Source organism: Rhamphochromis sp. 'chilingali' (assembly GCF_963969265.1).
Source record: "Rhamphochromis sp. 'chilingali' genome assembly, chromosome: 9".
NCBI lineage: Eukaryota > Metazoa > Chordata > Actinopteri > Cichliformes > Cichlidae > Rhamphochromis > Rhamphochromis sp. 'chilingali'.
Genome location: NC_137936.1, coordinates 31285865 through 31409896, shown reverse-complemented (window position 1 = coordinate 31409896; position 124032 = coordinate 31285865). Strand labels below are relative to the sequence as shown.

The 124032-nt window shown below is 40.1% G+C and overlaps 1 protein-coding gene across 1 annotated transcript; it reads right to left on the bottom strand.

Annotated features, from left to right (window-relative positions):
- Positions 1-5545: 5545 nt before the first annotated feature.
- On the bottom strand, positions 5546-92019 carry LOC308403313 (plexin-A2-like). Its single transcript, XM_080892617.1, has 32 exons — positions 91700-92019; positions 78714-80065; positions 73382-73564; positions 51702-51836; positions 44130-44230; positions 39891-40014; positions 38861-39014; positions 38266-38362; positions 35196-35310; positions 33830-34030; positions 33054-33150; positions 32140-32339; positions 30416-30567; positions 29275-29392; positions 28601-28737; positions 27904-28071; positions 25911-26004; positions 24319-24558; positions 23084-23227; positions 22413-22647; positions 20894-21036; positions 19263-19531; positions 17571-17637; positions 17043-17189; positions 16049-16208; positions 15129-15232; positions 12705-12801; positions 11771-11970; positions 11322-11491; positions 10226-10438; positions 8874-9024; positions 5546-7945 (listed from the first exon to the last, which is right to left on the bottom strand). Exons 2-32 carry the CDS (start codon positions 79935-79937, stop codon positions 7850-7852), a joined length of 5736 nt encoding a protein of 1911 aa, XP_080748743.1. The 5' UTR covers positions 79938-80065; positions 91700-92019; the 3' UTR covers positions 5546-7849.
- Between the last annotated feature and the right edge of the window lie 32013 nt (positions 92020-124032).

Sequence of the window (124032 nt, the reverse complement as noted above, 5' to 3'; positions counted from 1 at the left end):
GTGGAGGCACTCCATCATCCTTCGTGGTCACATAGCCCTTACACAGCCTGAAGGTGTTACATGATGTTACAATCTTTGAATTGGCCCCTTGATAGTCCAGCAACTAGTGATTACCCATGTAATTGAAGGTGTATATGCAGTCCAAATTTTTCACACAGCAATGGATTCAGAAGGAGTCCAGCTCTGGTACCCCAGTTGGCCTGTGGAGCGTGTTTTATTTTAATTTATATATTATGCCTCTATGTGTTAGCACTGTGACAGACTAGGGACCTGTCCAAAGTGTAAACTGCCCCTCGCCCTATTACAGCTTGGATAGGCTTTACTATTCGGGGCCCTCAAAGCGCTTTACAATTCCACTATTCATTCACACACTGGTGGAGGCAGCTACAGTTGTAGCCACAGCTGCCCTGGGGCAGACTGACAGAAGCGAGGCTGCTATACTATACCGCGCCATCAGCCCCTCTGGCCATCACCAGTAGGCGGTAGGTGAAGTGTCTTGCCCAAGGACACAACAACCGAGACTGTCCGAGTCGGGGCTCGAACCGGCAACCTTCCGGTTACAAGACGAACTGCCAACTCTTTGAGCCAAGATCTGAATGTTTTCAGCACTTCGTTAAATCTGTGCCATTAAGGCAGTTATAAAAACTAAAGGGTATGTGTATATATGTATATGTGAACAAATACAATCTCAGGTGAAAGTACAGTTTTTTGTCACTAATACATGTTTACCCTTTTCTTGTTTCCCATGTCATGTTTTGGAGCCTCTCACATCTACTATTTTCCATGAAAGAATTAATAATCCTTATTTTGTCCCTACCTGTGATGATCATTTTCACCAGAAGATGGCATTAGTAGACTAGTGTGAGGTCCAGATCAACCAAATGGGCTTTAGATCCCTTAATACATCATTCCTTTGCTTTGTGCTTATAAATATATGTATATGTAATCAGAATCAGAATCAGAATACTTTATTGATCCCTGGGGGAAATTCTTTTTTGTTACAGTGCTCCATTTTAAACCAACATTAAGACAAGACAGACAATACGCTAACTAAGAATAGTACAATATATACATATATATACATACATACATACATAAGTCACTTATAAATAAATATTTGGAAAAGAAACATGTGTAGTTGTAGCAGCAAACAGTGTGTTAAGTGGATGCGTTGTACAGGGAGCCACAGGCAGGAATGATTTCCTGTGTCGTTCAGTGGTGCTTTTCGGTAATCTCAGTCTCTCACTGAACGTGCTCCTGTGACTGACCAACATGTCATGGAGTGGGTGGGAGGTGTTATCCAACATTGTCTTTATCTTGGACAGCATCCGCCTCTCCGACACCACCTTGAGGGAGTCCAGCTCCATCCCCACAACATTGCTGGCCTTACGGATCAGTTTATTAAGTCTGTTGGCATCTGCGACCCTCAGCCTGCTCCCCCAGCATGCAACAGCATAGAGGATCGCACTGGCCACCACAGACTCATAGAAAATCCTCAGCATTTTCTGGCAGATGTTGAAGGACCTCAGTCGCCTCAAAAAATAGAGACGACTCTGGCCCTTCCTGTAAAGTGCTGTGGTGTTTTTAGCCCAGTCCAGTTTATTGTCAATGTGTACTCCAAGGTATTTATAGTCCTCCACAATGTCAACACTGACCCCCTGGATTGAAACAGGGGTCAAGTGTTTCCTGGTCTTCCTGAAGTCCACGATCAGTTCCTTGGTCTTTGCCACGTTGAGCTGCAGATGATTCTGCTCACACCACGTGACAAAGGAGTCGACCACAGCCCGGTACTCTGTCACATCATCCCTGCTGATGCATCCAACCGCCGCAGAGTCATCAGAAAACTTCTGAAGATGGCAGGTCTCTGTGCAGTGGCTGAAGTCTGTGGTGTAGAGGGTGAAGAGGAAGGGGGAGAGGACAGTCCCCTGTGGTGCCCCTGTGTTGCTAATCACCTTGTCAGACACACACTGTGGGAGACGTACATATTGTGGTCTTCCTGTCAGGTAATCAACAATCCAGGACACCAGAGAAGCATCCACCTGCATCGCTGCTAACTTATCACCCAGGAGGGTCGGCCTGATGGTGTTGAAAGCACTGGAAAAGTCAAAAAACATGACCCTCACAGTGCTCGCCGGCTGGTCCAGATGGGTGTAGACACGATTGAGCAGGTAGATGATGGCGTCCTCTGTTCCGAGACGAGGCTGATAAGCGAACTGAAGGGGATCCAGATGTGGTCTTACTATGGGTCGCAGCTGGTCCAGGATGAGCCTTTCCAGGGTCTTCATGATGTGGGAGGTCAGTGCCACGGGCCTGTAATCCTGGGGGCCACTGGGACGAGGCGTCTTTGGTACAGGGACGAGGCATGATGTCTTCCACATCACCGGGACCCTCTGCAGACTCAGACTCAGCATAAACAGTTTATGAAAGACTCCACACAGCTGGGGGGCACAGGCCTTGAGGACAAGGGGACTCACTCCGTCTGGTCCAGCAGACTTGCCTGAGTGAAGTCTCCTCATTTGCATCTCAACCTGGTATTGAGTGAAGGTGATGGGTGGGGGAGGGGTGTCAGGAATCTCACAGGAGGCAACATGTGAAGAGAGAGGCTGGCACAGTGGTGTGGCTCTGGATTCCAGGCTGACTGCAGGTGAGGTTGTGGGGGTGGGAGCAGACACTGTGGTGTCGAATGTATTGAAAAACAGATTCAACTCGTTGGCTCTATTCTCACCTCCCTCAGCTCCCCTGCTGTTGGTTGGCCTGAATCCAGTGATGGTCTTCATGCCCCTCCACACCTCTCTCATGCTGTTCTGCTGGAGTTTCCACTCCAGCTTCCTCCTGTAATTGTCCTTAGCCTCTCTGATCTTGTCCTTTAGTAACACCTGGACCTTCCTCACCTCCTCTTTGTTGCCCCCTCTGAAAGCCCTCTTCTTGTTGTTGAGGAGGGCTTTGATGTCCTTAGTCACCCACGGCTTGTTATTTGGGTAACAATGAACAGTCTGAGCTGGAACAATGGAGTCGGTGCAGAAAGTTATGTAGTCTGTGATACACTCAGTAAGCCCATTGATGTCCTCGGCGTGAGGCTCACAGAGTGTTTCCCAGTCGGTCACCTCGAAACAGCCCTGTAGTTCCGCTATTGCCTCCTCTGACCACCTCCTAACAGTCCTGGTGGTCACAGGTTCCCTCCTCACAATTGGCACATAGCGGGGGGTGAGGTGAATCAGGTTATGATCTGACCTAATATGTGTGTATATTACCTTGAACTATTTTCCACTTTGTCCTATAAAAAGAATTAAGCTGTTAGTTTTAGGTGGCGAATAAGAGAGTATGACTGTGGAGTTGCTAGTGGACAAATGAAAAATTACTTCTGCAAATTGAAGAAATAAAATGTCGTCATGGATGAGCTCATCTAATAAATCGTGAATGAAGCTGTTACTGATAGCAGTTATGGTCCTTTAAGATTTATTCTACACAGTTAAGAGGTTTTTCTTTTCCAAGTATAGACAACTTTTCTTTGTCATGAGAATGAACAAGCATCATTTACATGATTGTGTGCACACTAATAATTATTTAATCAAAGCAGCTGGAGGCTAATGTTTAAAGCACTCAAAAGCTTGAAGGTTGCATTCAAGAGATGCTCAAGGAAAAGTGACCCGTGAATCAGTTCTATTAAAGAAAAGTATCTTTATTTAATGAATGGGGTGATCTTATCACCTAGCTGGTGCCTTATCCCACTTTATGCTTATGGACAGTCCATTAACTATTTACACCTGCTGTGCTGAATTGTTCGCATTTGCTCAAGTGCACAGAAAGTCCAAGGAGGCCTCCATTCAGCATTCCTTCTGCAGAAAGAGCTGTCTTAAAAATCAGCAGTCTGTGCATAAGGCCAGTGTCCTCATTATTTTCTGACTACCTAGAGAAGCTGATGGTCTGTCATATTACTTTACCTCAGACTAATTACGTCAATCAGGCGTCCAAGCAGAATGAGATATTATGACAACTTAAGGTTGTTGTTTTTTTTAAATGAAAAGTGATTGTTGTCTGATGACAATAGTTGCTCTATAAACTTGTCTTGTACCATCCTATAGCACACAGTCTATCAAGTTGATATCCTGCAGCTTTCTCAGCTGTCAGTAGAAGAGGTCTGAGTCCTAATGATCCTCCTCGAATGTGTGCGAGGGGGAATTGTTGGCAACTGAGTGTCGGTACTCTGACAAGTAAAGAGTGAAAAAGGGCAAGATGAGGAGTTAGAGCCTGGCAGGTGTACAGAGGACCCTTTTGATACACTGATCATAACCAATATGAGTCCGACAGGTTTGAGTTGTGGAGTCTGGGTATTACTGCAAGCCCCCCACACCTGGTTTCTGCTTGTCCGGAGTTTTGCGGGTTAAACATGAACAATGCTTATAGCAAAGACTCACAAACTTCATATATGCTTGTCACATGCCGTACTACATCACCACAATCACGGTAGTACAAACTGTACTTTAGTAAAGTTACATTAGAGTCTTGAGCTCATAGAGTGATGATTGGCTGTTTTTGGCTCATGGCAGTAGTTCAGACTCCCTGAAACGGCATTGCTTCTTGATTAATTCAAAAAGGGGAAGGAACAGCATTATCATTACTTGATCATTCTCCTCACATTTGTTTTCTAGTTCCAGGGAAAATATTCCAGCTGGAGGCCATTACTCTACAGGTCTTTGCTGATTTGTGAAGTAGGCTTTACCTTTGTTGGGTCTGGAAATACAACACCCTCTTCCTGTGGAACACTGTAAAGCAACACAACCATGAGCATTTAAATTCAACAAAAAATTAACTATCTTTTTAAAATGGTATTCTGATTGCATGACTAAAAATTTCAATCATGGTTATAGGCTTATAAATAATACGATATTTAAAATAATAACATTGTGCTAGTGTTGAAATAGGTACTCTTTTACTAAATAATGGCTTTCATTAAGAAGCAAATCTAGTAAAACACGTATTAAAAAACCCTATTTAAAAATATTTTGAGACTTTGCTGGAGGGCTAATATTATCTGCTTGTGGGTCAAACACTAAAAAGGATGAATGATGTATGTTCTCGTGGGATTTGAGTTTATCCCTGTGACATCACCGTCTTGCAAAGCCTTCCCATGAAAAGTCAATAAGTTTAATTATTAAAGTGGAATGCTAATGGTCCACTAATACCATAAAAATAGATTATCCAGTTATGTGTGGCAGAGTTTTGATTGGGTTAAAAATGACTTCACCTCTACCATCAGCAGTATTCTGTCAGAGAAAAAAAAGCACTGTGCAAATTAAGTAAGTCACATTATGATGATTCTGATGTTTCATGTGGTTAAAAATGCAGAACTGTAAACTATGTATAATGAAGTACGATGAAAGGCAAAGAAGTTTAGTTAAATGTTCTTAAATAAAGACAATATTTGACCTATTACAGCCAGGACTTGGGATGTAGTACCCTTTTAATACAGAGAAAATGAATAATCATGTTCAGCCTGATTATTTTAAAAAGAAATGTCACCACAAATTAGACAAAAATGCAAAAATCATTTTCATTAGCTGCGCATTTAATGTATAACAACAGTACAAAGTGAATCTTTTGCTTGCAAAATAGGAGTGTTTTTTATGTACAGTATTTATACAGTAATATATAGTTTAAAAAAACATTACAGCTTAAACATCTGACAGTTTATTGCACAACACATTTATAAATTATCATCATCAAACCACACATGAAACTGATGAATTCTGTCATATTTCAACATTTAACAGGAAATGTACTTATTATTTATCGTAGTTCATCTTGTTCTTGTAGATAACATGATTCAAGGTCTTGTGGGGGATAAATGAACTCCATTGGTACGGAAATGTTAAGAAGATAGCAGTAATACTTCCAGAGACTTTATAAGAAGCCTCAAGCATAAAAAGGCATTTGTTTCCTCATTGTAAATTGGTGAAACAACCAATCAGAACTAAAACTGTGAAGTAGTTGTGATGTCGCAGATTTTTTTTTCTTTTTTTTTTCTTTTTTTTTTACAGTTATGCTGAAGTTTAGATAATTATTTTAAAGTTTAGATATGGCACTATAACTACAGGAGCAGGGGGGGACAACGAGCAATCAGGTAAAGTGTACACTGGAATGCAAAATAAAACTGGAATAAAACGTGAATTCTACGTTAAAGCACGAAAACAGTAAGGATATAAAGCGTCACTAGTGCTGTGAAGCAACAAACAGACTTTACAAGAACCCACTGCTGGACCAGTCACATATACCGTTAATCATATATCCACTCTGTTTAAGAAATATAAGAGCACCTGCTTTACACTGAGCTGAATCCCGATCCAGATCGCCTGTTTTGAAGGTGAAAAAATCAGACTTCAGCTTTTAACCTGCATTTAGTTTCCACATTATGCTCAAAGTGGATTCATTTGGTAAATCAAAAAAGCATCAAGGCCTTTATCTAATCTAGTTTGACCAGATTACTTGACAGGAGCTGCAGGTGTTCTTGGTATCTTGTACACCGAGTGCATTTCAAGTATCACGCTAAATGTAAACAATGACTGATGAGACTGGAAGGGTGGGTGCTGTTGGCCAGGTTAGGCTAATCTGATCCACTTTCAGGCTTATAGCATCATTAATCATGCTTTCTACTGCAGTTCAATTTGGTCCCCACTTATCTCTGAATGGCTGAATTACTGGTCTATTGATCATCACTGTAAAAAAAAATGTCCTATCTCAAATGGGATCTTTTCCGTACAATGGCATGTATTATTAATAGCTTCTACAGGAGCGTTTAATATGAATGAAACATGAGATATATTATATTTGGCACGAAGAGCCAGGGATTGGGTCTGAAAATATCTACACATATTTCAAATTGGAAAGTAATGATGTCTTGGTGTTGGATTATTAAACAGCCAGACCCTAAACCTATAAGCGACAAATCTGTTGTATACTTCTTTCAAAACCCAGTAGTTCAGACAATCATCATTAAATGAAAAAAAATATATGATGTTTTATGATGTCACATATGATGGAAATCCTCAAGCAGCAAAATAAAAAGTAATTTTGCTGAAATCCTAAGTGTTCTCTCTCTTAAGCCTTTAAAAACCCAGAAAAAAGACTTGGTGCAAGATGCACATCTCTGCTCCGAATGGCAACAAATGGCGATGTCACTCCAAGTTTGTGATATGTAGTGCGAATAAGTGTCCTTCATGTTTGACATATAAAAAGAACTTTGAGTCTTGTCCCATTAAATTGGCTCCTGTCTTTGAGCTCCTCCAGTGACTTTTCAAGTTGAGTCATTCTTTATTAAGTGGTGTTCTCTTCAGAGCCATGCCACACACACACTTAGTATAACCACCGACTACAAAGGCAAACCATTACCCAGCGGACAAGAATTGGCGGAAAATTCAGCAGCCGTGATGGCCTAAATCCTCCTTCTCTCTCCCTCTATAGTAGTGTTTTAGAAGTTGGATGTTTGCCTTTTGGAATTTCTTCTGAAAAATGACATTGGATTCAAAAGTCTTGCTTTGGGACGTTCTGCTGTTTGATGTGTGCTGTGGTTTGCGTATGTACATTTGTACCCGTGTATTTATCCACGTGTAACTGTCAGTTTGTATACAGTAGGTCCATTAAAACTGCAGTCTCTCTGTGCACAACAGTTTGTGTGTATGTGTGATTTAATATATCCGCACATGCATACCAGAAGTCGGTTGATTTCCACATCTGAGAGGCATATGTGTTTATAATTCCCCTGTTATGGTATATTTTGGTGTCTGTGTATCATGTGTGCATACAGAATGTGTTTATGTGTGTATATGGAAGTATTTAGGATCGTGTGTGTTTCTCAGCTCTCTGTGGACAAAGCTGAGATGATCTGCTCCACTTTATACGCCAGCTTCTGCTTTTGGGCCTGTTCATCCTGCTCCAGTGCCTCAATGATCTAAAATACACAGAGATATAGGCCATAAGGACACAAAGCATGTCACCGGTCAGCTGTAGTAAATTAGCACGCACGCGTTATGTCATGGGGTCAGATTTTGTTTTAGATTTTATTTAATTTTTGTTTATGATTGTGTTGTTTCCGTCTTTGTTCTGAATGCATTACTTATGTTTGACCGCGGACTCAACGCTAATAAGTTTCACTCAATCCTTGTTACCTTACTATGTATATATAGTTTGTCGCATAAATTAGTTTTGCACTTTTAGCTGACAACAGAAGCAATTTGAAGACACACTTCGTGTTCCTGGAAATTGTTAGCGGCATTCTCAGTAATTCTTTTATTGGTTAATTGAAAATCACCCAGCATATTATCACAAAATGAATTCATTAAATTCGACACAGTCTGTTTTGTTTTTTGCCCGTTTGATTTCTGCAATCAGCCATGACCTTTACGAGGGCTCAAAATTAAAACCGTGTTTTGGTAAGTTGTTAGCAAACAGTTGCCTGTCCGCACACCCAGCATTCACAGAACAAGACTGGCGTGTATTAAGAGATGTATTTGTGTCCAGCTGACCAATTTAACTCCAGTAATTACTCTACTTTTGTCTCCATTTTTGAGGGAATTATCTGCCCCTTTAGCTGCTAAAATAAATGACAATAAAAGAAAGTATTGGCTAAAAGAAGTCAGATTCCTAAAATCAAACAATGGCAGGAGAGACGTTAAAGTGTCCCAAACTGCAGAAAATTGAAGAGTTGGCTTATAACTCTCTGGAAGTTCAATGCAATGGAATCAAGACACTGCTATTTATAAATAAATAAATGATTAATTATGGCTGCTTTGACTTCCAAAATTGATAACTTCAATTGGTAATACTGCAAAAACATGTGGTGCACATTACTGGTTTAAAGTGTATTGACTGGGCCTCACCTCTTGGCTGTATTTGCTGACATATGCGTAGATCTCATGGAGGGCACTGAGCACATTGAACTCACTGGAGTGAAGGCGAGCCTGTTCAGCCAGATAGGCATTCATATCCTGATCACTGATGGCAGGCAGGCGGTTGATGTCAGCATAGTACCTGAGAGGAGACGCACGCACACACACACACACACACACACACACACACACACACACACACGCACTGTCAGTGTGGAGGGCACAGTGATGCATACCATAGCTTTTCTTCTCACATGGAATCGGTCTGTTTTGAAAAGAATATGCTTCGACACGGGAACCTGTAAATCAGAGGTGTTGCAGCATAGAAAACAAGGAAAGCGTTACTCATGCGTTTAGTCATGTAGTAATGCAGACAATGTATTCAAAAATAAACGAACACGCTTTTTATTTCCATATGCAGATACACAAACTGAGCCTCAGCAAGAGCCTTAGGAAGATTATGTTCATCATTAAAGGTTTCAACAAAAACCCATCTGGACTCATAACTCTGAGCAATCGCATGTGTATATAAAGAATGCCCTGCCTTGCTGCATGCATCGAAGAAGTTTAATTTTACATGCAGTGCACAACTCATTTCATTGTTTCTACATATTTTTATTGCAACTACTGAATTAAAAAATGTCGGCGAATGATGAAGACCTGACCTTGATCTTTTACTAATATGATAATTAACAAATGAGTGAGATTATTATTATTACTTAAAGAACAATTATTTCATTTAAAGACGGATTTTTTTGTCATGCTCGTAAAGGCACCATTGAAGATCTAGCTAGACTTTCTAATGGGTCCCTAGAGTTGCATTAACAAAGGTTGCAACACTATTGCTTTATATGGCAAAGGTGTAAAAGATATGGAACTGTGGTGTGATAAAACTTACAGAGTCATGAAAGGCGCTCTGTGTATGTGAGAGTAAATTAATAAATGTGGTGGTTCTGACAAAACATAGTATTGCTGATGAAACCAATGGCAACCAACGTTCTGGTGAGGAGCTGGATGTCTGTCAATGCTCCCAAGTTAGCGCCTGATCAATACAGGATAGTGATAAAGATATTGATGATTTAAAAATCCAATATTCCAATACATCACAGTTTTAGAGTGGCCGACAAGTGGACAAAGAATGCAATGTCAACATTCTTAACATGGTTGAAGGGTGTTTCTTCCATATCTTATTTACTTTTTAAAATTCACACTGATAAATTCCAGTTTATAATATGCAGCATCTTACCTGAAAACATGGCCTAAAAGCTGCCTATAAATATACTTATCTACCGTATACAAAACATAATTTTAACATAATTATAAAAAAGCCTGCACATACACACCTTTCTACCCAGCTTTTGTAATGTGGTATGTCCTTGGCGTAGAGTAGTTTGGTAGAGGGAGAGTCTTTTCCCAGACGATGTTCGGATGTTGAGCAAGAGTCCATGAAGGTTTGGGCCACCACAGACAAACAGGCGTCTGTGATGCTACTTTTATGGATGTCAAACACAAACTGGGGATTCTTGATCACATTTACCCAGAAGCGGAGGGGAAGGCTGGGGGGGGGGGAGAATCAAATGAGCACTTTTCAGAGAAAACTGATAACACTGCTGGCTTCATTAATCTGTTAAAGTGACTGCATTTTGTCATCCAGAAGTATGTCACTTTTACGTTCCTAATGGCTTCATTCAGACATACCAATGGTAGCCACACAGAATGGAGAAAAAGCAAGTGCTTCTTAAAGCTCCGTGTGCTTATCCATTAATGTGACTGCATGCATTCAGACTGGTCTTCTGTTAAAAGTGATTAAGAGTAAATATTACTAGCTCACACCTAGAAAGCCTGTCATCACAGCTTTTACTGAAAAGTGACCTGGGTACTAATTTAGCGTTGCAGCCGCCCCATTCAGATGCTGTCAAATTAATGGAGGAAAGTGAATGAGAGCGGCTATTGAGAATAGCGGCTATACAGAAACGTAAAAAAATATATATTTTAGGCTGTGCAAGGCTATTTTGCAAAAGGAAATCATGAAATGTCCTTTTAATCATCCTTTTAGTGACTTTTTCTTTTCAAAACATGGAGATTAGAAGACTACTGAAAGATAATTTGGAATTACAGATTGTTCCCAGAAATAGGAGTTGCTTCCTTGAGAGCCATTGACCCATACAAGATAAAACCAGATGACCTACAAAATTTAACAACTCTATACTCTACTATACAATCAAAACAATACTATACAATTCTAAAAAACAAAACAGAAAAAAAATATTTGATAAGATAATCTTAACAGTTGTGTAAGACTGTGGCTAGAACATGAAAATATATTACGATTGTTACAGAAAGCTATTTCTGTAACAAGCTAAAAGTGCTGCTGAAAAGTTTCTTTTCTTAGGCTGTAAGTAGACAACAGCACTATGAGAAATCAAAAATCTTTCTCACCAGTTGCTCTTCCATGTGTGGCGGACGTCCATGTCATGGATGCCATGTCTGTCAGCCTGCTCATCCAGGAAGTCAAACATGTATTTAATTGCGAGAGGCAGAGCAGTGCCTCGACACACAGTGCTGAACAGGGTCTCAAATAAATCGTCCACAAACTTCTGCAGCGTTCCCTGAAAAGTAACAGAATGGAGATTTGCTCTGTTTTTTGTGAATATTTTGTTTGTTGTTTTTACAAATGATGACGTTTCCTACCACAGACATCTACATTAAGTTAATTAGTTAATTTCTCTAGGAATGGATGTGTCACTTTTCCTGTGGTGCAAAGGACTTTGAGTGGTCATGAAAACTTCAAAATCACCAAATAAAGGCCTCCGAGTACAAATGTTTTCTCCATGTTTGTTTTTTTCTATTCACCGTTACCACAGTTTGCAGCATGTGTTATGTGGTACCTTTGTTGCTAGTAGCCGTGTCAGGTAAATCTCAGACACCATCTTGCTGCCTCGCTCGCCCTCTTTCTGGTCCCCGTGGTCATGGTTCTTGACTAAGTGCCAAACTTTGACACCACTCTCCAGGTCGGGGGTCAGCATAGGCACACGGGAGTGGGGGCTGTCAGGGCTGGTGGGGGTGGAACGGAACGATACATCCACACCTAGATGGTTAAAGAATAGATGATAAAGAAAAATGCACAATTCCTAAAATATTTCAGTTTGTAAATGTACATTATATATCTGATAATCACTCTATTAGACTGGAGCACAAACAAAGAGAACGTCACATTGATTTCTCAGGTCTAAATAAGTGGTTGACAGTCTTCGTTGTAATCTGGAAGTGAGCAGGTGGGCTGTGTGTGTTTTGACTGTATAATCAGGTGCTGTCATTATTTCATCGGTCATCATAGTAATGATGCAGACATACACTCATTCATTAAAGAGATGGTTTCTATGGTTCTCGCTTTCTGCCACTAAGTGTTTTGTGTTTTCAGCTTTTCGACTTACAGCGTGGCATCGCTTGAAGTTCTTGTGTTTTTAAAAGGAATATATTAAACCCAACGACAAACATTTATGTAAAGTGCATGATTTTATTGACGTTAAGATCAGGTCAGCTTGTGTTATACCTACTGTATAGAAACGTGAAGTGAAAAGACAGTTCCATGTCAGCTTATATATAAAACCTAATAAACAACATACTTGATTTGCTTTTGTAAATGCAGAATATTTCTTGAATATTTTTTCTAGACTATCATGCTTCCTTTATTTAACATGCCTTCTAACAGTGTCAACTAATGTGCTTTACAGCAGATTGATAAGTGACAGAAACAGATGGTGCATCACTACTGTGAGGTGGATGAATATTAAGTATTTGAATTTCCTAAGCAGTACTAACCATATCTGCTGATACTGCGTGGGAAGCTGGCTGAAGAAGGAATGTTGAAAGAGGACATCTGTTTGGGCACCAAGGCCACCACACAGCGATCAGATACCTGAAAAACAAAGGTAGAGCCTTGTGAATTTTTTGCTAGCAGCTGTTGGTCAAAAGTAATCATGGCAGGAATTCCAAATATTTTTTGAGCTTCAAACCAAGAGCCAAGGATTTTCAGAATTATGACGGAAAGGTTTTGAATGTCCTCTGTGGGCTTTGTAAATTTATAAAAGACAGGCTTTTAGTTCAACTGCAGTCTCCTGTAAAAATCCACTATCATCAGATAGATGAAAATAAAAGGCAGCACAGCATCTACTGGAACAGCTTTATATTACTGTACCAAATATAAATTGCAGGAGAACTCAACACACTGCAGATGCTACAAACACCCAAATAAAGAAATACTCTGCAAGTAGCCCAAACAATGACCAAACTAAAAAATTGATGGATTCAGCAAAGACATGCATTGTGTTGTAAACCAAAGTAATTCCAACCATGATGTTTCTGCAGCCCCAGGAAACACTTTTACCGTTGCTACACTGTGCCTTTCTATATCATATATTTGGAGGTGTAGTATTTGCAGCCCTTTCTGTATTTGTAGTTGAGTTCAGGTCCTTTCTTATTTAAGTAGGTGATGATCATAACTAAATGCATGAAAGGTTTTTTCTAAACTCTCACATCAATACTTAACTCAACATTGCCCTCCAGTGATGCTCATGGTAACTTAGCTTAATCTTTTGCAGCATGTAAGTAAAGTGAAATATTTATGTAATAGACTGCTAAATGTTTTCACATAACAATACAGGCACTTTTTTCTAGTGTCGGTCCTAGATCCTGTCTGTGGAACAGCACTGGGGAAATGCTGAATATTGTAGCTCTGCTCTATGAGCTATGATGAAGACCGGTTATCCGCAGTATGAGAGAAATTCCACATTCAGACTTAGCTTTGCACTATTCTGCAAAAGCTGCATTATAGCGAATACCAAATTCAGCTTAGCGACAAAACATGCATTTCCTAGCTAGTCGAAAGATTAAAAATGAAAGAGCTAAATTGTTTATCTCCTCTAGAGATAAGACAGAATGCATTCTCTCCTCTCAAAACATACTTTTAGTGCAGAAAATGTGGCTTTTCTTTGTCTTTACTGGTCTCTGTGTTTTTAGAAAAGTATGTTTTCTCTGTGCATGGTACAGTTGGCCCAAAGCTGACAGTGTAGATGAACATTTGACTGACAAAGGAACAGGATGACTCATCTGAGGTTAGTGACTTGTGTAGTCGCATTTATGAGCTGGGAAGGAAAAAAAAGTGTTGTAAAGAGACGGGCACACAAGTGCATGTTTGGTTGACTAAGTGTGTTTGTGACCACGAGGTTGGAAAAAAATGTAGGCAGTGATGAGGTGAGTGAGATGAATGTAAATGAGTAATACTTTGCCCTTCATCAACAATATCTAGTGAGCAACTGAGTAATCCGTCTGAAAAATTCAGACTTTCCAGGTATAAAATTGCAATCGTTTTTTACAAGCTTTGAGGTAATTAGAGCTGAAGTAAAGCGTCAGTCGACAGACGTTAATTTTAAAAATGTTTGAGTCACTAAAATGTCAAACATTTCCGCCGTCTTTTTTCACATGTGAGGGTTTTTTTTTGCTTTTGCTTTTATTGCACTTAGTATTGGTTCAGGCTGGATATAAAGTCAATCTCCAAACCCAATATCCCAGCAAATAAGCTGATAACAGTTGATCTCAGTGACAGCCGACACCAGCTGATTGCTCGAATGATACCCGGCTACTCATCCATTATTTTATAAGGTAGGATTTTTTTTGTTGCTATCCTTCTGTAAGCTGCTTTACAACCCACCCCCACCCCACATCCTTCTATTCATGCAGCATTTGCCAAAATCATTGTAATATATGTTGACATGATATGCATTGATGCTTTTTTATGTTTTCTTACTGCTTCTCTCCCTGTCCCAGGCTTGTATGCTTTGGGGAACACTAGGACATACACATGCCTCACTCTGTATTATAAACCAAGCTGCCTCCCACTTTGGTGGTCTGCTTAAGCTGCAAAAATTCCCATCTATCTCTGTGCTAAATTGCTGACCCTCTTCCCCTTTACCAATCCATATATTTACACATCACTTAACTTTGGAGAGTGGAGTCTGAACGCCAAAGTCTAACTATATTCTGCTGTTGTAATAAGTCATTCATTTCAGATGTGGGTTATCTGATTGGAATCCGTTTTATATACTCTACCGTTGGTCGGAGAAACAAGCAAGTTTTAGCATATCACCTTGATTATAAGACACTGTAATGGGCGCAAATAACTGAATTATTCATAAACTCAAAAATCAGTTTTTACTTGTAGTCGTGGTATGATTGTTATTAACAGACCTGGTAGTGCATGAGGGTGTTGAGTCTCTTCCAGTCGCTCTCTATCTTTGTTGTGATGTCCTCATCCTGCAGAACCACACGAGCCGTTCTGCCCTGCCGCCACTCTGTAGGAAAATACAATCAATAATAAATGTGTGACATATGGCACTTTGAGGAATGTTGGTATCCCAAGTTTTTGACAGTTACATATTGTCAAATGTCGATCATTTGTCTGCCCCTTGGCGCTGCAGTTGAGGTCATGTTATCCTTTCGCACTATATTTTATTCTTTGAAACTCTGCAAGTTGTCAAGTGTAGCAACCAAAGTGTCACCAAGACAGCTTCCTGTGCATTTCTACTTGACAATTAAAGTGATTGTGATTCTGTGAACAAAATAAAAATGACAGTGTCTTCACAGAGCTTTAAGCTGCCCAAAGCAACAAAGAGAAACTGATCCTCTCCAAATCCCTAGCCTGGAAAAGCCCCTTAGGGTATAACACTACAAGCCCAAAGCACGATCAGCCACTACCTACAAGTTATCTTATTTACTGCCTTTGAAGGTGCATGTCAGTTGGATTTGTGCCGAGTCATTCGGTATTGGATGACATGTTGTGGGCGTAAGCCTAGGTGTAGGTGCACTGTCAGAACGGTTTAACGTCAGTGTTAGAGTGTTGTTCTGATTAGGGCTGTAAACAGGTAAGGGGGGGTGGGGGGGGAGTCTTGACGAAACTGATGTGGAGCCCTTTCTAGATGTCATATTTGGTATTTGGTATATTGTCATTTGGCACGCTCGATTTCTGCTCTGTTTTCCCCAGCTGTCATTATTCCACATGTGATGTGCCACAGAAATAGTGCAATCTTAGTTTTGCCCCAAAATATATAACACAATTACTGTACTGAAATTATTCCTTCACAATGGGATTGCACTCTGTGCAGCCTCACCTAGATCCATGTCTGTAGCCCGTGGCCGCTGTGAGTACGGCATGTTCTTGTACACTGCATCCAGGATCTTCTCCTTTACCTGGGTAATGGTGTCACAGTTGAGCACCTTGACAGGGATTTCTGGGCTGTTCTCATTGTCGGGGTTCACACAGCTCAGCGTCTGGAGATCCAGGATAGAGAGAAGGGGGAAGAAAAGGAAGGAGGCAGAGAGAAATGTGTTGATTGATACGGAAGTCCTTTCATTACCTGCTCTTCACCAAACTGTCCTGGTGGAGAGCATCTTGGCCAGAAATGTAATTTCACACCTCCAGGATGTGCTTGTGCAGCTCTGGCAGGGGCATTAAACAAGTAATGAGACACAGACTCTCAGAATCTCCGACATGGCGATCAGAGAGGTGTCATCCTGTCGCTGGCTGGCTCTGCCATGCAGCTAAAGCCTGAGGGGGAACCTATTCTGATGGGGCGCTGGAGGAACCCAGCTGGCTTCATTTCAAAAGAAATGTAAAAGAAAGAGACATGTTGCATTATCCAGGTAGTCTTACCTCGTGAATGCACTGGTTTAGCACATGACGGTTAAGCTTATATAGACTCAGTCTAATATTTGTAATTGTAAAGGTAGCTAATATAATACTTTTTTTTCACTAATTTGGGTGAACGATGTCCAGTGGAAACAGTATTTGATTAAAAAGGATATTTGTTGTATGGGGTTTTGAGGCAAGTGTGTGAACTGCTTTAAAAATGGAATTTCGAAAATGTTTTGTCGAATTTTAAGCTTAACGAAATGGGCATCTGGCTATGCAAGAATGTTTATTTCATTTTATCAAAGGTATGCAAACATTCAAAGCAATCATCAAATTATAACCACAGCCTTGGCATATTCAACATTTCTGGGGATCTGTCAAGGCACTTTGCCAAGAGATGTGCAAAAATTAAAGCAGACAAAAGGTAGAGAGTTTTTTGTTTCTCTCTCTCTATCCATGTCTTTGTGACTCACCAGCGTCTTGTATTCAATCTGCTGGCGGATGAGTTTGTCTTCACTCAGGGAATAGCGTGCCTCTCCTGTGATGGAGTCTATGGGTCCTTTCTCCATTTGCTGTTTGATGGCACAGAACAGCATGAAGAGAGGCTCGCCAGCACACTCCTTTGTTTTGGAAAAGAACCCAGGGATTAGGTTGAAAGGTGGGAGAAAGGAAAAGAAGACATAATAAAAGTACCGTAGTGAAGGGAAGGATGGAAATCAGTATTCATCAGCAGAGGTGATGAGACTGAGTAACTGGAGCATGACACATCAAACATAATAAAATTGAGCTTTTATACAAAGCTGGAGACATGTTTGACCTCGCAGGTAACCATTATCCTTCCAGGGTGTTGTTAGAACACATCGATATTAGGCATTTAAAATCACAGCCGCAACACAAACATGCACAGCAGTCTATTTCAGAATCAATGCAAATAACTTTAAGCGAAACCATAGTAGCTCTCACCATCTTAGCAGTGAGATGTGAGAAGGATTTCGTTTTACCTTGAGAAATTTGTGGAGCAAGAAAGCAAACCAGTTTGTCAGCATCTTCTCTGCCACTGACTCTGTTCTGTAAGACAAAGAGAGAGTGTACTCATTTATTAGCAAAGGCACCCCTCTGAGAGCTGGAGTGGTCTGATTATTCTTTATAATTTAAGACGTAGACGAGCCTGGCATTGTTGAAACCAAAGAAAAATTTAACAAGGAGAGTTCTGATGATATAGCCGCTTGATCTCGAAGGACTCCAGCAGACTTTGGGTTAAGTGCTGCTAGTGCCCAGCATTTTTGGGTCATGACATAATTGCTTAGAGACAGGTTTGAAGGCCACTTTGAGTCACTCTGTTTCTTCCTTGCAGTGTCTGCACTTAGCTACTTTATATGAGTCCACTTGGGTAAAAAATTTATGATTTACTGTCATATATTCTAACTAAATATGTAAAAAAAAAATATTTCTGTGGCAATTTTTAAATCCGATCCAAGGCCTACAGCATTTTAGCTACAAATTCCGTGTCCTAAACCTGTCGCACTTTTCTTTTGTTCTTACCCAGATTTCAATCTTAACCTGCACTGAATCAACTGTTGACGGCGTCCCATTAAACTTTAGAGTGCTTCCGCAAGAGCTGCATGTTTGGGCTAACAAGTTCTTGTTGTACTAGCTCCCATGTGAACTCATCCTTATATTTAATGAGTGTGCGTCAGATTGTGAGAGCAACCCCCCCACCCCCCACCCCTTTTTTTAAGACCTCATGAAACATTCAGTAGGCCGGTCTCAGCACTGGGAAAACAATCGGCAGATAACCAGAGGTGGAGGAAAAAGGGAGAGAGGCGAGAGAAGGGAGGAAGAGGAGAGGTGATGGGGAAAGAAATGTGAGCTACAGCTGAATGTTTCATGAGTGGCACACAGAAGATAAGTCAGACTGACAACAACTCTGCTGCCGCTGCACTCACTCTTCCCCATTAGGTTCTCCTCCTCTGCCAGTCCCTCCCGCTCTCTATCACTTTTAACACTCCTGTCTTTCACCTGTCTGCTCAGGCATCCTGTTTCTCAGACTCATAGCGGATGTTTCACACTGCTGCACAAAACAAAGCTGTACAAAGGTGGGCTTCCCGTTACTGGCCTAGTTATTCAACCATCAGAAGTGCAGCAACTGGGCCGGAAAGAACAATGCACAAAGGAATTATCTATGCCAAAAGATAAGCAGCATTGATCAGAATTGGTCGGGTTTGTGACCGAAAAAATCTCTAGTTTTAATCCTCTCACCACAGAGAAAAAAGGGAGTCCAGTGTTGCGAAACTGAATGATGTACCCGACATGACCTCCCAACCGAAATTTAATGGGCTTTTCAAATTTCTGACTTTCTTGCATGTCTAGCTTTTAGGGACTTTCTTTAAACATTTTGGAGAACAACTGATTTCTTCTTTTCTGCAAGCACAGCTGAGATCTGATTAGAGATCTAAATTCTGCTTTGTCCACAAAAGCCACAGGACTGTGGCTCAGTAGGACCACTCTCTCTGATATCAATTTAAATAAATGAATTCATGTTCTGTTCTGTCCTGCAGTTTTACCTTAAATTTATGCGTCTTACATTTTACCAAAGAACTGGAAATGAAAGTTTTCAGCTGACAAAAAATAACTCGGTATGTTACACAGCTTTTTGTTAATTGGGTTTTAGCACTGTGAATGATTCTGCTTACCTGCGGAGGAGTAGTTTGGGGTGGTTCTTGCTCTCCAGATTGCGTTCTATAAGATCTGAGAGCAGATGTTTCAGGATGTCTGTGGCGTACTCCAGCCGTCCCTGCAGAGCGGTCATGATGAGCGAGGCAACGTAGCCGCGGTCACGCATGGAGAAGGAGCGCTGCAGCTCCAGTGTGCGTATGAATGTCAGCAGGAAAACCTTATTATTCACCAGCTGAGCAAATTGCTTCAAGGCTTTCTCCACATTCGCCTGTCCGCTCCCTGGCACCTGCACGCATCATGCATTTTTGCACACACAGAAAGGTGAGTGCGCTCATTAGATGGTACACACTCATGGATGAGTTATAACAGAAATACAGACCAGAGTAGAAATTCTCCCCTTCAAAGGGTCGGTACAAACCAGAATTACTGGTGTTGCTAAAGCCTTTGCCTAGAAGTGAGTGAAGGTTATGCAAATGCGTAGAGAACTGCCCCACCCTTAAAAGTGTAGATTTAAAGGAATATATAAAAAATAATAAAAACCTTTTTTGCACTAAATAAAGAACCTTTGTTATGTGTCAAGTGCAATCAGAGGATTTCTAAAGAGTTAATTGGTTCTTAAGAAGTGCTATAATTTGTACCCTAATAATATCTTGATTAAACTATCTTTAATTGGTAACATCAGCCTTGACCTTTACATTCCAAGCTTCTTCTTCTTCTTTTTTTTTTTTACACAAAAAAATTAAAAGCCAAATACTTTTTTTTCTCCAGATTTTCTTAAAAACTGAATAGAGAATGCCTCAAAAATTAAATAATTTGCCTATCCTTTGAGACAATAATGAAAACACTTCTTTCAAATACATTTTAAGAAACAGAAATGACTTCAAACCCAGTAGAAGGCTCAGAGATTAATGGAAGCAAAAAATTCCCAGTATGAGCTGCAGTCAAAAACTCAAATTAAAAACATTAATAAAATTTGGCTATAAGGACACTTCTTGTGAAGGTCTGCACCATTGACAGCTTTGCAGCTGTTTTACAGTAGATTTCCTCCTTGAAGTCCCTTTCTGTCCACTTATGTGCAGGGACCTCGAACTCGAAAGCAAAAATCTACTTCTCTGCAAAACTGACTCAACCTTTATGTCAAGGATAATTACTGGTGGTGAGTTTGGTCTCCACAGTGCCCAAGCTAGAAGAAGGCGCCCCAGGTTAGGAGTGGCACCAGTCAATTGTAAAGCCACAGTCTCCACTCAAACTGCTTCCCATTCTCTTCCCGAAAATGGAAATCAAGTTGCATGGTTGGTGTTTTGACACAGTGGAGCAGATTCAGCAGGCATTACAAATGTGCAAGTTCAAGTGGTCTGAACAGCCCTACCGGTCAGGGATGTGAAAATAGCAGGAGCACTGGAAGTGACCTTGAAATAGAGTGCAGTCAAATTTTAATCAGGTATATTCTTTTGCTTTTTATGGGCAGCGGCCCAAAACTTTTTGACCTCAAACTGATGTGAATATTCTCACAGACAGTTTGACAGCTTTGGCCAAAAAGCCAGTAGCAATTATTTTTGGAGTATACTGAAGCTTTAAGGTCAAGACGTCAGAAAAATGGTTGACACTGCATTCAAGTGTTGCAGCCTCTTCTTCAAAGGTTCCTCACCTCCAGTTCTCTGAGGACAGGATGATCATCTATACCGGGGAAGAGAACTCTCATGGCATAAGTGCGATAATCCAAGTAGGGAATGCCGGCTCTGTCCAGATCACTGGTTAATTCATTGATGTCAGTCTGTAGTTCTGCAAAGGCTGCACATGACACATGTATAAAATGTTTTGCCCAACATTTTAGTAGTGTAAGACAGTAATTCCAAATAAAAAACTTTTACATTTGCATCTTTGAAATTTGATATCTATAGCTTGAATATTAACTATAATTTTGCTCATCTTTTAATTAAGCCACCTTATATAGTGCTGTGAAAAAGCATATGCCTAGTTTTTTGGGGTTTTCAGGTTTCAGTTTTCAGTTTTATTTGTCATATGCAAGTTAGCACAGGGTCAACATTGCAATGAAATGTGTTTGACTAGCAGCAGTCACTCAGCAGCATGGTACAGTAGAAGAAAATATAATAAAATATAATAAAATAAAAAAATAAATAGAAAAATAGTAAAGAGCAAAATATTAGAGAGACGTGGTAAAAGAGAAAAGATGACTAAATATATATGTATCTATAAATATAAATATATGTACACTAGTGATTAAATAAGAAAATCTTGAAAAGAAATATGACGGGGGGCAGATGGGATATTGTTTTATATGCATATTTGTCGTATTTACATGTTTCAGATCAGACAAGCTTTATTGTTAGCCTAAGATGATCCGAGTTAATACAAAATGCAGTTTTCAAATGAGTCATTTTTAAGGGCAAAAAGTTATCCACAGAATATTTTCCTAAAAGTTTTGGAGATCATCCGGATGTTTTCTGGCAGATATGTCTTTGTTCTTTTTGGTTGTCAGTGGTTTTCAACTTGGAGGTCTCCTATGAATGCCATTTTTGCTCAGTCTCTTTCTTATTTTTGAATCATTAATCAATGACCTCAACTGAGGCAAGAGAGGCCTGCAGGTCTTTACATGCTGTCTGGGTTCTTTTGTGACCTCTTGGACAAGTCATCAATGCGCTCTTCCATGTTCTCACTCTGGTTCAGTTGAGCCCCAAAGCCTTAGAAATGCTTTTGTAACCCTTTTTAGACTGATGTCAGTGACTCTGTTTCTCATTTTTCTTTCGATTGTGGCATGATGTGTTTCTTTTTGTGATCTTTTAGCACATTCAATTTGTCAGAAAGAGTCCTGTCAAGGCTGAGTGTAGCTAGTAAAATTGAAGTCAGCTTTTCACAAAATGTGGTTAATCACAGCTAATTCACGATTTAACAAAGAGGGAGGATTACGTTTTTCACATCTCAGGTTATCTGAGCTCTCATGTGATCTGAAACATGTGTGACAAATATGCAATAAAATAAGAAATCAGGAAGCGGGCAAATGCTTTTTCACAGCACTGTAAATCATTTTGTACACATAATTCTGACATAAGCTTTTAAAAGAATATAATGCAATTATACATTTCATGTTAATTTGGGAATATGATTGAGCGGATTTAAGATATTTTTATCTTTTAGTTCGTACTGACCCTCTTTGCACTCCAGAGCCACTCTGGATTCCAGATTGTCCATCTGCATCTGCAGGCGCTTCAAAGTGAGGTCATTCTCATGTGACTTCCGCCTGTAGGCCAGCAGAACTATTACAACGATGATGAGGAGCAGCCCTCCTCCAGCTGTGATACTGAGGATAGCAGGAAGGGTGAGCAGGCTGTCGGATCGGATGTGAACCTCTCCTGGAGAGATGTGGAGTCCGCCGACTTGAACCTGAATAATTGCACGATAAAATTGAAAGATTTAAAGATTTTCAATAAAATCTTTAAAACATGTTCAAAAAAAGGCAAAGCCAAAAAATAAATAAATAAAATGATCACATCAAATGTTAAAGATTTGCCTGTATAGTTGCCTTTGAATAAACTAATATCCAGGCACACACACTTACTTTTCTTTTAATAGCTCTACTGTCAATACTTGCAAGAGTGCATGTCAATAATTGTAGAAGGCAATGTTCGCTACTTTGGAACCTACTAGACCATGAGTGACAAACAATGACAGAAAGCCAACAACTAAGTGAAAGCCTGTCAATGACCCACAAATACAGACAAGCACTGACCTGCAGAGAGTGACCCACATTCATGCAGACAGGGAAACAGATGGACAGACAGACAGAGAATTGCCGGATAGGCACAGAGTTGAAACTGACCAGGACTTTGTGTTGCCCGGTGAGGTTTGGTGGCTCACAGAGTAACTGAGTGTCCGACACAGTAAGAGAACAAGGTGTATCCCCGATCAGCACCGTGTAGTTGAGCCTAGCTCCACCAGATGCAGATGGCACCAGGTTACGTCCCTGCAACATATAATATAAAATTTAAATATATCAAGCACATTTCACATTTTAAGACCAAACAGCTCAAACATTAAACCTGAACTCTGTACTGAGAATCTTAAAAAAACAATATTTGTTTGATCTAAGAGATCCAATTAAAAACATGATTCTGTGCATGAACTATTTGACCAGACAAGCAACTGTTCACCAGAAAAATAGTATGCTTTAGCATCATTCAATGTTTATGCATCAGTGGAGTTAGTGTAAACAGCTATAAGGGCATTCACAGAGCACATCACCTGCCAGGGCCTAGGCGCTACTTTGCAAGTTTGCAAAGAACCAAAAGTTAATTGGTTTTTCTGGTCCCCATTCTGCACCTTTCCACCAAGTTTTATGAAATTCAGCTTGGGTAGTTTTTGCATATTCTTGCTGAGAGACAAAACAAACAGCACTGATCACATCCCTTTGCCTTGGCTTTTCTCTTGCGAAGAAGGCTTTCTGTCAGTTTCTGTACTGCACTGCGGACTGCCACAGAGTCTATTTTTTATTTTTTTTTGCAAGAAAGCTGCTAAATTATTTTAGCTAACAAAGGCAGATTACTTCAAGACACAAACCAATATGCCATGCTGTTCTCTCTTGGCAAACGTAGCTAAAGATTTAACTTCCTTGCAGTGGCACATGAAAGTAAAGGGAAGAAAAGTAAGGCAGAAAAAAATTATTTTAAAAAGTACAAAAGAAGTGTTGTCCGTTCTTTGACAGGAAGCATTTGAGTTCACAGGGAGAAGAACATCAGACAGAAAAAGTCAGCAGTTATGTCCACCGTGGTCTGAAATATTTATTAAAAAGGCATAAAAATTAATGGGGAAACAGAGGGGTTGATGTGTGTGGAAGAAATAAAATCTGATCAAATGGGATAAGATTTTTTTGATCACTGAATCAAGCAACAGACTATTTATAGCACTGAGCATAAGGATAGAATTACATTAGGTTATGTGTACTGAAGATAAAACAAATGCTGTTATGAAAGCCACTTAGTGTTTTTAAGGTTTTGCCTTACTCTGAAATGGGAACTGAAACTAGACTCATTTCTGGGAAGCTCTCCATCAACTTACTTTGAGTATGATGGGAGCTCCAGGTTTCTGCTCCAAAACACCCGAAAGGCTGAGGGGCTCCAGGTAAGGGTTGGGGTAGTAGACAAAGCTTGTGTTGTTATAGGTGAGCAGAGCTTGGACATTGTTGAAGACAAATCCAAACTCATCCACATGTTTCACTGTCTCATGGTCTGTGGTGTACTCCACCTTCAGAGATGGAGCGAAGCAGCTGATGGTGGTTGTGTTCAGAACTTTGCACACCTGGAGAAGAATCAGATCAGGTTTTTTAAGTTACACCACATTATCCACAACCTGACAATGTAGTGAGTGAAATATTACAGCAGCCAGACTGTACGTATTATGATATACAAGTTTTATATCTTCCAGTAATTATTCATTTAACCTCAAAGGAAAATTAAGTACAGCAATTAATGAAGCACCACTTGTAGTTTTTATATATGTAGGAACCATTTTTGCTAAATAGATCTGAACAGATGTCTCACTTCGTGCCCAAATGTTATACTACTAATAACTATCCTGTTATTTCGAACATCCAGATGTTAGACCCTTTAAAATCCTATTCAACTTGCATATTAACAGAATAATATCTACTAGAATCTGTTTCATATTAAGCCAATCACTCGATTACGAGAGTGAAATTCTGTGGGCTTTTTCGCCCCTATACTTCTTCAAAGTCTCCTTTAAAAATGAGCTGTCCCTTTAAATTTCACCAGCTTGACACCAGTTTCTAGTTAGCTTTAGTCAGATCTAGTTTTGCACAGAAAGCTATTTGAAGTAAATTAAATGCTTTTGTGATTCTTAACATTTTCAAGTAATTCCAGTTATGTTTTCGAGATATGTGTGATAAAGATGCTGCCCTCATTAAATTCACCAGTGACCCTTTTCTAGCAGCCGTTTCGGGTTAAAGTTCAACTTTAATCCCTTCAGATCTCAGCTTTGCCAGTAACACTGTCGAACATGCAGCTTTAATTGACTGGCTGAAAATTTGGGCTGGCATCGTTAACACATCATTTAATTGGCTCTGGGCAAACTTCTCACATACAACATGTTCCACATAAAAACACCCTAATTTATCAAACACAAAAACTGAAGGTCCTTGTTTTCTCTTACATTCGTGCAAGCAAATAATGCCATCATTCTCTCTCTGGCATCTCTGCAATAGTTATCTTTTCTGCCAGGGTGCAGTCCTAAAGCAAATCCATGACTAGTAAGAAGTGGAAAACTTGCTCCCAAAGGACCCTGGTCTTTTGCCAACAGGGTCCCAACACTTTATAACAATCAATCACTTTGAGCGACCTGCCTGAGCAGTTCAGGCGAGCAGAATTAGCTCCATAAATCACCTCCAAAAGTGAGTTGTTCATCCATATCATTTTTTAAATCTTCTTTTGGAATGATCCTTTATGTAAACCTGTTCTCACTTCTTTTTTCCTCCCCAAACCTCTTCCTCTTCAATCACATTATAAAAATGATTATACCACAGCACTGAATCTGTCTAAATACAATCATAACAAATCACAGATTTAGAGTAAATTTATTGACGTATGCTTTTTAAAAACTAAATATAACTATAAATCAGCAGTTTTTACACTCACATTGACAGATTCATGCCCAGCATATTTGACTCTGACGCGTGGTTCCTGAACTACATCCAGATTGGTGCCAGTCACGGTCAGAGTGGTGTGTCCACTGTTTAGAGGAAAGAAATACATATTTATTGTTCAAACAAGCACATACGTGCACAATGCTCTCAAAGCAACCTGCTGAAATGCTGCTGCTTTTTCATCATGATTTAAATTAGAATGATAACCACAGAGACATCTGTGTTTTTAAACATTTCCCAGAAAACCTGCATTAATGCAGGCTTGAGGAGGAATAGCTGGGATGGTAGCTCAGGCTTTGTTATTGGACAGATCAAACGGAGAACCAGCTGGCTGCTATTTTATATTCATCCATAACTGCGAGACTGGCATAGCACGAATACAGGTGCTGCTTGTTTACATATCTGCGCTAGATGTGATTAAAATAAACAACACGCTCTAATCTCTGAATAACCTGAACTGCAGTGCGAGCTTAGAAAAATGTGGAAGTAGAAAGTCGGAAAAGTGAGACAAAGAGGTCAAAATACAGGAGAGGTGGAAAAATGCTTAAAAAAACTGGTCGGTCAAGTCAGCCTGACAGAGTGCCAATCCTTCTCTTCTCACACTTCAAAGGCTACCTAAGCTTGTAGTGCCTCATAGTGGGAATGCAGATTCATGATGAGGGCTCTTGATTGCAGCTCCACAAAGCTCCTCCTGTCACTAGGCTGAGGGCCAGGGTGTCTCTCTGAAGTCTAATCTGCAGGGACGTAGTGCCGAGTAATCCCACCCTAACTCTAATTAAGTGCCATCTTTTATTTAGCAGAGTCCAGGTAGTGCACCCTTCAACTGCGATACAAATGTTCACGTAGCAGGTTCATTATTGTAATATTAACTGCATAGAACTCATTCATGTAGAATCGTGAATATTTGAGTCAAAGATGGTTTGTTTGGGGGGGTTTTTTTGACTATGATTGTTTATATAGATAACAATGTTGTGGCTAGTGACTTGATAATATCTCTGCAACCCTGACAGTATTGCCAAACTCTCAGATTTCCTAAGAGACTTTCTATGAAGAGCTGTATTATTAATCCCATTGTACCGAAACTGGCTTCAATTCACGGAGGAGTTGTTTGTGAGATAATTCTCAATATATAGGAGTAAATGGAGCTTAACACCTAAATTACCTGCTTCTTGACAAAGAAAGCCAATGCCACATTACTTTGGTCAGAAATGATTAGTTTTAACAAATAATGTAGGGTGCCCTGTTTCTTTGGGTATTAAAAGGGTAGCTGTTCTCTAGCTGTCTAAATTGTCCTCTACGCCCTGGTTAGAGGACTAAAGGACCACTACTCCTCCATTGCCAAAAGAAATGGGAGGACTAGGGCCAAGTGATGGGCCAAGAGGGATTGGGCTTTAGTCAATGAACACTGAAGCTTATCTGTGCAGTGCAGTCCTGGAACAACATCTGTATTTCATAATATTGTGTTGTTGTCTTGGACTTCTTTATGTTGAGAAGTGTTTTTATTTTTTATCCTTTCAGGTTACGTGCATGAGGGGGCCAGAACATTTGAAATGGCTAACCAGCACAAAACTATTACTGTTACCACGGTCCATATAATTAAATTAACACCTCTGTGACAGCATCAATAAAAACTGAACATTATAGCCTTCGTAAAAAGGAAACTTTATGGGAATTGTACCCATTTTTTGAGAAAAGTGAATCACACATAGTACAAGTTTTTCTGTGCCACTGACTTTACACATAGATTCACAACTTGTGTGTGGGTGTTGATTTAATCTAAATGAAGTATTGGATATTTATGACAGAAAACAGTTAAACATGAAGTGCATGAAGTCCTCTTTCACACATGCATCATCTGCAACACATTTTGCAACATGAAAACTGTCACTTGCAAGATGAGATCATTTGCACTTTTTTAATTGTCACACGTTCCTATGATTAGGCTAGTAACAGCGTTTATTCAGTACTTAATTTTTTTATGTTACCTGGTAATGCTCCACAGGGGCTCAATGCGCTGTACTGTGGGGTCTTCTATGTACTCAAAGGTCAGACTTCCAGGAACCTTGGCGCGGTCAACACTCAAACTGACTTGCACTGGCCCCGCTCCAGTCACCGATGGAGCAGAGAAGCACACAATCTCTGACTTGGTCCTCCTGGTGAGATTACCAAAAGAGAGATTTATTCATGCCTTTGATTGTGACTGCCCACTCAGTGCTGCAGTGGCAGACTTCACGTCACTATGAGCCATGCGCATTACGGTGAGAGGAGAGGATTCATTATAGTCTGTCCCATCTCTTCCTCGTTACAGACACATTAGGGATGGAACACTGTAATTAGAGGGTGCTCAAATTAATGGCTTCCTTGCCTCACCCACCTGACTGCTACAATGTGAGGCATTTTGAACTTTAAATAGATATCTATAAATACACAGAGAACAAAACTTACTACAGTGAGTTTCATCATCTCCTCACTAATTATCAAAGACTTTTAATTTAACGCACAGACACATAATTGTATCAAAGGTGTGCTTTTTTAAAAGAGTGACCTCATACAGTTTTTAATTGATATTAGTGAAGGCTAAATCTTTAATATTGTGCAGAGGCAATCTAAATTTAGTGCTTGTGAGTCAGGAATCATTTTTAATGTGAGATTAAGATGATGTCAAGGGGTTATATTACTCACCTGTATAGCTCACATGTCTGATTACCAAAGTACACATTAACGGTACTGCCAGCTCCTAGATTCTCCCCGACTACAGTGACCTTGGTGCCCCCAGATTCAGGTCCTCGGCCTGGAGTCAGTGCCAACATTGCAGGGGTCTTTGGAAGAAAAAGAAAATCATTCATGTTTCATTTAGCATACGTGCCAACGCAGAATACAATATGTCTTATTAACTGTGTGATTCTGATAAACCCTGTTCTTCCAGCCTTGGCTCAGTAAGTCTCTGTAGAACTAAAAAGTTAAGAGCAAAATTGTTATAAAAGGTAGACCAAGGTCTAATAATTTATTGAGTATCAAGGCTATAATTATTTTAAAAATGAGTAATACTACACCACATGCTCAGAAACAGAGCCCTCTTTGGGATAAGGTGCAATAAACCAGAACATTGTTTTCATCAGCCACTAACAAAAATACCACAGTTGAAAAGTCATTCCTAATTATTTTTTAAACTGTCTTGTGCACAGTCTGTGCTGCACTTAAAATGCATTGAGAGTCTTATTCTCTTCCTTGCCAGTTGATGATTGCAGTTGCCTGAACCGATCGAACTGGTTAGCTTTTACCTACAATCATACAAACACTTCGCGTTTATTTTGGAAAAAGTGGACAAGTTACACGTGTTTCAGTGTCAGAGTTACCACAAAGGAGTAGAGCTGGGAAGACTGTGCTCGTAGCTCTGGTCTACATTCGCCAACACACAGCATAACTGGACCTGGAGTACTTCCTTCAGGAGCTGCAGCCATCTCACACACAATCCTTTCAAGACAAAAAAGTAAAAAAACAAAATATGTATGTGGGTGCACAAAAACACAGGCATCGTGCATAATAGTAATAGCAGCATCCAGGCATACACACAGAAGAATCACTGCACTGCATCACATTTGTTATGAAGTGCACTGCCGGAAGATGGCCGGCGTGATTGAGGTAGACTTTCATGGAAGTTGTGGGTCAATACAGAAGCCCATCTTTCTTCTGAATGGGAAACCTATAACAGCAGTATAACTCAAATGATAAACTACACCCCTCCCCATCTCCAGCACGATTGCCACCCACCATTACCTCCGGTTACCATGACAACATAGTGGATTCTTCAATAAATCAGTATTGCCTGTCAGGTCAATAAGATAAAGTACGCCATGAATAAGTCATTATAGCAACTGACCCCACGCTGAAATTAATGGTAGTAACAGCTGTAATGCCATGTTTTAAAGCACTGTTTGTGCCAAATGAATGGCCCTGCCAAATGCACAGCTCTGCACAAGAAACTTGTCCTGCGATACAATAAGAGCACCCAATGAATCGTCCCTGCCCAGCCCTTCTATTCATACATCACGTGAGTTTTCCAATTTTGTGCTGGCATGTTTTTTTTCCCTTTTTTTTTTACCCCCCCTTCTTTAGAAGGATATAAATAAAGTCCCTGCAGCCTGAGCCCAATTGCATTACATGGCTGTGAGAGAAACACATGGCTAACAGATTGTCCCTCCAGTCAGCGACATGCAACGCATTTCAATTACAGCTGTGCCGACAGCCTTATAACGACAATGACACAAAGACTGTCTCTTCCTTTGGCTCTGACTGCACCAGAGCAATACAAAGAACCATGCACAATCCTACAACCTGATGAGGCATCACAGAGTATCCAGCTTATTCAGAATGTGCTAGTGTCTTTATGGGGAAAAAAATATGTAGAAAGAAGGAGATAGGGAGAGTGCACGCATTTATTTAATAGTACTATATCAGTACTATTTATTAGTACTGGAGGGGAGGAGTTTCTCTTACTGTTCTGCAGTGATGTATCCCTCCTCCTGTGGTGTGCACTGCACTCCTGCCACTTCCACGTTACCAACCAGCTCAGAGAAGGATAGACCAAGGTTCAAGCCCTGGATTGTCACCAGGGTGCCCCCTTCCAAAGGTCCAGCAACTGGGTTGACCTACATAGAAGAGAGGAATTAAATAAATTAAATAAATATTATAAAGCTTTATTCTTGTACATATTTTTTGAATAATTCTTGTATATTTTTTTCCACATAAATAATGTGCACTTCCATACTGGAAAAAAAGATGCTATAAAGAGAGTTAAACTTGGCCAAACCCAAAAGAATTTCAATTATCATAAAATGCAAACACTTTAAGTTCTTACTAAAAATTTGGCTTTGAGCACTGCCTTAAAATATAGGCTTTTGACTATTTTGATCAAGAAATATTGTCCTATAATATGTGGAATAGTAGAATCACACTTTAAAAACTTAAAACTGGATCTGTGTAGCCTTTCTTTATTCTTGGGAAGCAAATATTAAGTAAATATACCATAAGTCTGTGTGTGAAATGCTCAGCTTTCATAGCAACTGGGTCTCTTCAGAAAACCTTGAAATCCACCATAATTCCAAGCAAACTTTAATGAATAATGCAGTGAATAACAAAGCCTTGAGAAAACCTATTCACAGCCCTTTCCAGTGTCAAGTTAACCATCCCAGCAGGAAACCGTTGGACCTACAGAACAGAACAGGAGCAATGCCGGAGCGACACTCCCTCCACTCCCAAGCAGCGCTCAGTAGTTGATTCATTCGGCTGCAGCTCCTTCAAAAACCCCAATAATGTAACAGGAACATCAAAGGCTCCCGGCTCTTTGAAGTGGAAGAGCCTTGCATCTCTGTGCCTGACCCACTGCGCCTCATTCAAGAGAATGAACAGGAGTTTGTGACATAAAAGATCCATCATCACTTTCTAAACAGCCTGAATACGTTTAGCTGTCAAGCACTTAGGGTATTCAGCTGGTGTGGAACAAAATGTAAGATAGGCTCAGGTAAACAAGCACTTGGAAGAAAAACTGGAAGTTGGCCACAGAGAAAATTAGAGTTATTTATTGATATGTACAGTATGAACTACTTGTATTTGTTAAAAAGATGTCTGGCATGTGGTTTTCGGATAGTATTATGTACAGATAAAAGATGTGATTTCGGAAAGTAACTTCTCAAAATCTTCGAACAGAGTTAGACTTTTTTTGTCGCTCTAAGGTCTATCAACCTGTTTCTCTATGTCTCGCTTGCTGTAATGGCAAATAGAAGCAAAATCAGGTATTTTATCCACTATAATAACCTGGTTCAACTCAGTTTCTCTGACAGACATGTTTTCAAACATGATAGTGATGGAGTTATTTTAATGCAATGAGTTGTTTTCTCTCTTTCCTTTGAATTTTAAAAAGAAATTAAATAGAACATTTACTTATAAATTGCTGGATCTTAGCACACAACTACTACAAATTTGTACCCAGGTCCCAGAAACCACTTCTAAACTAACGTCCTTCTTAGCTAACCATTTAATTAACTACTTAGCTGTGTTTGCATTATTTGAATTCACCATATGCTTAAACTTGATGGTTTAAAATGGAGCACTGTAACAAAAAATAATTTCCCCCAGGGATCAATAAAGTATTCTGATTCTGATTCTGATTCAATAGGATGACTCAGCAACAGACAACCCAAGTGCACTAATGAGCCACAGACCTCCGTAATGCGTGGGTTGGTGCATTTGACATTCCTGGCAGAAAGATCCAGCCAGCGGCTAGCGTAAGGGGAAATGGGAGGACAGTGCTGCTTCATGGTGCACCGGCCCTCACCGCTACACCAGCCACACTGGAACTTCCTCTCTGCCCGCAGACACATGCCACAGCTGTCCCGTAGGGCACTGCATTTGTAGAGATGCACTGTAGGATAACAGAGACAACAGTGTAACAATACTGTAATATATGAAAACCTATAAAATATACTGTACATGCACCAAAATTTAGACCAGCAGGGAGTGCAATTTGGTAAACTAAAAAATTTTATGAAATAACAAAAGAGAACACAAACTCAAACAGTTGGTTTTCACTGTCATCGCCACAAATAACTGCAAAGTCATCATGTGTATTCAATAAAAATAATTTAATAAGGCATGTTTATGCACATGGCCTATTTCAAGGATTAAGAAAAAGATCATGAGTAATCCAATAAACCCGTCTTTGAAGTTTGCCTTTTACATCCTTTCCAGTAAGTAACCTTTATTTATACCCATGTAAATGAACTTCCTTAAATAACAGCAAGGCCTGTTAAAATTCATGGCATGCATATATTTTGGTCAATGGGGATGTATTTAATGTACCACCCACCATGACAGCTGACAAGCACCTTTCCGTGCAGGATGATGGACAAGAAACCAAAAGCGGCAGTAAGAGCCAAGCTGAGCAAATATGAAAAATCATCCTTCACCCCTTCAGGTGTACAAGTGATTGGGTGCTCTTTGATAACACTCCCTGCTATTGTGAACTTTCTCTCAAGGCCCTTCAGGAGCCTTCAAGTGCTTTCTATGACCCATCTATACCCTGTAGATTGAGTGTTTTACACTTCTCTGGTATGGCAGTGATAGATGACAGAGGCACCTTTAATCTTCTCTGGATTGTCAATGATGAAATTGCCGTTCCATACAATGGAGAGGTCCACTGCCAGGTCACTGATCTTCACACCCTCGTACATATACTGAAAAGCAGAAACCAAAAGTAAGAGAGTGTTCAGAATAGGGGGGAGAGGGGAATTCAAAGGGAGACAGGGCACAGAGTATAAAAAAGATGGAGAGAGACAGAGTAGGGAAAATGAGGGGATGAAAGGGCAGCAGCGAGACAATGCTTTTAACCATCTGTCATTTCTGCCATGGTTGTCTGCTCCTCTACTCTTTGACATGTAGGGACGCAAACCCAGGCTGGGGTGGCCGATCATCCACATCTGAAGAAAAATGGCCTTTTCATACATTGTCACAGAGTGCCAAGGTGTGCTTTTCCATTGAAATTTAGCCTGTGATTTGTATTGTGTAAAAAATTGGGCAAGAAATATCCTGTGCTCCTCCATAACTTATGCCATTCAAACTGAGATACGGTTTTGAGATACAGTCGTATAGTTGTGGTGTATTTCGTTTTTAACCATGCAACAATTTTCCCTTCTCTCCTTCGTTACTTCCCTGTTACTCCCCTTCTTTCTCTTACATGCTTTTCACAATTCCTTATCACTTTCCCTTTCCTCTACTTTTGCCTCGGTGTGCTTGACACTTCAGGCGGTATTCACTGATGCTGATATACCCTATGTACCTTGCCTACACAGCATCCAAGCCGTCTGCCTCATTTGACAGCTGTGAGACTCCCGCTGGGAGTGTTTGAGGTCATACCGAGCTGTTCTGGCACTGCACACTGGTGCTGTTGAAGCGGAGCGCCGTGACACGGTGGCTGACACCCTGCACATTCACCACACACTCATAGCCCCGCTGGCCCGACTGTGGCTGAGGAAGGTTCCGGGCCCTCAGGGTAATGGGTCGAACCTCACCAGCCGGAATGAGAATTTCTCCAGAGTTAAGAAGCTGAGGACATGCCTGTGAAAGGAACATACGAAGAACTGCAATTTTACTTTTTACAGTAAATACGTATCAACTGCCTCAATATTAAACAGGTAGCATTTATGATATTTTCAAAGTTAGCTTCCTTATGACAGATTGAGCTGTGTATCTAAAACACACACATTATAGTTTCTGTACACTAGTCTATGTTGGTTTGCATGCACATCTGTTTGTTTTGTTGAATGTAGCCTAATATGACATAATCCATATGAATCTGTAATATGACTCAGGGATTAGTGGGGCAAAGAAATCACTAATCCAAATAGACTTTGCATTCACATGGTGCATCATTTTTCTACAGTAAAGTTGATTGATATGTAGGAACTCACTACCTCTTCAGCTATATCAGCTAGACTCTATTCCAGAGTTCAAATCTCACCTGTTTACGTTCACATATCAAGTACAACCCTGTTTTCTACTCTATTAAGCATTTAATTATCTATATTATTACTAGGAATTGTATGGACAGGTGGCTCTTTGCTGAAATATTTTCACAACATATTGACGAACTGCCATTAAACTGCTGCATGATTAGTAAGGATAATACAGTCTTTGGTAAACCTCTGAGTTTTCTTCTAATATCACTAGTAGTACACAGTTTCCTCTAATCAGCTAAAATATATAACATCCTCCAGGATGGATTGGCAAAAATATTTGTATACATATTTATACTAAAGTTCCTGAAAGACCAATTATCATGACATTTGACAAAAAAATGATTCAAAGTATTCATTATGAAAAAAAGTATTCACAATTTTTTAAATTCTGTCATATACAGCTTTTATATGCTTTTAATGTGAATAGCACTTTGGTTTATGACTAAACACTTGGAAAACTAATGAAATTCTCTTTAGTTGCTAATGTGCTTAGTGCTGACCGTTAATATGCAAAAAAACTAAGTGGAAGATGATATTTGCTAAAATGAGCATGTTAGGGTGCTGATCGAACCATCCTTCTCCCCGTATGGCTTTGCAAGGCCACTGGTGTGGCTGTAAGGTTTTTATCCTAATGATTCTTTGCAGAGAATGTGTTTTTGTTTACTTGGATTTCTACCTTTAAGGCAAAAGTGTCATATATCATCAGAAAAATTGTGTTCCTGAAAGCAAGACTTCAATCTGCTCTAGTATTTCTATGAAAGTACCTCCGAGGCGTTGACTCTGCCCTCCTGGAAAGAACAGCTGCTTGGGTCGTGCGTGCACAGGTTGCGGTATTTACACCAGTGACAGCGAAAAGTGCTGTTTACACAGGACAGACACCTGCAGGACAAAATGAACACATTATGACAGACTGTTCACTAAGTGTGCCATGCAACACTACCGCATTTACACAGATTGTAAACCCTGCCCATCATCTGCATGTTCCCTTTCTCAGACTTCGTAAAGGACTGCAGACGGGAGACTAATGAAGGATTGTGCTGAATTTATCTTGACACTCTCTTTTATGAAGATGTCCTCAGGCAGCATGAATGTGTTTTGTTTTTTTTTGTTTGTGCGTAACAAAGCATTACCTTCAGCTTGAAATATTGGTAGGAGAGAAACCGTTCACATGTCACTGTTAGTTAAAGCATAAACAGTCATTCTAGGAATATAAAAAATGATGTACACTAGTATCAAGGACACAGTGTCCTTAATACATCTAAATTTGACTACTACAGCTTTTCATTTTATTATGTTGTTTGCAGTTAACACTATGCCAATCTTCTCAGGATTGTGTACAAAATCAGAATGGAAATAACCGAATGTTTCATGGGTAGAATTGTGCAACAGCTCTGGCTTGGATTCAGTCACCTACAACAAGCGGTCAGTTGTGGATTAAGGTTGTGGAATCTATCCAACGAGATTTAATCACATTTTGGTCAACAAACATGGAAGCAGTGCTAATACAGCAGAGATGAACGATACACAGCTGTTCATAAACCAATAAAGCAATTGTATAGATTCTGATTAGGGTCTATCCTCTTTTCCTGTTGGGGAGGTTGTTGACTTTCCTGCCTCTAATTAAGTTCTACCAGAGTGTAGGAAGAGGATCCATGCATTATCACAGTCTGTTAATCCTAAATTGTCCTGCTGAATGAGATGCAGCCATGAGAAAACTATAAAAACACTAGTAGAGCTCCAACACTGCAGCTCATAGTGAGTTACAAATGCCAATAAATGTAGAGCAGCTTCATTAAAATTTGATATTAATTAGCTGCCCAGGGCCAGTATGGACATAAAAATGTGTGCTTGTGGGTGCATGTGTTAGAATGAAATTCGGGGGGTTGCGCATTAATAGAGCTGGACTGGCAGGGTGCTGCAAACACTGGATAATTAATTATGGAGGGTGATGTGGTGGTGAGGTGATGGTGGTAGCGGAGGTAGAGGGGGAGAAAGAGGTGCTGGGTTAGGAGTGTGTTTGGTCTGAAATATTAATCACAGGAGTATACAGGGTCACCCTGCAGCTAATGGAGGCCGTACTGGGGTGGGGCGGATGTGATGAGCTTCCAACTGTTTTCTTCTAATGGCTTAATATGGTTATATTGCAGCGTTTATGTCACAGTCAAAGAGCATTGTGAATAAGTGGCATGTGGGCTAATTTTCTGGGTTTACTATAAATACTCCATCAGTCAAATGTTTCCTCCCAAAGTGGATACAGAGGCTAGCTTTTGTCACTCATGGCTGGGTGTAATTCAACGTTCAGTTAAGTGAAGCCTATGTTTAAGCACATCAATTAAAACCTCAAAAAAAAAGCATGTGTTGGCTCATGATGTGTGACTCACTTGAAGTAGATTTTAAAAAAAGCACACGTTGTAGGTTTAAGTTCTTTAAAGTAAATAATTAAATTTTCCTTATTTGGAGTTTTGTTAATGTTGCTGTGAAAACTTATAAAGTGTTTGCTAACTTCTTTTAAAGCTGACAAATGCTGCTAATTGGCTTTCATCCTAATAAGATCCACATTTGTAGCAGTGCTTGCAATTGTTATTCACAAAGAAAGACTCTTGTCATATTTTACTGTTATGATAAATACAGCAGACATTTGCATAATGGCTCAAAGTCAAAACTGCGTCCCTGCCCAGTTAGTAGGCTTATATTGGATGACATTTAAATAATGTACTTTTAAATTATTTTACTTACCCTCAAGCATCAGAGCAAGGCTAAAAATATAAAATATCTTATGTCTAATATTGGAGGCAAACACAATTCTCTGGCAAGGCCCCTTGGGATGAAGTCAAAAGGGGGTGTGTGAATCTAGTACTTATCTTTTTAAGCAGCCGTCAGGGACTGTTGGTCTAGAGTGAAGCCATTTCTAGGTGTTAATATGTATAAGGGCTGCAACAAACAATTGTAGTTTATTACCGTTTAATCTAACAATTATTCTCTCTATTAATTGTTTAGTTTGTTGTACCTTTGTCTCCTATTTTGTACCGCAGACAGTTCAAAACTCAGAAGTACTTTGATATGAAACAGAGGAAAGCAGGAAATTCACACTGAGAAAGCTGAACCCTCAGAATGATTGAAGTTTTTTTGCTTAAAAAAGGAATAGAAAATAAACAATGATTAACTGTAAAAATATTTTCTGATCAGCTGGTGTTAAAACAGTAATTCAAAGACCAAGAAAACAACCATATAAAAGGCTGATCCAAACACTGCTGATTCTGTCAAAGAGCAGAACGACGATCTGTCCTCCTGTCATGTTTTGCAGTCTTTAATCCTTATAAACTCTGGGTCTTTTGTCCAAAGACAGGGGGTCATAAATGACAAATTTACTATGATCTTACTGGTAAATCTTTTGCAGTTAGTACATGATGTATATCATGAATGCTTCAGCTTTAATAGTTTTTTGCTGTATTGGATACCAGTTCGTAGACCTAAAACATTTTCTAGGATGAGTATTGAATTCAGTATTGAATTCAGTATTGAATTCACAGGAGTGTGCGGCAGACAATGATAGTTAACTGATACTTAAAGCTTCAACCAGTAAGCCCACAAACTGCTAGTTAAACCAGAGTCGAAACAAACAGGCCATGGCAAATGCATCATGTTGATTTAAATTAAACCTGACAGATAAATTGATCTCAAAGGTTATCTAACAGGCTGATCTTAAGTAGGGTTGGGAGCATCAGTACATCATTGCTCTAAATTAAATCGTGCTCTTCCATCTATTGAACAAATCAAAGATGTGGGGTGGATGGTGGATGGTGGGTTGGGGGGTGCAGGGGCAGCTGAACTCACATTTTATGTGTGCTGCAGTTGTAGAATTTCACCTCCGTGCTGGCGACCATTTGACCCGTTTCCTTTGAATTCAGACGAAGCTCTACCCCAGCCCAGTCTTAAAGAGAAGGACGCAGACGCAGCGTGGTGAGCGAAGGGAAAGCGAGAGGGAGTGGAAAAACATGTAAGAGAGTTGATGAGAGAGAGACAAAAAGGATGGGTGAAAGAATGAAAACAATGAGTGAAAAGAGAAGGTCAAAGTGAGGCAAAAAAAAAAAAAGTTAATGCTTTTATCACATTCCTGTAAAGAGCCACCTGGTGTCTGCATTCCTGGAAGGGCATATTGCTGTTGTCATGAGAAAACCTTCTGTCACAAACTTCAATTGAAGGATTACTTTAAATGCTCAGAGGAAATTCTACAGCTCCTTGGTACTCACCACATCTTTGGCTAAACAAAAACTGCAAGGGAGCCAATCTTTAAAGCAGACTCTTTTTGTTAGAGTCTAGAATATTGATACATTAATCCTTACATCTTATGTTAGCATCATTAAATATTGGTTATAGGTTTATATTTTTATTGATTTTTTTTACAATATACACTGATATCTGAGCTCACCTTGTCCCTCTGGTATTTGGGGAACATCTTTTCCAGCTGGGGAAAGACACATAACCCTGTTCCCCTTCACATGACCCTCCAATTCAGCCTGCTGGCCAAATGAACAAGTAATACCAGCAGAAAGGTCTGGAACATTGTTCACCTCAAGTAGAAGCTAAAAGAAAGCAGACAGGAAAGATTTAAGACACTGCTACACTTACAGTGGTGGGGAACAGTCTGACAGTGCGATGTCAGCACTATATAACAGATTCAGCTGTATATTTTATCACATCTAGTTTGAGAATAAGCCAATTTTGGAAATACGCACAAACACACACATTGTTCTTTCTTTCTTGCCTACAGTTAGATGAAAAGACAGATTCTTCTGTTGTACCAGTGTAGTAAATGCCCAGATAGATGGTTAGTTTATAACTTAACACTAAGACTGCATATAGGAGGAAAGAAGCTGGACTTATTCAAGATTTGTTTCAGTGAGATTTATGTATAGCATTTTTATTGACTGGGCGTTTTCCAGTTTTAATGCTAAGGTAACCAGCTTCTGGCTCCAGCTGCACATTTACCCACGAGTGATGTTGATCATCTCCTATATTACTCAAGAATAAAACAAACAAGCACATTGCCTCAAATGTCCCACGAGTCCTTTTAAGATGATGTTTTTTTTTACCTCCTAATGTCTTCTGTGCTCTTGGCTACTGGAGAAAGAGCAGCTAAATAGAGCTTTCAGAAAATGTAATCAACCTTTTGGCTGATGCATCAGAGGAGCAGACAGAGTACGCTACAATAACAACTCTCCCCCATTCACATTTGTCTCCAATCTCATAATACATGTTTTTAAACCAAAGTAAATATAGTGGATGCCCTACAGGGACCTTCTGTCTCAATTCACATCTCACAAAACGAATCTTCTCTCCCGGGCTTATTCTTACTGTACATGTGGATGAACAAGGATACTCCTGCTGATTGCTCATAAACACTGGCATTGTGAGTGGAGTGGCATTGCAGTGATTGGCGGAATGATAAGCAGACTCACAGGGACACTATGTGCTGATACAGCGATGCTGTCTGGGTGAGCAATAACCTTCACACAGCGGTCAATGTCTGTCGCAAAGTGGAAGGCTTCGTCTGCCCGTTGACACCGATCTCTTCTCGAACACCTGTGGAGAAACAGAAAGTTCCAGGTAAAAATGTATTAAATAATGTCGAGCTTAGTGTTGAATCTCACTGAGTTTTATATGTTATTGTTGGTCAATCAGCACTTCACTCCTAAAAGACCAGGCTGCTGCGGCTCAGAAGGTAGAGTTAATTATATACCAATCAGAGGGTCAGTGATTTGTATCACAGCTCCTCCGATCTGCAAGATACTGATCCCCAATTGGTGCCTGAAGCATCCATCAGACCATGAGTGTGTTTGACAGATAAAAAGTGCTTAAAGTGAATAGATTTGGGTTGTAGTGCCAAAGTACTTTAACTGCTCAGTGAAGGCAGAAAAGAGATATATACAGTTTTTGGGAAAAAAAATTTTTTTTAAAATTTTGCCTCTAAACACAATCTCTATCACTTAAAAATCCTCACAACTCACCACTGTTTCACATTCCTCATCCATGTCCTGACCCACCCTCGAATGGTTTTCTGCTACTTCTGACTTCCTCAAGCACTACCACAGTTCCTCTCTTGGCACCCTATTATATTCTTTCTCTAGAGCCACAAAAGCACAGTGCAACCCGTTCTGGCCCTCTCATAGTTGTCCATCAACACTCTCAATCCAAACATTCTATCTTTAATGCTCTTTCTCTGACATTCTGCCATACTGCTGCTACTGGTTATTAACTCTCTTCTTGGCCTAGCTTCAAAAACTCTTTCCCATATCATCATGGTAAGGCTCATCATCTTTATTCCTCTGTTGTCAGTATAGCTCTGCACATCATCTTTTTTTCTTGAAAAACAGTACCTGTACACTTCTTCTTCATTCCTCAGCCATCCTCTCACTCTCTATGATAGTGTTAAACAAGCTGGTCGAAACGTCCACTGCCCTCCCTCCTAGAAATCTCTGTATATTCACAGGTATGTCATCTGGACTGCTTGGACTGCAACTGCCTTTGCTCTCATCGTCCTCTTCAAAGCTGCTCTCACTTCGTCCTTACCTCTGCACTTCCTTCCTAACTTTCTTCCAACTGTCTCCCTCTTGCTGTCATTTTCTACATTCATTCATCTTCTACATCTTCATATTCATCTTCATCTTCGACATTGTCTACATTCAAAGTACTGGTTCCAACATCTCTAAACACTCTCTCTACTTGTTACATTTCCCTTTTTGTCCTTGATCACCCTAACCTGCTGCACATCCTTTCCAGCTCAGTCTCTCTACCAAGTCAATCAATACAAGTCTTTTTTCCTTCCTTAATATCTATCCTCACATACGACTTTTCCTTTGCCACCTCTCTCTTTGCCATATGCCTAGCCTCTCAGTACTCCTATCTACTTTCTTCAACTTTTCTGACTGTCCCACATTTTCTTTGCTAACCACTCTCTTTCTTTTCTGCACTTTCTCATTCTACCACCGAGTCTGTTGAACCCACCAAACACCTTCTTGACCTCAGCACTACACTTTCCTGGTCATCTGACAAATCTTCCTTACCCACCAGAGCCTGTCTCAACTCCTTCCTGGACTCAACTTTCTTCCTTCTTCAGCTTCCAGCATTTAATCCAGTTTACCCATGTGAAGCTTCCTCCACTCTTTAATGTCACCTTATGTTCCTCCCTCTTATTGTTGTACGTGTTCACCACAACTATTTCCATCATCTTTCCTACTGCATTTCTCTCCTCTCTTAACACCATAGCTACCCAACACCTCTTCATCACCTTTGTTCCCTTCAACTACATGTTCATTGAGGTCTGCACCAATCACCAATCTCTCCTCCTGGGGACACTCTCTACCACTTCATTTAACTTACTCCAGAATTTCTCTTCAAACTGACATCCAACCTGTGGGGCATAGGCACTGAGAACATTCAACATTCGATTTCCAGCTTCAAATTCATGATCCTGTCTGACACTTTCTTCACTTCCACAACACTATTTATTCAAGATTACCTCATTAGCCCCATTTCTCCTATGATAAAAAAAAAGCTTGAATCCACTCCCAATGCTCCTGGCCTTGCTTCCCTTCCACCTGGTCTTCTGCACACAATATATCTACCTTTCTCCTCTTTGTCGTATCACCCAGCTCTCTCCAATTCCCATTCATAGAACCAGTGCTGCTACTTTGGCTAAATCAGAGTTTAGATAAAACCTTTAGCCATCCATATCTGCTTTTTCAGACATATTATATAATATATAGCAGATATAGACTGAGTTGATATGAATTAAGTGTTATATAGCATTTAAAAGTATTTCCAATTGTGTCCAATTACTTTTTATTTCCTATAAATGACTTTAAGATGCTGGTTGTCTCTATAACATTTCACTTTGCTTTTTTTTGCGCAGAGGAAATTACTGAGCAATAGAAGAATAGCTTTAACTCCCAGACTCCAACAGGCAATTAAAAGTAAAAGTGAAAGGGCTGGCAGCATACTGTGACCTTAGAATAATCCCGTAAGAGAGAAGTGCAAAGTAAAAAGATATTTTAAGTAATGGCAAGAAGTGGAAAGGACCTTTAAATCTTTTTTTTTTTTTTTTTTGGCCAGCTTTAGAAATGTAGGATTTGATGTAGAGATTATATTGACACTACCATCTTGACACTACCATAGAAGCATTATAGCAGTTTTCTCTCAGAGAGAATCTATCTGACTGTACGGTTTCTATGCTGTACTTAAACACAAACACTGTTTAAAAAGAATTAATAAAGCGTATCTGTGCTGTAAAGTTGAACTAAGAAAGCAAATCCAGAGAGCATTTTGACTGTACACCATCATCTCTTTCTTTTTAACATGTAACACATGCAGCAAGGGGAGAAGGTACTTAATCCACTCTCAGAGGCTGTTGAGGGGGTGGCACCTCCTGAAAGAGCTCAAAGAGCACCGAGGCCTCTGCTGTAATTACAACACGATATAAAGGTGCATTGGAAACGTGGTGACAGCTGTTGCTGGCTCGGCTCCTTGAGGCGGACCGCAGCCACAGCAGTGTAGACGGTCACCTTCTAACCGCTCATCAGATGAAGTGCTCCTGAAAAAAAACGTCTTTCATCTCTGACCGTCTTTCATTGCCTTTTATTTTTCCCTCTTTTATCCACCGTGTTTTGTCTGATGGAACCATTTGTTCGTGTTTCCTTCAGGCTCTTTGCATGCTCAGAAACACCCCCCCACACACACTCTGTTAGATAGGTTCTTTGGTTCACCCTGCCAGGGGTAGGAAACTGAGATCCTGAAAGCAGTGTATGTGCCACACTGAGAGAGTCATTCAGGCAGCTGAAAAAGACCCCAATCTGGATTTAATAGACAGAAAAACAAAGTAGTCTCATTCTGCAGTGTGAGAGATCATGATTCACTTTGGGTTACTTGAGGGAACAGCAGCCTATCTACTCACTGATAAGTGTAAGGCATTAATTTAAATAAACAGTTTAATGGGACTTTCAAAGTCAGTACTCAGGGAGAAAAAAAACAACTGTTTAATGAAGTAATTTAGATTTTAAAAAGCACTTTTTTTCCTTCTTCCCACCCAGTTTGATAAAGCAGAGAGCTGCAATTTAAATAATGCTGATCACCATCAAGATATTGCTGGCTGAAATGACGACGTCATATGATGACAGCAGTAAATCCCTGGCTGAGGTCAGATTCAACACGACGGCTGGTTCAGAAACACAGGGTTTTAATCTTCTGAATCCCCTTTGCTCCATATCGAGGTATTATGCAAGCTAACCTGGGGTCAGATAATTAAGATGGAGGAGATAAGCCTGCTCCATCAGGTCCAAAATGTTCCCCGGGTATGTAGAAGTGCAGCTGGTACACCTGCTGTGGCTGTAAGGCTAATCCCTCCCTCCTCCATTAAACACCCCTTTTCCTCTTGTGCGACAGACAATAAAATCTGGTGGGCATGCAGTTTCTGCTGTCCCAAATAGCGCTATTTAGGAGGGATCACACTGTCCAGTAACCACTTCCTGGCTTTATATTCATCCTGCCAGCTGTTGATAATGGCAAACTCCATGGAGTACAATAACTGTGTTATATTAAACTCAACAAATCATGTGACTACATACAGTAATTTTGTGCTTTTAAATCCCTGGGCTATGATGAGAGTATGGGATTGTGAGAGAAGATAAAGTGAGTGGACTTACATGTTATACAGGACGCACCAGCCACAGTGGGGGTCACCAGAGCTCAGACACTCAGCACATGTACTGTACTGCTCACAGGCCTCCACAGGAACTTGAGCCACCTAAACAAGAGGAACAGTTTAACAGCTCAAGAAAATTAAAAAACAATGCTATAAATTCTAGTGCTGTCTTGTTGCAATATTTTTAACATCTTTTTTAATCTATAGCAAATCTGTAAAGAGTCTTGAATCCAGTAGGAGCCCTATATTGTTCATGAACATATTGTCCAATTTAGATTACAATCAATTTTACATTATTAAGATAAATGTGGTACATTTGTGCCCACACTGTGTAATCTTCAGTGGACATCCAGACAGGAAACATGGAAAAATGGTGAAGCAAAAATAACATGCATGCATTATTAGCTTTCTGATCTGAACCCGGAAATATCTGTAAGTGTCCCAAACCACCAGGCCACCTGGACACCCAAAATAGTCATACAGAAATATGCAAACATTGGTCTTATACAAACTATCCTCTGAAACTTCTTATAGATGTGGCTACCGAAATTTGCTTAGAGGTGCCACATATATTATTTTATCATCATATTTCACACAAAGTGGGACATCTAAATAAAATACTAATAAAGTAATTCAAAAGCACTGACCAATAAGCCAGAATACTGACATATGACACGCCTAAACTGGGTAGACAGTGTATTAAATAGAATTTTATCCAAAAGCCATCAACCTGTGCATCAATTATACTGATGTCATGGAGTGGAAATAAGGCCAACAAAGGCATGCAAATAAAACACTGATGAAATAATAAGCAGCTGATGATGAGTGAGCAAAGCCCATTTCATCATTTTGCCTATTTTGCACTATAAGGAAGCCTCGTCAGAGCTCGCACTGAAATATCCCAAAGGAAAACAACCCGTTTTTTCTCTTTCTAGCTGCAGACACAAATTTGCAGTATGCAGTACTGTGGGTTTACCCACATGAAGAATTGCTAGATTTTTTTGTCAGAAATGACTTGAAATGACACCAAAATCTGAGAAGCAGTTTTGCAGCAATCTTCATATTTAACTTTTTTTATAACCTTTGATAAAGGATTTTCTTACACACCAATAAAGTATATTACACTGTAGCCACATTATATAGGTCTGTACTATTTTCCACATCTGCGCAGACAGAAACGCATTCTAACAGACAGCCACATTCTCTACTTCTAGCACCACTTCCATGCATGAATGTCTGGCAAAGCATAAGCTCTCCATTAGCTGCTGTTGCGTTTGCACCACCCCTGCATACAAAACCAGTTAGCCCAGCTATTTTATACTTTGTTATTATTCTGGGTCTGGACATATGATGCAAGCAATTTCCTGATGTAAGCAATCACAAATGAAGAGTGGATTATGGATTAGAGTGTCTCCGGTGCTCTTGATAGCATAAGTGTGTGCTCTCTCAGGTCTGTGTTGGCAAAATGGATTATCTGCTGCTCCCTTCGAAATAACTTTCTCCCTTTTTTCCAGCAGTTCAGAATCCCTTCGGTGCATTCCATTAACAAAATTATTTTGCAGCACGGGTGGAGCTGAGGGCTCTAAGTACATATCTGACGCAGTAGAAATAATCCATGAATTGTTGTAGACTGAGGCTCATCTAAGTTAACAAAGTTGGTCTGCGGTGTGACCTTTACAGGGGGAGAGCTATGGATCTTCTGTTTTCTACTGTCTGTTCTGAGAATCAGATGTGAAGCCTGCACCGCAGAATCAGGGTTGATTCCTTTAGTGGAACTGATCTGAGCACGGTCTTACTGAGTTGAATCCAAATAAGCTCAAACAATATGTCCTGAGTGTGTGTGTGTGTGTGTGTGTGTGTGTGTGTGTGTGTGTGTGTGTGTGTGTGTGTGTGTGTGTGTGTGTGTGTATAAACACAAACACACATAATAAACTGTGTGTGCATGTATAAACAGGAATATTTGAGATGCAGGCACAAAGGTAAGTTACAACACAACAACGGTCACTGGATCAATTACACTATTACAGTTACATGATATGCATCCATTCAGAAGGTCTCCAGTACACCACCCTTCATGTTGTGTTGCGCCTAATAAAATGATAAGTATAGCAAGCCTCAGAAATATCAGTTGCATAAAGTCCACTTTGATGGTCATAACAAGACAACAAAATATTATGTCATTCAAGATCACTTTGTGGTGACCCTCCTGTCACTTTGTCTTTTTAGGTCATGTGTCCCATGGGTGGAGTTGTGAAAGGCCCAGCCAGCTGGCTGACACCAGGGTTAGGGTTTGACAATTTGATGGCAAGCATAAAAGGAAAAACGCTACACAATTGACTTACTAATTTACATGTTAAATACATACATACAAGTGAAATCACACGTTTTGTTGCACACTTAAGCCACTCATAACAACTTGACATAAAATAGAAAATCAAAGATACTAATTGGAACACCTTACTCAACATTTCATAGTTTTCAAATGTATCTAGATAAATCTGGTACAATATGTTGAAACTGCATTAGTAAAAATCTGTTTGGGTGAAAAGTTGCCATGAACAGGAAAGGCAACAACCATATTTCACTATAAATAGGCAGTTGTGTAAAACAAACAACAGAATTCAAAGAAGCACAGATGACTTGCAAAAACAATGGCTGCAGTTACATCTTTAATTCGTTTCCACGCTTGGTTGTCAATTTACTTATAATGATTTGTATGTCTGGCAATTTTATCTTCAGTGCCAACAAACAACAGCAGCAATGCCACTAAGCTTTGTAATGTGTAGACGGCACTAAAACATGTAGATTTGCATCTGCAAAACTCTGCATAGAGCTAATCACACGCTGTACCATAACAGCGAGCGGTATGTGCATCTGACTGAGCAAAACAGAATGCTGCAGACTCTTATAGAAGCAGCTTATTAATCACAAAGTACCCACAACCTAAAGCATACTCTGCTTACACTCTATTTGACTCTAAATGGGACTAACGTTTCTTAAGAGTACACAATGAGTCACCAGGAGTCATTATCCCAAAGACTTTTATGGAATCTGAGATCTTTATGTAGTAGTCATCCTTTGCTGGTCATTAAAAAGAATCCAGGTTTGGAGACACTTCTCAGATTGGCGGGTATACCCATGTTTAATTTATCATCTAAAGCACCAACACAGAAACAACACAGCTCCATGATGAAGCTATTTCTCTGTAACCATTGGTTAGAACAAACCCATCTTCACACTCTTCTTTCATTTTGAGCTCAGCTGCACACCCCTAATATTTTGAATGGTTGTGGCTCTATTGCATTGACAAAATCGATCTAAAGTTATCCCAGACTGACACATGTAGTAACATCTACAGAAGTACTGGAAAATGATCTTTGTGTAGTTCTTGCTACAGTAGTTTCAAGGAGTATATTTTACCATAAAAACGCACAGACACAAGACCAGCCATGGTATTGCTGCGAGTGAAAGCACAAGCTAATGCTGTTGTTTATTTAAATATTCATATTTTTTGTAGTGACCTGAACACCCACAGATAAACAGAATGAGGCAGTCCAAGGGGAAATCAAGACATAGTCACTGGTTCCGAATTGGCTAAACGGGGAGCTGAAACATGAGGGTGAAATTCAGATATTTTTAGTTATAAAAAATAAGCTGGAAAATTACGAGAAGAGAGCACTGGTGGAGATCACCGACCGCAACAACATAAGAATATGTATTTCCACACCAGTAAATTTGTATGGGATTTGAATTTTCTTTGTTACAGAATACTGAATACATCTCAAGTAGATACCTGTTCATCTTGGAATATGGCTAAGAAAGGAAAATTTGTGCAATGTTCATATGACAACATACTGTATATGTGTGTCCTTTATAATGTATGTCTACAATTGTGTTTGCTTAAATTAAGCACAATTTCTCAGTGGATGTTCAGTGTGCTGTAGATCCTCATGAATCATTCATAACTAGACGGAGTTTTAGTATTTCTCATCAAGCTTTTGTTTGCCTTGTGTTTTTTCGTGGTATTTCCTCATTTCAAGCAATCACAGAAAACCAATAAATATGCCCCTTTTCCCCAGAGGCAAAATCTCATTCTGACTGCTTTTGAGCGTTGTACCGTGGTAGAATCGGCTGATGATCACATCCACTTTTCTAGCTTTGGGAAAATCTTTATCGTCTCGCAACATCTGGGATGGCCTTACACTAATGCTCGACCTTATTATCTGACCAATTCACTATCTCTGTAACACTTTCATCCGGATTTATTGGAACTTTACGAATGCTGTCAGATGACCATTCAGGCTTTTAGACCTCTGTGATGCTGTCATCCTATATCCTCAGTCTGATTTGGAAAAATCCACAGCCATCACATGACTACATGATTGCATTGCATTTCAACGAATATCCAACACCTTTCCAGTGTTTTACAGTATGACTATAGCTGTTTCAAAAATTGTGCTACATTAAATCATAAATATAAAAATATTAATATATGTGGTGCAAAAATTTCAAAAGACGGGGTGGCTGTGGCTCAGGTCGTAGAGCAGATCAGCTACTGATCGGAAGGTTGGTGGTTCGATTCCTGGCTCCCCCAGTCCGCATGCCAAATATCCTTGGGCAAGATACTAACCTCAAATAACCCTCCGATGCGTTCATCGGAGTGTGAATGTGTGTGAATGTTTATTAGTTGCACTTGAGTTTAGAAGTGAATAATAAGAATCAGTCCATTTACCATTTCAGGATATGAAAAAAATAAAGTCTGTATTAACATTGTAATGCAGATTCCTGTTAAATTTAATTTCTTCACTTTATCGGCTGTAAACACTTAAAACATGTTACGTTAGTTTAAGCGAACACCTTTAGAGAGAGGTTTCTGTTTGAAACTCTCTTGGCCTTTTCAGCACCCTGGCTGCAGTGATTTCACAACAGAATAATTTTGTAACTCAAAAGGTACTCTGTAGTTGTCGGGCTGTATATTTAGATGACAGAGTACCTCTGCTTAATTAAGAATAATACGATTTCATAATAATGCAATAAACAAATGAGGTTACAGATTAGTGAGAGGCTGATTTTGTCAGAAGAAGTACTAAATCACCAGCACAGCACATTCACTTCGCAAGACACGGCTCCTACCAGCCCGTGTTAACAGTACAGCAACACCTGAGTTCATTAGTGGATAAGTGCTGATAAACGACTGCAAACTCCGGAAGTGTTACAGTAGTATGAATGCAAACTAAACCAAAAGCAAAGAAAATAAGGATAACATAAATATAAACAATCTTAGATCCATATTTCATTTTTAAATTGCAATTACAACATCTGTCTACAAACAGAAAAAGATGCACCATGTGGCTGCTGATGAATATTCATGCAGTTTAGAAACAATTCAAATGAACACGTTTGGATCATGATAGGTGTGTTGGTAAAGGCGGGCTTCAGCCCATCTGAGTTTAGGGGGAAGGTCCCACAAAATAGGCTGGGAAACGCTGGTACACTGTACTCTCACATACAGGTAAGGGTTAATAAATAGGCACAGGTAAACAAAGAAATGGTTGGGTTGGATTTCAAGCAATGATTTTACATTTCACAGAGTGGCACTTTGAAAGATTGCTCTGGAAAAACCCTGCAGCACTTCTCTCTCCCCTCTCCCCTCCTAGCCATGACTTCACAGACTGAAGAGTGACATTCAGTGAGGTTTTAGTGTGTTTGGATTCTGAGCATTTCTATTCTTAGAATTGATCAAACTAAAGGCATACAGTGAGAAAAAAGATTAACTGCTGTTTTTTTTCCATATCAATAATGGCTTCCAAGGGGTGTTTTGGTGAAGACACAAAAACACACACATCCACACACATACACACGATCCTCACTCTTCATCATCATGCTAACCCTGCATGTTTCACCCGGCAGGAGACAGAGGGGCTCATTGTTATTCCACAAGGGTCGGCTGATCTCAGCCAAATCTGTCTGTGCTTCGCTCCTCATTCCACATCATTTCTGTATTGTTTGGCTCCCAGGAATCTGAAAATCTCTCATCTCTGGGATCTACTGGAAATGTGGGAAATCTGCGAGTGAAGCCCTCTCCCAGGGGGATTCCTTACCCATGATACGGGGAAGTCTAAAGGGAAAGCTGAGCAAAGATGGAGGAGGAGACAGAAAGCGGAAGGCTTTACTCTGTTTCAAGCTCCTGGAGGCTACAAAGCCAAAGCTGTTCTAATATTGAGAGAAAATGCCAGGCGAAGCAGGGTTTGGTTATTGCTCTGTTACTGTGCGTCACTGAAGGCGGAGTGAGGAGAATAGCTGGCTATCTCCTTGAAGGAAGCATGTGTCTCTCCTTGAACGACCAGAGCTCATCAATAAGTTATGCCCTGTCTCTTCCAGTCTATCACACAGAAGGAAGAGCTGCCTTGATTTGTTTTAGAAGACGGCACCCAACACAAGACTGTCTCTATTCTTCCTCAAATGACATTATGTGTTGTCTTAAACTTGACGCTTTTATAGATTTCCAGACTGTTTTTCAGGCTCTCAGGAAAGAGTCAGAGCCACTCTGATGTAACTGACACAACTGCAATTGTCCCACTGCCCTTTGGCTTTCTGTCCTGTGACTCTGGCTCAATAAATTCCAGCAGTCAGAAGACAACCGAGAGCAGTGGTAGAGACTTTTTTTTTTCTTTTTTTGGCTGCACTGAAACCTAATCCCATTTCACAGTGGCATGCCAGCGCGCCAAAATAATCACTTGATGGGAGTTGAAAGTGATTACCACTGTTCACTCTTATCTCCAATGAGTGCAGAGAATATCGTCCAACAACAACGACAACAACTGCTCGCCTCTGTGATGCTGGGCCAAGTGAGGAGCAGATGAGGTGGAATACAGCCACACAGAAAAAAAAAAAGCCGACACTGGTTTTGTAAGGGATGTGTGTGCGTGTGTGTGTGTTACGTACAAAAGATGCATGCGCTGTAAGTCGATTCGCATGGATAAGTAATTGGAGCAGTGGTCCATCCTCTTACACACAGTCTGCATATTTAACAATCTCTTCTGTAGACGTACAGTTCATGAATGTAAGGGAATTATTGTTTTAAGGATAAGTCATAATCCTCTGCTTCAATTCCAAATAAACAGTATTAATTTATAATTTAGCATAGCTTAATGTTTTTGATTTGAAACCGTTTTACTTCTGATTCCAAAGCTCCATGCAGAAATACTAATCTTAACAGAATGTGCAGAACATTTCTTTTTGCAACAGCCTAAAAAAACAAGGATTATTTATTTGTTTTGGCCCTCAATCCAAATCTAATCATCATTATTAATATGTTTGTTCAAAACCGCTTCCACTAACCGATTTCCAAAAATACTTCCATACTGTATGTTTCTTGTCAACTAAAACTCTAAATTTCATGCTACACATCTTGTGTTTAACTGAAGGACATGTCAACATGCCGAACACTCGCTATCATAGGGGCTTGAACCAGTGGGCTTCCAGCTGAAGGACAGCCTCATCTGTTGCCGCATCATCCTGCTTTTCCAATGGTTCTCTTGACAGCAGCACCAACATGAGGGTTTTTCCTCACCTGCTTGCCAGACATGACATAGAGAGAGTTCCTGTCCAGGGAGAAGGCCATGTCCCTGAGGATGGGACTGCTATCCTTCATCACAGTCACTGTCTCATACAGCACTCCTCCTTCCAGAGGGCTGTCCACCCTGACCTGCAGAGGCATAGACAAACACAGAGATGAAGAGACAGTGACTGAATGGTTACTGTACATTTGTAGAATTAGGACTCTTCTCTGTAAGATTTTGTATGCTTTCTATGTTTTGTTAAAAGAAAACTAAATAGCAGCTTTATATGAAATATGCACGGATGGCTTTTGCTTTCAGTTTTATGATCACCCACTGTTATGTGTAAAGTTTGGTATGTTTTTCCACTTTAACTTGTAACACTAAAGGAAACCATTCTTGGCTCCATTTGGTGCACAGCAGTGTAACGACTTCAATAAAATGTGAAGCAATAACCATCAATGCATTTCTCCAGAGTATACAACTGTAATGAAGGTCCATACAAACTATACAAGCCAGTAACGCTTTATTCTTCGTTAATGGCTAATCGGTTGTAAATAAATGCTCCTCCCTTCCAGCGGTCCATTAGAACATCAGCTCATTATCTAAAAAGGCACTTATGTGAGACAAAACAGCTTGTTAACTTGTAAATGAAAAAGAGCAACTTGAAATTAAATGCAAAGGAAATGTTTAACTAGTAGGTACTGTAAATGAGGAGATCAAAAACAATTTAATCTCTGTTAATTCAGTACAGCGATGTCTTCAAAGAGGAGCAATTCATCAATTCATCAGTTGTTACATTAAAGAGCTGTGTCTACTTAGAAAGCAAGCTGAAGGATTTTTTTCCGGGTTTAATGGTGTTCAAACACCATTAAATACCAAACAAACTTAACCTGAGAGATCTGAGAGATTAGTCAACCTGCTAAGCTGTAGATCAGGAATTAACTTCAGTACATAATAGAGATGACACGATATCACTTTTTTATGTCCGATACCAATATCATAAATTTGGATATCGGTCGATACCGATATGAATCGGATATAGTGTGTTTTTTAATCAATAAAACTGTTTTTTTTAATATTTTGCTGCTTTTTGTATAAGTTCATACTCAAGTTAAAAAAAACAACAAAAACCCCCCCCACTAAAGCTAGTCTGTTATACCTGTATGCAAAAGATACACCCAAAACATTTCATAGTTCAGCAATACTGATCAATCTAATAAACTTAAACCTACTCCATCCACCTTATTCTGGTATTTTAAAGAGTAAGCAACCTAACTAATAGGGCTCTAAAACTCCCAGCAAAAAAAATAAAAAATAAGGAACCACCCTCCACCTCATGATGCTTAAATGACGTAATCAACTTCAATTTGATGCAGTGTGTGAAAAAAATGCCCAGAAATAAATTATTTTTCAAGAATAATTAAATAGATTCAACATCTTTCTTCAACAGAATTGCAGACTGCACAGATACCTTCCCAAAGGAAAAAGTAGTATAGCTTACTAGGGTATATTAGACTTAATAGTTACTATATACACTAATGGACTTCTATACATTTTACATCAGATTAAAACTTTGGGTGTAAGATTCGGATAATTATTTATTAAAAGCTAGACAATTTAAATGAGAATAAGTAAGAAATGTATGTTTTTGTGCCCCCTTTTCCCTGTTCATGCCCTATCGGCCCCCCTGGCTAAACTTTGCTAGATCCGCCCCTGCACAGTTACCAGCCGTCAGCTGCATAGAAAAAGATCCTGCTGTAGAAAGTAATATTAAATAAATTCTAACAACAGCTTATCAAGGTTAAACGTGCTGCTGTTGTTCAGCCGCTGGTTTCCTCTTTCTGGTGCAAAGTGGGCGATGAACAAACAAGAGAGACGGACAGAAAAGCCGATCAGCAGATCATTGATCAGTTTCATGATTGAAGTAGCAGCAGGAGACGGAGGGGGAGAGAAGAGGCAGTCGCTCCATATATCGGTTGTTAAGCTTAACCTTCCTGCCTTCTTGGGACCTTTTTGTGCCACTGCTATGTGTTAAATGGCTGCCATTTCCACTGTGTTCAGTGGAATATAACCAAACTTGCCACAGGATAGTTTTTACCTGTCAATGTTAATATTCCAGTGTGAATTCCTTAAATCAGCCTAAAATGGCTGAGCAGCAGAAATCCCCACACCCATCACCCTGGGGACCATTTTCTGCCCATTGACTTCCATTATAAACGCTATTTTTCAACCCCAAATTATCATCATATGATTTTATTTTTTCTTCTTTTCTTGGATGTCAATGAAGACTCAGGGCCTTGAAGTTTTAATTTTTAAATTGCAAAAAAAATGCAAAAAAAATAATGGCAGGTCAAAATGTATGTTGGTGCCAATCTTTGGTCCATCTAAAGGCCTACTTATAATGACAATCACATATTACTTCAACTGGTTTTTTGTGGAAATATTTAGTTTCGTTTTTTGGTTTTTGGGGCTTATAACACAGGGCGCTCATGTAATAACACTGGGATTTGAAGGGTTAAAACAATGAAAATATAATTAAAACTTTACATGAATATTTCAGGGAGAAGTAGTTTTACAAGGTTGGCTAATTTAAAGTGGAATAAAATATGGATATATGGTCTTTTTATGGCGTGGCTGAGAATGGTCCCTAGGGTGATGGGTGTGAGTTTTTTAAAGGATGGCAGGAGGGTTAAGGCTGGAATGCTTTACAAACATTCAGAGATGAACTTACACATTTGCTTTACTTCTCTCTGGGATAACTTCCTCGGAGATAAAATGCCAGATGCTACAAATACACACAGCCGCTCTATCACGTGACGCATACTGCTGCAACGTGCTACGTTATGAGCCGAGTTAGGCCTGTTGCAAGTTTTGTGAGGTGTTTTTTTGATATTTAATGGATCGGATTACAGTTTTTATTTCTCTCCGATATCCGATCCAGTAATTTACGTCAGTATCAGACCGATACTGATACGTAATATCGGATCGGTCCATCTCTAGTAACGGTTGATTTTATAGTTCTATATGCTATATTCTATCCCATGTTCCAAAAACATGTTTAAGTAGGCTTTAGTTGAAAGCACCTTTCAAGTTGCTTGGCTACTAATGCCAGTTCTTGCAGGCTTTATAATAAGCTAACATTTGGCACCAAACATCACAGCTGTGGATTTCACCGAGATGAAATTGATGTCGATCTTCTTATCTAGCTCTCAGACAGCAAGTAAGCAAATTCAAAAATGTCTGTCTCACAGCTTAGTCACAGTTTGTTTTTCCCTCAACAGTTACCTCTGATTTCCCAATGTGTGTTTGAAAGCTTACACAATAAATTAGGTGTGGGTATTTGAAATGGAGAGTCTGTGGTTGCTTTACATTTTATTTCATTCTCCTTCATTTACATTCCTGACTTGTGGCGCTTTGCAATAGTTTTGCTAGCGTGTTCACCCAGTGCCACCAAGACAAGGTACATTTATAGCCTGTGGTGAGACTGAGGGGAAGAAAAGGGAAAGACAGATTAGCTGCTTCTCATTCAGTAGTCCAACTGGTTATTGCGCCTCTGACCCACATTCACCCCTGAGGTTAAAGCAGTGACGCATCTGAGTTTTGAAACGTGTTTAGCAAGTTCAGCCTTAATTTGACTTTGGAGTGACTTTCAGAGAGAAATCTTTTGGGGCTCATTAAATGCAGGCATAGAAAACGAATGCCCACCGGTGAAGCGGTTTCGATTCTCCTCTCCCACCTCTACCAACAAACAAGGTGTGCTGCTTCGGTAAAGCAAATAAATAAGCAGGTCTGTCTTTGTGAAAAGTGGCTCACTGATATGGAAGTTGTCAATCTTAAGAAGAGCTTTTAGCTTAAAAAGCCATTGTTATTCTCAGTATAACTAGATGTTAGTGATATATTGAAAGTGTTCATTTTTCATCATTTTGTCGCAAAGACAGAAATTGTTTGTCTTTCTCCTTAGTGCTGTCCTTCAATTTTATATTTCACAAAAATACCTTTATTTGCACTCACAATGCCCTTTTTTGTAATGCTGGTGAAGGAATGATGTGCATTGCATCACTAAAGTGATGCTAACTTGACAAGTGAAATAGAAGTCAGAAATGTGAAACAAGAGTCTGGGAAAAAAACATAGTGGCAAGGGGGAAAAAATCTCATTAGCTATGCAAACCCAGGTGGAAGCCCCATTTAAATTCCAAGGAGACTGGATCATTAAACATGTGATGCAATTACAGTAAAGCTGAATTAATTTCTCAATCATAATAATTAAAATAAATACAAGATAATGAAGAATTGGAGCAGAGAATTGTGGGAGCGGTTTGGAACGTCTGCAGTGTGATTATGACAGACTTCCCAGCATGAATCCCAACACGTGGACTTAGGCGACCTCGCCACCCAAATCAAATCTGACTGCAGAAGATTTTGAATGTGTGCCAAGCTTAGCTTGCACACATGGCAGCAGAGCCTCAGCAGTCTCTCAATGGGGACAGTCAATCAATACAAACTGATTACATGATTGGATCCCCTGGGCACCAAAACTTCATCAATCAATCATGCCTCCACCTTCCAGGCAGCTGTGCCTCTCCAACCGTCAGTTCTGCCATCCAAGAATGAAAAGAGGGTGGAGGGGTGGGGGCATAAATATGTGCTAACGGGTGTGTCTGTTTGTTGGTGTATGCGGCTGGTGGAAGGGGAGAAGCAAAGATTTGTGATTGTCTTCTATGTTAACACCAAAGTTGCAATTACAATAGCAACACAGGATGGCCTCTTAAATCCAGATCATAAGAGGACAGACACTGTCTCTCACCTGTCAGATTGTTAATAACTCAACACCATGCACAAATTATCCTTTAAATAGTTATTTCAAAGACAGATTTAGTTCAGAAATAAGCTTCTTTCTCTCGCTCTCGCTCTCGCTCGCTCACTCTCTGTTTTTGCTCTCTTTCCTTGTCTGCTCGAGCTACTATTCCTCCTCCTCCTCCTCCTCCTTATCCTATTCCTCTTCTCCCGTATCAAAATCCCACACAGTAATGGAGCCAGTTTACATTATTTTTCCCACACTCTTCTTTTCATAAATAGCAGCACAAACAGAAACCAGAGAATGTGAACATTTCTGCGGTGAAACAATGTTTAAGAAAGCCCAGCACAACCGTCTAGAGGTCAGATACCGAGCGGTGTATAATGAGGTTGACCAGGGGCCAGGGATACAGGGATGAACTCGGAAAAAAATACTGACCCATCACGACCGATTTGTGGTGTTTGATTTCAGCGGATTTAAAAGTGGTTTTATCATCTAAAGCAGGCCTGACCAGGCAGAAGCCCTCTGGGAGTACAACAGGTCCTCAATCTCTTCTTAAGCCCTACAGCTTCATAATGAGAGTAAGGTGGGTTTAATTGGTTTTATAATGAGCCTGTTTTTTGGATGTTACACACACATTTGCACACACAAGCATGCAAACAAAATAAATTACACACTTGTACTCGTCTGTTGCCTGCTTTCAATAAATCGGTAGTTTTAAATTGTGTGTATGATTACTTGTTTGATCAATACACAATCTGTTAGACTGCAGAACACACATACATAGTATAAGAATACTTATAGGGCAGCACTTGTATTGAACCATTAACTATTTTTTAATACAGCCCACATAAAATTTAGGTAATTTCTAAAACTCATGTAACCATTCTCCTTGGGGACAGTAAGAATTAACAGTTTTAATATTTTAATGACAAAATTGCCTTCACAATCTGCTGCCCAGTCAAGCATCATTCACTAATTTGACCGATTTTAACAGTTACAGGCTACAAAGCTCAAGGCAGTCTGTATATGTATAGGTATTTTTAGTCTTTAATGGGATAGAGGGAACAACAGCTAATTTCAGACTGACTTCATTTTTACTTCTGTTGCTTTCGTCTCTGGGGACAGACCCTGTGAACAGGTATCGGCTGTGCAGTTACACTTCAGCATTGTGCTAGATTTCAGAGCACCTCAAATGCTTTTTGGTTGTGCTTTGCTCTTTTTTTTCATATTTAATAGTAGATTTGATCCACCGTGGCTGGATCACATGTCTAAATAGGGTTGTGGTAAAGTAGTTAGGGCATTGCTTTAAAGTCAATACCAAGGACTGCATATTTTCCAAAAACCTTAGGAAACCTCTTTTTGTTGAACTTCCTGTGTGGTCTTTGTCATGTAACAGAAGAACTGTACTGTTTTGCCATTGATACCACATGTTCATACAGTATGACCTCAGTATGCCTCGCATTTCATTCTCTCATCCCAGCCTCTCACAGCTGACAAGGATATATATTTAACCCATGAATAATATTTAAGCCAATAACAGCAATATCCTTCCTGCTGCTGAAATTCCCTTGCAGAACCTGTGATGGTTATAAACAACCCAGCTTAGTTTGGCCTCTACAAACAGATATGCAACCTGAGCCCATGGGCTCTTAACGAAAACAGCCTAGCTTTCTAGTGGACGGCTTTGCATCTTAAATGCTAAGCTCCACTCTTATCCTGTGAGAGCCAAAGAAAACAAAAAAAAGACTTCTAAGATGTCGCTTGGTTTGAGCCGTTTTGGCTCCGCTGTAAAGCTGCCAGACCTCGTATGAGTAATACACTCAGTCAAAAGTCTCTCCTGTGTGTATTTACAGATGGGATTGATTTCAGGCAACGATATTAAAGCAGAGGAAGTACACTCATAAATGTCTAAAACGACCTGTTTTCTCCTGAAAATGGAGAAACATTGTAAAGCAGATGATTCTTATGTTTATGCACTGACCAGCCAAACTTGAGAAAGAAATTCTGTCCATATATAGCCAACCAAGCTGTGCCCAGTTAACCTAAACATATGGATGATGACCCAGGAGGCAAAGAGCAGTCTGTTCAGTAAATCATTCCCAATCTGCCACTCTGACAAGGTTTGTCCCTGAAGACCAGTTGTCTGACGCACTCTGACCTAGACATGGCAAGTCTGGTATAGCTGTTCTTAAACAAACAGTTTTCTAGTCTTTATGCCACATTATGCCAGAAATCAATATTTCATCCTCCTCCATGCATGTTTTTCATGTAAAACCATTAAGAGTAATAATCAGGACTAACGTTTGCAAGGAAACCACACATAAATCTTCCATTACTCTGAAAACAGGAGCAGAATGATTATACACGCAAGACTAGATCCGAAGTATATGTATTCAGAGTGTAAACAAGACAGATTTTGGCACAGAACTCACAGTGGATGCTCCCTGGCTGACTCCGTATTGTGACACAGGGCATGCAGTAACATAAGGGCCAGACAACTGTCCACCTTTAAGGTTGAGTGGCTGGCATATGGTCCAATTGTAGATGACAGCCAAGGAGAGCGTGCATTGATTAGCCCGCATATCCATCATGGCTCTGTGAATGCTAAAGAGACGAGCTGCAGCAGCTAATGAACACAAAGAGTGTCACTGAGGTGGAGATGTGTATTACAGGACACGACTAATCATTCAGCCATTATGCTAACCACAGTCACAAAGAGGAGCATATTGATCACAGCCACTAGATATGCTGTATGTTGGCAAGTGCATACCTAAAACGCGATTGCCAACTGGGTTGGAAAAGAGGTCATGACATTCAAGTGTGTGTGTGTGTGTGAATGCATGTGTGTTTTTGAGATTTATTGTTAAAAGCCTTCCAGTTCCAGCAGCCAAATTTTCAGTTCGCTTTAACCTTCAGCTGCATGGCAAGCTTCCAGGTTTTCATTCCACAATTTCTACAACTTGACCACAGTCTCCGCTCAGTCTGTGCATGTTCACTTCTTTTCTGTCTCCTTGAGGACATGGTTTCCTGTTCTCTGTTTCCTGTCCTCCTCCGTGCAGCCCCCATCCCTCCAATCATTCCCATTGTTTGTCAGGTTCCCATGGCCCATCAACAAAAGCGGTGGGAGGGGGACAGTGGAACAATTCATTGCACCCGTATGGTCTTCATTTTCCTGACCGCAATGCAGTCACAGTCCTGTTTCCATTTGTGTGACCGCACAAGAGAAAGAACAGATATAAAGGAAGAGAGGACAAAGAGTTGGAGGGAAACATAGCTGCTAAATAAAAGCCAGTAAGGAAAAGAAGAAAGATGTACACTTTTCTCTGTTATCACCAAATTGCCTCTCTTAATACTATTTTAGCTGTACTGAGACATTGAATTGCGATCCGCTCTAAAGATTTTTACCCTTAAGGTCTGCGCTCTTAATGCAAGATGAAGATTCTTCTCGGAGTAGCCTCAAACAAATCTATTTTTCCTGCTCTCCTCCCCATTCTTATGATTTCAATCACCACGTCTTCCTTTCTCAGTCCCCTTACAACCGTGACTTTGAAAAGTTCAAGTCATTTATCCATTCACTCTGGGATTTCTTCAGCCAGTCAACTGTCTCAATAAGCTGTAATGAATCCACTATTTGCACATGAGAGTATTTGACTAAGGCTTTATTTGCCGTGAGCTTAACATTTTCAACCATTTCTAGGGAAATACTGCTGCTGAGTAGCTACAGCCGCTGAGGTAATGTGCCGGTCTGTTTTTATTTCGTTCTACACTGCACTCGTAAATGCATCCTTCAAATTATATTTGCCACCACTGAGGCAGTTTTCTTGCAGTGATTGAATAGTAAAGGCATCACTGGCTTGCTCAAGAATAGGGCTGAGGCAGCTGCAGGGATCTAATTTGTGATGCTTGTCAGCCTTGTCTACCTAAGGTAAAGTCCTGTGGCACACACGAATGAGTTAATCATAAAATGTTACTGCACTTTCTCAGTGGCAGTGATGACTTCGCTGATTTCTCCCGGAACATAGAAAAGCACTACATAGGATAAATTTTACAAGAAACTTGGAAGCATCTCATACTGAGTTGCACAATATTTTTAATTTGCTCACTTTGTCAGAAGAGCACATAGTTTCACTCTGTATGGCCTAGTCCCATGGCACAGTCCTTCTGAGCATTAATGTGCTCAGCAGCAACATTTCCTCAGAAAATCAATTCCACTCATCACTTGTTATGTGTTTGAGGCTGCCACAGGGTAAGAAAAGTCATTCTGCAGTGTGTTTTCTGCTTAGGTACTTGCTAGACTATGGTAGCTACGTAAGAGGCAAAAGTTTACAGTCCTTCTGTCTTTCGTACAAAAAGGTCGAGAGAAGTGTTATCCTAAATGTTTTGACCAAGTGAAAAATATGTAATTAAAAAAGGAAAGTTTTCACAGGATTCTGTGTAGTCCACCTTTAGGAGGAATAAGCAGAAGCAATGGTGTTCTGTATAATTCTATCACTCTTATATTGTTGCAGAGGAATTTTGTCCCATTCTGCAGCTTCAGTTCATTGAGGTTGACTGGCATTTGTATATGCACAGCTCTCTTTAGGCCCTGCAAAGCCATTTCAGTTAAGCTGAAGAGTGGACATTGACATCTTGATTCATCTTGACCTCACATTTGACCTTTAGAACACTTTGGTATGCAGAGGCATTTATAGTTGACTCAGTGACTCCAAGGTGCCCAGGGCCTGTCCTTAACATCACTGCAACACTGGTATTTGGTTTTTACCCCACACAGTGTTATTCATTATGGGCCAATATCTTGCAATTTGGCCCTCTCAGTCATTTTTAAGATAAACTTTGGAAGCTTAAACCTGCTGTCATGTTCTTGAATTTGCTGGGACGTCCACTTCTGGGAATATTTTGTGTTAAGACACACCCAAACACTTTAGAAAAGCAGCAAACTAGTAAAACCTTTCAGTTTTACAGAGGTGGTCACATTTGCTGATGATCAGCTAATGAGCTGAAGACAGAAAACTAAACAGCAGTGACGTTTGTAGGGTTACTGAAGTTTGGCTAGCTGGTATATAATGATGTACTACGTGACCGCTAGCGACACAGCTATGTTAGCATAATATAAACAAACTAACTTTTTTTCCACTCGATAAAAGTTAACGTGAGGGTTCTCAGTGGTCAGGAACAAATGTAATCGCATGGCAGGATGCTGTAAAAGGACCAAACTTCAGCCAGGAGAACAACTGAGATAATCCATCCACAATACGAGGTTAGTCATTCATATACTGCTGCATGGGCTGGGCTGTAGTTACATCGTAAGGTTTTAAAAACTGAGCTTAAATAAATGATTAGCGGTAATAAAAGCTGAGGGAGGTCAACAGTGGTCACTGACTTTTTTTAGGAGCTTTTTGAGATTAAATAGAAGAAAATACATAACATTAAACATGTTAACAACACAAAAGCCATATTAAACGCAGACTACTTTAGGCCCGGAAGTAGGATTCGTCACGTCATCACTTAATAATCGGATTGAAACAGTGTGGGTGTACTCAGTTGCCACTGCATACAATCTTATCAAAACTTTCTCTTTTACATGAACGTACAGCATACATAATATACTTTTTGCTTAATTATCATAGTCTGCACTACACAAGCTGTAAAGATTGGATCACAGGACCTATGACTGTGGTGTGTACTACTAGAGCTTGATGCTAGTAGGAATTCCAAATGATAAAAATAATATGAAACAATCTGAAGCATAATCTGCTGCTTTTTAGTCTGGACTTTGTAATAATGAAGTTTTAAAGATCTCGTGTGTGTATATCACAAAGTAGAGGACAGAATGTCCATGGTTACTGATGCAGCCTCATCCCACATATTACGGCCATCTGGCGTTATGGTGGTGCTATCAGCAGGTAAAATCTGATGCAGAATTATAAAAAGCTATAAACAGAATGTATGTTGTTAACCCCTTGCATTGAGTGTAGAGGCTACGCTTGAAGCCACTGAGGTGTTCAATGGTGGAGCTGACACAGTGCCACTGTTATGAAAGAAAACTTGTGGTATTGAGAAAGTCCAATAATTCCAGCGTTGTTGTTATCTTGTCAGCTTAAACATTTATTGTTCACCATTGATTGCATTTGCCATTCCACAGTTCATCTTAATGTCCAACATTATCAAACATAAATCACAACAGCACAGCGATCACAAACTGTTTGGTCCTTATGATCAGTGACCCTAATTAAATGTTCCTGCCTTAAATGCAATCACTCACAAACACAAAAAGGGACAACTAGAGGCATGCAAACACGAAAATGGCTCCTACAGTGAGCTTTGTGTCCTCTTTCCACCAACAATTATTTAATCGTCTTAAAGCTGGTTTGGAGACGAGTAATGATTCCATCAACCTAACTGATAACTGTAGACATGCCTGTAAGCAACAATATCACTGTTCAGGATTCTACCAGGGTAAAACACCACTTTTGACTATATACGATTTAACATTAAGCTTTAAACAAGGAAGTCATGTTAGTTTTGTTGATTATCCTGTCAGAGACCTTCTTTATGCACATGGCACATTTAAGATAAGTGCATTCATGAGAGAGAGACATTACTGTTAACACTCCCCACACCCCCAATTGGCCTGCTGGAAGTTTCTTCCTTCTTAAAGGGAGTTTTTCCTTCCCACTGTCGCCAAATGCTTGATCATAGGGGGTCGTTTGATTATTGTGGTTTCTCTGTATTACTGTGGGGTCTTTACTTTACAATATAAAGGGCTTTGAGACAGCTGTGCTTGTGATTTGGTGCTATATAAATGAAATCGAATTAAAATTTGACCTAAACATATGCGAGTGCGTTTAAAAAAATATCCCACCATCAATCAAAGTGTGGCGAAAACCTGATATGACCTCGATTTGTTCAACAAATATATACTGGGAGGTCTGAAAGATCTCTAGGTATGGGAACCTGGTCGTAAAAATTCAGCCTCACTATATCGAGGGTGTGAAACACTGTTAAGGATTGATCACCTTCACCTCACGACTTGACAAAGAAGTGTCTTGTTAACTTTCAAGATTTCAGAACATACTGCCAAGAAAAGCACAATAAAACTAGTTATTCGATCGGTGATAATCATTCATTTCATTCCTTCCATCCTAAGGCTTGCGCTTTAAATCGTTTCTCCACTCTCTCTATTTCCCACGTATGAGTTTTCAGTGTTTTTTTCAGTGTTTGTTTAAATAGACATGAAATCACTGTGTGTAGACTAAAGAGATTCTTTCTTTCTGAAAGCTCAGGGACAGTTTTTATGAAGCTGTTCAGATTTGTTCCAGAGCATCACATGAGCAAAACAGAACCACTGAATTCAGATAAATGTGCGTCATTGTTGCACATAAATTGTTAGAACCTCGGTGTGAGACAGTATTTGTGCCACTGAAAGTTGCATCTACTATTTCTGTACCTCATACCTTGAGACCAGAATGCATTTTAATAAGGATCAGGATGAGATAATCACTTCTATCCGGATTCACCTCATTAGCATACATCCTGCTAAGTGTAAAAGCCCCATTTTGTGTTCAGCCTCGAGTCACCCACAGGGTCATATTACTTCACTAAAATCAACCACCTATGGCTACAAAGCTGCAGCAGATGATGATTGAAACGTCCTATTATAGCTGGAACAGGAGCAGTCTAATTGAGACACATTGATGAGCGCATCCATATGCTGCACGGAGCCTGGATACTAAGATGGTTATCCTGGTGACCTTTCACCCTGGTTACACCCTTTCTGTGGCAGGCTTGACCTTTGCTATGGCCCTGCTGTTGCAGTGATCCACTCATGATATTTATTGTCATGCCCCATTTCCACTGAGACTGTCCATTTGGGGGTGATAGAATAGGATTGGAGAGGTGACCCTGTGCTCCTTAGAGGCTCCTGGGAGTCTGAATCATGCCTGCATGTTCTGTCAGCGTAATGGCAAACTCTGGCCTTTAAAGGCTGCACTTAACAGCGGTAACGATGGATTACTACTGCTCACCCAAAACTTAATGCTTACCTCCTGAACAAACACGAAGTCTCCCTTTCTCTCAGTGTTTTATTTTTATTTTTTGCCAGTCTTACTTCCCCTTCATTCTTAATATGTCCTTGTTTTTTTTCCACTTAATATCCCTGCCTTTCTTCCTCCATATCTGTTGCTTCTCCTTTTTCCCCAGTGGTCATCCTTCTTTCTTTGTCTCACATTGCCTGACTGTTTTCTCTTTCTCTCTCTCCTCCACTGTCAGCCCATCTTGTCTTTTTCCCTGATGGCTCATCAAATGAAAGAGCTGCAGTGATGCTATCTGTGCCCCCAGTCTGGACCAGTATGTGTGTGTGCGTTGTGTCAGACAGATTGCTCCTCATAAGACTGAGGCCCCCGGGCTAATGTCACAACAGTCCTCTCACACATTTCCTCAGTCAGCTGCACGCTCTACAGCTGTGCAGGAACCAGAGCCTGCAGTCCCAACAAGTCAATTCAGTTAGATCAGAAGAATGAGCTTTATAGGAACTTGATTATAATAACTTGCTACAGTACAAAACATGACAGACAATGAGCTGAATCAACTTTATGAATCCCACAGAAAGGGGTCATCCCGTGGTCTGTGGGACTGGACAAACACATCAATCTTGAAGAATTGAGTAGTTCATACTTGTGTGATTTTTGTCAGTCAATTCAGCAACATATTTAGCGAGCATTTGTGTTTGATTGCTTTTCTTTGCTTGCCTCCCCGCCTGCCTCATCAAGGCAGGTTCAGCTGAATTTCTTTTAGGCTTACCTTGATGAGTAGTTACACATGCAATAGACTGTGAAGGGCTTAGTATACTTGGCCTGCACCAGAGAGTTTTAAAAAATATTTTATAAAAACAAATATTTAACAAGCTTCTCCATTACTCTACCGTAAAATTAAAATTATAAATGAATGATTAATAGAAAGACTTTTTTTGGTATCCGGGCGATTATTTTGAGTCAGTTTCAGATATGAAGATTTGAGTTGTCTTTCAAATCGGGAAGAGCCTCAGAAAGGAGAGACATCCATGGCATCTGAGGAAGAGCCTCAGAAAGGAGAGACATCCATGGCATCTGAGGAAGAGCCTCAGAAAGGAGAGACATCTAAGGCAAGAAGAGGGGTCCCTATTTGCCTCCAACTCTCTCAACAACACCAACGACCAGGACAAGGGACCACGACCTTCCCCAGTCCCCCAAACCCCTGACAGGCCATCACCCTCCTCCCCCTCCCTTTCTCCCTCCTCCCCACACCTGAAATTCACTGAGGAGATGATGGAGCGGGTCAATGCTGGGCTCAGATCTACCCCCCGTCCCAATCCCTTTTTGTCCCCCATAAACCCCCCACCAGAGCGGCCAAAGGTTCGCCATCGAGCCCCACCCTCAACAGAGCAATCGAAGTCACATTGCCCAGCCTCGCCCCCCTTAGTTCCTCTTCATGCCCTGTCTCCGCAGTCTGATATGTGATGTGTGGAGGGTCCGGGCTGTGAGGATTATGGCAGTGATGACTTTTCCCAGGAGAAGCTGGGACCCTGTTTACTAGAAGGTTTTAAAATTTCTGTACTTTTAGGTGACAGGAGACATGTGGCCTGGTCAAAACACAGAGAGCTGCACTCTAAAAGATCTTTAAACATAGTAAACATACCTTGTGTGCCACAGACTGCTCCCAAACATGAGGGGACAAGTAATACCTCTAAAACACTTAAGTTGGTTTTATTAAACATTAGATCTCTAGCTGGGAAAACATTTTTAATTAATGATTTAATCACTGAGCACAGCCTTGATTTTATGTTTTTAACTGAAACTTGGTTGGACCAAAGTAACAGTGGAGATGTTCTCATCGAGATGACCCCTCCTAACTACAGTTTTATCAGTGAGGCCAGGGCGAGCAGGAGAGGAGGAGGGGTTGCTGTCTTATTTAATGAATCATTTCAATGTAAGCAGCTATCTCCTGGAAGTTTTCAGTCTTTTGAATATGTGGCTTTACAGCTGAAGGCCCCATCCAAAGTTGTGTTTCTTAATGTTTACAGGCCTCCCAAATACTGCACAGACTTTTTTAATGACCTCAGTGAACTGCTGTCTGTGATCTGTGTTGATTTCGACTGTAATTATTGCTGGGGATTTTAACATTCATGTGGACAACCCTCAGGACAAAGGGACTAAAGACCTGAGTAACACTCTGGGCAACTTTGGGCTGACTCAGCATGTAACAGAGGCCACACATAATAGAGGACACACTCTTGACCTACTGATCTCCAAAGGCCTGAGCATTTCAAAGGTTACTGTGTCTGATGTGGGCGTGTCTGATCATTACTGTGTTTTCTTTAAGATAAGAGATAAGATAAGATAGAACTTTATTAATCCCTCGGGTGGGTTCCTCTGGGAAATTCGACTTCCAAAAAAAGCACAGCAACGACCAAAGTTACAGTTACAGAACTGTTATATATATATATATATACACACACACACACACACACACATATATAAATACAGAGACAAATATAAATAAAATATACAAAGGGGATAAATAGAATAAATAGGAATAAAAAATAAAAATACAAGTGAATTGCACATTTCAAGTATTGAGTCTATTGCACTGTTGACTATTTACAAAAAGTATTGCACAAGGTATTGTACAGTGAGGTGCAGAGGCACTACAGCTTAGTTGTTCCCCCCTCCTTTGTCCTCCTGTTTCCCCTCCCTCTCCCCTCCAGAGAGGAGTTAAACAGTCTGATGGCGTGTGGGACAAGTAAAATCTCAGCCCACACAAATATATCAACAACAGTGATAACAAAACGGTGTATAACTGAACACAGTAGTGCAATTTTTAACCAGGTCTTCCCATTAACACCTGACCTGTCCAGAGGGTCAGTCAATGAGCTCGTCAATAGCTTCAATGCTAACATGTTAAATGTAATGGACACTATTGCTCCCATTAAGGTGAAGGTTATCTCTGGAAGGAAAAAGTCTCCATGGAGAAACTCCACACTGGTGAAAAATGAAAAAAGAGAGTGTAGGAAAGCTGAGCGCAGATGGAGAAAAACAAACCTCCAGGTTCATTATGACATTTATAAAGAGAAACTTCACAATTATAATTTACAACTGAGGAATGCAAGGAGGTCCTACTTCTCTGACATCATCACTAAAAACAGCCATAATGCTCGGGTCTTATTTTCTACAGTTGACAGGCTAACAAACCCTCCTGTGTCAGTGGCAGCTGAACTTCATTCGACCATGGCCTGCAATGACTTTGCCAAATTCTTCACTGAAAAAATCCAAAAAATTAGACAAGCAATTGGTACATCAACAGCAGATCCAGGATATGTACTGTGTCCACCAAAAAACTGTTTAAACACCATGAAACAGTTTCAACCTATTAACAGCAAAGACCTGGAGGACATCTTAGGTCAACTGAACTCCTCCTCCTGCTGTTTAGATGTCCTGCCAACAAGTTTTTTCAAAAAGGTCTCAAAGACTTTAGAGTCAGACCTGTTACAGATCGTCAACTTTTCTTTACTATCAGGTGTGTTTCCAGTGTTACAGGCCGATCTCAAATCTCCCGTTTTTAAGTAAGATCATTGAAAAAGCAGTTTCTCAACAGCTCAGTTACTTCTTAAAACAGAATAATTGCTACGATGCCTTCCAGTCAGGTTTTAGACAGAACCACAGCACTGAAACCGCTCTGACCAAAGTGTTTAATGACATATGTCTGAATACAGACAGTGGAAAAATGTCAGTCCTAGTTTTACTGGATCTCAGTGCAGCATTTGATACAGTTGACCACAACATATTACTCAAACGACTGGAGAACTGGACAGGTCTTTCAGGAACTGTACTAAACTGGTTCAAAACATACGTAGAAAACAGGAAATACTTTGTATCAATAGGTAACTTCACATCTGAGCAGACAAGTATCACATGTGGAGTTCCCCAAGGTTCCATCTTGGGACCCCTTCTGTTTAACATCTACATGCTCCCACTGGCATAGATTATAAACAACAACAAAATAAACTATCACAGCTATGCAGATGACACACAAATATATATCACAATGTCACCAGGAGACCGAGGCCCTGTACAGGCTCTTGGTAAATGCATTGAGGAAATCAATGACTGATTGTGCCACAATTTTCTCCAGCTAAACAAAAACAAAACTGAGGTAATAGTCTTTGGCGCCAAAGAAAAACGATTACAGGTCACCAGAGAACTTCAATCTATACATCTAAAAACCACAAACCAGGCGAGAAATTTGGGTGTAGTGATGGATGCAGACCTAAACTTAGAAAAACACATTAAGACAATAACAAAGTCAGCTTACTATCACCTCAAGAATATATCAAGGATAAAAGATCTGATGTCTCAACAGGACCTGGAAAAACTAGTCCATGCATTCATCTTTAGTAGGCTTGATTACTGTAACGGCATCTTTACAGGTCTACCTAAAAAATCAGTCAGACAACTACAGCTCATTCAGAACTCTGCTGCTCGAGTCCTCACTAAGACCAAAAAAGTGGACCACATCAGTCCAGCTCTGAGGTCTTTACACTGGCTGCCTGTCCGTCAGAGGATAGACTTTAAAGTTCTGATGCTGGCCTATAAAGCTCTGAATGGTTTAGGACCAAAATACATCAATGACCTCCTGACCCAGTATGAACCTTCCAGATCCCTCAGGTCATCTGGATCCGGTCTTTTATCAGTTCCCAGAGTCAGAACCAGACACGGAGAAGCTGCATTCAGCTTTTATGCTCCTTATATCTGGAACAAACTCCCAGAAAGCCTCTGATCAGCTGAAACACTCAGTTTATTTAAATCCAGGTTGAAGACTCACCTGTTCTCAGCTGCATTTGAATAAAGCACCAAATCCACACTTTAAGCTTAAATTTCAAAACTTACATTTAACTACTGATTTTATCTACTGTTCTGATTTTATCTGTTTTGATTTTATATACTGTTGTTTGTTTGTTTGTTTGTTTGTTAATTAGTTCGTTAGTTTATTTGTTTGTTTTAATCAATTTTAAATCATGCTTTTTATTTGTTCTTGTTTCTAATGTCTCTGTAAAGCACTTTGAATCGCCTTGTTGTTGAATTGTGCTATACAAATAAACTTGCCTTGCCTTGCCTTAAATAAACAGATTGTATTTTTGTGTTTTTGGACTGCCAATTAATGGTTTAATTGGTTTATTTTTTATATAGCACATTTAATTACAACAGGAGCGTTGACCAAAGTGCTGTACAAGAATGCAACATACATTAGATAAAACAACAAGCTTTGCTACCATTTAGACAACTGACAGAGTCAATAAACGGTTAATAATGTGCTGAAATGTGTAACAACATGAAGACTGTCTGTTAGTGTGCACTATCATCCCCTTTTAAACAGTCACCCGAAGTACACTTGTGGCCTTTTCAGAGAGTTTCTTTGTTGGTATCTGTTTGATAGAAGAGCTAGGAGCTCTACAACCAGAGGCTCTCTGTTCTTCAGCCATGAATATCTTTTTAAGCTCTAATTATGTAGCACAGTTATTGGCTGGCCCATGTGTTGTGTTTACTGTCACTGTAGAGATATAAGTCGTGTTCATGTACAACGTCGTTTTCCTGCCAGCGCTTGTTAGGCTTTCCAGTGCTAACGCACACGGCAGATATGTGTGAGAGGCGTGAACTGGGGTGCCAGTTAGCTCGTGTTCTGCATTTTATTTTTGGCACGGCAGCTGGTACCAAGGTTGCTCAGGGATTCTGTGATTATGTGGACGGCACAAGAAAAAAAAAATTTGTGATGATTACAAAGAAAATACCAAAATCCACAGTGACTTAGTCAGACTGTTAAAGCATTTGACCCTGGACTGTGTTTGTCTAAGGCTTTTGACCTTGTTTCTAAAAAATTAAATCTTTAAAAGGCTGTTCTTAAAATAGCTAGGAGCCATAGTTAAGCCAGTGCTACTTAAACAAGTGTAAAAAGAGAATTTGTCGCAGGCTATGTTCAGATGCAGATTTGCTGTGTTATATAAGGGAACAGAATGGTATTTGCTGAATGACTCAAAATAAACTACAGAGCTTGTGTTCACTGTTATAAAGAAACATGTCACCCAGTGTAAATGTGAAACAGTTATGTGTGTTTTAGCAGTTTTTTGACAGCAGCTGAGCTCAGAATGATTTAAAATAATATACATCTGGTTTGCACAGGAAATACTAGTCAATTTAATATTGGATTTGATCTTTTTTGCCTTTTACAGAAAAAAAAAATGTTTCATATCACCAACTTATCTGTAAAAGAAAATTAACATTAGATTTTAAGACATTCGTACAAGGCGCTATAACCATGAGGCTGAATCCTGGAATTGAAAAGAACTGGAAATCATATTTTAGGGTTTGAAGCAGAGAACACACACATGTTTTTGAAGTTTTAGGGAGCAGCATGAACTAAAACTTGCACAGAACACTTAGGTACATTTAATTATGTTTAGAAACATTTAAAAATTCTTATTAAGCGGAGCAAAATCATTTTCTAAATCAGTGAAGTGGTCCTCGAGGTAATTTGTAATGCTAAAAGCTATTCAACCCAAAATCCACCAGGGCACTGTTAAACAAGAGCCACTACAGCTGCATAATGTCCTTTTACTTTAACACAAAGGAACTGAAGGAACAGACGTGCGCTTCAGTTTTGGCTCAAGTAGTCATGGATGGAGATTTACATCAATTTGTTCTCAACTAAGAGCGACTGTCTGAGGGCTGAAGCACAAAATGTGGTGCTGCTGTACCTTTGTTCAGCTGCGTAATGTCCTCCTACCATAATAACCATGATATACTTAACAAAACCAGTTATGCTAATTAGATCATTAATTGAACAGATTATTGCATGAATTTCTGTTAATGGATTAGGGATCATTATTACATCCGCGTGGGTGAGACACAAAAGCTGCCAGACGTGATGTATTTCAGCAGTGTATATCGCAGAGATTTTGATAAATTTGGTAATTTTACATGTGAAAAATTTGTCGTGTCAGCAGATGTATCTGATATAACAGTATCTGCTTTGCTTCTACAATATAATGTTAACGTTGCTCCAGGACCATCACTTGAACTGACCAGTCACATGTTTGTGATGTCACAGCTTTGCAAGTCAGGCAAAATACCGAAGTTTAGCACTTCCTGCAGAGAAAAATGTGATGGTGGGGGTTTGTGTCCAATGTGGAGATATTATTTTTAGACTTCGTGCACTATTAAGTTACTGTCAATCGATGTTTGGGTAAGTTTAGATGCTAAAACTGATCGGTTATGTTTAAGTATCATTTTGTATCATCAGTTTGCATGAATGCATATCCTTGCACAGTGTTAACTATATCTTAAGACGCTTTTCTGGCAGAAACCCTTAAAGGCAAATGTCTTTTATTGTAATTAGTATGCAAGTGCTTTATTTGAAGAGCACTTTTAACTGACATAAAGTCACAGCACAACAAAATGATTGCAATCATTTTAAAAAATTGTTAAAAAACAAAACAAAACTATTGCTATCAGTATGACACCATGTTACAGGATTTAAAAAGTAATAAATGAAAGAAAAAAAGAATCTCAGCAGAAGGCCTGGTTAGACAGAAGCCTTTTCAAATGCCTTTTGAAGGAGTCCACAGAGTCAGCTAAATGTAGCTGGAGTGGTAGACTCTAGGTGTCACAGACTTAAAGGCTCTGCCCCTGCTAGTCTTCAATCTGGTAGGCAGAACTAATAAATTTTGATCCTGCGACTGAAGACTGCGAGCGGTAGTGTGTTTAATAAGATGTTGAGATAAATGATCTGGACCTAGTCGATTTAGTGCTCTGTATATAAGTACAGAAAAAGCATTCTCAAAATCGACTGGGAGCCAGTGTGAGGAGTATAAAATAGGGATAATGTGAGCTCACTTGCGAGAACTTATAAGGAGTCTGACTGCAACATGCAGCATTTTTTTTCCCCTGAGTTACAAAGATATGATATCTCAAACACATAACTGCTCAGCTCCTGTGATGATCCTGGAGCAGCAGCAATTATGATGTTCGATATCAGATCATGCCATGCAGTTCTGCTAAGCTTGTTTTAAAAAGCTGCCAAATATGGGATTGAGATAGTTAAGCTCAGAATATCTGATTGCACGGTGGAGAAATGAACCTGCTGTCACAGTGATGTAGTCCTGGCTTGAGCTTGAAGCTTTCAGTTTTTCATGTTAGAACTTGAAAAAGTAAAGTTTAAAGATAAGCTGAATAGACACACAGCATTTGTGACTAAAAAGTATGTAAATCGCCAATATTTATAAAAGGGAAGTCCTGAAATACTGTACAACACATTTAATTTTGAAGTGCCATCATTCAGTCCCTTTGAATGATGGCGGCAGAATGAGTTACCCATTTCCTTTCGTTTATTCATTCACCCAAAAGTTTTATTGAAGCGCAATATGATGCCATGGGATTGTAGTGTAAGAGCATGCCACGGGCATGTTTTGTGTCATTTTTGCACATTTTAAGTATGTTCAGTGTTACAGGGAATAATTAATCATGTAAAAATACATTTAAAAATGCATAAGCAAAAACAAAATGTAGTGTTAACACACAAAATTTCATGGCATGCCATTCATATGGTGTTTCATGTTACCACATGACCCCAAACTAATTATCACAGGAGGCAGAGCAGCCTTAAGAAATCATTGATGTGTTTTGTGTAGAAACGCAACATGGTAAATCATCAAAAGATGCATAATCTCTTCTCATCTTTCCCATGTCTTGAGATCTACCAATTCACCACAAACAATACAATTCATGCATGTCAGATTTCATTCTTTTTAAAACAAGATAAAAATCCTCTCATGTTTGCCAGTGACTGTTAGTGTATAGCTGCACTCACCTTCTTAAGTCGCCCACTCCTGGTCCCCAGGAAGACCACACTGTGTCCACCGTAGATGTAGGAAGTGACAGAGGTCAGCCTGTCCCTGCTCTCAGTGAACACTGTCCGACCTGACACCAGCTGGGAACCCCCCAGGGGTTGGTTTATATCCAGACCGCAGAAGTGATCATCAATGGGAACAGGCTGCGTGGAGAGAAGGAGGGTGTGCGAGTGAAAATATAGAAAAGATTAAGATAATGATGGCAGAGAGTTGTGTTTTTGAGACGAAGTGAGGAAGAGAACCGGAGAGAAGGTGAAAGGAGGAGGGATGGAAAAGCAGTGAGAATGAAATGAAGGAGGAGTGGGTATGACAGATATAAGGAGAGGAAATAGATGTAATGAGAGAGGGTGAAGAGAGCTAGTGGGGGCCAGAAACTGACTGAAATTGCTGTAGACACATGCGAATATAAGAGGAGAACTCAGAGTGACTTATGGTAAGCCTAACATGCATTAAGCGCACGATTTTCAGGGTTAAAAATTATTACTTCAAAAGGGTTTGTGCTGCTGGGTTTGTGAACACGCCTCAGAGCGGGCAAATTTGCGGAGCAGAATAATTGCTGATGGCAAACACGAGAGACGGCGTGTATTTTGCGCCTGTTTCTGTGATTTTTAGATTGCTTGATCTGACATCACAGAGCACAAGAGATGTTAGGTTTTGATTGGGCATCAAAGAGAGCTGCACGCTTAGCAGTCCTATTGCATCTTCTAACATGCACCTCAAACTTTTGCTAATTGCCTGTCACTTAATATATAAATCTACCCTTTTAGGGCTTTTTTATTGTTGTTTTAAATCCTCCATTTCTGAAGCATATATTATTCGTTAGCCCTGAAATGAGCTTTTCCTTTGATCAGGCTTTGTGCCTGAGTTTAACTAAATGTGATCAATTAAGTGAGCATACCATAAATGTATCTAATATCGCACCACTGCCCAGTTCTTTTTGCTCATGCACTTTACCTCCAGTCTTATAAACAAGAAATAGAAGATCCATCTCTCATTTTCAAGATTCCCTCTGGACCCACAAAAGTGTTGCACATATTGCCAAATAGTCAATGTGAAATTCTGCTGCTGAAATTTTAATGACATGCCTATCTGTACACTAAATAAATATATGTGGACACTTACACATATATGCTGTAAATTAATACTGGATTTAGTAGTTGTACTAAAAGCAGAATTGCTTTGGTTGCTTTTTTGACCATTTTGGTTTGAATTTAATCATCAACTGTTGGACTTCCATCAGATTTTGTGGTCTTCTGGGGATTAATCTTCATAATCTTCAAATAACTTCTTGCTGTTGTGACACTTGCGATTGATGATTGAATGGAGTGTCATTTAAAACTTGATGCACACATTTGAGAAAATGCACTCAAATCTAGTACCGCCAGGTTAAAGTTTACGTGAAGATAATTAATCTGAATTTTAGAAGCAGGACCACTGCTCCTACACTCCCCTTCTGGTCCTTTGTCTGTATATGCATTAGGGCTGCCACAAACAATTATTTTGATAGTTGACTAGTCACCGATTATTTTTGCGATTAGTGGACTAATCAGATCATGCATCCATTGGACGTAAAACGTACAGCTTATTGCACCAGCATGCATCTGCTCTTATATAACTATCATTAGCTTACAGCTTTAAGTGTTTAAGGTATGTGCTAACTAAAAATAAAGACAAGATGATAGTTTATTAAATTTTAATGACATTTGCAGATTGTTTCGGTGAAATTTAATAAACTCCTTGATATCTAAAATATAACGGGACACCGGAGTATATTCTCGAGCATCTGATAATCAGTTGTCTGCTTGACGTTTATTCAGCTGTGTAAAAACTATAACTTTAATCTCAGCCAAACCGATTTACTCAGGAACAAATAAAATACTAAAAAAAAGGCAAACAATAAAATTTTTAAGTTATCTAAGGGATTTGTATATCATGTTTAACCTGAGTAGCGGAAGACAGCGGTGGGTTTGAAAACGATTTGCCGGGAGTCCGGTGTTCTCACGGGCTCTAGTGAGCCTTGCCCCCGGCTAGCTATCGAGCTGGTGGGTAACAGACGTCTCCGAAAACGTCGGAGCGCTTTTGAAAATATGAGATGTCTTGATAAACTGAGCAGATATTTGAGGTTTACACATCTACATTCTCTCCTGAAAATATGTTAAACGTTTATTTTGTGACCCAGAAAGAATAATAAGAGTAATATTAAAACTAATTAGCTGCCGCCATTGTTGGAAACTGAACTAGGCTGCGCTATGAATTCTGGGACACAGCTTCTTATTCTTCTTCGGGGTTTAACGGCAGCTGGCATCCTTGTACATGCAGTGCTGCCATCTTCTGTTTCAGTCCGTTATTACACTCTTAAATCCTACTACTTATTCCTGCGTCTTTTGGGATCTTACAAAGCTTCAAACGACGCGTCGACTATTAAATCAGTCGTCGACGATTTTGATAGTCGACGTAATCGTGACTAGTCGACTAATCGTTGCAGCCCTAAAACACTAAAACGTGTTGTTCTCATTTTCCCAACCCCTCTTTTTCATTCACTTCTGGATCTGCCTGGTTCAGGAGCCGCTGCCAGTCCGCTCTCAGGCCTTCCCCAAACCGCACCATCAGTTCACAATTCTTCATCCACCATTGTCAAATAATAATGAGGATGTGGTCTCAGCCAGTGACTGATCCAGTAAAGATTCTTAACTTGCACTAGATGGATTAGCACAAGAAATATACAGGCTTATTATTAGGTTTATACTTTGGTTTAGTTTATAGTTTCCAGATGGTGTGTCTTCAGGACTTCGGTTATTGTTTAACTGTTCTTGTATTGACACTATACAGACTTTTGTGATTTACATGAATTATCTCATCTTTTGGAGCACTGCCATGGCATCGAACATAAGTTTTAGGAAACCCTGACGTTTATGCTGATTCCAATATCTGGTCAGTATTTCACTTGGGAAAAAAACTTGCATTTGACCTCAAGAGTGTGTGCACCAGAGACCCTGTGTAGTTTGTCTTTTTCTCAGATTTTTAGATTGCTTGATCTTCTAACGTGCACCTCAAACCTCTGCTAATTGCCTGTCACCTAATATATAAATCTACCCTTTTAGAGCAGCTATTTTTTATCCTCTGTTTCTGAAACACATTAGGCTAATGATCAAATTTTATTAAAGTAGCATAGTTGCCTTTTTTTTCTTTTGGTTAAATTTTGTTATGCTAACAGTAGTGTGATGGATTGCTATTGAATTAAATACTGTAGGTCTCTCTGTTTGGTGTTGAGAACGCCTTAATGCCCAATGAAGCCATTTTCAAGCGCCTTCTTTGTGGCAATTCATTGTGTTGTTCCCTTATCAGGAAGGAAAAGTAGACCTAGAGGAAACTTTGAAAGGATCAACTTGAGAATTGAATGACCAAGGGCCAGATTTACTATATTCGGCAAAATAGCATGTGAGCCCAATCCCCAAATAGTTCTCATAGGTGTGATTAGTTTTATGTGTGATTTACAAAATACAGATACAGGTACAGTGAGTTAATTTCCAGATCAAATGCAAAAAAATAAGACAGGCTTATTTTAGCAGTTAATTGCATGTCCCATTTGTTATTAAATACTTAATTTGCATAATTGATATTTTGTGCCTTAAAAAAGGAACTCCCCAAACGGTCAGCTACAAAAATCTCTGAGTTCCCACCTCTTACACTTTAAGTGATATTATCATTTCACTTAAAGCACCCAGCTGCCAATTTAAAGCCTCAGTCATTAGCTGTGAATTTTATGTCTTATTTGCCCAGCAACTAGCAGAATACTTCTACATCTACATCTACATCTAGATGTAGAAATGTTGCTATTACAAGTGTATTCTAAAAATCTTAAACTAAGAGCCCATCAAATTAAGTTTATGGATTATTGTACATTACAGGCAAAACGTATGATTGCATTAAATTGGAAAACATCAGATCCTCCTGCTATTGGTGCTTGGATAAATTCTTTGGCACAGTGTATGGCAATGGAAAGGATAACGTACTTTCTCAAAAACAAGTTAACATATTTTGATGAAATTTGGAAGCCATTTAAAAACTTTATAAAAGAAGTAAACATCGGACAACTCCTGCAGGAGTGTGGATGAGGAGAAAATTGTTTAGTATGTGCTAGCTATTTCTATTGTCTACTTTTTTTTCCTCTCCTTTCTTTTTTGTTTCCTTGAATATGTATAAATGCCACATATTGTACAAATGTATACATATTTTATGTGGGTTTGTTTTTTGTTTTTGTTTTTTTTGTAGGTTTGGAAGAGAGCAGGGTGGGAGGTGAGGGCGGGGAAAAAGGGTTCCTATTACAGCAGCATATAATTGGGAAAACAAACCTTTGTATGTTGTTGCAAAAAGCAATAAAATTTATATTTAAACTAGCAGAATAAGAAACTGCCATTATTGGCACTGAATCAACAGAGTGGAAAGGTTTTGGGCTTTTCAAGTGGTGATCTGCCGTGGCTATACAATGTTGTTACATGCATGAACACTTATATAAACTGTACTGACCACAGAAATCATACCTAATGCATCACCATGCCCAACTGGTGCTTGATTTGACTGAGTATTTATGTAACCAGAGAACTAAAGTATCCAATGAGACACATTACAGACACATACAGCATATGAATACAGAGAGAGAGATTTCTTTTGCGATTGCGTTGGTGTTATGGATAACATTACATCTCATTTATTTGATGACATGGTTTAATCAAAGTACATGTTGGGAACCACAAGAGTGATTTACCGCATGCGATGAATATCATTGTTTTCACGCTTCACTTTCAACTTGCTTCCATGAAAGCCTCTCATTATGCAGAATTATAGCTTTTATAAAGGCACAGACTTGGACATTCACAAGAAAGGCAGTTTTTTCTCAAGATCAAGAACAGGTCTCAGAGGGCTCAAAAAATGCTGACAGCGACAAGAGCAGAAGGAGGGAGATGGGGAAAGAGAGGGAGAGAAAGGGGAGGAGAAGGAGGCGGGAGTCGGTGCCTAAACCCCTGAATGAAATCAGAGCTCAATACAGAATTCCTCTGATTAGCATTGTGGAAATAATCTCCTCCAGCTCTTCTGCGCTCATGGGATCTTGAAACCTGAATAGTGTCTTCAGCATAGCACAGACTGCCTATCTATCAGCTGTTTAGGCTGCAATCATACTTGCAAGTCTAACTTTCAGTACAGCTCTACTATATCACTGCTACACACTACTGTGTGATACTTTCGCTAAATATATGAAGTTCAAAGCAGCATTTCTCCCTAAAATCTACCTACCGCCTTGGTGCACTGCACGTCCTTTCCCAGCAGCCAGTGCAACTCCAGATTTCCTTCTCCTTGGTAGCAGGACTGCAGCCGCTCCTTAATGCGGGTGTTGATGTCCTGGATGGTGAAGATGCAGAGAGCAGAGTGATCTGGAGGGTCGTGGTACTGCTTCTGTCCTTTCGAGAACACAGCAAAGAGCACATCCTCTTGAGCACTAATGTTGAGTGACTTAGCCAGAACCCTGCCGGCCTTGGACAGGTAAGCTGCCTGCAGCAGACGGTACTCCTCGCCTCTGTGAATGCACCCCACAGGAAGTGACACATACGAGTGGAACTTCTTGTCACCTTTGCACAGGCGGATGATGCGGGATGTGTAAAAGAGGTCGCCAGGGGAGCCACCTGCAGGCATCCCGTTCTCTGGAGTCTCCGGCTGGACAGTCATGAAGTAGACAAAGCTGCTGCTGGCAAAGCCATAGATGTAGTAGATGTCAAAGTGTGGCACAAGAGCCAGTGTGTCTGAGGGGATTTTAATCAGAGAAGAAACAAAATCAGTGTGAAGCTCATAGTCCAGCATGGCGGAGGATTCTGGGTCACGAGGCAGCTTTCGGCTGGAGATAGTTGGAAAGTAGTCCTGTTTTCCGCCTACGGCAGTGCCGATGTATAAAGTCGCATCCTGACCCTGAGAGGGTACAATAACTCCATACATCGTCCCAGTCTGGTTGTCACTGGACAGGTAGTGCTCTTTCTTATGCGTGGGCTCCACAAGGATGAACAAATCATCCAGCCTCATCAGCTTACAGACGCCCTGGTAGAGGCTGCCACAGGCCAGCAGCCGGTTGTGAGAGTAGTCGATAAGCAACAATTTGTTAACATTGTCAGTGGAGGCCAAAGGCTCAGAACAGGGCTGGACAATTAGTGGAGGATAACATGCTTTGTTGTCATACTCTGGTCCTGTATCATGAGACACCAGGAGTGTTAGATTAGAAGACAACTTGTAAATTCGATTGACAGCTCCAATGTACAAAGCCCCAGTAGACTGATGCACAGTCAAGTGGTTCAGCGACCACTCCCTCCTCTCTGATTGGAAGGTGTTCATAGTTTGTCCTAGAGTCATCTTTTGATTCAGAGAGATTAGAGTCAATAGCCACAGTGCCAGGGGCCATGACATGACCTTTAGAGGACCGTGACCTTTAGTGAGGCCGCAGTAAGTCCATCCTTTATACAAGCACGTTCCCATCCCCACGTGGCTCTGAAAAGTATTGAGCTCAGACAAACAGGGTTGTGTGTCAACAAGTAGCAGGATTGTCCAGAAAAAAGATCAGCTCAAGCGGGGTCTTGTTCTCCTCAAGTGAGCTTCACATCATTCTGAAAAAGAAAAGACAGACATTTGTTTTAGATCTCAAAAAATCCTTGATTCTTTCAAGTGTGAAAGATTGCTTTTCAGGATATCGTTAGGCACTAAAACCCTAGAAATGTCTTGTTTTCTTCTCTAGCTCTGCTTAGTCAGACACATGAGACATCAAAGAAACAAGTAATCATTTGTTCAAACTGTCTCCCCATATTTACTAGCCTGAGAGATGGTCCAATATTCCCCATATCAACAGGGGGGCTCATTATATTCGCCTTTCTGTAAGAGAGACCTAACTGTGGCCTATTACTTGAACAAAGCAGTGACACAATGTAGCTGCGCGTTCCCTCTGTTTGGGTGGCTAATTAAATGATCCAAATGTATTAATTATGCATCCATATTTTGGGCTCCCTGTTTTCCTTCCTCCCCTCTGCCTTGTTCGTTTAAATGGTTGAATCCAGGAGGAATTAATCACTCTCCAATGCGGCCGACATTCCTAAATTAATCAGGCTTTTTCCAGGGATGGCAGGGAGTCATTAGAGATTCAGAGCCTGGCAGCATCAACTCACACTTCCCTTTTTAATTTCATTAGCATATTTTATGTAAATATTTCCAAGGGACAAACAATGTCCGTCAAACACATGACGGACAAAAAAGATGGATGAGTTAGCCACATGAATGTTTGATGGATGTACATTTTTAATTTATTTATTTTTTACTGTTATAACGTTAATATAAAATATATTTTCGTCTCCCATATGGCCAGACAAAATAAGCTTATCTACAATAAAAAGAGGGTCTTTTTTCCTCTATATAAAGACTGATGTTTTATGATGGCAACACAAGCATCGTAGATAAAGTAGCTTCACATATGCCGTTACTTCATCGATGTCCATTAAAAGAGTAATAAAACTGTCTGCATAGGAGGATACATCATAAATTAAAACACCTACATCACTCTAAATCCTGCCTGTGTGCTGCCTGAAGCTTCTCCAATCATACACTCAAAGGTGGTTTCTGTCTCTCCTTTGTTATCGCCGTTACTACACCAAAAGCACCTTCACACTCTTCTAACAATCCTTTAAAAATAAAAATAAATGAAATGCTTTCAAATTTCCTCCAAGTATATCCTGCCAAATCCTAGAAGACTATACCTCGGAAGCAAACTGTCCTTTTTTGGCTGGAACTAACGTAAGCGGGGTGTTTTCTCAGTGAGACTTCCTGGTATAAGTAAAGGTTAAATGAAGACAGCCATGTCAGATCCTAATGCGGAGGTCATGATGCGGTGGGTGCTCTCCATTGGCTGACTAACAGGATGTCCGGCTGAGTTGAGCTGGAGCCAGGGATAGAGCGGATGGACTGACACTGAGCTGGCTGGGCCAACTCCAGCTCCACTCCAGCATCTCCTGCCCATCTGTCCCCACCGTGCTCACACAGGGGGAGAAGTCACTTGAGTGTCCCGACCTACTCTGCTCAATTTGGCAGGCTCAGTGTGAGCAACTCTACCAGTAATTGGCCACCGAAGAGTAATATCTGCCACACGCTGCATTGGAGCTCTTAAATCTGAAGTTTAGTGTTTGCTTTTGTTTGTTTAAAACAGATTCCATTTATAAAGACATGAAATGAATCAGTCACAGTCACAGTGCTATCTTTGCTGCCTTTGTTTTAGAAAACAGAGAAGTCTTTCCTTTTTTTTCCTGACTGGACACAAAAAAAACATGTCTTTTATTAGTTCTCAGAAAGCCTAGATTTGGCAGGACATGTTGGCTCTAATATTTACATCTTTATTTAAGGCAAAATGTTGTCCAGCAAATTCTTTCTGAAAATCCCTCAGATCATCTGCTTTGCAAGCTGATGAGCCCATGAACCAGTTTCTGTTTTCATTTATCCTGAAAACCTGATGAAATCAGTACTCATGCGTGATTGAAATACTGGAGGATGAAGCATCTGGATAAAATGAAATATAAACAAGATTCATGTGCTTATTTTCAGCAATGACCATGAACTAGTGCTAATTGCGAAACTTTACTTTTTGAAGTACAGCCTTTTTCCCCCGAGATCTTTCTTCTTCTTTTTGTAGTCTTTTAAATAATGGAATGTCAAGTAATGCACTTAAGAGCTGCTTGAAAGTTGCAGAGTTAGAAAAATGTGACTGAATTCTTGAGCTGCCACAGAAAAGGGATTTTTGTGCTTCAGCTGGGGCTGTCTCTACTTTGTCTCTGCTTTGGATTTCTCTGCTTGAACTCACTCTACAAACTTCCAACTTAAAACCTTTGGTGTAATATGCATTGTAATCTTATCAAAAACTCAAGTGATGACCTTTCCTCAACTGGAAATAATAAATAAGACATCGCTCTTGAGGTCTAACAGCAAATAGCAGACCAAATGATATTTACAGAGGTTGGCTCGAGTCTGGCTTGACCTTAAACAACAGACACCAGCAGTGATACCCACAGGTTAATTCAGTGCTGAGAGTCTCCAGTGAAATCCTCAAAGGAGTTACAAAACAGGGGAGAAAAACACGAAGAGAAATTAAGGAAGTGCTGGTGGCAAACGGAGCTGGGCAGGCATGCAGGCAAGCAGCAGCCTCGTCGTTTCATCCATTTCTGTTCTGCCGGCTTTGGTCACGTCTAAGGCGTGCAGTCATGCTGCTCAGTGTTTACCCTGGATTATAGAGACAGCTCTTCGCCCTGCGCAGTCCTCCCTGCTGAATTCTCCGCCTCGCCACTCAGACACGCTCCAGCCCAGACGTGACTCATTCACACTCACACACAGGAACATGGTTTGCTGAGGCCTCTGGGGACGTGCGCTCTCAGCGGGCACCAATCACAACACAGAGGAGGGAGAAGCCAGTCTCTCGTGCTCCGCAAACACGACCCTTTGACCTGGATCAAGATCTGTGGAACCAAATCCATCCTTTTGGTTCAGCTTTAATTGAGGCGAAATGCTGTCATAGCTTCTGTAGCACCCTGTTAAGCATGATTCACGGGACGGAAGCGATGGTTACTGCTGTTGAGATGAAATAATTAAAAGAGGGCTCTCTTCTTTTTTAGTATGTGCATCATGTTCAGTCATCGCTCAAGTTTGACAGCATAAAGATATGTTTTGTCAGCATTTTTCATGTGTACTGTAGTACATTCAGATAAGATATTATGTGGAAACCTTATTTCTTGAAGATTTGCATATTTTGTGAAGTAGTGAAGAGCTTTGTAGGCAGAGGCTTAATTGATTTGCGATACTGTGTTAAAACGCAATTGTGATCATCACAAAAAGAACTGACATGAAGTTAAAAGTATTAAAATACACATTTCCCGATAAAATGCTTTAATAAGAATTCACCGTGTTTAATTAAGTTTAGATAATTTAGATCAACCAATAACACTGAATTGCTAAAGCTGTGCTTTATAGCTAAACTAAGCCTTTTAGGCTGGTTATATAGTATTTGTAAGAACATGGGATGATGATAGGATGATGAGATAAATTATTTATCTTCAAGAATGATGTAATACAAATACATTATTCCCTGGAACTATAGATGGTCTGGCAGGCAAAGTGGTGGAAACCCCTCAGACAAAGCTTCTCAAACTAAAGGGATGAGAGGTTTAACAACAAGTGGCCTGAAATATAAGGCTAGAGGTGGTGCCTATAAATGTTGTAAAGTAAACTGTTTAGGGAAATTAGGTTTTGATTTTCTGTTCACAATCATATTTAATAGTCACATTTATGTTGAAGTCTTAAACTGAACATTCTTATCCATGTTTGTCATCACAGCTCACTCGGCCAGGGGCTGTTGCTGGTAGCTACGTATTTTTGCAAAGCATTCACATTTTGGAGATGTTACCTTTCCAAACACTCAGAGCAAGATGATACAAGAGGATTTTTTTTACACTTTAAAGAAGGACAGATTTAGCACAAGCAGCATGTGTTCAGGTTTATCTTGTTTATGTTTTGGATTATAGATTTGAGAACACTGTCGACAGACTGCGCCATGATATTTCTAAAGGTCAGAAGATACTTCTCGGTGCTCACACTTAGTCAACAATAGGAGTCATTGTCACTCACATCAGAGGTGATAAAAAATTTTTTCCTTTTTGTCGCTGTTGTTTTGTGTGGCCTAGATTTATAAGGCTGCACAAAGCCAATAACAGTATAAGACCACGGGGGCGGAAAACTGTCTGAACTACAATAGTCATAACAGCTTCTGTCTTTATGATTACAAGCGGGCTGTGCACAAGCGTGAAGGGTTTTTGTGTCTGTAGGTTTGTGCTGATGAGGCTGCTGATAGAAGTTTAAAAGTTTCTTATAGGACATCATTTTGGAGTTGGACAATATGTGGCTGCAGTTCTTCTGAACGTTTGAGATTGTAGTATATAAACCCACATGGGATACATTTGACTGGGGTTCTCGTCAAATACGCACAGGCCCGTCATTGGGGGGAGGGCTAGTTGTACACATCACACATGAATGGGCTGAAAGGGCGCCAGTCGCAACAGAACTTGACTTCCAAATGAATAAATGAAGGCAATTAGTAGATCTGTTTACAATGTTGTGGAGACAGAAGTAGGTCAAACATGGCAGACACAGAAGGGAGGAGGGAGCCAGCAAGCCAGAGCCAGGGGCTGTCGCTGGTACCTACAATGATGAGTCGGGGAATTAGGACATGAAAATGCCGTCTTTATTAACAATGACTTTTAAATGAATGTCATAATGAATCACAAGGGACCGGTGGAGTTTATTAGAAAAGCAGTGTTTTCTATTCAGCCCATCGTGTTTTATCAGACACAGTGTTGTAGAGGGTAAGCCCAGGGCAATAGGCTCCGCCTTCAAAATCCCCCTCACCCAAACACAGACTCGAGCCTCAGAGGACATAATGTGTAGCTTGGATGCTCACACTGCAGATACCCACAGGATATCTTCACTTTGATATTGCTCAGTCAAATTTTATGACAGTTGGCCCGTGGTTAATTTTTATCATTATGTTCTACAATGTAAATTCAAAGAGAAGCACTTTGCCCAGTTGGAAGGGGGCAATCTTAAAACCAGTATTTAGACTAATGGCAATAACACTTTGGGAGGCAATTGTTCCCTGGAAATCACTGCAAACTGCTGTGAATTCATTTAGCTTCATTGGCAGCTCGACTGGCACCTCTGCGTGTCCCAGCATTTTTTATATAATAAAAAACAGAACAATTATTTCCTTTTCTCCGTGCTTGTTGTTTAGTTTATTGGCCAGCGCAGATATTACAGGCTTTAGGACTCTCTAGCCAGCCACAATTCTTGATGGTAGAGTAGTGGAGGATGTCCGTGGGGGACAGTAAAACAGCGCTATGTCATCGCAACTAGCTCGGCTTCTAATAACTGCAGGATGCTGCGCAGAACCTGGGCAGTTGTAAATGTGACATAGGGGACCAATTCCAACAGATCACCACAACACAGTCAGCAGCCTCCTCTGCAATGCATTCCATTATCTCAGGGCATATGCATTATACATGCAGATACAGTACTTTATCTGAAATTGCTGTTAAGAGCAGGGACCAGATGAAGGGCACTGCTGCCACAGTCAGATTTAACCATGCATGCCTTTCTCCACCCTTCCCTCTTCTCAGCTCTGTCTCCTCTTCCATAAATCTCGTTGTTGGTCTTCCCTACTTAATGGTGACCTCAAGCTGGCTCATCTCAACTGCTGAGGCCCTCGTGTTGCATATATGATGAGCATACAGGGGAAAGACAAAGTGACCTCCAGCGCCGTGATGAAAACCCATGCAGTATAGAGGGTCTTCTATAATTCAGCAATCGCATAGGAAGACAGAGTGAGCTGTCTTTCTTCTGGAGCCACACAGCTAGCGCCTGTAGTGGTAACCTACATCGCCTCAGAGCGAGGAGTAAACAGGTGTGTTTGATCAGGTTTTGGAGTTATCTTTCTGCACCCGCACAAAGACAATGAAGATGGTGAAATGAAGACTGGGGACCAAATACAGAACAGCTCACCTGTTTAGTTATTTGTACTATAAGATAATATATATTAACTACCAGCTTTATGTTCAGAGGGATGGCTTTATTGTCTGTTCGCACTTATATATCTGCCTTTTTTCTTCTTTTTTTGGCCAGGTTGTTATTGCTCTCTCTAAAGCAAAGCTATATTTTCCTCAGACCGACTGACTTACTCTACAGATGTGCAGGACCATATTGATTTCTCATGCATAAATCAAGGAGACCTGACAAGGAAAATACTTTACATTTGGCAGAAACTAGACCTCACTGAGTGTATGAATGGGGAAAAAGCAATCAAACACAGTGATGCAGACTACATTTGAAGCTGTGAAGCACATATGTCCATGATTCCCACACCACTGCACACAGAAATCAAAGAACTTATTCCAAAGAAGCCTGTATGCTTCCTCCCGCTTTGCCCATATGGTTTCGTGGGGTGGGAGATGCCAAGGTTGGAGGTAGCTGGCACGAATAATTACAATCAAAGAAATTACAATGCAAAAGGAACAGCTGCTACCTCGACTGCTGACAAATCACTATGAGCAAGAGGAGACTGCAATAGACGGCGAGTCAGGGAGAGTAAAACAGGAAAGAGGAGGAGAGATGGTGCATGTTCTACTATACAACAACTTTCCCTCTAAGTATCTGCTACTCCAAAACCCATTTAACATTTAATCCGCAGTGCAAATAAGGCCTTTGGTGGCCATTCACCCCAAAGCTGTACAAATACAAGCATCTGCCCAGATTATCTCAGTCAGACTCTATGGTCAATCCAGCCCGGCCTCTTTCTAATTCTACCCGTCAGAAATTCTATCCTACTTCCTGAGCCTCTCACATGAATTTGAGAAGAGTCACAGAAATGTCTTCAATGTCCAAAAATAGAAATAACCTGGTTTGAAGTATAGTAACCAAGTGAGTTAGAATTTTACCAAAACTGCAAATGCAGGTGAATTTCTCTCAAATAGAAATTCACTTCATGGCAAATGCGTTACATTTTTTTTAATGCTTTATCACAACTCCTGCAGGAATAATGCAGTATCCTTTCGTCTCAACTTGCCCTTCCTAATAGGATTTGCTTGTCAAATTAAAATTGAATACTCCAAGTCTATTAAGCTCAGTCCCACCTGGTTTGTAGCTGCCAACGGCTGATCACTATACAGCAGTCTTAGATGTAGTCCAGACAGTCTGGACTTCTATGACATGTTGCAGATAACCTGGTGAGGACAATTTTGCAGATGTAATCACTTAAAGTTGTGAGGCATTATTCCAGACATTAGTCATTTACTTTTTTGTAAGACAGGGCTTTTACAAAGTGGACCCAAATACTCTGTCTTCCCAGGTGGCAAAAAAGAGCAATTTGACGGTGTTCTGTAATGGTGATGGTGTTTCATAATTCAGTCCAATTTGGTTTAAGGTGCCATCTGTCCATTTTTCAAGCCCTTATCTAACTAGGGTTACAAAACCCCATACCCTGGATTTGTCGCTAGTCTGTCTTATATGTTTCTTTAGAATGTGGGAGGAAACTGGAGCACCAGATGAAAATCCACAGTGACATGCAAAGGCCAAAAGACAACTGCAAGTGCTAACTACTGAAACCCTAATGAACACCAGTTTGAAGTGCCAGACTTATTTTATATAATCTTGAAACCTCTGTTTACATCATTTAGCAGCCTCTTGTTTTTTGAGAACTGGCAAGGAACTGGGGTTGGCTTGCCTCAGTCGACATGTAGAGTCATGTAGAAGTATCCCTGGGCATGATACCACACCCCAGGCTTTCCCTGAGCCATCTATCAAAGTTCAACTGTTTTAGTACTCAGCATCACAAACATCAAATATCCTATGTTTTACCTTTTTAAAGGTGTAAAGAAATGTTTCTTTTTTTTTTTCAAAGGCTGAATTAATGTTTAAAACATTTGGTTTTAAAGCCGTCGCTTCACCAGTCAGCTGGGATAGGTTCTAGCCCCTCGTGACCCTGACAAGGATAAGCAGGAAAGAATGGATGGATGGATGGATGGATGGATGGATGGATGCTACACCTGTCAAACACTTAATTAAAATCTGTAGCAGCCTTTATCATCTTTAGTTATTATCCATAGACTTAAGTTGAAACTCAAAAATATATCTTAAAATAACAGTAGGTCAAAGAGCTGCCAGAGACCACAAATGTCATAGTGGCTTCTTTGTGCTTTCAGATTTCATATTGGGTGATAGATAATTACACTACAACACTTCACAAAACTAAGGAAGAAAGACGAAGAAGCCATGTTTTAGAAGTTATTCGAGTATGATTAGTTTGTTGAAATGGTACGAAAGAGATGGATTAAAGTGAAGTTACATGGGTTTAGCTCAAACACATAAAGACCAATTTCTTTCCATGTTCCATAAGATATAATAACATAACCAAATTTTACCAAATGGCAAGTTTTAGGTATTTTGTATGTAAGCTACATGAAGTAAACTGATGTGCTGTGAAATTACCAAAGTCTGGCTTGAATATCTGCCTCAAAGGGCAGAAAACCCACCAATTTAGCACAAGAGCGATTGTAAAAGTTACAACAAAAGCAGCCGAGATATCCTAATGTTTGTGATCCATTATATGACCCAAGTTATGAAAACACTGGTTCCTGTACTTCCCATAATATTCTCCAGTTATTGTTAATGCTTTTTCAGACATCTGAAAATTTTTAGCCCAGCGGTTTCAGAGCCATTAAACTGAATTTCATGAGTAATATAAGAAAACCGATTACAAACGGATAAACTTGTGTCAATGCATTTCAGATTTAAAAAAACTCATGTGACATCACTTAACTTTGTCATCTATTTTGTATGGCCATATGCTGTCTAAATACAGAAGTGCCAAAGAAATCATGCAAAACAAACACATCAGCAAAGTTATTACGCTGTTTGTATCAACAACAGTGTGACAATCTGGAGGCAATGCGCCATATTGCAAGACCGCCATCACTGCATGCTGAGCGCTGCCAAAGCTGCCATCTGGCAGGTGAGCTGCACACTTTCCTCTCCTCCCTCTCACTTCTCCTCTCCACTGTTTTTTACCACTTCTCTTCCTCGCTCTTCCTATATTAGACCTTCTCACCCCTGCTACCTAGCTATTTCCACTTTTTACACTCCTGTCTAACCCTGTAAGGTTATTCTTCTCCACATGTACTGTATATGCACCTCCCTCCAGGCCTGGATCACACACTGAAATAAGTGGAAGCATGAAGCCTGAAAGGTGGAAGCAAGAGAGTAAAGACTAAGGACAATTTCACATTGGCTGTGCTTGTTCATCTGCAGTATTTTGTTCTGTCTGCATTTCCTTCTTTTTTTCCTTTCTCTCTCTCATCAGTGTCGATTTCATATCACTGTTTGCTCTCCTCCCCGTTATCGCAGCCCTCTCGTCACACTTCCCTCTCTTTATGTCTCCTCTTAGCAAATATGCACTCATATGCAAAGACGCACCAGTAAATAGGCACACGTATAACACGCACATTCACACGCGTACAGTATACACGTGCAAACACACACACACACAAACTGCAGGCTCGACGTCTTCTTCCGCAGGCTGTAGCATCTGAACAGTCGTGTTTAATCAGTGTCTCCATAGGCAACCAGGGGTAGCGGTGGGTGGAGATGGTGAGACTTGGAGGTGGGGGGTCTCCAGCTATGGGCAGTAGCAGTGAGCTGCTGTGCACTCACACACCGTGTAAGTGTGCTACATACACTAATTCGTCTGATGTATTATTGGAGCAACTGTGCGTCGCCTTTGCCTCTGACCCACGCTGCACTCCCTGATATTGAAAATACTTCAAAATCAATGTCACAGATTGAATTGGCAGTTGTTTTAAATCACAAGCTGTTTTTTGCAGTGTAGTAATAAAGCATCCCTCTTCTTTTTTTCTTATCTTCTCAAACATAAAGTAGCTCATTAATCTCTGTAGAAGTCTGAGATAACACTTAACTCCTAGCTTGTGGGTGAAAATGACAGAGACAGATGCTCTAAATTACTTCACCTACACTGGTCCAACATTGCCTCTAGGGTCAAAAGACTCCAGAATAATTCACCTATATTTCCTCAGTACAAGAAACTACCACTACAAATGCAGATGGAGGAATTACATCAAATGGTATGTATAGATCAATTAAATCAAACTGCCAATAAAATTGATTTTTTTTCCCCATTGGCTTACTTTTAGACTCTTAAAAAAGTTAAAATATAATTTAAATTTTACCTAATCAGAAACAAAGTTTAATCTCTTAAACTTATGAGCGTTCTTTTTTTAACTGATATCACTACTTTTAGAAATCTTCCCCTGAAATTTCACTTACTCCCTAAAATCTGGGCAGTGAGTGAAAACCTCAATAGTAACTTGTTTTTCCAGAAATTCTATCCCGGTTATTTTGTATTTTTTCTTTACAGTTTTCCTAACAAACATAGTTCCCACAAAAACTGATAGTACTGTGGATAATCCTCAGCAACTTGGAAAGTGTTACTGTCACAATACAAATCTCAGACAGAGCTTTATCGTGTAAGACACAAAGTATGTCTTTTTGTTTGCTTTAAAATGGCTTAGCTGAGGAGTTAGGAGTGGGTAATCCTCAACTATACCTCAGAAGAATAGGAATCATCATAAACCAAACCCTTAGTTTCATTCATTGTTGTCAATTGCAAGAGAGAGAGAGAGAAAAGTAATGTGGAGATTCATTTAAATTCTAAAATTAGCAGGCAACTGATAAAATGCCGAAGCGCATGACTGGCAAGAGCATGCTAAAAGAGAAGCCAATCTCTCTCTCTCAACGAGAGGCTTTTCCCACTCTGGAGGGGCCAGGAGAATAAAAGCTAGTCCAACTGGCCGGCCAGATAAGCCAGACCAGAAAGAGCATACAGGGAGAAGAAGGGCTCATCTGGTTTGCATGAGGGGTGAGAGTCAAAGAGCCGTGAATCCAACTACAACCGCTCCTCGCCCCCTCAACCACCATACAGAGGAGAGCTCAAACAAAGATGTACTTAGTGAACAGCATTGTTGTAGTTGGCACCGCTGCAGCTGTGTGTGCTTTAGTTCTTTCAGACTCAAGCTTCATCTCAGCTCTTGCCCAGCTTTATCAGCATCCCAGTGGCTTCTGCTCTGCCCTGGCTGCCAAAGCAGCACGAGCTCTGGCTGCAGGGCAGCAGCGGAGAGCTGACTGTCTCCAGGCTAAATACTTCACTCTGGTATTCTCCTGATGACCAATAATCTGATGAACTGCCCAGAATAATCTAAATGTCTAAAGAGTTTTGGGAAAATCTGCACAAGCCGGTGGCTTTCGCAGGCTTTGTGTAAAGCAGAGTTATTGATAAGAAGATTATTCCCATCAAATCTAATACAGAAATGCTCTTGCCTGAGGATCTGATTGGTACTGAAGCTGAGGCATTTACAGTTGCTTTGTTTTCAGAACATCAGCCCACATCTGCTGGTTGTTACAGGTGGTCAGCAGAGCCGCAATTTGTCCAATTAACACGTGCATTCTAAATCATAACGCCATTCGGAGTTCACGCTCGCTGCGCGTCTTTTCACGGCGTCCAAGGTGCGTGAAGTCTAACAACTTTACCCTTCTGCACAATGCAGAGCTGCTCTACAAGCTGCCGCTCAGCTGCTAACACCAAAGGATAGCCCACTCACCTTGAAATAGCAGGAGACTCATTCATGAGTAGCGCAGATCCGGTTATTTCGCTTGAATATTGGGAGAAACGTCCCGCGTCTCAGTCAGTGAGTCAGTCAGTGGGCTAAATGAGTGTGGACGACAAATACAGCGAGATAAACTGCCGGTTAATTTATTCTACGCGCAGACGCGACGCACAGCTTGTAAAGTCATCTGGACAGCAGTGAGCATCTCCCTGTCAGCCGCTGAGAAGGAGACGATATCAAGTGACCCTCCCGCCTCGTTCAGGGATTGATCATTTTCTGTAACAGGCTGTCATACAACCCCATCTCCACCTCTCTCCCTCCCTCCCTCTCTCTCTCTCTCACTCTCTGTGTGGATGCCGGTGCTACATGAAGTCACCCATCAGTTCACTTGCACCTCACGTACAATGTGCGCTTTTAGACCCGACCTCCGTCGCGTCATCCTTTGGCACAACTTGGGCGCGTTGCAATACCTGTTCTATGTCTTTTTTTTTCCAGCAGACGAATAAAAGTTCCTGCGCATTTGTTCATCAGTGGAGATGGACACTGACAACGATTCATTCTAAAAAGTCGTCAAAACATTTGGTAAAGAGCCGACTTCTAAATGCGCTTACAATTCCATTCAAATTGGACCTAGACTGCGTGTTATCAACAGCACACAGGACGGAGATAAAGTCAGCGACCAAAATAGGCCTATTTGTCAAACGATTGTGATCTTTATACATTTGTGAAATGACTGCTTTCCATGTGCACAAATGGGCTGTATATTTTGAATCATGTATTCACACATCTTCTGATGGGAAAAGGAATTGTGTTGCAGCGGTTTACTCGCTCGTTAGGCCCGCTCGCTCAGTGTATAAAGGCTCACAGCAGCCTGCACAAGTTCCAGCTGAAATACTGCCATCTGTAGGCTTAATAATGTGGCCACACTTTTTGTGTGTGTCTCAGAGCTCTAGCAAAGATCATTCATTTTAAGCCTTTTTAAGCGTTATAAACCATAAAGGTTAAAAAATATATGATTGTAACAATAAGGATCTAGTGCAGCATGTATCCAAACCCACTATCACCATTGTCCTGCCCATATTGCTGAAAAGCTCAGTAGACATTTGGGGGGGGGGGGGGTTTCTGGTGTGGATAGGGAGGGGGGCATGCAGCGTCCATCGGCCAGCTGTCTGCTCCTCATTATTTGCTGTTTGGTGGTTTGGAGATGAGTTTGAGATGTCACACTGGCTACCTGTTAGGGCTGAGCAGCTCTGGGTGGGCAGCGGACTCCCTCAGGCCTGAGCAGATGGCAGTTATTCCTCACTGGCCCCACGTCGGGTGCACGAGTTAACTAACCTCTGTGACACACACACACACACCACAAATACACACACATACTGTATTAGCAAACACACAAGTCTGAACACAAACAAAGACAAATATACAAACTTACACTTGAGGCTATTTATGCACATAAACTGTGCTGGGAGTTAATACAGATGCACACAGCTACAGATTTAAGTGAGAAGACACAAAAGCCTACAATAAAGACAGATGTGTTCAACAGACTTAAAAGGGGAGCAATAACAGACTTTCTTTCGACAAACTCCAGTTTGTCTTATAAAGAGTTCCACAGCTGTAGGATTTAAGCATAAAATGAGCAATTTCTTTTTGTAAGGCTTCGGGAGCATTTGAAATGGGCTAACTAATTAATTTAAGTCTAAAATCAGTTCTGAAGAAGTGCAGCAAAAATGGGAGCGATGGGGTCTTATTTCTTTGAATTTGTTAAAAGTGTGGCATCTGGCTTTTAGATGAGATGATGCCAGAAGATGGTCCTGTGACTGGTGAAAAGTGAATTATAATAGTCTAAACTTGTTGAGATGAAAGCTTCATAAATGGCTGTGAAAATAAAAGAATTATAAACGTTACCATTCATATGCCAAAAGCTCACATCCAGATTGTAGCAAAATGCTTTATGTTGAAGGACAGAGTTGTAGACCTGTCTGATCATGTTTGCATCCAACAATTCATTTTTAAATATTACATTCTGTTTCTCCTGCTTTTCATCATATAAAAAAGGTAGATTAAACAGTAAAGGAGATGTCACCTGTGCTGAAAAGAGTAGTGATGTGTAATTACAGTTAATACTAAGATATGTGTGATGAGCCATGCCTGTATGGATGGCTTATGGTATTTTTCAAGGTTGCTTGAGGTTTTAATGTAGACTGTAAGTGTGTAACTGAAATGTGGGAGATTGTTATCTGTTCTCCACAGGTCTAATTCAAGGGCAATTGCAGTTGTGAATTAGTTTTCAAGCTGGTGTGCAAATCCACGTTATCATTCCTTCAAGAGCCGCACTTACACACTCAAATCTCTGGAGTAAACTCAGTGAGAGAGAGAGAGAGGGAGACGTTAGCTTTTTAGTTCAAGAAGTCTTGAAGGAGACTACCATACGTAAAGACAACATAATATCTGATTCAGCTGAGCAAAACTAAAGAGCGCTGGAATTAGAAAATATATCAATATTCATTAATACAACTAATAAAACAGTTACAGGCTACAGGTCCCCAGCAACTCAAAGTTGAAGAAGCAGTAAAGGGGATGCATTGATCTCTGTCTGCACACTTAGATGCTGAGAGTGAGTTTCACAATTTTGCATCAATGGGTTTTACAGCATAAAACTCATAGTCTTCTAGTATTTTATGAGAAGGCAAGGAGAAATAGGAAACAGAGTTGCAAAAACCTTTATTTAGCAAATAATAAAATCACAAACTTACGTGCATATTTGCCTAAATATCACAGCAGGAAGGCACAGCTAGCAGATGGGCTGATCGTATAAAGTACCTGCATTGTTAAGTCAAACCCTTCTCAAACATGAGCCTTGGCCTTGTTTATGACACACAGAGTAAACTTTTGGACAATGCAGGATCCTTGCAAGCCTGTGGACATTAGTGAAATGAGTAAAAATTCAAATGAAATCACACCTCCTCCTGGAAAATGGTGATCTGCAGCTTCATCAATATTGCAATTAGTTACTCAGGTAACCGGGGTGGTCAGTGAAAGGACTCAAGTGTGCCTGGTGTGTGTGATATTTTACTCTGGCATTGTTCTAATGTGTTCATTATGAATATTATGCTGTGGCTCTGGGCCTCTCTCACAGACAGGACCCAAGTGGAGTAGCCAGCTAGATGCAATCTACTTCATGGAAATTACCATAACAACACGAAGCTCTGCAAATGGAACGGCAATGAAAGACAACCGCAGGCCCAATCAAGCTGTCATAACACACAGAATAATAACAACTGAAAGCCATTAAAACCTTTCAGTCTGAACCGCTACACCTCAATGTGCAAAGAATAGGATTGAGAGGCCCTCATATCCCTCATTTTGCCTAAACAGTCACATATAAACACCAGGCTTTATCCAAAGCACATCCATCATTTCCACACTCTAATGTCACATTCATAACAAGGAGGCTCGTGATGGAAAACAATTATTAATTCCCTAGTTACTTTTTCTTCCTTAGACGTCTCTTAGAGGTGTTTTTTTCTGTGAGGTTGTCTATATTAATAGTTTCACACAGATGTTTTCCATCCAAAAGAAAAGTCAAACCAGGTTTGTATTTCACATCAGACTGAAGATTTTTGCTGCGGCAACTTTTTTGTGTGGTTGAGAAAATGTGGACCTGGAAAATAAAAATGCAATTTGGGAATCCATTGATTAGTCTGCTGACTTTGCCAACGGGCAGTTTTTTGGGTTTTTCTTTGGGGGGGGGGGGGGGGGGGGGGGCGCTTCAGATGTAGCCAGTGGATATCAGGGCCAAGACTGCCTTTACAGGTGCATTAAACTAAATACAGCCTAAAGAGATCTGACCAAAACTGCTCCTGCACTGCACTTTTGTTTAAAAGAGCCAAGAGAAAAATACTAAATAAAGATTTTACCTAAGCTGAAGATCTACTGCGCTGAATGTGCTCACAAGCAGGTGAAGACCTCGGTGGTTAACAGTTTAAGAGTCTACTTTGAGCTTTGCGAACTTCTTATTTACATCATGAGTGCAAAAGGAGCGAAAAGGGAACTGCGAACAACTAACACTACATTAAAGTCCTCACCAAAACATCGATCGCTTATCATGGCCTGTCAGTAATACTTCAGCACATCTGCTGGGTATTACTCCTCATGGTGAAATACTTTAAAAACATTTTTTTTTATTTACAACCAAAAATCCTGGTACAATGTGAATGTTATCACATTGGAAGGTCCAGTTTTGTTTTGTTTTTTTTATTTTGATTAAGGACAAACACCTGAATAAAACTGTTTTTCTGATTCTTCTGTTGATGAGACAAAAAATATAGTTTGGTGAAAGTGGCAAAGCTCACGGATCTGTGGCAGCAAATGTTTTTTTAAATGATGTGTCCACCATCTGATATCATGACTGATGGACAATGCGCAGAAGTGTCAGTATTAAGACCAGAGCTTATGGATGAGGCGACCCGATGATGTCTCACTGCTTTCATCGGGCAAAATCTATTTATTCTGTCATTTTAAAGAGTGTGACATGCAGTAAACATAAATGTATATAAAATGTCATCTAGAGCTAGCACTGGAGTGCATGTCAGTTTAATTAGTTTGCTAGCTACTTAGACATTCTGCAAGTGGCAATTGTTTTCCTGCAGCTGCTGAATAGAGAAAGGAAGAGAAAGGAAGCAGCCTCCTTATTAGATCTATCAAAAATAAAGGCCCAGTTCTTCAAAAAATATCCTTAGTATTTTAAAAAGTAAATCAGCTGCCGTTATCAGTGTAAACTGTGCTTCTAAGAGTGGGAGGCTTAACAAACAAAGGAACAGTAAGAAGGACAGAGTTTAAAGTAAAAACATTAAATGGTTGTTTCCGTCAGACCAGTTTTATATTTAGAGGAAGCTGAGAGAAGCCTTCAAACCAGGGACTTTTTCAGATTTCTATTAAAAGTGCTATCACCAGTAGGGACCAAGGACCACTTTTCCATTGGAAAATCAGGAACATTCTCTCAGAATTAAGTACCAAACCAAACCACCTGATTTTTTTCTTATAAATTTTGTGAGTCGTAATGATATTAAAGTGTACCTCCAACCTCCATATTCATCTGTTAGGAGGCACAGCTAACCTGTGGCAATATGGCACCTTCACTGAAACACAAGATTTAAACACAAGGTAATGGAGCTATTATAATGTAGCCTAGTGAAAGAGACATAGACGGTATAAAAGGATGGATGCAGATTTCAGGTCTGAAAAGTGAAGCTAGCACAGAAGTGCCTCAGTTGGTTATAGCCCCTGATTGCAGAAAGCCTTTTAGTTGCATAGTATACGGTAAAAATGGCCTTTGGCTCTCTTGCTGTGATGATATTATGGGCTTAGTTCATTTTATAAATCACAATAATTTTTAGAGTCAGAATGCAGGGTAATACAGGCTATGCTTGCTGGTCTGTTTGTCCTCAGTTTCAAAGTCAGAGCCACCCCTTCCTCCACACGCCCAATTTCAAAACAGCCAAAAGGCCGAGTGTAAAAATATTTAGCTCAAGGCTTCATAACAGAACCTCACTGGCCGTGGGTGACGTTATGGTGGTTTCATCCATATTTCATGCTGTCTATTGCTCTGCAAGAAGTAACGTGGTGGGGGTCACTGAATCTGATGGTCTTGTTGTAGTGTTGATGAAAAATGGCTACATTTGGCAGGACCAGATTGCACCCTGAGCTGCCAACACAGATCTCTCACTCATGTTGCCAAATGATAAAGTCGATTTACATAAACCTGAAAAAAGGAGATTAGATGAAAGCCAAAAGAAGTCTTCCTGTCAATATTTATGAGGCTGCCTGTGCACAGTTAACATTAAAAACATAATCATGTATTTTGTAGAATTATTAGTCAAGCTTTGCATAAGGAAAATGTTTGACTTCATCTACCTTTTTCTTTCTACCCATGAGAAATTTGTGTTCAGAATACAAGCACTGATGCTTCTACACAGTTCTGTTCAATCAATCACTTTCCTTGTTCAACAACAATGACTTTATGCATTTAGATTAGGAATTAATTATATTATTCATAAAAAAAATCTCTCTGCAAACACACAGCCATCAGCTCATTTAGGCATACATCTTTTTCAATGTCAAGGTTGTTGTGGTGATTCCAGTAGTGATTTTGTATTAAACTTTCAGAAAGTCGAGTAGTTCATCAATTGAGCATTTCAGGCTGTATCATCTTCTTCCCTGAGTTTTATTTGTGAAGTCTGTACATGATGCTCCTTTCAATCTCAGTTGATTTTTCACACAAGCTGTTTCTTTTTGTATTGATTCCAAATAGCGCTAAAGGAGTGGAGAGGCCAAGTTTTACATTTACAAACCGGGTAAGCCGGGATGCTCTCATAGACAAGAAGGCGCTTGTTTATCTGGTGATTCAACCCCAATTCCACAAAAGTTTGGGCTCCTGCGTAAAATGTAAATAAAAATAAAATGGTAAATAAAAATAAAATGGTAAATGGCCTGTATTTGTATAGTCCCTAAGGACCCCAAAGCGCTTTACGCATCCAGTCATCCACCCATTCGCACACACTGGTGATGGCAAGCTACTTTGTAGCCACAGCCACCCTGGGGCGCACTGACAGAGGCGAGGCTGCCGGACACTGGCACCACCGGGCCCTCTGACCACCACCAGTAGGCAACGGGTGAAGTTGCCCAATGACACAACGACCGAGACTGTCCGAGCCGGGGCTCGACCCGGCAACCTTCCAATTACAAGGCGAACTCCCAACTCTTGAGCCACGATTGCCCCACGATAAAAAAGGCGATGATTTGCAAATCTCATAAACTCACATTTTATTCACAATAGAAAACACATCAAATGGTTCAACTCCAAAAAATACTAGGAAAAAATGATTGTTTCAATTTTCCACTGTGTAGCATCCCCTCTTCTTTTAAGAACAGTCGACAACAACAGTAGAGGATTGACACTGCTAGAGAGTTCAGAGTCTTCAATGTCGTTTTTTTAATTTCATTGTATGCAAAATGTTTTCAATTGGTGAAAGGACTGGACTCCAGGCAGACCAGCTTAAATGACTACTACAAAGGTGTGCTGTTCAAATAGATCCAGTATGTGATTTGACACGGTCTTGCTGAAACATGTAAGGACTTCCCTGACAAAGACATATGTTGCTCTAAACTGCAAACGCAGCCTGTCAATTGCATAGGTTCTAATGCACACCCATACCATCAGAAATGCAGGCTTTTGAACTGAGCACTGATAACAAGCTGGATGATCAGTCTTCTCTTTAGTCTGGAGAACACTGACCGTGTTCTCCAAAAACATGGATGCTGCATGTTTACTTCTGGGATTACGTTTAATTCTAAAGAATTTCAAATTTCATTTTTTCCCTCAGTCCATTATAAATGAGCTTTAACCTAAAGGAGACGGTGATGTTCCTGGATCATGTTCACATATGGTCTCTTCTTTGCATGATAGTGCAGTCCAGCTCTGAGGTCTTTACACTGGCTGCCTGTCTGTCAGACGATAGACTTTAAAGATCAGCTGAAACACTCAGTTTAAATCCAGGTTGAAGACTCGCCTGTTCTCAGCTGCATTTGAATAAAGCACCAAATCCGCACTGTTTACTTTTAAGCTTAAATTTCAAAACTTACATTTTAACTACTGATTTTTATCTACTGTTCCTTTTCTTTTTCATTTTAAATCATGCTTTTTATTTGTTTTGGTTTTTTTAATGTCTCTGTAAAGCACTTTGAATCACCTTGCTGTTGAATTGAGCTATATAAATAAACTTGCCTTTCCTTACCTTGCCTTTAACCTGCTGTTGTGGATGGTACGGTGAACTGTGTTCACAGACATTGATTTCTGGAGGTGTTCCTGCCCACAAATTGTAGATGCAGTTTTTTGTTTTGTTTTGTTTTGTTTTGTTTTGTTTTGTTTTGTTTTGTTTTGTTTTGTTTTGTTTTGTTTTGTTTTGTTTTGTAAATTGGTAAACTTTATGTCTGAGAAACTCTGGCACTTTAACATTTTTATACCCAGTTATTACTTTCTAAATGTTCATCCAGCCATTTATTTTAGGTTCTAATTACTTTTACAACCTTTTGTGACCCTCGTCTTTTTTTGATATTGTGAATCAAATATGAGTTTACGAGATCAGAAAATCACTGAATATTGGTTTTATTTACATTTTACACAGCATTATAACTATTTGGAACTGAAGACTAAAACACAAAGTTTTTAACCCAAAGGGATCTTTAGTGCTGGTAATTGTTATACACAGAACAACATGCAGCAAGTCAAAAAATGACCTTTTTTTGGTCTAAAATATTGATTTGGAAAGAATTACACTAATTTCTAAATCAATATTTTATTATTGAATCCTCCTTGGCAACTCTCTTTCATAGTTCAAAACACTTCTTATTTATCTTTTAATCTGGATCTGCTGTGCTGACACCCAGAGCAGTGTTTCTGAGATGACCATATTAAAGATATCCAGTCTCAATGACAACATACAGAGGCAAGAGTCGAAAAAAAAACAAAAAACTGAAGGTTGAGTTTTTAGCTTACAGTGTTACATGTGTTAACCTCATCATTTGAAACGTTGGCCATGTTTAATATGAGCTTCCACTGTAATAACTGTATATACAACTTCTTTTCAACTTCTTGTTAATGGAAAGTATCTGCTGAATTTCAAAGTAAGCATCAGAATAGGAAAGATTTAAGGTGACTTAAGTGACTTTGAACATAGTATGATTGTTGGTGAAAGACAGGTTGGTCTTAGTACTTCAGAAACTGCTGAGCTTCTGCGATTTTCCTGCATAACCATCTCTAGGGTTTCCTCTGAGAGAGAGAAAATATCCATTGAGCAATATATAAAATCTTGACACTTGTGTATTGAGTCTCATGTGTATTCTGTGTAATATATCCACATAAAATAACTGAGAGGACAAAGTTAAGTATTACAATAAAGCAATACTTTAAACATCTAGAATTTAATAAAAGCATAAAAAGAGATGTTGTGTAGTTTTTGTTCTGTCTTTGTCTGCTTTAGCCTATCAGAGTAGTGACATTCTGTCAAAGTTTGAACTTTTTGGCCAGCCTCAAACCAAAGTAATACAGTTAAATTTCAAATTTGGGTTTAGTGGCTTGGGGATGCTTTAATGTCTTTGTAGGGCTTTATAAAGACAGATAAACAAATGTGTCAGTCCAGTGGTTTTCAAGCTGTCAGAATCCGAGGCATGTCAAACAGGAAGAAAAAGATTCAAGACACTGTTGCATAAAAATGGTATTTATGTCCTCTGGAATGATAGCAATGACAGTTTTCATTGTAATTTTCACTGAATGAATTTTTGAACATAACACTGACTTCTTCTTTTTTTGTGCTTCGCAAATGCAAGGTGTAATTTATCGCCTTATTAGACACTTCCACAGTCCAATAAATGTCTTTCTGCCTTTGCTTCAGGCAAAGTTTTTCTGAAGGATCTTTAGTCTGGAAGTGTCATTATATAATGCCTGGAACCACATTAGCAGTATTTAACTCCAGCATTCAGACTGAAACCTGTTGACTTCCAGGGTCCAGCTGAAGCCAAAAACCAGGTCGCTGTCACAATAATTTCTCCTGGCGTTATTTATATCTTAAAGTGTTTTCTCCACAAATTGATAAATTTTACCTCCCTACAAATGCCATCCCCCTTTCTATCAATCAAAGCCATTCAATTGAAGCATTATGTTCTTATACAGTAATTTTAAATTTTATTTATTAGTTGTTGTGCCCTTAAAATACTGCTCACAGGAAAAACACATAAGATAACAGAGAACTACTTTTACCCAACATGAGAACTACTCATGCAAATCACTTCAGACTTAGCACTGCACTGGTTTGGGTCCTCGGCAATATACCCTCCATGTTTGAAGTAGATCAAATAAGTGTTCTTTGTGGCATCTTAAAAATTGAAGTTCAAGTTTATTAAAAATTTTAAAAGATGTGTGGATAGGTGAACTGTATTGCAGATTTTTCTAATTATCAGTAAGCTTTATGGATAAGTACACTTATAAATGCAGAGTTCTAACTCTTATTACAGGCTTTATTTCACTTTCTTCACAGCCGTCTTTTTGAAAGACCTGCCAAGGACACTGTAAATGTGTTCACACAGTTAGTTTAATATAAAGTGAATGAATATGTCATTGAAGGTGAAACAAGGCAGCAAAATCAGACAAAAACATTATTTCAGGAATTGCTGCAAGACGAGATGTGTCAAGTTTCCTGTATTATAGACTCAATCCACAAATCAAATTAAATCTGCAAATTATAAAGTCATGACTGAGACCTCATTCACAAGTTTCTGGCAGACTAGAAATACCAGAGAAAGGTTTCCTCCTTTATGAATGTTATCACCTCCGTTGATTGAATTGGAAGTAAATTGACCCTTTCCTCAGTTACAACAGTGAGTAAATGAAATTCTGTGCTCTGTTTATAAGAGCTCAGTGTTTATCTTCAGTTTATTACCGTCATTAACTCTGAAGGTATTTTGCAGGATGTCTCGTAGCGCTGAAGATGGAAGAAGAGGGCGGCAGACAGTGAGAGCCAATTGTGTGTGAATGTGATATGAAAACACACAGTTCAACCATCAGTCATGCATTTTCATCAGCTGACATTTGCTGACATTTTGCAGCTTCCCATTTATTCCAGCGTTTATAATGCAGCAAATCAATACTGTAAATATTGAGAAAACTAAGAAAAAGTGGAAGTCGAACATTTTTATGGGTTTCTATTAATCTAATCTAAATTATTAGATCATTAAATGCCTCCAGCCACATTTAATTGTTTTTAGGAACAGAGTGTTTATCTTATTTTTGATTCCTTATACATTTTCACCCTTTTAAGGCAAAACCAGCATCTTTCCCCTTACTCTCCTTCATAACATCATTACCATGCAATATTTACTGAAGATTACATGTATGTAGAACCGAGATTTCCCTCAATTAACTTTCTCACAAGTCTAATAATATAAGAATTCATAAGGTATAAAAATAAATACATTTCCAAAGCATAGTTTCATCCACCGGTCCATCTATCCATCCAATTAATTCAGGGTCACATGGGGTGCTGGAGCCTATCCCAGCTGCCATGGGGGAAGAGGCACAGGGTACACCATGGACAGGTTGCCAGTCTGTCCATTCACACTCACATTCACACCTATGGGTAATTTAGAAAACACCAATTAACCTAACACCACTAACTGCATGTCTTTGGACTGTCAACGGAACCTGAAATACCTGGAGAGTCCCAAGACCTTCTTGCTGTGTGGTAACAGTGCTAACCACTGTGCAACCATGCTGTCCCCATCATGATACATATCACTTACTATCAGAGGTGTGGACTCGAGTCACATGACTTGGACTCGAGTCAGACTCGAGTCATTAATTTTATGACTTTAGACTTGACTTGAAAAAATGTTCTAAGACTTGTGACTTGACTTGGACTTTTACACCAATGACCTGGGACTTGAATTGGACTTGAACCGGTTTACTTGAAAAGACTTGATATTTTACCCCAAATATAAAATTTAACATGCATATTATATAGAGATTGAAAATGTGACGTCATTCACGGGTAGAACCGCAAAGGATTCTGGGAACTCGTGGCAAGCGGTACTAGCGCACGCAGGCTTTCAATTAAAATCAGTTATACAGCGATAAAAAGAAACACAAAAATGTCAAGAAGCTGTTGTATTATTAACTGCAATAGCCGGTCGCATGACAGCCACGGGAAGCCGACGGGTAAAGAGATCGGTTGTTATCGGATTACGTCATTGTTCAGCCATGTTTCCGAAGTAACAAAGACGCGACGGATGGCCTGGATTTCAGCCATTCAAAGATCAAATATAACGTCCCAGAACCCTCCAGCTCACAGGTTAGTCTGCTCCAAGCATTTACACGAAGGTCAGTCTGCTGTTGTAGTTAATGCGTCATTTTTCTTAACATAATTGGTGATATAGGTTACAAGCAAGTCTGGCGCTGAACAGAAATTGTCGCGCTATGCTCCTTTGTTTATTGTGCATAAATAGTGAATTGTCCTGACACAATATTGCGTTTCGCTTCTGTTATTATGGTACATTGACAAAAACATATACTTTTATTCACAGGATAAAACAGGTTTTTTGTATCACTAATTGCCCAGTACGATTACAGCATACAATATTGTTGTCACTGCTACATTTCTGTGATGCTACCAGAAATTATTTCCACTAATAATTAATTACCGTTGAGCTCAAAGGTCCTATTAATAAACGGTTAAGGAATGTGTATTTATGACGACGATTTGTGAGACTGGTAAACTTATGATACGTACGATGGTCTTTACTTTCTACACGGTGCATTTCAAGGTCCTGCACCCATCCGTCGGTAAACTGTACCTGGGCTTGTTGCAGTGACCTGAAGTTACTAAACTTCATGAGTGTATGCACTCACTCCAAGAACCGTATGATTATAAATATGCATATAAATATGCTAAGATGAGATAGCTGACTTCATCTAACTAGCAAATGTTGTCCAGGCTACGTTGGTGATACAGTTTTTTTTAATGTGTATATTTTTGTCATGCGATTTTAAAGCTGGTCCTACAACCGCATCCAAGAATAACATGCAGCTTATCTCAGAACTGTCGGTGAAAATTATTCTTGGAGCTAGGTTTAATTGAGCTGCATTTTATAGAGGTGCAATTTCACAATTTGTGTATATTTTCTAAGTTCACTATTTTTGTCATGTGTTGAGAAAAACACAGATTTTAAAATTACATGGTCTAATATTTACATTTAGCATAACTGCAACATTATTTTTTCGTTGTTTTTTTTTTTTTAAAGACTCGAAAGGTCTTGAAATTCAAAGTTTCAGACTTGTGACTTGACTCGGACTTTTACACCAGTGACTTGAGACTCGACTCTGACTTGCCTGACATTACTTGAGACTTGACTTGAGACTTGAGGATAAAGACTTGAGACTTACTTGAGACTTGCAAAACAATGACTTGGTCCCACCTCTGCTTACTATCACATTAATGAGCCCCGACACTGATTGAACTACCAGAGAGAGCGATGATAATGGTGGTCTTGACTTTTATTCATAAATAACTTTAGTATATTGAAGCCATGGAAAACTTACCTCCATACTATGAATATTTACTGAGTTACAGTGGAGAAGCAGATAAGGAAAATGCACTAAACACAAATGTCACAGCGACTGAGTGTTATCCATTGAAGCTCAGCTTTGAGAGTATGCAATAAGAATTACCTGTGAGTGTCAATGAAGCAACAAATTACAAAGAAAGTGTTGATCAATCCCGAGATCCTCTGCGATCCAGACCCTTCTATGTGCACAAAATCCAAAGATTTGAAAGAACTTTGATCAATATGACAGAACATTTAATCACCAGTGTTCTTTCTTCATTACACTGTTCTACTGGATTGATATCTAGTGACTGTGGAGGATATTTGAGTTCAGTGAACTTATTGCCATGTTCAAGAAAGCAGGTTGAAGTTAGCAGAACTTTGTGACATGGTGGTTTATCCTACTTGAAGCAGCCATTGGAAGATGGATACACTGTGATACACTCCTAAAGGGAATGACATGGTCAGCAACATTACTCAGGCAGACTGTGGCACCAAAACTATGCTCAGTTGTTGCTAAGGGGTCAAGAAAATGTCCTCCACACCATGGCATCACTACCACCAGCCTGAATAATTGATACAAATCAGAATAGATGCTTTATTTTATGTTGTTCATACCAGATTCTGACCCTACTACTCTGAATGTTGCAGCAGAAATTGAGATCAAACCAGGAAACATTTTTCCTATCGTCTCTTCTCCACTTTTGATGAGCCCATACAAATTGTAGTCACAGTTTCCTGTTCTTAACTGGTAAAAGTGGCACCCACCCAGGCCACTCTTCTGCTGCCGTACCTCATTTGCTTTAAGGTTTGATGTTTTGACCATTCAGAGATGCTCTTCTGCTTACTTTGGCTATAACAAGTGGTTATTTCAGCTATTGAGCTCTGGTATCAGCAAGACATTTTAACCCAGAAAGCTGTTGCACTGGATATTTTTCTCATTTTTGGATCATTCTCTTTAAACACTAGAGATGGTTTTGCTTCAGCTGTTCTCTTAGTCATGTCTACATGCCTAGATGTTGCTGCTATGTGATTGACTGATTAGATATTTGTGTTAACGTGCAGTTCAAAACGTGTACCTAATAATGTGACCAGCGAGTGCATATAGAAAACTGCAGATGTCATTACCTTTGTTTACACAAACTCATCTTTTTGTATTTGTTTGTTTTTAATCTAGCTTGTTTTTTGTGGTCTCTTTGTCTTTTAGTTTTAATTTTGGTTTGGAGTTCACTCCTCTTTCCCCACTCTGGGTTTTAGGGCTTCATCACTCAACTGTGCATTACCTGCATGCTTGGCTTGAGCAGTAACTTACCTGCTGGGATGTCTACCTGCTCCTGGAGGTCATTCCCTCTGCGAACAGGTGGACAGAATGTGATCAGCCCCCTCAGCACTTCCCTGTAGCCTGTGGAGCAGGATGCACATTTTAAGCCAAATCACTCTGGTTCTATGCCCATTGCACACATTTGAGCCTTGTTTATCCACGAGTTTTTCATAAAAAGTCAGGCAGGTAGCAAATAAATTAACTTTTTATTTCATTCATGACAAATTTATCCAAGCCCATTTTTTTGCTATCTGGCAGGTTAAGTGAAAGGCATTAGGAATGCGTTGCGAGCCTTTACTTATCACACTGTGCACCGTATTTTAAGAGTACTTCCACATTTAGGCCAACATCCAGCTTTTTTTCTATTAAAGAGGGCTTTGAAAATCTTTGAATATGTTTGACCTTCTTTACTGGAATTCATTTGCATCTGGCTTATTGGATGAAAGTAATTTTGTGTGCTCCATAAATTGGCATTTTCTTGTCACAGTTAAAAAATGGCAAAATATTCAGCAGGAACTGAGTGGAACCTTCCCTGAGGCTGCAAATTAATGTGAGGAAATACAAAACTGTATTTTTAACTAAGATGCGGTGAGTGAGTGTGTTTCAAAAAAGGTGAAAATGCATGAAACTGTATATCGCATCCATTCAACCATGAGCTCGGCGAGATTTCAGAAGTTGCCCCTCTGGAGATGTTCCATGTGTCGTCTATTGAAACCTCAGCACAAATGTCAGAGGATATTTTAGTTAATTTGCGCATTAAGGAGTGTACCGGAGACTGTGAGTGATAATAATTCATAATTTGGTTTCTGAAAATGGCTGCTGATGAGTTTGACTTGGGTATACATTGGACCCTGGCACAGTATAATGCGTAGCACTGATTAGATCTCTGCAGGGTTTCTCTCACTTTCAGCCTTATTATTGGATTCTTTCACAATACACAGGGTGGATGAAGCCTGTGCTCAGAATAGAGTTTAATGTGCAGTGTCTCTGCCTTGGCAAAGGAAATCATTGCACAGTGGCTGAGCAAATTAAAGGAAGCAAGTCAGAGGGAGAGTGTGCCTCAGCATCAATCCCTGTTTTTTTTCCTTTTTTTCACAGTGAAGAACCATTGTTGTTTCAGTGCTAATATATAAAACAAAACAAAGAAAAACTTTAAGGTATAAACTTCATCTTTGCCTGTAGAAAGACAGAAGACTGAGCTACATTTTAGATGTTTATATTTTTTTTGCTAATCATCACTAATTAGTGGTGATGGCAGGGGGCTTTTCAGTACAAACAACCTAAATTTTAACCACTGTCAGAAAACTGAGGCTGTTGATATTTAGCATGCATGTGTTGCTTCTGCATAAACCTTAGATTAGCAGATCAGCATACTCACATTCACTAACACTAACCTAAAAAGTACAGCTGAGACTAATGCGAATATCAAAAACAAAGTGTTAAACGAAATAAGTAATTTTACAGAAAAGCACTAAATTTAAAACGTTGTTAAGTTTTCACAGTTAATTTTGAAGAGAACCTGAATTTTTAGGCCAGACTTTATGGCCATGCTTACTTGTGTCAAAACATTTTACTGAAAAGCATCAAAGGCTCACGAGTGCATCCTCTAGGCATAAATACTGTTTCAGTCTTGGCTTTTTTTTCCCAACTGTGGCTCAGGAGGTTGTCCACTAGTTGAACAGTCGGTAATTTGATAGCCGCGTCCTCCAGTCTACATGTCAAAAGGTTTTTGAGCAAGATACCAAACTCCTAAAACATGATGTGTGTCTGGTAGTGATTTTTTTGTATCTAGGGTACTGTGCAAAAGTCTTGAGCCTCACCTCGTTTCTTTATATTTTGCAATGAAAATGGGAAATGAGTGCAGTGGTTTTTGTTAAACATGTGAAAGCATAGATGGCAATACGGTGCATAAAGAAAAAACAGAGCTTGTATAATTCCAATGAGCTTTAAAGTTAGTGTTTCTTGTGTCCATTTTTCAACACACTCTGAGCTCTCTCAGGGAGCTTTCTTGTAATTTCTTTAAGTAGTCTTCTGAGATAGTTCTCCAGGCTTATTGACGGGCTTTCAAAGCTCTGTCTTGGCTGGCTTTTTGTTCTGTTGAAATGATCTCATACTGCTTCAGTAATGTTGAGGCCCAGGTTCTGGGAAGGCTAATCCACGACTGATGTGCAATTGTGTGTTTTTCTATCCGGGTATACATTAACTGCATCGGTGGTTTGTTTGGGATGATTGTCACATGCTTAAAACTGTTGCTGTTGCTTTCCAATTGGTATTATGTGGTAGATCAAAATCTGATTGTACTATGTTCATAATTCCATCAATTTTGACAAGATCCCCAGCACAAGAGGCTACACCTTATTTTTCAGTGGCTGTAGACAATCACCGTTGTACCACTCTCCTGACCTTCTCTGTACATAATGACAACAATTTGAACCAAATATTTCAAATCTGGATTCATCACTCCTGTTGTGACTGGTTTTCAGCCCAGTTCTTGTGCAATTTGCCATAACTCGTCCTTTTCCCCTGTTTTCCCTCCTTCTTGACAGCCACCCTTCCCCTTAGACCATTTCTGCTGAGGCTTTGGTGAGCATCAGCCTCATCATCAAAAGAGCCAGATGCATCATGAATGGGAATGGCTCAATGAGTCATTGAGAAGACTGGACAAGCTAATACTACATATATTTAGTATGGCAAAGATAAGAAACAACCCAGAATTTTAAACTAATTTACTCATTGTCTGTGTTTAAGTAATTACCTTACATATTACCCCACTATATCATCTGATATAGTGATAAATTAATATCTGACTATTCATATATCCAAATAACATCACAGAAAGTACTTTTGTACCTTCATATTTTGTGAATTGATATGAACTGAACCATCCAATGTTAGGTGACGGCTGTGTGCGGACAGGGATAGGACCCAAGATGCAGACTCCAGAGACAAACTTAAACCAAAACAGCTTTAATGCTGAACGCAAACATAACATAACTGGGAAAATCTCAAAATAAACTAACACCGGTGGACTGGCAAAACACAGCAAAATAAACGGTAGATCGCGACATGGACACAGAGAAACACAGGGCTTAAATACACAGAGGGAGCAATCAGGGAATGAGTAACAGGAGGGAAAAACAGCTGGGGCAAATCAGGCCTAACGAGACCAGGGGAAGCAAAAGCAGACACATTAACATTAGACATGGACTTCCAAAGTAAAACAGGAAACCTAACACAGACTCACAGGCAAGCACTAAAACAAAGGGAACAGAGACGTGGGACCAGGGCAGACACAGACACTGACTGGACGTGGAAATACAGCAGACAGGGAAGACAGCAACAAAGGAACACAGACAGAAAACCAAAACACTAAAACTCTAACCAAACCCCACCCAGAGGACCTTAACTTAAGAAAAACCCGTAAAGCAAAGCTAGAATATAAAGAAATAACAAAATCAAATAACCAAAAACACAAAACACTGGGTCACCGACCCAGGAACCCTAACATCCAACACTGGTAAATTATGGAATTCAGGACTTACAAACTCCTTTTTTCACTATATTGATGGAGGAGGTACAGGCATTTCTGGAAATCTACTTGGACAGCAAACAACACAAGACCAGTAGCTCAGTTCCATATGTTTTATTTTTCATGCTGTGGTCCACTGTAGGCAAAAAACTTCTGGATGAATGATACTAAAAGAATTAGTAAGCGTATTAAAAAGGCCTGGGGTTGGAGCAAGACAATGCACATGCAGCAGACAGGAGGATCACCAGAGAAGCACACTCTGCAAAAGACTAGTAGTAAGAAAAATGCTCCACTGAATATATATATATATATATAAAAAAAAAAAACATTTTAATCGTCTAACCAATCTGGTTGTATAATTCCTCTTTCAATTTTAATGTTTTAAAATTTCATATATTTAATTTATAATTTATTTATTTCTTCATTAAGTTGTACAGCTTCCAAAGTCTTACATCTGCGAGAAAGGAAATTGTATTCTAATTCTTGCAATGAAACCATGACAATCTCCTCATCACTGCCACAATAACAAAAGGCAGTGATGAGTTAAAATAATTAATCTCTTGTCTATAACACGAAGGAGAAATATTCTGTGTATTCTGTGTGTCTTCGTATACAAAAATCTCTGATATATGGGTGCTGAGGAATCTCAAATGAAAAATATTTCTATAATAAAAATAATGAAAATACATCAAAAACATCCCTGCAGGTTGTTTTTCATCTGCCTGCTGTCATATATGCTTTAAGTATTACAGCTCTCACATCTACCTTTTGGGCACCTTGCCATGAATGCACTTCACAGATAAAATATCTCTGATAAACACTGTGTCTGTCAGTGTTTTCTATTAATCACAATCCCCCCAGAATAATTGTTTAAGTTAATATAATGCCATTTTTGTCCGTGCCAAACCTATAGATAAGAAAAGCGAACAGACAAGTCTTTAAATGTCATTTTCAGCACCACAGATAGCTCTCCTCACTCATCTTCTTCCATGCAGCACTTTGAAATTGCTAGTCCAAAGCAATCACAAAAGTTTTGATGAGTATATATATCTGCTTTTGCAGAGCTCTGATGTGACACATTTGCCCACAGAAACAAGAAAACACACACCTGAGGCCAAATCCATATTTCCTTTTGGTGGAAAATAATTACCCCTCTGACAGGCCTGTCCAGCCCTCATATCCCACTATCATCCTGCAGTTCCTTATCTGGTTTGACGTTTGAATTAGTTGGTGCAATGTGCACATTTTCAGAGGTGAGGCCAGCTTGTGTTTGCTGTCACACAGAGTCACTACAGGAGACATGATGACCCATGCACCATGCTCCACTGAAAGCCCTAATAAGCGTACCCGGCACCCGCCACGAGGAAGATCTGCAATATCAACCATCCGATCAGCAGGTCAGATGGGATTTGTATTCTGAGCCTTGTCTGATGAATGAATCATTTCCTCTCATCTGTCTCTCAAAACACACTGTGTCCAAAGGCTGGATTGTGGAGCACATCAAATACAGACATGGATGTGAAGGGAGGGGAAAACACAGGCACAGGGCTGCCGTGAATATATGAGAAACGTCTTCAGGGAGAAACGTGGAGGGAAAGAAAAATGGATTTACATCGGATGTCTTCAGAGATATTTTCTTGGAGTTGTTGCAAGTCTACAGGCATTATTTCAAGTAAAATGACAATTTAACTTCATAACTTCATTTCCTCTCCCTCTGTGTCCTTTTCTCTCTCTCTTTAAAGCTCATTTATCTTAATTAGTGTCTTAAAGCAATTATTCTTTGCAAGCTGAGTGATTGTATTTTTGCCTGTCACAGTAGCTTCCTGTTAGTGTTTGGCTGGATTTCAAGCAGGATTTGTCGTATTGCTCAGTGGGATATATTATTAGACAAGCCCCTCTCCGCTATATCCCAGATCTTCAGGATATAGAGATTGTTTAGACACTGTTTCTTTTCCTGAAGAGAAATCCACACAACTGTTTATTTCCATTGCATTTTATGAACATTTCACATAAATTCTACTTTCTTTAAAGAAATACCACAACATTTTTGAGAATATATAAATTTTTAAAAGAATTAGATGAGAGGAATGATCCAAGGCAAGCTTTGCATATATTCATGTCAGGATTTGCAGGTTAAGGACACAAATTCAGGGGTCAAAACACAGGCAGAAATAAGAAAAAAAAAAAAAACTTTTATTAAGTTTAATGCACAAGTCCAAAAATCCACCCGGGCAACAGAAACTCAAAAGGCATCAGAGGAACAAGGAACAATGAAGGCAAGAAACACAGATGCTCAGACAAAGTATAATAATACCTCTTGCAATCTCTTGATCACAAGAGTTAATCAAGGGATTGCAAACACGCGGGAGGAGGCATTCCTGAAAATAATCCAGACAATAACTTAGCAAATTATTTTTTTAAAAACAAGAGTGAGAGCACAAAATAAAGCAGGAATTAACTAAAACAGAGACGAGCAAAATTAACAAGGTACAAGGGGACTTGAATGATCCTCTGAAAGATTTCTAAAGTAAAAAGGCAAAACCTGAACTAACATAATTAAAATAAATGAACAGAAGACTCCTAATAATATGAGTTTCCCAAAACTTCTTGAAATATAGCAAAACTTGCAGGTATAACAGTTGGTTCACTTATCTCAGCACAAAGGCTCGAAGTGATTTGAGATTTCTACCATGGCTATGTTCAGAATTCATAAAATCTTTACAGATTTGTAAGGACTAAACCAAACAACAACCACCAGGACTGAAAAATTAAACCCAGGCAAGTGTCGAAGACTGCAGTTTCAGGAATAGCCAAAGATGAGTCAGTTCTACTACTACTATAAAAAAGGTGGTATGTGAAGTTGATTTTCTTTTTTCTTTTCTTTTGTAAAACTCAGCTGCTTAAACTGCATTTTTAGAGGCAGAGCGGCTTTGTATTAGATTTGGGATGTCAAGTAGACCACTAACTTCCTGTTAGTGTCACCTCAGCTATCTGAATAACTGATCTGTATCTGCTGAGTATGTTTAAAGGTCTTAATGCAGTTTTCTAACAAAAGGCAGAAGGCGTTTGTGCACAAGTCTTGATGAGTGACATTTCAGTTCACATTTGCATGTTGGTTTGGCGCTAGATAACAAGTATCTCTGTCTATGTATTTTGCTAACTATGCTTGCTAGCATATAACTTCGCACACCACCCACTTGTCTAAATATGGTCACTACTCAAACAAAAAAAAACAGTCAATGAGGTCACAGTGCCGCTTAAAATCTATGGATTAAGATACAAGATGTAAATTAATGTAAATTGTGCTTTAAAGGTGCTTTTCAGCAAATTTTGGCAAACTTTAACCTTCTGAACTGAGCCAGAGTAGCCATTTTCAGTCGCTGCTCTAATCAAAGTGGCTTCTTGTCATAACTTCATATGTACCACAAAAACTATGATGGCTAAATTAGGTATAAAAGGTGAATGTGAAGTAACAGGAATGAAAATTAGCATTTCCAAATCCGAGGCCATTCTCAGCCAGTGAGGGATGACAAAATTAAGGACTTTAAATATCTCATTCTCATCTGTCTTGGTCTTATTCACAAGTCAGTGGCGAACTGAGTGTAAGATTGACAGATGGATTGTTGAAGCGTTAGCAGTAATGTAGACACTGTATGGGTCTGTTGTGCAGAGAGAGGAGTGAGTGTGAAAGCAGGGCTGTCAGCTTACCAGTGGATTTATGTTCCTACCCTCACCTATGGTCACAAGCTTTGGGTAACAACTGAAAGAATAAGATTATGGATACAAGCAGTAGAAATGAGGTTCCTCCAAAGGCTGCCTGAACTCTTCCTTAGAGATAGTTGAGATGGTCAGTCAGAGTAGAGCTGCTACTTCTTCATATCAAAAAGAGCAAATTGAGAGGGTTGCAGGATGTTCTACTAGAAAGAGCCCCCAGGGCAGACCCATGACACACTGGAGAAATTATAACTCTTGACTGGCTTGGATGAGCTGAAGGAGGCGGCAGGAGAGAGGGAGATCTGGGCCCTTTTGCCTAGACTGAGGCCCAGATTGGCTTCAGAAAATGGTTGGATGGAGGGATTTATTTTTAATTCAGATTTTTCATTTAGTTGTACAGCTTCCACAACTGTGACAAAAGAATTTCTCTTTGAGGATTATTAAAGTCATTCTAATTCTTATTCATACTTGAGCAGCAATTCGAATGCAGCAGTGAGGTTTGAAAAAACTGAGAGTTGGACACAGTTATGGTTTTGGTCTTTTCATGGGATTTATTAAAAAAATGGGGGGCAGCACTAGATTTATTCTTTAAAGCAAATTTGATATGCCTGGTTTGAAATAGCAGGTACATCGCAGTGACTCATCAGCGTATAAACACATGCTGCAGTTCTACAATTAACATAGGATTACATGCCTTAATCACAGGATTTCGAGCTTTGACTAGCCCTAAATGATGATCAACTTCTGATGCTGCTTTTCTCCCACAATAGCTTCTACGATTCGACTAATCCCTCGTTTTCTCTGCTAAGTTGTGCCAACATATTATCAAAGGTTAAGTCACATTGCAGACACATGAAGCCTGTAGAATTTAAATTGTAGTTGAGGTTGTGTGGGGGAGCTAACGAGAAGTGAGAGATTACCACAGTTATTGGCCATGATCGGGTCAACTGGAAGGTAGCTTGGCTGAGTTAAGCCATGATGTTTGCCAGAGAAAGACAGAGGATGAGGTTAAACCAGCACCAGAAGCTCCTACATGTCTCTGTGACAAGCAGACATGCTTTGGGTCATACACGGTGGTAATTCCCAGAAAGGTCACACAAAATGACACCTACCAGCAATAAGCCTGGCCCTGCTTTCTCCTCAGAGCTGTAATCTGTCTGATTCGTCTCTCGAGCACTGCTTGTGTCATCGCTCACACTGCTTTCATCCTCACTAATGCCACCTCTGACAATAAGAGGGCAAGAAGGGCAAGCTCTGTCACATTCCTCAGACGTAATGTTTCTCCAGCTGTATCGTATCCGACTCGGAGGCAGAATCTCACGCTGTGTGTAACGCCGGGGAAATCGATGAGAATGGATTTCACAGCGAACGTGTGTAACTTTCTATTATTTTCTTTTATTACCTGAGGAGGAACAGTATGTCAAGGATTTATTATGGCGTTAGCATTACAATGCTAAAGCAATTTAGTCAAGTCCAGCAGTAAATTGGCTTGTCACATAAGATAGCGTCGCCAAAATGAACGAAAAATGCCAGGGAGCACATTAAATTATGAATGATGGGACTTATATTAACATTTAAATGAGATGGTCATGGTCCAGTGGGATCACAAGTTTTGCGTGTTTATGGTGTGGAATGATGTATTGCGAGGAAATCAGAAATGAATTTCAGTGTGGTATTACATGCCTATGGTTGTTCTTTACAGAGCAGCGGTTTCCTTCTAAATCGTATCGTGATGAAACTGATGTGATCACTAATCATCATGATAGGCCCATTAACAACTGCTGTAGTGCAGTATATAAACAAGAGGAAAGCAGCAGCAGATAGACTTCTGTTTTTCATCTCTGAGTTCTCCATATATCCGCTGCTTGTATGAGAAATGCTGTGTGTGTGTGTGTGTGTGTGTGTGTGTGTGTGTGTGTGTGTGTGTGTGTGTGTGTGTGTGTGAGAGAGAGAGAGAGAGAGAGAGAGAGAGAGAGAGAGAGAGAGAGAGAATTTTGCTAAAATCAGAGCTCCCAATTTTTTTCTTCTGCAGCTCCACCAGGCTATAAGCAATCACAGCAAAACATGTCCAGAGGGGACAGGGAAGGAAAATGAAAGCAGCACATACAGGCAATGACCTTTGCAGACTCCTAGCATGATAAATGTCAAAGGTTTTCTGTTTTTAATTTGTCAGAGTTTCCAAAGGAGCCTGACCTATGCCTACTTTCAGCCACGTTGTTCCCATCACAGCAGGCGCTGAAGCGGCACCTCAAAACCTATTACTGCCCGCCTTTGCTGAGGCTGGCACTGTCAAAGCTGCAAATTAGCCCATTTGCAACCTTTCATAATGCACTGTAGCAAGGAACAGCATGTTTTTCTCAGGGAGGGCTAATGCTGAACAATGTAATGTACTGCAAATGTGACATATTGCAGACAGACCACAGAATATACATTTAGATTTGTCAGGTGTCACTTTTGTGCTGTTCTGCAATCCATTATGCTTTCTTAGCAGGTTTTGACCTTTTTACGTTTCACTGTTGATACAGAAAAACAGCTTTGGTGTTCATAAATGTACACACATCTATAAATACCATCATCAATAAGAATTTAAAGCTGATATCTGACAACTCTTTCACAGCATCCTTAAATCAATAAGAATACGCTATTGTTTATATCCAGTCAAAACAAGTTTCTGCTGGAATGTTTTTGCCTTGATCTCACTTCTGGGAAACAAAAAAATACTAAAATTATTTCTGTTATTTTCCTGCTGCTTGTCTTCTTTTCAAAGTGTGATTCCATTATTTTGAAAGAGTAATTGTGCAGCAACAAAGCAACAAGAGATTCAGAGGTCAAAACTAAGGACACACTGGCAGATAAACTCAGGAGGATATAACTTTTGTACAACAGACCGGGCAGAAATCCAGGAGACTCATATGTTTGAATCAATAGCTGTCGTCTCCGTGCTGTACTCCACTAATATATTTTTGTGAAAATGGGAACCTGGTGAAATTTTTTTTTTTTCCTTGATGATGTGACTTGTGCATTGTCTGGCCATATTGCTGGAACAATAACATAATTATACAGAGCCCCTACGGCTCGCGATGGGAAATGTTTTCCTAACTACTTCTGCACAATATGGTTTGCATTTCCCCTACCCATATGCACAGTTGGCAGGTTGTTACAGTCCAGTTTTAATACACCGCGAGTTTGCGGAAATGCTTTTGAAATACTACAGAAAATAGAGATGATCCAGTGATGCAATTATTGCATGAGCTGCCCAGCCCAGCCGCTGTGGTTGAAGCTGTAAACGTGGTTACTGCTCAGATAACCGCTGCCTCTGTGCCCGTTTCAAACAACCTCAACATCAGCTGGTGAGAGAGCTGGGTAAACTAGCCCCTAGAGTTATATTCCAAACTGCAGTGGTACAGATTGGAGCTTTTAGTAGTCACAGCTGATGGTGCACCAAACTCGCACCATGGTTTTGTCCATTATTGCATTTCGGTTTGTTGAAGCCACATGGCAGCTTTATAGAATTTAGATATATTTTATGAGTAGCAAACCAGATCAACAATTAATGATAGGGTGAAAACCGACCTTGTTTAATTTTTCACAGATATAACAATAGTCTGGAAAATAAGATAAGATAAGATAAAACTTTATTAATCCCTCGGGTAGGTTCCTCTGGGAAATTCGGTTTCCAAAAAAGCACAGCACCGACAGAAGTTACAGAGTTACAGAACATTATATATATATATATAAAAAAAAAACACCCAGCACGCCCCTGCGGGCGGTTTATCCTTCAAGCTCGGGTCCTCTACCAGAGGCCTGGGAGCTTGAGGGTCCTGCGCAGTATCTTAGCTGTTCCCAGGACTGCGCTCTTCTGGACAGAGATCTCCGATGTTGTTCCCGGGATCTGCTGGAGCCACTCGCCTATCTTGGGAGTCACCGCACCTAGTGCTCCGATTACCACGGGGACCACCGTTACCTTCACCCTCCACATCCTCTCGAGCTCTTCTCTGAGCCCTTGGTATTTCTCCAGCTTCTCGTGTTCCTTCTTCCTGATATTGCTGTCATTCGGAACCGCTACATCGATCACTACGGCCGTCTTCTTCTGTTTGTCTACCACCACTATGTCCGGTTGGTTAGCCACCACCATTTTGTCCGTCTGTATCTGGAAGTCCCACAGGATCTTAGCTCGGTCATTCTCCACCACCCTTGGGGGCATCTCCCATTTTGACCTCGGGACTTCCAGGTTATACTCCGCACAGATGTTCCTGTACACTATGCCGGCCACTTGGTTATGGCGTTCCATGTATGCCTTGCCTGCTAGCATCTTGCACCCTGCTGTTATGTGCTGGATTGTCTCTGGGGCATCTTTACACAGCCTGCACCTGGGGTCTTGCCTGGTGTGATAGACCCCAGCCTCTATGGATCTTGTGCTCAGAGCTTGTTCTTGTGCTGCCATGATTAGTGCCTCTGTGCTGTCTTTCAGTCCAGCTTTGTCCAGCCACTGGTAGGATTTCTGGATATCAGCCACCTCCTCTATCTGCCGGTGGTACATACCGTGCAGGGCTCTGTCCTTCCATGATGGTTCCTCGTCTCCCTCCTCTTTCTTGGGTTTCTGCTGCCTGAGGTATTCACTGAGCACTCGGTCAGTTGGGGCCATCTTCCCAATGTATTCTTGGATGTTCGTTGTCTCATCCTGGACTGTGGTGCTGACACTCACCAGTCCCCGGCCCCCTTCCTTCCGCTTAGCGTACAGCCTCAGGGTGCTGGACTTGGGGTGAAACCCTCCATGCATGGTAAGGAGCTTTCTTGTCTTTATGTCAGTGGCTTCTATCTCCTCCTTTGGCCAGCCTATTACCCCAGCAGGGTACCTGATCACGGGCAGGGCGTACGTGTTGATGGCCCGGATCTTGTTCTTACCATTCAGCTGACTCCTCAGGACTTGCCTGACCCTCTGCAGGTACTTGGTGGTTGCAGCTTTTCTAGCGGCCTCTTCATGGTTCCCATTCGCCTGCGGGATCCCCAGGTACTTGTAACTGTCCTCTATGTCTGCAATGTTGCCTTCTGGTAGTTCAATCCCCTCAGTTCTGACTACCTTCCCTCTCTTTGTTACCATCCGACTACACTTCTCCAGTCCGAACGACATTCCAATGTCATTGCTGTATAGCCTGGTAGTGTGGATCAGTGAATCGATGTCTCGTTCACTCTTGGCATATAGCTTGATGTCATCCATGTACAGGAGGTGGCTGACAACTGCTCCGTTCCGTAGTCGGTATCCGTAGCCAGTCTTGTTAATGATCTCACTGAGGGGGTTCAGGCCTATGCAGAACAGCAGTGGGGACAGAGCATCTCCTTGGTAGATCCCGCACTTGATGGTGACTTGTGCTATGGGCTTGGAGTTGGCCTCTAGTGTTGTACGCCACATCCCCATTGAGTTCCTGATGAAGGCTCTTAGGGTCCCATTGATCTTGTACAATTCTAGGCATTCCAGTATCCAGCTGTGGGGCATTGAGTCATAGGCCTTCTTGTAATCAATCCAGGCAGTGCACAGGTTGGTCAGTCTGGTCTTGCAGTCTCGGCTGATTGTTCTGTCTACCAGTAGCTGGTGTTTTGCGCCTCTGGTATTCTTGCCAATTCCTTTCTGTGTCCCGCTCATGTATTGACCCATGTGCCTGTTCATCTTAGCCGATATGATGCCTGACAGGAGCTTCCATGTAGTACTGAGGCAGGTTATTGGTCGGTAGTTGGAGGGGACCGGTCCCTTCTTGGGGTCCTTGGGGATCAGGACCGTCCGGCCTTCAGTTAGCCATTCCGGGTGTCTCTCGTTAACTAGCAGCTGGTTCATTTGTGCTGCCAGACGCTCGTGGAGTGCAGTTAGCTTCTTCAGCCAGTAGGCGTGAACCATGTCGGGCCCTGGTGCTGTCCAACTCTTCATACTGGAGACCCTTTCTTGGATATCTGCCACTGTGATGGTTACTGGACCCTGTTCAGGGAGGTCGCTGTGGTCTGCCCTCAGATCCTCTAGCCACTGAGCATTGCCGTTATGGGTTGCATCCCATAACGAATAGGATGAGGGACCTATGGATGGATATATATATATATATATATATATATATATATATATATATATATATATATATATATATATATATATATATATATATATATATATATAAATACAAAGACATATATAGATAAAATATACAAAGGGGATACATAGAATAAATAGGAATAAAAATAAAAATGCAAGTGAATTGCACATTTCAAGTATGGAAGTCTATTGCACCGTTGACTTTGGAATATAATAAGTGGTCACTGCAAAACATTTCATAACATTTCCTTACTGAAAAAATGTTTAGCAGGTTTTACGTCATGGATTCAAGCTCAAAACAAAGAAGTTTTGAGCTTGATGGAGGCACAAAAAAGGCCTTAATATTCCTCTGCTCATAATTACATTTGAGCCATTAAATCCATTCATCCTAGGGTCATGCCCCTAGCATGGGTGAAATACTTAATCTCTAAGAGATTGAACTACTATGAATGCACAGTATGTTAACGATGAAATGCTTCAAAGTACTGATATTTGTTAATAGACTACAATTTAGTTTAACAGAAGAAAAAAAAGATATACAAGTAAATTGTTATTCAAAGATTAATTGCTAAGATCTGTATTTTATATATGATTGTATTTATTTTTGGAAGAACAGAGCTCTACAGCTAAGAGACGTGATGACTGATTTTTGAAGTGGAAGCAGAGCCAAGGAGTCGTTCCCCTCAAAGCTTTCTTTGTTCCTGTCTTGCAGTGCGTGATCAATGAATGGCTAGTGATCGTTAAAAGACCTACTGGTCGATTCCGCATTAGACTCCATCTTCCTTATTAATGGACTTTTCTGTTTCTGCCTCCGCCTACCCTATTTCTAAAAAGCAGGATTGTATTTTCACATGAAAGCGTTGGTGAGTGGTGATCTCGCTTTATGTGAATGCCGCTCAGATGTCGGCTTTAGCTGCCAGATGGAGTTTCAAAGGTGTTGGAAAACAACAACACGAAGCCACGTTGCATTTCTGATCATGTATAATGAAGGCCTGATCAGTGCAGCTTAGCAGTTGGGGTCAGAGTGTAAAAACATCTATGGAGTTTTAGCCCAGCATCACCAAATGATAAAAAAGATGAAACCATGAAAACTCACCTTCTGTCTAAAGTAGCAGATCTCGTCAGCATGCAACAAGGCTGCAGTATGCTGACCTTCATCGTGCAACCTGAACTCCTCTCCCCTTCTGAGGCTTGATGTGCTGCTGGCTTGGACATTTTCCAAGGTCAGGTGGAGGGCCTTGGTCCTGTAGGGAGGTGATGAGGTGATGTTTCCAATGCCCTCTACTGTTAATGAGTGCATCTAGAGGGAACGCAGGAGGGTATAGCTAAGGTGGAGAAGTTCAAGTAAAAGAGCAGTGACTATTTGTGTGCATGTTGAGAGGTTGATGGTAGAAGGGACGTAGAGCATATGAGTACATAGAGGGAACCATAACTTTAAATGATAGAGATAAAAATCAATAATTTATAGTTTTATTATTTTTATGTTATTGCCAAGGTAATATTTTTAAAATCCTCTAAAAAATTTAGCATCATGGAAAATTGAGTTTTTCAAACATATATTGCCTTGGCGAAGATTAAGACTTGTTGCTTATGACCATCCATCACAAACTGTGCTAATCTACAGTGACATCTTATTTTCTTTAAAGGGTGTTTTGCATGTTGTTTATAGGGGGTGTGAAGTGCCATGTGTGGCATGGGAGGAGCAGTTTGTTGTCACTAGTGTATCTTTTTGCTGGTTTATTGTTTCTGGTTGATGTCTTTACTTATATAAAAAATTTAATATATATATTTTGTTGGAAAAAAAGCAAACATATTCATAACAGATTATGTTTATTAGGAACAGCGCTGCTTTCCAGAATGGAGAAACCACTCCTGACTAGCACTGCCCATCAAATATGTTCCAGGACACAAATTTAGAAATTAACATCAGAATAGTTTTCAAATACAAGGACGAACACAGCTGTGCAGTTGGGGAAAAAAAGCTGGCAGTTCTTTAAAAGCTAATCTGGCACTGCTGCTGTGCCATTGATCGTCTGGCTTACTGTGGTGCTCCTCCAGACAAATGAGTCAATACATTATTCAGTGCATTGAGACTCCTACAAAACCTGTGACACTGGAAAAAACTAGTGTCCTCAGCTGCCTATTTTCCTCGAGTATCGTTACAATCATGAATGGAGCCACTGATTTGCACTTCAAATTGCCTCTTTTCTGTGTGTGTTTGTGTGTTTTAAATGATGCGGGCTTCAGTGGTAAGTAATCTTATGTTATGCTGCATAAATACAGTCCAATAAATGATTCAACACTGCTGGTTAGGAGGCAGGTATTATATGGTGACAGCACATATAAAGACATAAATATAATAATCATCATGAGACGCATTGTTTTTGCTTTTGTAGTGAAATTGCTCAAACAGCTCTTACACCCTCCAGTCTCCTTATTATATGTAAGCGCCTTGTATTTTTATTGTTTTGGGGTTTTTTGGTCTTCTTTGCCTGGACAATTTTGTTACTCAACTGTTTCTGAAGTGTGATGTGAAAGTGCTGGAAGAATTGTTTCCGTGCAAGCATTTCACCATTTGTTTTGTTGAGATACACCAATTAGGATAATATAAAGCGAGTCGTGACTAGAGCTGTGCTGATGTGATGCCTGTCAAAATATGTGGATTTTTTTTTTTCAGGTTCCTTAGACCTGTTCTGTAAATGTATCGCTGCTTCATGCTACCGATCATCACTATGAACACGTACCTTTTATGCAGAACCAAGGACACTTAAAGCGAGGCTGGAGTACCAAATATTTAATGTGGGCAAAGCGTGCACAGTTGGTATAAACAACAGCAGTTCTGCATGTTTATGTAAAGCTGGATCACAAACAGGTCACATGGTGAGCTTGCTTTTATTAAGATTTGTTTATCCAGGTAACAGCAATTGTCAAAATAGCTGTCTGGTTTCTGGGTTGAGATGCAAAATGTAATGAATCTGCCATCCAGTGTGTTGTGTATTCTCCTACGTACTGCTGGGAAATATAGCAATATAACAGCTTCATGCAACCATGATGCTCTACACTGGCATTGTTCAAGCTGCCCCTTTATTTCAAATACTTTTAAAAAATCAACAGGTGGCGCCCTCTCCTTCCCCTGGAGGTACACTGTTTGATGTCCTTATAGCACCAAACAGCAGCTCAAAATTCAGAACTCACGGCAAATGTTCTGAACACAAAACACAAAATTAAGCTGGCTGGACTTTTTGGGGGATTTAGGGTCTCAACGGGGCAACCACAACAGAACCAGCAAGTGTGCCTTTAATTTGTGAGGTTGTTCACATCAGCAGACCATGGAAAGCAGACTTATTCTAGTCTCTGGGCTACAGTGTGCTCCTGCGATACTGTGATACTCTCAACTCATATAAACTCTGATATGACTGTGTGAGTGTTCCACTCGTGTCTTTTGTAATTACTCTGACAGCAGCTGCATGATACACAGAGGATTCATCAGATCTATTATTCAGCTTTAAGTGGGTGGAGTGACACCACTTATTCTGAAAAAGCTCAAGGAAGCTCAATTTTTCATAATATGTTGCAGGAATACTCCTTATTATCACATACCAGTAACTCCCCACTCTGGGCAATTTGTCATCCCATATACTGTATGTATGTATGTATATCAAAGGACCATGAGATGCATTCGAGTACTATGTAAAAACATATAAAGTGTACAGAAATATGACTGCCTGAGATTTTGTACTGTTACATTCAGTACGGTGCCAAAGACGCATGATGTTCTTGTCATTTTCCTCAAATGTGATTTTCCTCTTCCACTACGTGTGCAAAGGGGGCTAGTGGAGAGATGAGATACGTGTGGCTGTTATGTCAGCACATGCCCCACATTGTGCAACTTTACAAGGTCTGTTGCTCTAAGGCACCGATAGCAATCTAAGGTTGTTTAAAAGAGCAGTCGTAAATGTCTCGTACAGCTTTGAATTTAGAGTTGAGTTACAACATCCTCCTTCTTTTAGGGCCTTTGTGAAATCTACTCAGATGAACAAACATATTGAAAGATGGATTGAGGCTTACTGCATAAAACTAGCGACGTGAAATAAACAACAATATTCAACCAGAATGAGTCATAGAATTCAGACTGCGGAAATGAGTGACTCTAAGGTGGCCCTCTGCAGGAACCTCACAGCAACAGTAGCAACTACAGAACAGCGCTACAATTTGAGTAATAGCTCAACAAAACCCCCTGAAGGGAGAATTAAGGAGGTGGGCATGATGTGCACAAGCTAAGTACCTCAACATACTGTTACTGCTGAGATGTCGTTCTCTGCAGGCTTGCTCCATCTTGTCTGCATTCCACAGCAAACTCAGGGTAGTGGCTTGTGGAAAATTCCACCTTTCTGGCATTTAGTGGGAAAGATGAGAAAGATAAGGGCAAAATCCTAACGTCTACTACAGTGTAACATTTGAAAGGAACACTTTACCATCTAAGGAAAGCATCCCTTTTGTCACTGCTAACCCAGCTGTTCAGTACTACCGGC

Coding starts and splice junctions, on each gene's coding strand:
- LOC308403313 (XM_080892617.1), bottom strand. CDS start 79,937: ATGGGAACGTGCTTGTATAAAGGATGGACTTACTGCGGCCTCACTAAA. Junction 28,738..29,274: donor CCCAGCTCTACTCCTTTGTG/GTAACTCTGACA, acceptor TTTCTTCCAAAG/ACCCCTGCAATGTTGGCACT. Junction 11,971..12,704: donor ACGCAGTATCAGCAGATATG/GTTAGTACTGCT, acceptor TTAACCATCTAG/GTGTGGATGTATCGTTCCGT.